Source organism: Pleurodeles waltl, chromosome 1_2, assembly GCF_031143425.1.
Source record: "Pleurodeles waltl isolate 20211129_DDA chromosome 1_2, aPleWal1.hap1.20221129, whole genome shotgun sequence".
In the NCBI taxonomy this organism is placed as follows: domain Eukaryota; kingdom Metazoa; phylum Chordata; class Amphibia; order Caudata; family Salamandridae; genus Pleurodeles; species Pleurodeles waltl.
In genome coordinates this window covers 1,117,065,751-1,117,209,929 of record NC_090437.1, presented here as the reverse complement: position 1 = coordinate 1,117,209,929, position 144,179 = coordinate 1,117,065,751, and positions in this window count along the sequence as shown.

Sequence of the window (144,179 nt, the reverse complement as noted above, 5' to 3'; positions counted from 1 at the left end):
GGACTTTGGCCCCCCTCGTGAGGGCTGGTTGAGGCCCTGGGGGCCCCCAGTGATCACGGGCCACTGGAGGGGCCCGTCCACAGCACAGAGGAGGTGCGTGCCACCCTCCTCTAGCCAAAAGGATATCAGAGGCCCCCGTTTTGCGCAGAGGAGCGCCAGGAACCCCATTTTTCATCTTCTAGGCACTGGAGGTGCCTTCATCATTAACACAGGTATTCGTAGAGGAACAATGTTTACAATCCAAGTTCTTGTTAAAGACGGTGCTGATTCATATATTGCCTACCTGCTTTTGATGTGTTGATATATGTATGAACCTGTTCCTATTAAGGGCATAACATACTAATATGTTTTATGACTTGTCATATGGTGTATAATGTTCCTTCTATGGGCGTTTATGATATTCTTATGACAAGTGCTTTGGTATAATAACATGTTTCCTGACTACTGCTTATGTTGCAGATTATTGAGTTACCTGTGTGATATATGTGACTACTGCTAGTTTGCAGAGTAACTAATGTGTAACGTTCTGACAACTGCTAAGGTAGCAGGATACTACTGATATGTGATGCTTGGTCTAATAATTGCGTTCTGTACAACACAGTATATTTTCATATAATCTGGTGTTGTGTTTCCTTTGTGGTGGGGATATTGCGTCACGTGTGTTGTGTGTGTTGTGCAAATGCTTTACACATTGCCTCTGGGATAGGTCTGACTGCTCGTGCCAAGCTACCAGGGGGGTGACCTGGGGTTATCTTGGATGTGTAACTCCCCGGCCCTGACTAGAGTGGATGGGTTCTGCCTGGCTGAGGTGCATATCCTAGCCACCCAGAAACCCCATTTCTAACAAATACGAATACAATATGCGGTTAGGGAGAGAGACATTAACAGGGCATGTCTGGAGAAACATAAATAAACAAATTCTGTTTGAGTAGAGCAAACATATATGACTTTGTCTACTTTATCTAAAGAAAAACAGGACCCTCCCTAGTGGCATACCTTCCTAGAAGAACCCTCAACACAGAAAACATAACAAACATGCAGGATGTTAAAGGCCATTAAAGGCTGAGTCCCCACTAGCGAAAGAGGAAGCTTACAACACAACATGCTAGGCAATGTGACTTCCGTCAGACTCTGTTAACATTGACCTGGAAGGCCTCTTCTGACTTTTGCGAGTGCCTAATTCCAACCTGACATTGTGCCTCAGCAGCCACTGGCAAAGTCTACACAATCTACATTGGGATCTATAGCAAAGTAATCTACTCTATCTATTGGCTAGTTGCAGACACCACTGAGCTGAGTACATACATTTCGGGAGATCATTGACAAAAAATAGAATTCTGTAGCACAGCATAGAACAAATCCAAAGCTGTTGTCACACACAGGGACGGAGAGATGGTATGCTCTGACAGAAGCCCGGAATTGGTCACAGCTGGGAGAAAGTCAAGGATTGCAGCTGAGAAGGTGCCTCTTGGGGGAAAAGCACAGTAGCATGTTTTTCTTCCCCATTTTGGAACTGTTGTCAATAACAATATACTTCTTTTACAAAGCATGTGAAAATGTGGAAACTTGTTTGGTGGGGAGTCTTAAGGGGATTCTGAGCTCCTGTTGTGTCAATTGAACTCTTTTATCTCTGCTCTTAGAGGCCATCGTAGTATGTGACTGTTGGGTTGTAGTTAGAATGTGGTGGGTAGCTATTGCCTAGTAACGCTATGAGGGAGGTGGAATGCTGGGAACAGAGAGGACGGCAGTTGGAAGTTGGTTGCTTAACTCTGATCTTAATAAAACGACCCTGTTTTCATGGATGGAAGGCGTCGGAGTATCTTTTCAGTGACCAATACAGAGCACCCACCAAAGCCCTTTCCCAAGGTATTTTCCACAGAGTAAACCCTCTTCCTATTGCATTTGTCAGGAGGTTCACAATATAAAACACCTTCCTGTTGCATTTGCTAGAGAGCACCAAATGTAAAACATATTTCTAGTGTATTGGTTAAGGGGTAACACTGCACACATGCCATTCTACACCATAGACATGCCCTAATACTGTATTTGGCATAGAGTCAGCGTTAATACTAGCTATATCAGTTATGATTAGTGCAACTACTTCAAAGGCAGTGATTTTACTTTAAAATATCACACATTACACACAAATGAATATGAAACTTGTACACAAAGAAAGCTTGCGCTTCTATCCCCTGTTGAAAAATGTATAGCTCCTTAGTATGGGGATGTCATAGACTTCCCAATGCAGAACCTATTCCTATAGAATTTAGTAAAGGGGTGCAACATGCAAAGCTGTTGCATTTGTCAGAAAGGTCACAATGTAAAACCCCACTTCTGTCCTATTGCATTTTTCAGAACAATCACAATGTAAACCAGTCGATCACTGCATTTACAGTCTGTGTAAGACACAGGGGGCATAGGATTGCCTGAGCAAACTCATCTTTTTTTCTCCATCAGAAAAAAGATTGTTCCTGGTGAAGAAAACTTCCCTCTGTACCCCCACCAAATCTGTCCTTTCCTGCCTTGAAAAAACTATTTACTGCAGTCTTGTGCTGGAGGAAATTTACAACCATTGCCGGAGAGAAAAGTGAGGAAGAGGATAGAGTAAGAGAATCCCACAAATGTGTGTTGTGGACATCCCCAAACCTCCAAGGCAAAACATGCCTTGGAAGGCCCACTTCTCACATATTGAGTCTCCTGCCTGGAATCGCAGGTACATTTCTGAGTGGCGTAAAAAAAGGTAAGAATGGTTGCAGACGACCCAATTTATCTTTGTAAATAAGGCTTTGAGTGTGCATAACCATAGCCTCTATCAGTTATGAGTGAAGGACCCACTTCATGGGCTACCATCACAACTGCTGCCTAATCAAATGCCTAGTGTACTATTGACTTTTCCACTACATTCTTTTATGTTAAATACCTTTGTGTCCTCCTGTAGTCCCACAGTATGCATTCATGTAATCCATGGCTGTTAATGCTCCGTCAGGGGGCAGCCGCATGCCTGATTTTCCAACATCCACCGACTGTGTAAATAATGTCAGTGTAGTTTAACTGCATGTAGCTATAACTCGCATATATCTTCAAAATTTCATTTGATTCTAAATTTCATGAATCAATGTTGGAAGCATTGTACACATTTTATTCACTTTAATTCAGCATAGCTGTGGCGGAAACAGAAACACCCACAAGTCTTACAGACCCACATGAATAAGAACAAACCTACAAAACCAGAAAAAGTAGGCAAATAAAGTGCAGATTGTGAAGGCTGCCTGCTACGTCAGCCGAAAGAATCCCATACGTCTGGTGATGAAATTTATAAGCAATACTCAGGTGAGGTATTATATATTAAAATAAACTAGGGCTTCATTAGGATCGTATGGTGAATTATTTTGACCAATAGACGTTTTTTTTTTTAATACCATTCAATGATTTGCAAATAGTTCCAGTAGGCCATAATGTGAAATAGTGAGGAGGGTTAATTTCCCAAGTCTTTTCGTGGAATTCATGAACAGTGAGCAATTATATTGTAGGTTGTAGAAGAAATACTTTAAGCACCTAATTGTGTTTTAGAAAATATTGCTGCGGTCAATAAACGACCGACGTTAATAATTTATAAGGACCTATCATTTCGTATGCAAGCCGTAAACATTTTCAACAGAACTATAAAAAATATTTGAGCGTCAAATCCCGGTATAAACCTTCAGCTTAACATTGCACTCACCTCCAAGAAAGAAATGTAGGGGAACTCACTGAAACACAGAAAAAACACGTTTTAGAAAGTTGATTACAGACCCATAAAATGTCCATTCATCTGGACGCTTTTATTCAAAGTAGAAAAGCATGTTTATGCTATGAATATAATGTGTGTACACCCCCATCAAACATATTTTCCCTGAAGGAAAGGTGTCAGTTGTAATTAACTTTTTAACAAAACTTAACTCCGATACCTAAGAAGGTGGTTGGAAATTGGCAGTATGCTTTTGTGAGCAGGCACGGTTCCACCATGTGGGGAAAGAAGCGTCGCCCACCTGCCAGCAACAACCCCTGAAAATCCTTTTACATGGAAAGGATAATAAACTCTGTTTATTATCCTTTCCATGTAAAAGTGACGGGGCATTGGGGGTGACGAGCTGACGGGAGTGCACTGTGCACGCCCCTCAGAGCGCATGTGTGTTTGGCCAGTCATTTCAGGCCTCCATCCGATTTGCGCCATTTTTAACGACGCCCAGACGCCATTTACATGACTCCTGTCTTAGTAAAGACAGGAGTCATGCCCCCTTGCCCAATGGCCATGCCCAGGGGACTTATGTCATGGTCATTGGGCATTGTGGCATGTAGGGGGGCACAAATCAGGCCCCCCTATGCCAAAAAAAAGTATAAAAAAGTATAAAAAACAAAAAAATTATACTTACCTGAACTTACCTGAATGTCCCTGGGATGGGTCCTTCCATCCTTGGGTGTCCTCCTGGGGTGGGCAAGGGTGGCAGGGGGGGTCCCTGGGGGCATGGGAGGGCAGCTGTGGGCTCATTTTGAGCCCACAGGTCCCTTAACGCCTGCCCTGACCCAGGTGTTAAAAAGAGGCGCAAATGCGGGGTTTTTTGCCCCGCCCACTCCCGGGCGTGATTTTTGCCCGGGAGTATAAATACGACGCATTTGCGTCGCAGTAATTTTTTTAGACGGGAACGCCTACCTTGCATCTCATTAACGCAAGGAAGGCGTTCACGCAAAAAAATGACGCTCATTCCTCATAATTTGGCGCTAGACGCGTCTAACGCCAAAGTATAAGTTAGTTTTGCACCAAATTTGCGTCGAAAAAAACGACGCTAATTCGGCGCAAACGGAGTATAAATATGCCCCAGAGTGCTACAAACAGCGAACTAGGTGGTGAGGAGCTCTCTAGCCTCAGCAGTCTCACAGCCTCTGTGATGGATCCTAGGTGCCGCAGTACCAGACACAGTACTGTCTTTGAACCCGCAAGAAGAGGTGCAACCAAGACCACTGAGCACTCAAGTGGAGTGCAAGGTCGAAGGAAGTAATGTTGAGAGGTACGGGGGACTTGCATATCATGTAGGAATGCAGTGATACTATGATGCTAATAGAGTGACACTGTAACTAGCACCTATACGTGTATAGTGCTTACCTATGTCCTAATCACACAATATTACCTAAAGTCAAGGCAATAAAGATGTAACCTACAGCAATACATAAATGTCAACGTTGTGTTGTCATTACTTACATCAAAAATAGTTGCGCATGATCTCAGCACGTCTTTGTCTGCCCTCTTCTGCACTGCTTCTGTCTGCTGGCTGAAGGGGTGGCAAGGGATCGTCCTCCTCATCTGAGTCAGTCTCTGTGGGTTCTACTGGTATGCCCCTCGTTGTTGCGATATTGTGCAACATAGAACATGTAGCCCCGATTTTGCATATGTTTTCAGGGCTGTATTGCAGTGCACCACCACTCTTGTGCAGGCATCTAAACTGCCCTTCAGCAGGCCGAAGGTTATCTCTACAACGCTGGGTGTTGTCTTGTGTGCTGCATTATACCTCCTTTTGCTTGGCATGGCAGGGTTCAGATAGGGTGTAAGAATGAACGAGCGCACTGCATAGGCACTGTCTCCTAGAATGACAGGAGAGTAAAATTAGTATTTGTTATCCGTGACATCACATATACATCAAGGCGACATTGTCAACTATTACATTACAAAGTAGTTATCCGATGCCAAACTCCCCAGCAAGCAGTCTTGTGTGTATACCATTGTGCCTGAAGATGTAGGGGTCATGTGTGCTACCTGGGTCTCTGGCCACAAGATCCGTAATAACGTTGGAGGCATTGCATATGACTTGTATGTTCATGGAATGAGTTCTCTTTCTGTTCCGATAAACATACTCTGTGGCCAATGGGGGACAGATAGCTACATGTGTCCCATCAATGTAGCCAATGACGTGGGAATTGGGCAATCTGGTATAAGTTGTATTTCGTTTGTAGCAATTCCTGTGGGGTGTTGGGGAATCTTATGTGCTGGTGGATTTAGCTAAGCATGGCACTGAGGAATGCATTGAAGAAGTGTGAAAACGCACTCTGTGAGACACCTCCAGCTGGTGCTATGACCCCTTGATAGCTCCCAGAGGCTAATAGGTGCAGGGAGCATAATACCTGCAAATAGGTGGGTATGCTATTGGTCCTGTGTGTGTTTTGCCGCAGTAGAGGTTGTAGATCAGCTATCAGGTCAAGTATTATGGCTGAGTTTAACCTGCACTTATCATATATCTCCTCCTCTGTCTGATCATAAAGGGTAATGAGCACTCTAAAAATGCGCTCCTCTCTCCTCCTCCCACTCCTCAAACCTGCCAGGATCCTCATCCTCCTCGCCATGACGTAGAGTGCAGCCATTGTGGAAAAGAGGCTGAGTCATTCTTGGCCTCTTTATATAGGTTGCACCTGTTTACCACCTGATTTCAATTTGTGGTAAATTGCATGTGCATAAAGCCATTCTGCGAATATTCGCAATTTGCGAATTGTTGATGCATTTCATTGCGATACGAAAAATCATGTAGCTACTTGCGAATCGCAGAATGCGACCCGCAAATTCATGTTGCAGTTGCAAAGAATCCCTATTTTTGCGATTCCTTAAATTTTACCTGCAACTGCCTTTCATACATCGTGAAAGCCGATTTTGCATTTGCAAACGGTGGAACTTAGCGATTTGCACCGTTTGCGAATGCAAAATCCTTTGATACATCTGGCCCCAAGTCTAAGTTTAGACCAAAAGTGTAAACATAGACCAAAAATCTAAATTTACTCATAGTAAAGTTAGACTTTTGTTCCAAGTTTATACTTTTGATTTAAGTTTAGAATAAAAGTGTAAACTTAGACTTAAAATTTAACTTTGCTAAGAGTAAAGTTAGACTTTTGATCTAACTTTACACTTTTGGTCTATACTTAGACTTTTGGTCATAGTTTACCTTTGTGACTGATTCACCCTCCACCCTAAGTGGTTTATTCAGACATGTCAAACATGCAAAAGGTAATGGGAGGAATGCTTGAAATTTATCTAACTACTTGCAACCGCTTGGATTAGCATTCCAACCAATCTTTCCTTTGCCCACTATGCCAATCCAATTCAGAACCAGCCATATGCAAATAAGTCTTGACCCTGCTTCAATAGGAACAGTTCATTCTGAACTGCCAGGCCAGGCCCTCCCTGAACTGGAACGCAAGCAACCCAAGACCAGTTTCATCCAGTTTCATCCAGATTTGGGCTCTTCAGTCTGGTGTGGCTTGTTTATAGCTGCACAATCAGCACAGAACTATGTGGTACTGTACATCAAGCACACAAAAAGTGATGGGAGAAATGCTCGCAAATTTGTCCTACCATGGCGATCCCTCGGGGTAGCTTTCCAAGCAATCATTCTTTTGCCCACCATGCACCTCTGTTTCAACCCAGCTAAATGCAAATGGGTGGGATTGCTACCACAAGTGATTGCCAGTGGTTAGAAATATTTAAAACATCCTCCCATCAAATTGTGTGTGCTTTATTAAAAAATGTAACAGAAATGCCAACTTAAACCCATATCCTATACATTATTGTATTGCAGGAAAAACAGCAGACATATAAAATGAAGAAAACACTTCTCCCATACTTAATCTATATTGGAAAATAAATGGATCGGGGTTACAACATGATGCATCAGCACATATGTCAATGCTTCTCTTAATGATGTCCATGAGAAGGAAACTGCCCTTTATAGAATGACCTTGATCCACAGAAGGAAGAGAGTATCCAGCTCTTTGGTAAGCCAAAGAAATCACAGGTTCAATCCACCAAATTAAACAGTTGGTTGCTGATCCATGTTGCCCAATCCAAAAGTAGCAAATAGAAACTCTACCTTTCTAAATGATGCTGTTCTTCCAAATAGATAGTGAGAACCATGACTAAATCTAAAGACTGGCAGAGATGTTTGTTTTCCAAGGAAGGGTACGGACTAAAGGAAGGTCGAACAAGATCCAGAGAAACATGAAAGGAAGAAGAGTCTTTGGGAAGGAAGGATTGTCTGCATGTAGGACAACCTTATCCTGAAATGTCTTCAGAAATACTTCATGATATAGAAGAGCCCTGATTTCCCCTAATCTACACCGTAAAAGTATGGCCACTTGGAATTTTTTTTTCAAGGAATGGTAATTCGCCCCGAACTATGCCATACCATCAACCACTCCATCGAGACTGCCACCTTCCCGGATGACTGGAAACACACAAAGATAAACCCCTACTGAAGAAGCCATCCGCAGACCCGACGGAGGTGAAAAACTACAGACCAATCTCAATGCTCCTTTTCCCAACCAAGGTAATCGAAAAAATGATCAACACACAGCTCACCGAGTTCATCGAGAAAAAACACATCCTAGATACCCCCAATCCGGATTCAGGAGAAACTACAGCACCAAAACCTCACTCCTATCAGCCATGGATGACATACGCACTATATTGGACCATCATCATCCTCGACCACTCCGCTGCATTTGACACCGTCTCCCACACCACTGTATACACCAGACTACACGATGCCGGCATTTGCGACAAAACCTTGAAGTGGATCCGTTCCTCCCTTACCTGCCAAACCCAGAAAGTCAGGCTCCCACGTCTCACCTTGAAACCAATGGAAACCAGCTGTGGAGTCCCCCAGGGCTTCTTTCTGAGCCCCACCCTCTTCAATGTCTACATGACCCTGTTCGTCAAGATCGTCTGACACCATGGACTCAACATTGTCTCATGCGCGAATGACCCACAGCTAATTCTTTTCCTAACCAATGAACCATCAACAGCCAAAAGCAACTTTTACACTGGAATCAAGGCAGTCACCAACTGGATGAAAGACAGCTGCTGCAAGCTCAACTCGGAGAAGACAGAGTTTCTCATCCTTAGCCCTACCCCTACCCCCTGGGACAACTCCTGATGGCCCACTGCTCCTGTAAATGCTCCATCTCCCACTGACCACACCCAACCTCTGCATCATTCTCTACTCCTTGCTGTCTATGGCCCGCCAAGTCAACACCGTCTCATCCTCATGGTTCCACACACTCTGCCTGCTCCAGATGTCACCCATGTGCTTGTCAGCAGCAAACTCTACTACGGCAACACACTCTATGCCGGCATTAACAAGAAACTCCAAACAAGACTACAGAAAATACAGAACACTGCAGCCAGACTCATCCTGGACAACCCCCACCACAACTACAACTTTCCCCACCCAAGAGACCTACCTTGGATCCCTGTCAACAAACGTATTACTTTCAAACTCCTGATAAGGCCCTACACAACATCGGACTTGTCTACCTCAACCACTGCCTTTGCTTCAACTAACTCCCCAAGCAATCTTCGCTCTGCTCAACTGACCCTCCCCACCAACCCTAGGATCTTGAAGAACACAGCTGGAGGAAGATCCTTCTTCTACCTTGCCACACCTGGAACCGGCTGCCAGTTGTCCTCAGGCAATCCCCTTCGCTTGCTTGGTTCAGGATGGACCTCAAGACCTGGCTCTTCTATTGATCCCCGTCCACACCACCAGTGCCTTGAGACCCCCCATGTGATAAGCTGTGCTTGATTGATTGATTGATTGTAATTCAGCAAAACTGAAGCAAGAGGCTCAAAAAGGGAAATTGAAGGTAATTTAAAACAATCAAGTTACAAGGAGGAACATGGGAGTAGACAACCAGTCTTTTTAAGTGAATATTTTATAACAACAGAGAAGCCAAAAAATCAAATTGCAAATTGAAGGGCCTATGATAGGGGCCTATGATAGGAAACTAATAGTCCCTCAATAAAAACATCTCTCAGAAACTCCAGAATACTTCCACCTTCACAAGAAGCCAGAAGAAAATGTCTAGATAACCATCATTTGGAAAAGTTCCCCTATTGCCATTCATAAATCATGAGGGTTCTCTCTTCCTAGAATTTTGAAAAAACAACAACATAAAGATTCCAATTCCCACCTCTTTAACTCCAGACCCCCAGAGAAATCTGATGAAGAGAGTTACCTGGTAGAATGGGATACTGGAGACAACATGGAATCCGAGGAAATATCCAAGAGATCTGGGCAGCTAGATTGAGAAGCAAAGGGAACCAGAGTTGCCTCCTACAGAAAGGAACCACTAGAATAATCTCTATATTTTCTTTCTTTCTGTAAGTAAATTTTATTAGCATAGTTAATTAAAACCAACGCCAAATTAGAAACTTGTCACAAAATCGCACCAGATGAGCACTCACACGTGCTCTCAAATTGTCCTTTAAATACACACAATTACAATAAAAACAGTCCTTAGTTATTTATATCAGTTGATTTTACCGTTTGATTAAGCACTATATGAAAAGGCGGCCCCCACCTGATTGTCATAGTACTAAAAACTTTCCTTAAAATGTTAAACTAAAAGCAGCATCTTAAAACCAAGCACTCGCTTGTGACCGTGTATAGATAGTGACAGTGCAACCTAGTATGCTAAACATAAAGTGCAGTCGGTGTCAGGGTGGCAGGGTGAATATTAAATCAAATTTCTCAATCCAATTGAGATGAATACTCCTCAACAGTTAGCCTTAACCCTTCAAACTCATAAAAAGGCTTTGGTTTTTCTCCACCCACCTTTTTTTACTATGGTTTACCAATTGAATACCCACTAACATGAACCCATGGACATTTAAAACAACTACACACCGATCAGTTTTACTTTACTCAATTATTGCAACATTTCTTTAAAAGACTGCGCCATGAATTTAGTCCCCCGAGAAGCAAAAAGAGTTGAGGTGCCACTTAACCAACTTATAACGACTGGCCTACATGAGCGCAAGCCGAGAGTCCTAAACATGTGTTTCAAATACATATTCCTTTGTGCTGCCAGCACCAGACGCACACAGAAAACATGAACAAGTGACTCTTGTTTATACCCACAGAGGCGACAAGATTGAGTCTGGAACTGCTGTTTCCAAGAAGGGACCATGGGCCACATGTACGAAGCTAAGAAATTGCGAGTCGGAAATAGCGACTCAATGCGATTCGCTAGATCCGACTCGTAAAACGGGATGTAATAAAAAATCGCAATTATTTTGCGATTCGGTGCCGAGTCGCATCGCAATTTGCAAATTGCGATTTCCTAAATTGCACATGGGTGTGTCACAAAATCGCAAATTGCGACTGTGTCGCAATTAGTGAACGGGTGCAAAAGAAAAGAGAAAACACACTTCCTGGTGCTGGATGATGACCTCAGAACCAGGAAGTAACCTCCATGGAAGTGGGAAGAGTCTAGCCAGCACATACAGCAGAGGCACACTCAGCTGAGAGGAGCAACTGCAGCCATGGCAAGTCAAACTAAGGAGGTAACCACTGCAGGGAGGAAGAGAAATCTGAAATTCTCTGATAAAGAGTTGGAGGTCCTGACTGAGGAGTGCTGCCTAAACCATGAGGTCCTGTTTGGCAAGGCAGCGATGAGTGTCCCTGACACACACAAAAAAGAAGATTTAGCTGGACATACAGAGCAAGACTAATGCCATAGGAGTCAGCCATCGCACTATTGAGGAGGTGCGCAAAAGATGGTATGACCACAGGTCCAGAACCAAGGAAAGTGTGGCAGAGCGGTTGAAGGAGGCGCACAGAACAGGTGGAGGACCATCCACAGTACCACCACCCACAGCGATAGAGAGCATGGTGGAGACCACTCTGTAGGCACAGGCTGTTGTAAGAATTGGGGACCTGGACAGTTCAGCACCTGGAACCTCCAAAAGTAAGTAGCAAATCTCACTTATTTACACTATTAAAGGCATCATGCACACAACCACCGTCAACAAAAGCATGCATCATCCAAATTTGTTCCATGCCTATATGCCAACCTCATTATGGGTAATGTAGTACAGTAGTCCAACTGTTTAGGAATATTTATTTTGATACACCACACATCTGAGAGGCACTGACAGTGTATCCCCTGTGTACCACAGGTCTCCCTCAAGTATCCACGGATGACCCTAGTGTGGAGGGAGATGACGATGCCACCATGACAGCAGACGAGGCAGTCAGCATTTCTGCAGGGGAGTGCAGTACCCCACCGATTGTCCACCATGCATGTGAGACCACAGAAGAGACAGATGTGGACAATTAGGCAGGAAACCTGACACCGGGGCCACAGATGGGTGGGAGTCGGCCACTGCAAACAGCTGGGTCTGGGCCTAGAAGGCGTCATCGAACACATGATGCAGGTGAGGAGGATGTCAAAACAGAACAATTCCTTGGACTGGAGGCATCCCTACTGAGCATTCACCACATGCAGAACAAACAAATGCGGATGATGAACTGGAACCTGCACAGACTGCAACAGACCCTCACACAGGGATTTGGAAATGTTGAGAACTAATTATCCACCATGAACACCAACATGGTAAACCTCACCACCGCCATCGATGACCTGTGTAGGGAAATGGTTGCGGATTGGGCCCATGCAAGGCGCAGAGAGCGCAACACAGCTGCATGTTTGGACCGGCTCAGTCTGTCCATTGGCCGTCTAGCCACCACAACTACCTGCCTGTCAAGACGCAATGTCACGCTCCAGGTGGAACTAGGCCATTTTGCCGTGGATGTGGCAAGGGGACTAGGGCGCATTACTGCTGAGGTTTACCTCATAAATACCTCCCAGGCAGCAAGAGGTATTGGTGACACCCCTCAGGACAGTGAGGACATATCAAGTGTAAGCAGTGTTTCTGCCTCAGCTGCCCACATCCTGCGTAGTAGCAGTGTCCGCCAGACATCAGGGGACCAACCAGGTACAGGCCATGATGGACGTAGCCGTTGGAGGGTGTGATGTTGTCTCCCTGGGTTTAGCCTGAGGCAGATGATATTAATGTGTCAGACTTTGTTACATTTTACTTCTTTATTGCTAGGTAAACGCCGACATTTCCATAATACACTCCTGACATTAAAGGAAAGTTTTGTTTTGCAGAACCTGGCTATGTGTGTCTTACATTTGTGAGTGCTGTAACGGTTGCCACGTGCCTGCCAAAGTAGTGAGTTGCTATATGTTCCCATCTCCGTCTGTCCTCCATTGCGATGCTACCATCCCAGGCTGTCGTTGTGTGGCTCCTGCTCCTCATCCTCCGAATCTGTGTCATCTAGGGTGAGATGTAGTCCACGTCTGGTTGCTATGTTGTGTAGGATGGCTCATGTCGCCACAATCTTGCATGCAGTCTCTGGGGCATACTGGAGTGCAGCTCCACTTTTGTGCAGGCATCTAAAATGTGACTTGAACATGCCAAAGGTGCTCTCAATGACGGTTCTGGTTCGCCGATGTCCAATGTTGTAGCGCCTCTCATTCTGATTGGAAGGTGTTAGATATGGGGTGAGTATCCATGGTCTCAGAGCATATGCACTGTCACCTGTGGAACAAAACAGCAGATATGAGCATGGCTGCACATGGCTATGCATTGAAATGTATTTCTGACATTGGTGTGTACTACACAGTACCTAATAAATATCCTTCACCAAACTCCCCACGTTCTAGGCGTTGGTGTATCCCACTGTGCCTGAATATGTACACATCATGTGTGCTCCCTGGAAATTTTGCCACTAGATCAGTTATGACATTATGGGCATCACATAGCACCTGGATGTTTAGTGAGTGAGTACATTTCCTATTACGGAACACATATTCCAGATTTGCAGGTGGACATATGGGTATATGTGCCCCGTCCACACACCCTATTACATGGGGAAAGTTTGCAATTCTGTAGAAGTCCAATTTGGTGTTGTGTATTTCCTCCTCATTCCTGGGTAGGTATATGTATCTGGACATGTCTCTGTGAGTATGGCATCTAAGAACCCTCTAAAAAATTGTGACAGGGCACTTTGGGACACCCCACCATCAACTGCAATCACCCCCTGGAAGCTACCCGAGGCCAAGAGGTGCAGTGAGCACAACAGTTGCACATGTGTGGTGATGGAGCAGCTGCCCAAGGTTTGGCATTCTAGCTGAGATTTCAGCAGTTCAATAATCTCTAAGATAACTGCGCTGCACAGTCTGTATTTTGTCATATATTTCCTCCTCAGTTTGTTGAAATATGGTCTGCCTGGTTCTGTATATCCTCTCCTGTCTCCCCCTCCTCCTCCTCTGCTAGGCAGCCTGGACACGCCTCCTCCATGCAATCACGAAGAGTGCCGCCATTTTGAAAAACCTTGATGCCTTCTGGGTCTGCTTTTATACTTTGGTTCTGGTTACCAACTGTTTGGAATCAGTGCTAATCTGGGTGTGCAAAACAGACTTTTTGTGACTATTCGCAATATGCGACTGCCTTGTACATTCGGTTTGCGAATTGCAAATTGCGATTTCTTTATTGCGAGTTGCAAACTTGAGTCGCAAATTTTTGCGATTTGGTAATTGGTTGCATCGCTATTTGGGACTCCGAAATGGCATTGGAACATACCATTTCATGTTTTGCCTGGGAGCAAATAGCTCTACGACCGATTTGCGAGTTGCAAAACGTACAAACATGTAGCCCCATGTCTTTGGTTTCCATTATACCAAAACATTTTAGCATAAATTGATGTTTCAGAGATTGGGGAAAGGACACTGATAGATATTCCTGAACCCACAATGTTTTGTACGATGATAATACGGTCCAGGCATGTCGTCTTGTAGTATGCGTGTTTTTATCTGTAATTAGGGACAGTAACCGAGTGGCAACGTTTGTCATCCGGTAAAACTCCGCTTTACCCAAGCTCATGCTCCATACGTCTTGCAAACCTAGTTCCTTCATAGTATTATTTAGATATTGACTCCATGAGCCTTTGGTATTACAGCGTTGTTGTTCCTCAGTTTCTCAATTTCAATCCAGCATCAATTTCAATCCAGCATGGTACCAATCTCTGCTGTTCGCAGTCTCAAACAGAATTCTATATAAGCACTTTTGCTCTGATATTTATACTTTTTCAGTTCAAATTCTAAGCGTACCTGAGGTGGTGAAACTGAGTTTGGAATCTGGAATTCTGTTTTGTAGGCCTTTGTTTGAATTCAGTTAAAAGAAACTGATTCATTGCCCAGTATTATCTCAGCCCCATGTGTGACTGTTGGCATTAGCTGTGCTGACATTACAAAGAGCAGATGATTATATGAAGGGCAACTTAGTTTTTGTTTTAGTATCTTGAATCCATAGATCAAGGATTGTGCCTTTGCTTGAGCAGCAGCAAGCTGTGGTTTAAAGGTCAGGTGTTGATCCACTATGAAACCCAAGTATTTGTATGAAGGAACAACCTCCACCTGAGCTCAGTTAATAATCCACATGAATGTTTTAAATTTCGGGTCCACCAATCAGACTACTTTAGTTTTGCCCAAATTCAATTCCAGACCTTGCTTAACTATATATTCGGTGAGTTAATTGATGCTGTGCTGCAATCGAATCGGTGTTTGACAGAGTAATACTATTTCATCTACATACTGTAACCATGCTATTGCTTCCAAGGACAGAACGGGCGGATGACTATTTACAGGGTTAAGAGCGTTGGCCAAGCCTGCAAGGTAAACAGTGTAGTGGTACTACACATCCTTGCTTTAAACCATTCACAGTTTTTATTCTATTGCTGACTTGGCCAGCTTCTCCAATTTTAACTTGCACCGAGTGCCTGCGTATAGTTCCATCATTTTGCTCAATAAACTGCTGGGGAGACCGCAACCTTTCAATTTTTCCCATAGGCAAGTTCTTGGAACACGGGCACAGGCTGACTTAAGATCAATAAAACACACATATAATCAACTTTTCTTCAGACTGGCTTTTATAGCTAGCAGAGCTAGTGCTGCCATATTGGTTGAAGTCCCCATGCCTGCTCTAAAGGCTGTCTGACTTTGTGGTATCAGCTGTTTCCCATGTATCCATACCGATAGTTTTACTCCTTGTTTAGTGAAGCCTTTACTCAAGTCAGTGTTGAGGTCACCAGACACAATGAAGATGGCCTCCTTGTACTGCCTCTGCAACATTTTTAGGATACTTAACAGTATTTTCATATTTTCCCTGTTGTGATCCTTGTTCGGGTGGATTTATACATTAATTAGCAGCAATAACGTATTAGCATCAGGTGGTACTTGAGGTTCCAACTTAATTGGCAGCAGCCAGTCGATTCCAAGGTCGATTTGTTTAAAGACCCAATTAACTTTGGTTGAACAAAATGTTGTAAGGCCACCTTTAGAATGTCCAAATTGTTGAAACTTTATTGTAGAGACATGTGTCCTGACATAGCCTAAGATTTGAATTGGCTCCATACACCAGGTTTCCTGGAACATAATAATATCAAACTGCTGAAGTCTGTTGTTATGTGTTTCAGACCTTGGGAGTTCCAAGAGCATATATAAATGATGTTGTCTGCTGCAGTTTGGCGTCCAGTTTTTTCATCAGGTCCACTTGCTACTATGATCATTTGAAGTTTGACGCTCTGCCTGTTTATGGATTGGAGGCCTACCGATATATACTTGTTGGCTCATGGCCTGACAGAGCCTATTTTGGCACTTTACTATAGTTAGATTTTCTCAACTGCTTAGGGTGATTTCAACTCCAACCTCTCCTTTGAACACTGAGCTGCCCTTCTCTTTTCCCGGGAGCAAGGGGCTGGGGTATGGAAGAAGTTCTAGTCTTTATAATACAATGCCCCAGGAATCAAGGCTTATTGCTGCTCCAGGAATTGAGCAACAATGGCAGGAGAGCCCCAGGAAGGTAGTGTTGCCTCTTTGTCCCTGTTATTCAGATGGGAGAAAAACTCCACTCTGTCATGGTGATATGGGCCAGGGACTGAATTTCCTGTATAAGTTTGATGATTGTTCCTTTATTTAAAATGTTGAAAGGCCCCTTTGAATTATAGCAAAGGATTAGGAGAAGTTTGTTATCGCCCGATCCACTTTATGATGAAATATCTGGCATCCTGGCAATCTTATTAATACCAGCAATTTTAACTAATTGTCTAACCATAGGTGTTGATTCTTACCAATGGTCAGCCTGTTGTTTCCCTCAAGGTGATTTTGTGAATTTGGGCATTTTTGAATTTCTGCAAATTTTGGGTTGTTTTGCCAATATTTACCAGCTTCCTACACCGCATTGTCCCATTGATTCCCTTGGTCTGCACACTGGCAGTTGTTGGGTTTCTCCTCCAGGGGTTTACTTACCGCCCCTGCCGCTGATCAGGATTTCCTCCCCAACAGCCATTAGTAATTGGACTTTTTTCCTTGAGTGACTGGTTTTGCTGTTTTAGTTGATTTCTACACGCAGAATCTGCTATCTTGAATTTATCCTAGCTATCCTGCTGCATTTCTACCTGCTGTGTGACATTTGTGCTGATTTCTCCCTTATCTCCCTTGTCTATCCCCTCTATGTCTTTGCCCTTCATGCCAAAGGATTTAGCAAATGACTTCCATGTGCTATTTTGCTGGCCCACCTTAACCTTCTTACGTACTTTCCTTTGTTGCTTCTTTTCCCTTTTAGTAAGTGAGGTAAGTGAGGGCTGGCTCACTGTAGGCTCATTAGAAACTTCTCCTACAGTCCTACCCCTGGCGGGACTTGTTTCTTGGGTACTGAGGTTTTTCCTGCACTCGATTAATCTCTGACTATTCTCCTCAGGGAAATAAATAGACTGTGAGTTGTTACTTTCTTGAGTTTGGAGCACTTCACAGTTGGCCTATTTCTTGTCTGCCAAGATTTCATGCACCATGTGTTCCCAGCTGCAGAGCCTGTCCTGGGTTCTGAGGGCCTGGACCCTTACTTCTGTCAAGATGTTGTTTAAAATTTCTGTAACCTTGTGTGAGTTATTGCCTATAGCAGCACATTGACATGACACTTGCTGAGTATAACAATGGTTTTGGGCCCTTCTTATCAAGTAGTTCAACGCTTGGATCTTCTTATCAATACACACTGTGTGCACTGCCAAGATATTGAGTAGATCTACCTGAGTTTCTTGTTTAGTGGCTTGATAATGAATAGTCGCAGACATGACATTCATGGTCGATAAAAGGGCCCACCACAAGGCCCCTGGCCCTCTGGATGCTGGCAATTCCTCCTTACATTTAACTTCCAATGGTGGGACCGTTGAGACGTTAGTTACCTCTGGACGGACCAATGCAGTGTCCGTTGCGTTTTCCTGCTTATCTTAGTTCCTTGGACTCCTTGAGTTGAAGGCGGAGTGTATCTTCACCAGTGAGCTACTTCTAGAGGTGGTTGCTGGGTCAAGTTGTCTTTTAGGGATTCTGAACAACCCTCCTCTCCTTGCATGGCTTGGGTCTTCAATAGCTGACCCCATTTTTATTAGTCCCTCGCTAGAGTCCTGCTTACTTAAAAATGCATCTGAACAAGTATCTGAGAGGTCGTTTATAGGTGGATCCTGCATCATTATACAATTGCGGTCACTTCCCCCCTGCAGTGATTGTGAGGTTTGTACAGGGGAGTTCTGACTCCAATTGTTCAAATGACTGAGATTTAAAGTGGAGAAAGAGTCAAATTGATTCCAACTGAGCACTTCCACCATAATTATCACGCTTGGGTTACTGAGGTGAAGATTCATTGATCTACTCACTTCCGGGTCAACTCGTGGGCTTTCCTTGTCCTGGGGGGACATCTCAGCAGCTACAGGAGTTTTCTCAATGTCAGTCTCCATCCGTGAGGAGGAAGATAATGTATCGCTCAGAGCTGCGAAGGGATTGTCTGACATCTTAGTTATCAGAAAGTCTGTGATTTTGTATCCCTCTTTCTTATCGTGGCCAGCTGAGTTATTAGTGGTTTTAGTGGTTTTCTTAGAGGCTGCTGGTATTAAAGGGGATTTCCTCCCAGTAGATTCACTCTGTCGCTCGACCAGAACTTTCCCCATTGAGCACTGCCTTTGCCTCCCTACTGCTTTTTTCCTCCCCCGAGTTAGAGTCATCCTTACTTCTCTTACCGGTGATATCAGGATTGATGAACCAGTGCTGCGATGCTTGTACCAGTAATTGTGTCAGTACTGAGGTTCTATGGCAGCTTCCCTATAGGCCCAAGCCGCACCTGTCTATTACCGGCCGCTTACGTGCACAAAAGGTGGGCTGCGGCCTAATGCCCTGGAAGAACTTGCACCCTCGAGCCTCAAGCCTCATGCACCAGGCACACAATTGCTATCTCATAGTTTGTAGTGTACGGTATCCTGCGGTTACTTCCTACTGACTTGGACCTCCATGCAAGTCTCAGTTAAGGCCAGTGATACTGGTCAGAATAGGGGTTAATGTTTACTTGCTTTCTTGCTGTTTTTTCCCTTTGAAACTCCTGGATCCTTTGACTCCGAACTTCAAAATCTGAACTTGGCACCACCACCACCAGTAGCACCAGCACCAGTGCCTCCTCGCTACGTCCATGACGTTTAAGAATCCTTGCTTCCTGCACCTAATGTCAGTGCCCTGCTCGCCCCCTGCCTTTGATATACAGGGCCGCAAAACCACAGGGCCACAGGATTTTGGACACAGGGCCACATTTCGATCTCCTCTGGGCCATGGTCAACTGCCTCACAGTACCTCACAGTCCTGGTACCTTGCAGCTTCCCCTGCGACTCCTCACGGCAGAGGCTGCTTTCCCCTTTTTTGTCACTGACCTCATGGTCACGGGATGCTGGTCTCTAGCCACCTCCGGTCTCTTACAAACTCCTGCCGATCTCCGACCTCCTCTAGGACGGGCATGAACCGAGATCAACTGCTGAAGTTAGCTGCCTAAGAGGGAGGTGTCAAAGCCCCTCATTTCGGAGGCCGCTCCTCGTAGCACCCCGCATCACCCCACGTACCTCAGTGTACCTCGACGGTGGTGGTGGCTCTCTCCTGGCACCCTCGCTCCTCTCTGCTGGCAACCACCCGGCAACAGTATCAACAGCAGAATGGACATGTAAAATATTTTCTCTCTGAATCTAGGCAAGAACATTGGCAATGAAAGGGAATCGAAAAAGGCATAAAGAGGGCCTGGAGGCCAAAGAAAGCTCTTTGCATTTACTCCCAAGCTCTCTGACATGGAAGAAGAGTACAAACGTTGAGCAGAAAGACAAGCCAAGCCATGGACCCCTGAACCAATCCAAAATTGCTTGAAATATTCAAGGGGACAGGGACAGTGAGCCAGAGGAGGGGAATGTTTGGCTAAATGGATTTGCATAGTCATTCTCCCTCCCTGAAAGATAGATTGCTGCCAGAAACAGCATGTTTGCTTATGAATTTGCTATGCTCTGCTCTGCAAGAGGTGCTAAAAGTGGAGATCAGGTACTCCCTAGTTAGTTAACATAAGCTGTTATAACCTGATTGTCCTTTTTGATCTGCACAGGATTATTTGCGATCTCAGAAACAAAATATAGAAGTTCTCTGTGAACTGTTCTTTTTAATTCAGTAACATCCATTGGCCTTGAGCTGAAAAGTTCTTGAACACGGGCCTCCCAGCCCAGACTGCTCTTATGTGTTGTCATTGTCTCTGGGAGTGGAGGAGACAGGAAAATACACTTATTTATGTAATATTGCTGGTGAGACTTGGACCAGAGCATAGTTGTCCTACGAACAGTAATCCCAAAGAGAGAGGTTATAGGTCACTAAATAAAACAAGTGTAAATGAGCCCATGAAACTAAAAACAGCAATGCTGACATATTGCCTTGCACTCTGAGCCATTCCCTTATTGGAGCCTATTGGCAATACAATACATTTCTGAATCTAGAAAACAGCCTATGTTGATGGGCTGCAGGAAGAAAGACTTTCCTGAGGCTCATGTTGAACAATGCTCCAATAAAATGAATTTCATGCACAGGAAAGAGATGAGTCTTCTTTGTGCTCAATAGAAACCCATGTTTCTTGAGGCACTCTCAGATGATTTGGGTGGCTTGCAGACCCTTTGAAAAAAAACTCCAGGTTGGAAAACACCAACAAACCCATGGAATGAAGGTCCTTCCCCCCCAAGGGAGCTAGAGTCTTGGTAAATATCCTAGGTGAAGAAGAACACACAATAGAAAATGGTGTCCAAACGCACAAGATTTCTGTGAAGATGGGTGCATTGGGACATGTAAATAAGCTTCCAGAAGATCTTTTGCCGCAAGAAACATGGGAGAAGAGATGAGAGGCAGATATTTTGTAGACTCACCATTTTGAGTAATTGATGAGGAATTTAAAGGTTCACTTCCTTGCGGTTAAGGACTAGGTGATAGTATCCTGAACTTTTCCAAAAGAAGAACATCAGAGAGTACTATTCTTTCCACCATCCTGATTTTGGAACTGGAACAAGAGCTCCTTTTGACAGGAGATGCTAAATCCATTGTTAAGAGGACTGTCGCTTATCTGGACTGTGAGGAGTTAGTCTGTGTAAGGATGCTGTCTGGAGAGGAGAAAACTCGAACTTGTAACCCTCTCTCACCAGTTGCAGTATCCATATGTCTGAAACATCTGCTTCCCAGGCTGAGATAAAGGAGCTGATTCTTCCTCTGACTTCCTCCCACTGCCTTCCGATAGTCATGCTCTTAGGTTGGCTTGAGGGGTGGGTGGTGCCAGAGGTTATTGCCGGGACTTGTCCTGTGGGGGAGCGGTACAGCCACATCCCCTGCCCTGAAAGAGCTGGCTGAACCCTTTTGCTGCTGATATATTGCCAAAAGCTTTCTGGGAACTGTACCTTCTACCCTTTGAAAGAAGATTCACAGGAATGAGAAGCTTGCGATTCTCATTAAACTGATTCACCATATCCTCAATTTGAAAACCGAAAAGCTTGACTCCATTGGATGAAACATGGACAAAAGGGCAGTTTGAGAATTGCCAGCTTTCTAAGTTCGTATCCAGATATGGCACCTGATGGATATTGCTGAACACAAAGCTGCCACATACAGGGAATCAAATGTGAGATCCAACAGGAATCTAACATCTTGCTCCAGGATTGCCAACTTCGAAGTACCATAACTACTATCTTGCAACTCCCCTGCCATATACTGGAAGTTCTGCAACAAAGACTAAACAACATAATTTCTGTAGGCTCCTACTCTAATCACAAAGTTCATTGCAGAATATGCCCTCATGGCTGTGCCAGGCACATTCCTATTCACCTGGTTGGGTGGGAGGCATCCCCTCAGAAATTATGGTTCCACTATAAGCTAATCCCGCCATCAGGGAGTTGATGTTCACAGAGGAATGAAAATCATCAGAAAAACAGGGGGGTATATTTATACTCTGTTTGCACCAGATTTGCATCACTTTTTTTTTAATTTAAATTCGGCGCAAACCTAGCTCCATATTTATATTTTGACATTAGACACGTCTAGCGTCACAATATAGGAGTTTACACCATTTTTTGGATGCGTGCACCTACCTTGCCTCAATGAGATGCAAGATAGGCGTGCCCATCTAAACAATTGTGCTATCCCCAGTGGTAAAGTGACGCACGGGTGGGAGTAGGGGCTAAGTAATGGTACAAAGCTTGCTTTAATGCCTGGGTCAGATCAGGCATTAGGGGACCTGTGGACCCATTTCCATGGTTAAAAACCACACAGTGGGCCCACAGGTGCCCTCCCCAAGCCCCAGGAACACCCCCACTCACACAAGAGGGACACCAGAGGATGGGGACCCCATCCCATATAAATAGGATAAGTATTATTAATTTTTTTTTTTTTTAAATGTAAGTGCCAACGGGCGCCCTAACTTGGGCTCAGGGTGCAATGGCCATGCCAGGGGACACTTGTCCCCTGTGCTAGCCATTGGGGTGGTGGCCATGACTCCTGTCTTCCCTAAGACAGGAGTCATGTTTTAGGTGGTTGTGCACCAGGAAATGGCACTAGTCTGATTAGAGGCACCTTTTTTCCTCAACCCAGGCTAGTGTCATTTTCTGACCCACAACCCCCTCCTTTCCTACCACCACTCCCACCTGGCTAGCATCTTTTTTGAAGGCCCTAGCCAAAGTTTAGCGCCAGCTTGCGCCAGTCAATAAATACGCCACCCGGATGGCGCTGTTGAATTATGCAAAACTTTTTGCCACAAAACCACGTTAGCGCATTTTTTTGGCAAAAAGCATACATATGCACCAGGGTATCTCCTAGATAAAAATCTCTGAAAGCCTGCCTTCTCCAAGTTCAACCATTCTCTGGTAAGATGACCCCAAATAGCCTTAAGGATAGGAAGAGATTCAGGCTCTTTCTTTCTACATTGAGAAAATAAATTGCCCTCCTCGTCTGGGGTCCTATGTCACAAAAAGAAAAATTCTATCTAACATATGCAAGAGCTTCCTTCAAATTGATCAGGCTACTTATCTGCCTTTGATTTCTTTGTCCCCAGAATGCCCCAAATCAGGGTTTATAAAGGTAGAATGTTTATGGACTTTAGGCAGAGGTGCCCCTCTCGGGCTGCAAATGCTACCTCCACTGCTTTATTTATTATATGTGGAACACTTCTAAATCATAGGAGCGACCCTGCAAAAAAAGCTCCTGCCAGACCAGGACCATCTGTCCTCTGCTAACTTCAGAATAAGGTCTCTTAGAAACGCGCTTCCCCTCCACATTGTCACTACTGCCTGTGACTGAAGAAGCATGCCTCTAAAATGGAGACATGTTGGTGGTGCTTCCTGTGTCACAACAAGGAGACAAAGAAATGAAACAAATAGGTGCAGCGGTCCTACCAAATACTTAAAAGCTCCAGGATACAAAAATTCAGAACTGTTGTTGTTTTTCTAAATTGCACAAGCAGCTTGAGTACATGCACTCGCTGGCCTCCAGTCATGCAACATGGAGGGGGAGTTGAAGCATGCTGAGTGAGACCAACAAAAGCACTCAGCACATGGAAACTTAACAGCTGGTATAGCAGACTTAATTAAAGGCAGCAAAAACAATAAATAACAATGACATATTCAATTTTGTTTTGATTTAAAATGATAATTAACTGTTAGAATTTATTTTCCCTAATTAAATGAAAATTATTAATGTTACATAACTGTTAGAATTTATTTTCCCTAATTAAATGAATTAAATGAAAATTATGTTTTATAACTTTTAAAATTATTTTAAAAATGTTTATTTGTGTGTATGTACTATAATTTTTTCAAAATATTACACAGCTAATTTATATATTTTTCTAAATGTAAGGGAAATTTAGGGCCTCAATACAAGTCTGGCGGTCCAAGGACCTCCAGACTCACAGTGACCTCACTCCAGATGGTCCCACCAACACATTACGACCCTGGTGGCCGGACCGCTAGGGGACCACCGTCAGTGCCAGGAATAAGGTTCCTGATGGGCTGATGGCAGCTGGACTTGTGGTCAGCCACAGTGGCACTGAACTCAGCAACTCCGTGCTGATCACAACTCCTGCTTCCGCCAGCCTTTCCATGGTGGGGAGTCCACCATGGAAAGTCTGGCAGAAACACAGTGCAGGGGCCCCCTTGTGGGGCCATTGATACATTAATGAAATAAATGGAATTAAGAATGGAGAACCTTGAAAAAGAAATAAAAGCATGCAAAGAACATAAACTTCTACAAACCTGCCAGGCCTATCAGACTGGGAGAATCCTTACCTACAGTTGTTGGCTTGATTAAATGTAAAAGGTACCATGACAGAATCTTCTATGCCAGTGAGACAAGAAATATCTAGTTCTGAAACAGGGGTGAAATGAACTCTTCAGTTGTAACATCTGAGAGAAATATATCTGAAATAGAAACAATACAGAAACCATTGACTTTTGCAGACAACTTTAGGTTACTAAGAAAAGGTCTAAAGATGATAAGCCAAATGACAAGAGGAAGAGGAAAGGGAACAAGAGGAAGAGGACAAACAAGCAGAGGAGGAAAGGGTTATTGCAGAGGTAAAAGGAAAGGGTTCAGGTAATGCAAGCCCCAGTGGGAAGAGGCAAGATGGCCAATCTGTGAAACAATAAAGATCAGTGAGAGAAAAAATAATATTATTAATAATCTCTCCTCTAGGAGCTTAACTGATCATGAAGTCTCAGTTTTCAATTATGGCCTATCCTTCTGTTCTCTTACTGGGTTTGACTATGTGGAAACTCAGATTGACCTGCTTAAACTGATCAGGAAAATGAAAAAGAAATGGCATTGCTTGATATATTCCCCTAATAACCAAAAGATGAAATAATATACTTTACAGGATAATAGCAATGTACATATAAGGGACATTAACATAATTATTTCACTTCATGATTTGGATATTTATGAAGATGATATGATTGATCAGACTAACTTGAAAGTTTTCTTGATCATTGGGTATTTCTTATAATGTATCATCTCCGAGTAATTTTAACCCAAAATCCACATTTTTACCTCAAATGTCTTATGATGTAATTAATGCTTTTCATAATCAAACCATAAAACTTTGAAGAAATAAAGAAGAAACAAGAAACAGATGTGTGATGATCTTATGTGCCATCAAAAGTGGGCAATCAATATTTTAGCTAAAGATGACAGTATAATTACTCGCCCTGCCTATAAGGGTGGTAGTACTGCCATATCCAGATATGTACATTAAAGAGGCAGAAAGACAACGTAATAACAAAGATTGTTTTGAATTCACTGATAGAGAGACCAATACCAAAAGTATCACAGAATATTGGGGAAAATTGGTTATCTGGGAGGACAAAGGTTTATTGGAACCTGAAGAATACTGTTATTTATGTAAAGTGTTTCCCCACATACCTGTATCAGTTTTGCTACCAAAAACTCACTAGTACAATACCAACCCTCCTGGAAGGCCTATTGCACCTTCATGTGGAAGCGCTTTAGAAAACACTTCTAGACATATTGATTTTTATTCATGGGACTATATAATCAGCTTACCTCCATATATTTGTAATACAAAGTACTGCTTGATGAGAATTGATGGTTTAACTTGGGAAGATGATTTTCTCTTGATGACAATTGATATCTATTCTCTTTATACTAGTATTGGTCATGATGAAGGTATTCTAGCACAACCCTTGTATTATCTGTTTCATACAGAGATGATTCTTGACATGTTAAAGTACTGTCTCATGAACAGCTTCTTTCTCTTTAATGGCATTGTATACAGACAGAAGATGGGCACTATGATGGAAACCTGCTTTGCCCCCAGCTGTGCAAATATTTTCATGAACTGGTGGGAGGAGCAGGCTACTATTGCTAACGATACTGCCCGAGAAATGGAGCAAGCTATATTGTGGCTGAGATACATTGATGATCTCTTTATAATATGGAAAGATGCAGCAAAACCAGCAAAAGATTTTGTAAAAAAATGAAGAAAAATGACTTGAATCTGGAATTTACCTACAATAGCAACAAAGAAAGTATTGATTTTTTGGGATGTCACTTTTAAGATGGTTGACAACAAATTGGTCACTAGCTTTCATAGAAATCTAACAGCAACTAATGTCATGCACCATGCACTCAGTGGTCACCCTCAGACACTCAAATTGAGTATTCGCTATGGGGAACTCCTTAGAGCCAAACGCAGTTACAGTAAAGAGGAACTATACTTACAAGAACAAGTAAACATGAAGAGAAGGTTTAAGGAGCAATGTTACCCAAATTGAGTTTTGAACAAATCTGTTGTATGTGTAAAATCCATTAATACGGATCAAATTATTTTGGATAAGATGCAATAAGACAATTGACAACAACTAAATTACTATTATGTTAACTACTTACAACACTAATGACCTCATTACGAGGCGAGCAGTCTTAAGACCGCCAACCTTGCGGTGGTGATCGAACCACTGCACTCCAGGCTGTCCGACCACCACGTTATGACGCTGGCGGTCAGGCGGCCAGGGGCCGCCATCCCCACCAGGAACATGGTTCCAGACAGACTGACAGATCTTGTTCCCTGCCAGCGGTTTCATGGCAGTAGCGCTGCCATAAAAAGGGTGACGGAGAACAGGTGCAGGGGGCCATGCACTTAGCGTGGGCAGTGCAGCGGGCCCCCTGGCCAGCACCGTCGCAATTGTGAGCATTGCCAGAGTGCTGGTGCACCCTGCAGGTGACAGCATTGCCACCGGCTCAATTATAAGCCAGAGAAATTCTATAGCCTGTTTCCCACTAGGTCAGCAGGCGGAAACTTCGGTTTCCGCCAGCTGACCTTGCAAGAAACCCATAATAGCTCAGGCAGGAGGTCGCCATGTAGACAGCGGCCACTCTGTTGTGAGTTTTGTGGACGGGGTTTTCTGTCTGCCAAACTTGTAATTAACCCCTAAATGTCTAGTGCTGACTGAACCAATGATTTATGAGTGTATTGGACAAAGATGATTAGGTCTGCTTATACAGAATGAGTATGTATATAGAAGTATAGAAGTATTAGATATCTGGTAATATCTCAGTGATGGGTGTATGCCTTTCTTTTGTTCTACTTTGTTTGAGTTTATGGGTTTCAATTTCATTTTAATTGTTCCTTTCACAGAAAGAGAAGGAAGGAAATCTTAAGTGAGATACGGTGATGCCCCTGTGGGGCTGAATCCCCCTACCCTTTTGTTCAGTCTGCACATCTTGGTTTTTGACACTATTTCAGATAAGAATTTTGTTTGCATTATGGATGACAATAAAAGTAACAATACTAATATCTGTTTATTGATATATATAGTAAGAAAAGCTACATATTCAGGAAACAATAGCCCTATTGGGCCTTATTATGTATCACACATTATGCATATCTACTGTCGGGCAACAACCACGTTGGTGTAAATTTGCTGTTCATGAGAATGATTGGATTTCTGTTATCAATTTATTTTCTTAATGTTGTATCAAATGATTTTTGTTGCCTGTTATTGTCCACCCTAATGATCATAATAGTTATTATTCCACTATAGATTAATATTCATGATATTAACTGTCAGATAGTCTATATTGAAAATGTTAAAATGTGATTGCTAGGATAGCTTGTAAATAGCTGTACAAGGCATCTGCTTTTGCCCCATTTGAAACTATGCAATATGTTACATGCACCTGTTTAACCCTTTTCTGTGTCCAGGGTTTTTTAAGGGTTGATGTCACAGTAGTGGAAATGTGATCAAGGCCCCTGGAAGACAAAACATGTTGTGTGTTTATTTGAATGAACATTGTTTTGAATTTCTAGTTACAGAGTGAGCTGAATATATTTTGTTTTCTCTTTGCTGATACAAACTGGCTCCATCAGCGTACACTCCAACCCCTTTTGGCAGAGTTAGCAGGAGCAGCTACATATTTTCAAAAGATTTGTTATTTGAAATATAAAAAAATATAAAATGGATAAATGTATTGTTAAAATGACAATCAAACATAACATATATGTTTTGGTATTATTTTAGAAATGTAGATTACTATAAAGAAATAAACAAATTAATACATTTCAAATTTTATTCTTATTTTACATTTATAAATATGTTGTATATTTTTACTATTTATTTTGAAAATGTAATAAATATGTACAAAAGTAAATGTATGTATAAACACTGATATTATTATTGGTGTGTTCTATGTATTATACTGCATTTTGTATTATAAATAAAATATAATATGTTTTAATTTTTTACAAATTCTGTAATTTTGAATATAACTTACATATTTATGTGTGTGGTTTTAAGTGACCAGGGGCCAGATGTATCAAAGAAATGTTTTGCATTTCTTAAATAGAGAATTTTAAGAAATCGCTATTTAAGAAAAGCAAAATGGGATGTATGAAATTTGTGATTTGGTAATAGCGATTTCTTAATGCCCATAGGTGCGAACAGTTTTGCATTTCCCAATTCGCGAATTCCAGTTAGGAATTCGCAAATAAGGAAATGCAAACCCCAGCATGCTGGGGTCCTAAGGCCCCCTCTGATGCACCCCAAAAAAATATTTGCAGACATTTGAAGCACACACATGCCCTAGAGGCATGTCCGCGCTACATGTCATTTTAAAAAAAATATTTTTTTTATTGCATTTTTAAAAATTGCACATGCTTACCACCAAATTGGATTTGGTGGTAATTGCATTTCCTAAATGCCCAATTCGCATTTAGGAAATGCTTGATACCTGTGATTTGGAAATCGCAAATAGGAATTCCCTATTTGCGATTTCCTATTTAGAGAATCGCAATTTGCGACTCTCTGAATGGGGTCGCAAGTTTACGGAACCGCTATTTTGCGATTCCTTAAAATTGCACAGCAGATGCCTTTCATACATCTTATATTTATTTACAATTCTTCATGTTTTATTTCATATATAATTTAAAATAAAGTTTTGATTATATTCATTTGCTTATTTATAGTTTTATTTTTGTGTTTTTCATTTTGTTATAATATTAAATGTTATGTATAATTAATTTCATGTAATTAAATTAACCTGATTATTTAATATGTTGTGGTAACAGTGCGTTGTAATTAATGTTTTTATTTTTGTTGGAAACATTTTTAATATGTTTGACTGTAGAGTGTGTATAGTGTATGTAACCATTTTGGTGTCACCAACTACTCCACAATGGTTTAGACTGGAGTGGAAAAAGTAAATATAACCCCCCTTAGTGCGCCACATCTTCCCCAAAATGGTTATATAGGAGTGGGAATAGTGAGTGTAACCGCTTTAGTGTCCATCAGCTTCCCAGAGATGGTTTCAGTGGGAGAAAGATTAATAACTGTAACCCGTGTAGTGTCCAGTACTGTCCTCAAAATGGTTTAGATGGGAGTGGGACTAGTAAATGTAACCCCTTTAGTGTTCAACACATTCCCCAAAATGGTTTATATTGGAGTGAAATAATTAATGTAATTTCCAAACATTAATTTCCATTCGAGCTGGCTTTGTAATTTGTACTTACAAAATTAATATTTACATTTTTTATAAAAATAAAGGTACATAACACAGTTTGTAAATTGTACTTTTTTATATTTGTTTAATGTATACATGTAAATTTTTTACATATTATTTGTGCATCATTAAATAAAACAATTAGAATATATCTAAACAGTCGTGTACGTTTTACTTTTGTTCTATAATGTTCGCCATTGTGTTATTTTTATTTTTACACTTAAATATAGTTGTTTCAAATATTTTGTAAACATAATTTTTATAATGTTTTGAGAATATTTATGTTAATACTATGTTTATAGTACTATTTATTTTATACTTTATAATATTTTCATATTTGTACAGCACTTTTTTGTTATGTTGTAGATTATTATGTTTTACATTATTTAAAAATGTTTGCATTTTGTTTAAAATGTTCTTAACATTTGAAAATCCCCATTCTTTTCTCTTTTTTAATTTCATTTGGCAGCTATTTTTTAGCACACATTTTTAAAATTTTTAGCACATTTTTGTGGAATTAAGTTGTTTGAAAGTGCTATTGTTTGTCAGAGCTGGTAAGACCTTTTCTAAGGTTTTGCATTGGGTTTTAAGGGTAAGGGGTCCAGGGAGTACTTGTAAATTTGTTTTTGTCAGGGTTATTCATAGCTTTTGCAATTTTGTTCAATAGTGTCTTTAGGCTAGGTTTAGATAGAGCTTGCTAGTATTGTATCATTATATTATGTTATACTATGTTAAATATGTACTTTATGTTGATTTATTATGATGTATATGCTGCAAAGTTTGAACATACTTTTTTGTCGGTGGGCATTTTATAATATTTCACAGGTTGACGAACTCGAAGATTTGGAGTTTGTGATTTTTTTTTAAGGGAATCAGTGTTGGGGCCTCATTAGGAGTTTGGTGGTGATGCAACCATCATCTGTCTGGCAGATGTGGCCGCTGTATTATGAGTTTGGCGGTTGTACCAATAGAAGATCACCAGGGGTCCGCCGGCACCGCCAGGCAGCATAGACCGCCACAGTCACGAGGAAGCACAAAAAGGCCGGCAGAGCCTATGTTTCCACCACACTTATTACAAGGTTGCACACTGCCAATGTGACCGTGGCGGTTCAACTACCACATATCAGAAGACTGAAACGGACAGTATAAAGGGAGACACTTACCTGCAGGCAGCCTTACATGTCCGCTGCCTCCATAGAGCCATTCTCAAACGTCATGCTGCTGCTGACCATCATCGATAGGCAATGAAGTCAATATCGCTGTGGACACCAATAACTATAAGTACACACATCTATTGACTTTGCCAACCTTAAAAATAGCTTGTAGCGCCGTCAAACACATCATGGGGGCACGCCACGGGCAGCAGGTACATGTTGCAAACAACACACACTAACAAACATACATCAAGACACATGTACACAGTCACAATATACTCCCTTTGGGCAGCAGACTCAAACATCACTGCAATATTACACAAATACACACCACCACACAACTTAGGCACATGGAGACTGAAGGCTACAAAACGTCAGATACATCAACAACACACATACAGCACATACACAAATACAACTCACACACTCTCATTCCACACTGGCCAGGGACTGTCCTCACATACAACACACATATGTATTGATGTACCATAGAACACAAACAACACCACCAGTGAACACCCCTGCAAAGGACACACATCACATCACAATGGAAGCACAATGGCATGCACTAAACACAGAGACACAAGTAGACCAAGAACAACATGACAGCTATACCTACGTAATTGGGATGGGGCCATCTGGGTCGCCCAGTGAAGGAGACTGCACTGGGACATATAACACTTTTAACAGGCCCCCAAACAACCTGTTCACTGGAAATGGCCCTTACATGGGTCTCAGAGGCAAATAATACTAAAACTAATAGTCATGCACATCTGCACAATGTGGAAGGGCAAGTCAACCAATCATATTCAACTCCTACTGTATTGGACATACCTCTATAGGAACTAGCTGCAAGTGACACACACCTGACTGGACACATGCACAGGCAAATGCAAACACAGCTAGCATGATATAACACATTCCAGACTGCACCAACAAAACTGAAGATGACACACACCACATGTATACATAAGCCATTTCAGGGGTACTAACACCAAACATGGCCACATTGGACAATACAAAAAGAAATACTTACCATACAAAACAGTACACAATGGCATTTACACACACATACCTATTCACACAACATATACCCTTCTCTTGGGGACATCAACACTGCACACAAACTCACATACTGCAAACAACAGCACATGGAGTAGCAAGGCCCAAACACACACAACTGGAGGCAAACAACCAAAGTCACCAGGAACAACATAAAGCTAGAAAACAACATTTTGGGTTTATTAGCTATGAAAACTAGGAATACCTAAAGGCTATTGGGCAGTCTATACAGCAGCCCAATAATGACACAGTGTTGTGCCTAAGCTTGACCCCCAACTGCATCGTAACCTCCACAGAAAAGGGCATCAAGGGGGCAGGCAGGCACCTCAGGGATTATCTGGGGGTGGGGGTTAAACGGATTTTGGATTGGGTGGTTTGGGCTTTGGCTTGGGAGGGGTGCTCTTCTTGGTAGGGGTGGGCTTCTTTTGTGGGGGTAGACAAATGGCTACTTGTAGGAGGGGCAGGGGAGGCCTTGGAGGTGGAAGGGATGACCTAGGAGCTGGGAGGGGTCCTTCTGGGTCTGGGATAGGGGGCAAGGCAAAGGTTATGGTCAAACAAAAAAGGTTTTGGGACACACAGGGACAGTCATCAGAAGGGGGTCAGTTTTGGAGGTTGAGGGAGTGGTTGTCTGATGTGTAGGTATGGATATTGTGGGTGCAAGCTAATGGGAGGTATGCTTGTGTGTGGTGGGGGTATGTTTGGTGGGTAAGTGAGGGCATTTATGTGTCTTACACTGGAGGTTGAGGCGCTGGGGGATGCAATATTTGCTGGAGTGGAGACTGCAGGTTTTGTGGATGTGGTAGATGTATCGGTGTAGTGGTGTCTGCAAGTGTGGTGCTTGTGGTGGATGTCTGGGTGTCTGCTGGGGTGGTGTCTGCGGGTAGGATGGTTTCGGTGGCTGTGTCAGTGACTATTGTGGTGGTGTCTGTAGATATGCTTGATGTCATGTGTGTGATTCTGGGAGTGGTGGGGGTGTCAGAGGAATTTGTAAGTGTTGGTGTAGTCTGTGGGTGGATATTTTTCATGACCGTGCTGGTTTGTCTTGTGGTGCTTGTGTGCGCTCCGTTTGTCTGTTGAGGTGGATGTCTGCGGGTCTGTTTGTGTGCTTTGGGTAGGTAGGGGAAGAGGGATTTGGACTGGAAAAAGAGAGTTGGAGGGGGACAGAAGGTGGGGTGTGACTGGTTGTCCTCAGTGTGGAGGCCAGAGCCTGAATATATCTCTTTAGGCCAGCCATTGCACCATGAATGCCTTCCAGGAATGCATTAGTCTGTTAGAGCTGACTTGCCAATCCCTGCGTGGTATTCACAATGGCTGTCTTTCTCACAGAGATACTTCTCAGGAGGTCAATAGCCTCCTCATTGAGGGCATCAAGGATTACAGGGGTTTGGGCAGAGGGGCCTGTGGCAAAGGAGACACCCACCCTCTTGGGTGAGCAGGCACGGCCAACTGGGTGGGGAGCAACAGGGAGGGTGGTTATGGAATGGGGGTGGCAGACAAGGGTGGTACTGCGGGATTCCCCAATGAGTCCACCACCACTAGTGAGTGGCCACTGGAGGAAGAATCTGAGGATGATTATAATGTCCTTGCCTCCCCATGGCACTCCCCTCACTCTCCAGGCTACTGGGTCCCTCTGTGTCAGTGGTGTCTTGACCCAAGGTCCTGTGGCTAGATACTTCCCCACTTCGCTCAGCCCTATCTCCTTCACTTGGGTGTGCTGATGCTGCAAACTGAAAAAGAAATGAAAAAGAAATAGGGCCATAACGTGTCCATTATTATACTTCAATTACAACTCAGATTGACATACAATACCAACATTTCAGGTATGCTCCAGCAAAAACTTACACCTAATTACCACAAACATGTCAAAACATATACATGCATGCCATCTGGATTTACTAAAGTTGCCCACAGGAAAATCAGGATCTCCGACAACTATAATAGCATGGCTGGAGTCTTGCAACCGCAGTAAACAACTAAGAGACCTCGCCATACTTAAAACTGTGCCACATGCAGCAGACCTAAGTTAACTTTTAGCAAATAATGGTATCCCATTGTAACAAGGTCTTTGTTAAAAATCAGGTCTCTGGTTGGCAGTCAGTTTGCACTCTGTCCAAGCAATGACCCTCACTCTAGTTAGGACAATGATATTACACATGTAAGATAACCCCTGTTTACCCCCTTGGTAGCTTGGCACAAGCAGTCAGACTTATCTCAAAGGCAATGTGTAAAGTATTTGTACCAACACACAGAGTAATACAGTGAAAACACTACAAAATGGACACCACACCAGTTTAGAGAAATAGGCAATATTTATCAAAATCAAACAAGACCAAAATGACAAACATCCAACATACACAAGTCAAGATATGAATTTTCAAAAGAATAAGAGTCTTATTCCATAGAAAACAATGGACACGTTCATTTTACACAAAGTACCTGGTTTGCATCAAAAATAAAAGTTCCATGGGTGAACGAGCATCGGAAAAGTCAGCAAATCGTCGATTCCTTACTCGCAAAGGAGGCCGTGTGTCATTTCTTCTACGGTCGGGTAGGCGATGCATCATTTTTCTCTCTCACAAGAGACTGATGCATTGATTTCTGGACAGGGCAGCTTCATGATGACTTTGTCGCCCAGTGATGATGCATGTGAAATCCGGTTGCCCGGTTTTGGAAAACCACGCTGCATGGGGGTTGCATCGTTATCAGCAGCCGCAGGTGGGTGTTGCGTCATTTCTCCAGCCGTGATATGTGATTCTCCTAGCCACGATGCAGGGGAAGCATCAATTTCAGCATTATTTCACTGTCAGGACATGTAAAACAGATCAGTACATGTCTCACCTTTAACATACACTGCACCCTGCCCATGGGGCTACTTTGGGCATTCCTTAGGGGTGCCTCTGGTCAGCAGTGATAAAGTGCCCCTAGTATTAAAAACTAGGCTCGTAAGGGAGTCCTTCTTCGATGTCTTTGCATCAGAGACGCGCGCAAGCCAGAAGAAACGGCTTCTTCCAGTTTTGTGGCGTCTTTAAATATCTCTGACAGCACCCGTCTTAGTTTGCTATGGGACGGTGTTCCAGAGGGTAGGTCCATAACAAAGGACCATTAACCAGTATGTGAGTACTTTTGCATTTTGCCTACATGTTTTTTTTTTGCCGATATTACCGAGGGGTCTATATGCCTGAAGCTTACCTTCAGCAGGACTATTTTCACATTTCGTTCCCCGCTGAACAAAGTCGTTTGATAAGCCTCGACATATGAGTTTTGTATACACATTGATGTAGTTTTATCAGTGAGACTCTCTGTATTACATATTGCTTTTTTCCTACTACAGTGTGTGGTTTTTCCTGGGTTTTTGAAATTAAAAGCCTAATACGTGACAGATTAAACTTTTGATACAGATAATCTTGGTTGAAACACAAGTATGTTGATCATTTCTCGTTTATTGTGCACAGTGTTAATTTGAGTCCTTGGAACGTGCCTCCCAAGGAGCCTGTTCCTGACATGGGGATGGTAAACCGGACTCATTACACTCTTTCTATGAACCATCACATATGCATTTCACTTTAACACCTCTTTAACCACATTTTGGGTACTGTTGGTGTGTGTTTCTTTTAACCTTTTTGTTTTCTAGGGCGACCTGACTCTGACTTAGCCAGTTGACTTGAATGTAAGTGACCGGTTTTTCTAAACCCTAAATTAAGGTTTTCTTTCTTTATTTTGGAGAAGAGTTGATTAAATCTTTTGTTTTTGGTCCTGATGAAGCGTCATTGGATACGGCTGGACCGTTAGACGTGAAACATGTCGACCCTGGTTTAGAGGTACTATAATAATTATAGTCCTCTGTGGTTTGCTGCTCTTTGAGAGTAATTGAGCATTATAACTCAATTAGTTACTTTCCTTCTGTTTTTAATCTTGGTCTTCATCCTTTTGTACTGATTAAAATTATGATGTCTATTACGAGATCAATAACCAATTTTAAGTATATATTTCTCTGTGCTCTCCTACATGTACTAGTGCCTGAATACAGGCATCTTCTGTCAGTATAGTTTGACCCACCAGTCATTATCAGAACAGTACGGCTTAGAGCCCCCCTTTTCAGGGAGCCCGTCAGGCGTTGCAGTGCCGGCCTGGCGAGGAGCATTTCCCGATGATGATGCTAGTCATCCACTGTGATGCTTGAGGGCTCTTGCTCCTGAGATTTTAGGTCTCCTAGGTCATTAGAGCATACTTGGAACAGTGTACCTTTGTTTATACTACTATAGCTGGGAGATTGTACACTGGACCACTTAATCTCCCAGTCCCTCCACCCCCCCCTTACCAGTTAACCTCCCGGTCCCTCCACCCCCCCTTTGTGTATTTAGAGCCTGGCCAGGTTGCCAGAGAATGGCAAATCAGAGCACAGCAGCAAAAACACTGCAGGTCTGAAGTTGGCAACTTTTCAGGTAAAATTTAAAACTCCTCACTTGAGCAAGTTATCTCAAATCCCACAACTGGAAGTTGTGGGATTTATTATAACAATGAATTTGATACCAAACTTGTGGTATCTGTTACCTAAGGGGACTCCTAAAATGAAAATAAAGTCTCCGCTATTCTAGCCTATGAAGGCCATTCACTACAATGAGGGAAAAACGAATTAGGCTGTTTTACCTTACCAGGGCTTATAAAACTATTTTTATAAGGTCCCTGCTTATAGTTACATGGCACCCAGCCCTAGGGGCACATAGGGCACACCTTACGGGCGACTTATATGTAAAAATAAGGTAGTTTAAGACTTTGGAACTACGTTTAATTCCAAAGTCTAATTTGCCTGTAACTTTAATTTAGAAGCAGCCAGCAAGGCAGGCCTGCCTTTCAACTGACACTGGGCACCTCAGCTGTGCACCTATGGGGGCAGCACCTATGCTGGGGTCCCTAAACCTACATGCCCTACCATACACTAGGAAGTTATAGGTAAGTTGACTTAACAAATTATAATTAGGTCTAATTTGCATACTGATTTTACACAGAGCACAGGCCCTGGGACTGGTTAGCAGTACCCAGAAAACCATGAGGGTCAGGAAAACACCAGCAAAAAGTGAAAAATGGGGGCAAAAAGTCAGGGGACCTCTGCAATCAGCCCTTTTTTCTCACAATCATATTTCATGGCTTCCTAGGAATCAACACACTCTCTGCACTGTGGGACTTTCACAAATGAAATAAGCCTGCACAGGGCTAATGCGACCTGTGTGAATGTGTCAACAGGGCTGTGTGAGCAAGGGACCTCTCAGAGAAAAGATACACACATTGACAATGATGCCAAGTGCAGATCGGTCACAAATCATTAACTCTCCCCTAAAACAATTTTCATACTCATCAGAGAAAAAGCCTCAATAAGCTGCAAATTAGCACAGATCCTAGATTTGGCAATGTAACAGGATAAATTGGGATACAGGAAGTGGTCACAGTGCCACAGTTGCATAGCAAAAGTGGCTCAACACCAGCTTAGACTTGGACCCATTCTAGGAGATTCATTTGACAGTCCATGGTCTCTGCAGTCTGGCATACAGAACCTACATGAAACTCCATTCGCATAACTTCCTTGCATGACAGTACACCATGTATCCAACAGCAATTCGGCATGTGGTGTGTATGTGTATGTGGCAACCTGCAGGGCAGAGTGAAAACAACAGTTTAGCAATGCCAGGTGTGGTTTTAAATCTCTGTGGCAACATGCACATAGCTCCCTTTAAACATACCTCACACATACAGCATGCATACACAGCTCATGCTGTCATGCAAATACATGTTGTCTCACGTTGACAACATCCATGTGGGAAAAGATGTATGGGGTTGGCTGTGATATCGCCTTACCTAGTTTTGTGCAACCAACTTAAGGTAGACCAGGGTGCCCTCACACCACACACACAACAATGTGTTAGGACTCAGCATCTGGCACTGAACACAGATACATGCACATTGCTTCTCCCATTGATGCCACACGACTGCACTTCCATGGCCTTGACTTTACATTCTGGCACACATCGGCACAATCTAGCCTGTGAGGAGGGAATATATGGTGAAGTACATAAAACTAATTGTGGACATGAGGCACTTACCTGCTCATCTGGTGTACCATAAAGCAGTACATACAGGGGTAGTACCTCTGTGACTAGCCTCTCCAGCTCCTCTGGGGAGATGGCAGGGGCCCTATCACCTGCTGGACGTGGCATGATTGTTCCCAGAGGCGGTACACAGCAGGTCAGGTAGTAGAAGCCTTTCTGGCAGCAGTGTTAAGAGTGAGGGATTTCCCAGAACATGGCGGTAACATCAGCTGCGTACGCTGCCATCACCACTGGCAGACACAGCCATTGGCTTGCGACCACCACTAGCAACAGCGCTAGCCTATGGCTTTGTCCGCCGTGGTTGAAACCTCCATGACGACTTCCGTCAGTGGTCGCAGGCTGTTCCTAATGTCCAGTGGAGTAGGTCAGGCAGATGCCATTTTAGAGGCCTGAACTGCATTATATGCCTCAGAAAAATGTGCCATAACTCTGAAAATGTTGTTTTTTTACAGTGATGAGTGCTTTTCTTGCACTGTTATGTAGGTCCCACTACTCGGATCCAATTTTTGTACATTGTTAGGCACATATGGCAATTTGTTTTGGGGCACAGTTCCTCCTGACAAAGGTCATTTTAAAGCTTGGGACATGAAGATAGAGTCTGAGTGTCAAGTTTCATGCACAAAATGTTCCAGACCAGATAGATGATGTGTACACGTGTGTGCAAAGCAAGGCGGGCAACATTTTTCTTCTGTGTGATTAACAGTTGTGATATGCACTGTGTATCACATCCTCAACTTACGACATACCTAGTTGCAGTTTGTCATTGACATGCATAATGTATATTCTAAGGGACACATTGAATGATGGCAACAATAATTTCTTATCATACATAGGCACCTGGGGAGGGGGAGGATCAGACAACCTCCTGTCTATTGTCCACTGCTAGACATTTAGACCATTGAGGAACACAACATTATCCGATCTACCATCTGAATCGGCATACAATCATCGATCTATGTCATCAGTTTGAGCCATATGTGATGCCTCTCATTCATCATCCAAATAGCATACCTCCAATTGCACAAGTCATGGCAGTGTTGCACTTCCTGGTACCGGGGTCCTTCCAAAATACAGTGGCCCTATCAGCTGGGATGTCCCAGCTTATGTTCAGTCTTGTTTTGAAGGATGTTCTCTCAGCAATGTTGAATTACCTTGACAGCAACATCCAATTTCCTCAAAGTGAGGATTTTGCCCATGTGAAGGCTGGGTTTTCTAGTTTGGCACACATCCCACATGTGGTGGGAGCCATTGATGGTACACATGTTGCCTTGATCCCATCGCATGGCAATGAACAAGTGTATCACAACAAAAAGAACTTCCATTCCATCAAAGTCCAAGTTGTTTGTTTGGCGGACCTCTACATTTCACAGGTCAGTGCCCATTATCCGGGTTCAATCCATGATGCCTTCATCATGCTGGTCAGCACGATCTCCCAGTTGATGTCACAACTGTACCTAGAGAGGGCCTGGATTGTTGGTAAGTCACTGTATGTCCTGTTTGTTTGTGTGCAATGTCTGCTGCAAGCATTGCAATGAGAGGGACTCATAGTTGCACATATGTCCCATTTCATAACAGGGGACTCAAACCATCTATGGTTGTTGATGCCGGTGAGTAACCAAACTACGCCAGGGAAAGTCTGCTTCAACAAGTCGCATGGAAGAACACAGTATTTCATGGATCAGGCTTTTGGGCTCCTGAAGGCCAAATTTAGGTGTCTGGACAAGACAGTGGAGCCCTCCTCTACTCACCCGAATACTCTTAGTTTGTAAGATCATTGTGGCCTGCTGCATGCTCTACAACATTGCCCTGCAGAGGAGTATCCCATACATTCCAGATGAGGGGGCGCTAGCAGTGCCACCAGGTGAACATCTTGAAATGCCAAGTAAGAATGACAGTGATGAAGAGGAAGGTGAAGACTTGCGGGCAGATGTCATCAATCACCACTTTACTTGAGTGTACGTATACAATGCTATGTCATTACTGTGACTATATGAGGAACTGTAGTTGTCAGGATTTGTTGAGTAGGGTTTCTTTCCAAAAGACAGGGGATCTTGTGCTTTCCAGTATACAGCCAAGGTTTGATTGCTGAGCCAGACCTGGACATTTCACTACCTTGATTATCTGTTTCATTTGTATCAGTCTCATTGCAATGTAAGTGGATATACTGATGTTTGATATGAGGTTTTGGTCATAGGTATTACATTTCCAGTCTAAACTTCTTGTATTGTTTTTGAACAGGTAACTTCACCATGCTATCCTCATGTGGGCATGTCAGAGTTGTGACATTGTCAGGTATCTGTTGCTGTTCTGACATAAGAAGTGGTCATGGATTGATCCTGGCAATGTTAGTAATAGATTTAGGGTGTATGAGTCCTGTGCCAAAGCAGCCTGGACAGTGGGTGGGTGGAATTTTGAAGTGCATATTACACTGGTTTGATGTGGTGTGTTGTTCCAATTGATTCATGTGTGTAATCATATGGTCTTGAAATATGTAATCATCAAGTGCAATCCATGCATTCGCCCTTTACGTTCTGTTGAAAATGATCCTGTATGACCTTTTTGTAGCTGTAGATGTGTTTCATCATTGTAGGCCGCAGTGCCTGTGCCACAACACTGACAAGGTTTGTATCATACCACCAGATGCTTGGTCATTGTAATGGGATGCACCTATGAACAGTGACTTTTGTACTGCCCTCTGTCTGTGCCATGGCATATGTTATGTTGGCAGACCTGGTTTTGGCATGTTGTTAGAAATGGGGTCTTTGGTTGGCAGTCAGGTTACCCCCTGTCCAAGCAAGGACACTCACTCTACTCATGGTAAGTCACTCACAGTCCAAATTATCCTGTGCCCAACCTCTGGTAGCTTAGCACTAAGCAGTCAGGCTTAACTTAGAAGGCAATGTGTAAAGTATTTGTGCAATAAATCATGCAGTAACATAGTAGAACACCACAAAAATACACCACACAGTTAGAAAAAGATGTCATATTTATCTGATAAGATACAGGTCAAAACGATTAAAATGCAATAAGTATATTTTGGAATATCACTGTAAAAATGATATAAAGTGTCTTTAGTCTCTTAAAAGCAACAAATGTCTCTTGCAAGCACAAAGTATCTGGTTTCCGTTCAAAATCTCCAGAAGGAACCGCAGAGGAGGTGATGTATGGAATACTGGAAGGTGTGCGTCAATTTCTAGGGCCACACACGGCGATGCAGGGAAGGCTTTGTGTCGATTTCTGTCACTCGGTCTTGGATCCTCTTCGGGTTGCAGGGTTTTAGGACACCTCGAGGATGAAGTCACAGGAGCTGCGTCGATCCAGTGGGGCGTTGCGTGGAAATTTCTACCACACGGCAGGAGCTGAGTCGATTCCTCTCAGGCAGTTGGGCTGCGTCGGTCAGGCTTAGCTGTATGTCGATTAAATATGCGTGCGACGAATTTCCGGTGCAGTACCAGACACCGCTGCTTCAATCTTCTCCTTGCGAAGTTGGGCTGTGTCGTTCTTGTTCAGCGTGCGATGAATTTTTCACTGCGATGCAGGCTGTGTGCCATTTTCTGCCAACAGTGTGTCGAGTTCCGCCACACAGAGAGTTCTTCTTGCAGAAATGAAGTCTTATTGGTCCTGAATCTTCAGGAAACAGGAGGCAAGCTCCATTCAAGCCCTTGAAGAGCACTTCTCAGCACAGCTAGAGAGCAGCAAGGCAGCAGGGAAAGAGCAAGGCAGCAGTTCTTCACAGAAAGCAGTCAGGTGAGTCCTTTGGGCAGCCAGGCAGTTCTTCTTGGAAGATTGCAGGTTATGGTTCAGGGTTTCTTCTCCAGCATGTGTCTGAGTTGGTAGGGGCAGAGGCCCTGTTTAACTACCCAAATGTGCCTTTGAAGTGGGGGAGACTTCAAAGAGTGGCTTAGAAGTGCACATGGTCCCCTTTCAGTACAGGTCTGTCTGCCGGGATCCCAGGAGGGGTTTGGCAGTCCATTATGTGAGGGCAAGCCACTAGCTTTGTTTGTGAAGGGGTGTGTTTTATGGAGTGCTGCATGTGTGGCAATGTGTGTCAGCTGTGTTGTTTTCAAATCCATCCAATGTGGTGGTGTGTATTACTTTATTGAACTCGGAATGCCGTGGTTCGGACAGCCATTGGTGGACCACCATGGGTGTCCACCACTGTAACTTTTGGTGTATAATACGTTCGGTGGTTGGTTGACGGGATGTTGGTGCTGGTGGTAGGACCGCCTATTTCCTGCTCTTAAAGGTACTGGCCGTGTAGTTTGGTGGCTTGCTTTTAGCAGTCCTGCCTGTGTAACTCGTAATACGGTGGTCTGTATGACAGCCAAAGTGGTGGTCTTTTGATGTACGCCAATATGGTAGTATGGCAGTCTGACCGCCAAACTCATTATCAATCCCTTGGTTTCTAGTAAAGTAATATTTTTAATTTTGATTGCCTTTCAATTTCAGGTTTCCAGCAGTGATTCTTTTTTTAAACACTTTTTAAAAATTATTCATTAATAATTTAGATTGCTTCTGTCGATCTCTATTAAACTTGTTTGAATTTTTCATTTTTTTAGGCTTTTTGGAATTTATTATTTTCCTTTCCTTTATTTTCCTTTTTGTTATATTATATTTTTGAGTACATTGATATGGTGAAGGATCTACAGCTTTAGAACAGTAAGTTATATTTAAATTATTTGTTGTGGCAGAAAATGTTAGATTATATGATTTGTGCCAATTCTATGTGCTTGTTTCTTGTTAACTTATATATTATATCTTGCGATAATTTTTTTCTATGCAATTTTATATGTGTTTTAAGGTATGTGTTTGGGTTAATTTTCCTTTACACATAATCATTGGGTGAGTTTACACACTCACCTATCACGGTTGTAAATTGTCAAAGTCCATACGCACACACAGCATACCAATTTGGAACGGGTGGCGAGGGCGACACACGTAACCTGACACTAACATGCACACTCACAGACATCCGCATACACACTACACAGTACACACTTTCTTAGCCATCACACACACACACACTTAGTACAAGCACCACTTACACACAAATACTCACACACAATGTCAGCCATTTTCTAAAATGCCCCAAGAAAAGAAATCCAAGACAAATATGTAACTCTGAAACCAACAACTGGTTGGTCCAAATATGTAGTATAAATAGTATAAATATTGAAAAGTTTAAGGCCACAGGCCAGTCCATGAATGGAAAGTCCATATGCACACAGTGCACAGATATGTGCCCATAACTTGACTCCTGGCTGCCATGTAACCTCCACAGGTAGGGGCATAAGGGGGCAGGCAGGCACCTCAGGGATTAAAAGGGTAGAGGGAGGTGTTTGGGTTTAGGCTTGGGATGGGCTTAGAAGGGGGGGTTTAGGTCTAGGCTTAGGGGAGGGTTGGGTTCTCTTGGGTGGTTGACTTCTTGGTCGGGGAGTGGCATGGGTACTTGAAGGAGGTTCGGGAGCCTCTGGTGGTGGAAGGAAAACAGAGCGTTTAAGGGTCTCACAGGGGAAAGAGGAGTATGAAAGAGGTCTAAACATGAGAGGAACACTTTCTTAGACACACAGGACGGTCATCAGAAGTGGGTTTTGGAGTGGAGGGTGAGGGAGTGGTTGTCTGACATGTTGCTGTGCTCATCATGGATGTGTGTGTGGGAGGTATGCTTGTGGGTGGTGGCTGTCTGTTGGGTGGGTGAGTTAGGGCGTTTATGTGTATGAGACTGAGGGAGTGGAGGTGCTGGGAGATGCTGTGTTTGGTGGGTGACTGTTGAGGTGGTGACTGCGGGTATGGTGAATGTGTTGCATTTAGGAGTATTGTGATGTCTCTGGGTCTGGTGATTGGGTTGGGTGTCTGCAGGTCTGCTGTGCTACTGATGTCTGTAAGATAGGTGTAGTGGCTGTATCTGTGAATGTTGGTGTGAATTTGCAGGTGTGTAAGGATTTGAGTATGTGAAGCTGGGTGTTGTAGGGGTGTCAGGGCAGGTAGTGACTGTTGATGTGTTTGCAGGTGTATATTGCTTGTATGCATGCTAGTGGTGTGCCTTTATGGTACTTGTGTTTGTCTGAGCTACCCATGGATGTTGACATTGATGCATGCTTGTCTGTTTGTGCCCTTTGGCTGGGTCAGTGGCTGCCGTCACTGTGGAGGGCAGAGCCTGAAAGGATCTGTGTAGTCCATATTACTATGGTGGACTTGAGATGTCAGTACTGGATGACATTCACAATGGTTGACTGACATACCGAGATGGACTTCAGGAGGTCAATAGCCTCCTCAGTGAAGGCAGCAGGGCTGACAGGGGCAGAGGTGCCTGTGGCAAAGGAGACGCCCACCCTCTTGGGTGAGCGGGCATGGCCAACTGGGTGGGGAGCTACAGGGAGGGCAGTGGAAGTAAGGGGGTGGTGCATAGAGGTGGTGCTGGGGTGGTCCCAGATGGGTCTACCACCATCAGGGAGTGTCCACTGGCGTAGGATTCTGATGATGAACTGGATCCTGTCTCCCCAGTGGCACTCCTCTTGCCCTCCAGGCCACTGTGTTGGTGGTCTCTGCACTCTGGGTCCTGTGGACGGCAGATTCCCCACTTGGCTGTCCCCGTCTACTTTGCCTGCCAATGCTGATGCACAGAAAGAGAGAGAAAGAGAGAGAGGGTCACCACATTCTTCACACATGCATACATACCAATGTGCACAACTGTTACAAAACATCTCTTGCTAATAAAGCTCCAGTCAGAAACTGTATCATGTCACAACAAGATACTTCCAACGTTCCCATATGACAACACTCACCCACAACATAAGCCAACCATCTGACCACTACTTCACTATCCGATCAAATCAGTTGTAACTCGAAAGCATCATGCACAAGATGGATTGGCTACATCAAAAACCTAACCCCATATAGATCATCACTGTCCATCATCAAATAAGTCGAAGGAATGCAGTTGACTGATAACATAATATCATACCTATTCGTACCCAACATCTGCCCAGTCCATCACCAAAACTCATATTCTATGAAAGTAAACTCATCTACCTTCACACACGACACAGCATGTTGCTTTTCAATCACATACCTATCTGTTCATTCTGTACACAACTTACACAATGGCAAAAACCTCAGATGAGTCTAGTACATGTGGCATTTCCATACAGTGTGCATCACAAAATGACATAGTATATAATTGAAACATCTATCTAAACACTAGCAAAAGATTATTTAGGAGTTTCTGCAGTCACTAATCAGATACATTGTCACAAAGACAACTGTCCTATGCACTGCAATTGGGGCCTACCTAGCACACAGAATACATCCACAGACAACCACAAAACAATGTCCATGAATGGCTCATGCCATTCCGCCATCCATGCTGAATAGAAACCTCTACATGACAACATTTAAACACCTACATCACTAACAACTGTACAGACATGTGATTTACTTTACCTAATTCCAGTACACAGCTGATTACTGTTGTACCCATTAATGACAGATACACTAAGAGACTACCTAATTGAATGACAACAGATACCACAGTGCCAACAGGTTTATGTGAAATAGAACACCTGCTACACCATTGAGCCAGGCAGAAAGTAGCATAGCCATAACCAAAACTGTCCAGACAGGCACAGGTTTGCAAAAGTATATCCAGGAAAAAGAGAGTCTACATTACCAAATCTGGCACAAAGTATCAATTAAGACAGGATGTAGGCAGCAAATACCATATGTTGCACTTATATATGATTGGGATTGGCCTATATGGCATGGACAATACACTTGGGCTAAGGGTTCAGCAGCCTATCACTTTCCTTCTCTACACCAGATTAATTAGGATAAAAGGTGCTTGTGCACATGTCAATGTCATACCATGAATTGCCTATATCTTATTGCCACCATAAGCTCCCCATTGTAGGATGTCCACCCTTATCAAACTTCACATTTCCCAATATTTGAATCTAACATGACAATGGGGACACATCCTCAGACCTCATGGGGAGTGTTGTAAATTGGCCATACCAAAAGCCTGATTTGGATGACAGCCACACATGAAGTGTCCAACTATTTAAGGACACAGGATTACTTGACCCTGATACCCATCCGTCAGACTCAATGTTGCACATAGAGTCAAGCCAGTGGAATAGGAGGTGTCAGAAACCAAAGAGATGTACAACTCACCATTTGGGTAAACTAACATGGGAACAGTAGGTGAGAAAGATGACAGGGCAGGTTACAGATGTGTATGGCTGAGTAGAGTCACACATATGACTCAGTAACATGTGCATCTCCACATGCAGTCATGCTATTTGGTAGACAAAGCTGATTAACATGTCCCCTTGCACAATACAATGGCCACATCAGTGTTTGTATGTTGGTAAGTGTAGTACCATGTCTCTTCCTAGTAGTCACCATACCTGTAGCATGTACCAGATCATTACATCTGAAATACTCAGAAGTCATACACTAAAGTTTCAGAGGCAAGTACATGGGTTCTGTCAGTATTTACCCCCTTGTGGCTGCTGTGATGCCCTCAAACTCCTATCCACCTCAATGTATGCCACCTCCAAAATGTGGGCCATTATGAGGGTCAAGGTCCAATGGCCACCACTCCCTCATTGGGGGACAACCCCAGGTGGGCCTCTGGGGTCTTCCAGGTCCAGCGTCTCAGGTCCTCCCACCGCTTCCTACAGTGGGTGCTCCACCAGCTGTTGACCCCCAGAGTCCGCACTTGCTTGGCAATGGCATGCCAAATTCCCTTCTTCTGATGGGTCTTGACCTGCATGGATGACACAAATATAAGGAAAAAGTCATGTCAACATGCACCATACCAATTCTAGTAGACAGTACACATCAGTGACATCAAGTAGGCAAACATTCACATCCTCTCAACTCACATTCATTTACAGATTATCATCGGCATGCATTAACACCTTCACTACGTAAAAATTCAGTAACACCATCATTCACCACACCAATCACACATAGGTATTGCATTGGGCGCACCTGCTCCTCTTGTGCACCATGTAGCTGTTCACATAGGGGTAGGACCTCCTTCACAAGCTTCTCCAGCTCCTCAGGGATGACGGCTGGGGCCCTATCACCTGCAGGAATGTGGCATCATAGCTCCCAGAGACAGTACACAGCAGCTCAGGTAGTGGAGGTCTTGCTGGCAGCAGTGTTAGGAGTCAAGTGAGCAATACTGCATAAGATGGTGGTCACGTCTGCCACATACAGGACCGTCACCATCGGCAGACATCGCCATTGGCGCAAGTCCACCACAGGCAGCAATGTCATCCAATGGCAGCTTCCATCGCTGTTGTTACCGCCTACTGCTATGACGACTTCCGTTGGCGGACTTAGGTCACTTCCATGTGTCCAGTACAGTAGGTTAGGCGGCTGCCATTTTAAGCACATTACATGTATGGAAGAGTATTTTCATCTGCATCATTCACTATACCCCACAACTATTAGTACTGTCTTTATGTTTAGTTGTCAATATGTGCATCTGTGCAGTAAATGCTGTGTACAGGAGATCATGTGGTGTTAGCAATGTACACCAAGTCGGATGTTCACATGGTTTCTATAAAACATAGATGATGTGCAATAATCAGTGTAAGACATGTCATATCAGTTGGAGTGACAACCATGCACAGTAACATGTGCAGTTCAATAGTCAAGTGGGGGAATGTGCCTCAATGAGGGTGTAACCAGGTTCATATCTATGTGCTGTAGATATCAGAGTTGGTAACCAAACTCACCATCAGATATGTTAGTTGTTTTAATGACTTCACAAGGTGTCTGCATGCTGCAAGTCACAAACTATATTTTCATTTCTTCACATAGTTTTCCTGCCATGAGGAGAGGACGACAACAACCACTGTACCGTCCACTAGTAGAGTTGCACACCATGGAGGAGAGCCATTGTATCCAGACCTATTGGCTGAATCGTCATACTATCATACATCTTTGTGATCAGTTGGAGCCAGATCTGATGCTTACCATTCGCAATCCCTATAGAATGCCTCCCATCTTTCAAGTCTCCTCAGAGCTACACTTTCTGACCACTGGGTCCTTTCAGAATAAAGTGACTCTAACTGCAGAATGTCTCAGCCCATGTTCAGTGTGGTGTTGAGGGTTGTACTGTGTGCATTGTTGCAACACCTGAACAGCTAGATCAGGGTTCTCCAACCTACGGAGCTGGCCTATGTGAAGGCAGAATTTTATGCTATGGGACACATTCCACATGTGGTTGGAGCCAACGATGGCACCCATTTAGCCTTGGTTCCCCCAGTGCAAATGAACAGGTGTGCAGGAACAGGTAAAACAACCACTGAATCAACATTCAGGCAGTGTGTCTGGCAGACCAGTACATTTCACAAGTCAGTGCCAGGTATCCTGGATCTGTCCATGATTCGTTCGTCATGCGGAACAGCAATGTCCCACCGTTGATGACATGACTCCACACAGAGAGGGCTTGGCTGGTTGGTAAGTTACAACTAAAATGAGTGTTTCCAGTGTATGTCTCCTGCCAACACAATGTAGCATGTCTCACATGTATGTGTGTGTTGTTCTACCAAATTGTTCACAGATGACTCTGGCTACCCAAACCGTCCTTGGTTTTTAACACCAGTGAGGTATCCAACCACACCAGGGGAAGTCCGCTACAATAAGGCCCACAGGAAGACTAAGCATATAGGTGGTCAGTACAACCCTGGCGGTCGGTGTTAAAGCGGCAGTAAAACCGCCAACAGGCTGGCGGTAAAAAAAATTGAATCACGACCATGGCGGAAACTGCCAACACAGACAGCCACTTTAACACTCCGACCGCCACAGCGGTACAAACAAACACCACAGCGGTAACCGCCAACAGACAGGCGGAACACAATGTACCGCCCACAGTATTACAACAGTCCAATCCGCCACCTTTTCCAGGGTGGATTCACCGCAAACAAAAACACGGCGGAAACAGGACTTGGAAGGGAAAACGCTCATCTCTACACACCCCACGAGGAACCAGGACGCCAAGGAACTGGAACTCCAGATACTCCCTGCCTTTGTCTTCCTGCTCCTCTACCAGGAGCACGAACGCCGGCGGCGAAGACAACGGTGAGTACTGCACCTACGACACAGGGGAGGGAAAAGAGAGTGACACACACACACGCAACACCCCCACCCCCACCTCCACCCTCGCCCGCTACAACACACACACTAATACATCATGATACATTACAGTTACACCCCCACAACCCCCCCCCAGAAGAATGCAAAGACAAAAGGAAATGATTTGAACGTTTGTAATCAATTAAAATCGAGTACTCAAAAAATATATATACACTATAAACAAATATATACACCAAGAATACAAGTCCAAGGTATTGCACCATAAAAGTCCATCGACCACTGGGCCCAAAATGCATGGGCGAGGCCCACACAAGATACCCGATCAAAACAGAGAGAACACTGCAGGGGCATCAGATAGAAATACAACAGGCACCTCAGGGGTAAGGGATGTGGGGGCACCTCAGTCGGATGAGCGCACGGCGCCAGATCCACGAGGGGGCTCTAAGCCCACTGCTGTATCCTGGGGAGTGCAAAGCCACAGTCTCACAAGTCTCTCCAGTGGGTAGTTTGCCCACTGCTTTATCCTGGGGAGTGCAAAGCCACAGTCTCAAAAGTCACTCCAGTGGGTGGTTTGCCCACTGCTTTATCCTGGGGAGTGCAAAGCCACAGTCTCACAAGTCTCTCCAGTGGGTGGTTTGCCCACTGCTTTATCCTGGGGAGTGCAAAGCCACAGTCTCTCTAGTAGATAACATTTTCCACTGGTTCTGGAGGGGGCTTTGTGCCCAGAGTGCTTCATCCTGCCAAGGATTGAGCTAGTGGATGCCTTTCTCCACTGGTTCTGGAGGGGCTTTGTGCCCAGAGTGCTTCATCCTGCCAAGGACTGAGGTAGTGGATGTGAATCTCCACTGTTTCTGGAGGGGGCTTTGTGCCCAGAGTGCTTCATCCTGCCAAGGACTGAGGTAGTGGATGCCTTTCTCCGCTGGTTCTGGAGGGGGCTTTGTGCCCAGAGTGCTTCATCCTGCCAAGGCCTGAGGTAGTGAATGCCTTTCTCCACTGGTTCTGGAGGGGGCTTTGTGCCCAGAGTGCTTCATCCTACCAAGGACTGAGGTAGTGGATGTGAATCTCCACTGGTTCTGGAGGGGGCTTTGTGCCCAGAGTTCTTCATCCTGCCAAGGACTGAGGAAGTGGCTGCCTTTCTCCACTGGTTCTGGAGGGGGCTTTGTGCCCAGAGTGCTTCTCTGGAGGGGGCTTTGTGTCCAGAGTGCTTCATCCTGCCAAGGACTGAGGTAGTGGATGCCTTTCTCCACTGGTTCTGGAGGGGGCTTTGTGCCCAGAGTGCTTCATCCTGCCAAGGACTGAGGTAGTGGATGTGAATCTCCACTGGTTCTGGAGGGGGCTTTGTGCCCAGAGTGCTTCATCCTGCCAAGGACTGAGGTAGTGGATGCCTTTCTCCACTGGTTCTGGAGGGGGCTTTGTGCCCAGAGTGCTTCTTCCTGCTCGTGGCGGCCTCAGTAGCGTCTGACCTGTCGGCGCTCATTGGCCTGCGGTGCTGGTGGCGGCGGTGTCCTTGGGAGCGGTGCTGGTGGCGGCTGTGTCCTGTGAAGCGGTGCTTGTGGCGGTGGTGTCCTTGGCAGCGGTGCTGGTGGCGGTCTTGTCTGCCGTGCAGGTTTTCGGCGACTTGCCTGTCTTTCTGTGCCCCTTCCCCACCTTGGATGGTGGTGCAGCTGTCTTCCCACTCCCAACTTTACTCCTGGGAGAGCCTTTGGTTTTGCCTTTCTCCCGTCGGGCAGTGGGCAACGTTTTATGCTTCTGAGGTGGGGGACTGTCCATGGTCTGGCTCCTTGGCACACTGGCTGCCCTGCTGCTTGGCGCACTCCAGAAGCCGGTTACTGCTGGCACCACTGTTCCCGCTGATGTTGTGGCTGAGGTGCTGGGTTAGGACCTGGAAAGGCGAGCCCTAGGGTACTGGAGGGGTGGGGGAGGTGAGGGGAAGAGGTCAAGGTTGGACAGGAAAAGTTTTTGGGACACACTGGGATGGGTAGATGGAGGGGGTTTGGGAGTGGAGGAAGAGGTAGTGGTTGTAGGATGTGTACGTTAGCTGACTTTGGGTGAAGGAGCATGGGTTGGAGGCTGTCGTGAGGTGGATGGCTGTTGGGTGGGTGTGTGGCTGCATTTATGTACCTTGGGTGGTGGGCTCACAGACACACTGGGAGAGGACACAGGGGATGTGTGAATGGTAGTGGGGGTGGTGAGTGCAAGTGAGCGGGGTGTGGTGATTGGTGTGCCGGTGATGGACGTAGTGGCTGAAGATGTAGTGCATGCAGATGTGAGTGGAGACGAGACAGGGAGGGAGGAGGCAGACAAGGAGGAGGGGGACACAGTGGAGGCAGTGGATGTTGGTATGTGTGCATGGGTATGATGATTGTGTGAGTGGTGCTTATGTTTGCCAGAGCTTCCCTTGTGTGTTGAGGTGGGTGCATGCTGGTCTGATGGTGTGCTTGGGATAGGCTGAGGTACAGGTGTTTGGGTCTGGGTGGAGGAAGTTGGAGGGGGGAGGCTGGACACAGGGACAATGGCTGCCATCAGTGCTGAGGCCAGAGTCTGAAAAGCTCGCTGTTGGGCTGCCTGACCAGAATGAATGCCCTCCAGGTATGCATTGGTCTGTTGCAACTGCCTCTCTACACCCTGGATGGCATTCAAAATGGTAGACTGCCCAACAGTGAGGGACCTGAGGAGGTCAATGGCCACTGAGGGCAGCAGGGCTGACAGGGGCAGGGGCTGAAGTGCCTGGGGCGAAGGAGATGCCCACCCTCCTGTGTGAGCGAACATAGGGCACACACTGAAGGGCTGCTGGGAGGGTGGTGCTGGTAGGGGGGGTGGCGGCTGTACCTGTAGATGCAGTGGGCACAGAGGGGCCCACCACCGCAAGGGAGCTCCCATCAGAGGAGGAGTCCGTGTTCCTGGTCTCAGCTCCTGTACCCGCCGTGGAGCTCCCCTCGCCCTCCGTCCCACTGGTGGCTTCAGACTCCGTTGTGTCGCCCTCCAGGGCCATGTGGGATGCAGCTCCCTCCTGCTCCGGTGCCACTGCTCCTCCGCCTGATGATGCTAATGCACACAAGAACAGGGAGACCAAAAAAGGGGGGGGGGAGACAGAAGAAAGACATGTTGAGTGCATGCAATACTGCTACAGTTGGCAGACACTACAGACACAGAAGCCCCCGGCACTACGCCGTGCACTTTGAGTTCCCTAATTAATCACAGGGACATGGGGTACAAGGCCTATGCCCGATTGCTGCACACATGGAAGTCACAGGAGCCTGACTAGGTGTAGTTGGCTCTGAACACAGGTGGGGTGGGGTGCCACATGGCCTGCCTTACGAAGGGACCTTGCCTACTAAACTAGCCCTGGCCTAGGGGAACCCACAGCCCACCTCCCCCACCCAGACACCTCCAATGCGCGCTGAATCAGCTGAATGAGAGTGTGCTCACCCCCTTGTGGCTGCTGTGATGCCCTCAAGCGCCCATCCAACTCCGGATAGGCCACCGCCAGGATCCGGAACATCAGGGGGGTCAAGGTGCGACGGGCACCCCTCCCACGTTGGGAGGCCATCCCCAGCTGGGCCTCCGCCGTCTTCTTGCTCCAGCGGCGAATGTCCTCCCATCTTTTCCGGCACTGGGTGCTCCGTCTGTGGTGGACCCCCAGGGTCCGGACTTCCTTGGCGATGGCACACCAAATATCCTTCTTCTGGTGGGCGCTGACCTACAGGAATAGTACAGGGGAAATGGAGAAGATATAACGGTCCGCACCGTCACAGTCATTGGCTCGCATCCCTACCCTTGCCATGATGCGCATCCACTCACCGTCATTTCATGCACACCTCATTATCACCCCCCATCTTCCATCCACACCACTCCACACAGGCATTGCCCATTCGGCATGCTCACAGTGTACTTACCTGTTTGTCTGGAGGACCGTAGAGTAGCGTGTCCTCGGGGAGGACTCGATCCACTAGTTTCTCCAACTCCTCCGTGGTGAAGGCAGGGGCCCTTTCCCCAGACACATGAGCCATTGTCTCTTCCAGACTGAGGTCACAGCAGCACTTGCAGTGTAGGTCCTCTCCTGTCGAAGATCAGGTATCAAGTGAGTGAACAGAGAGAAAATGGCCGTTACGTCCGTAGCGGTGCGTACCATCACCACCGGCGTACATCGTCATTGGCTCCTGGGACCCATAGGGTGCAATGTTAACCAATGCAGGATTGCGCCGCGGTCTTCAACCACCCTCCGCGACGGTGTACAACGCCAGCGCAGTTACCTCATATTCCCTTGTCCCACATTACAGGTCAGGCAGCCGCCATTTCAGGGGGCCACGTGGCATTAATTTGAAATGTGTCACACATATCTAGGCCTTGCATACACACTAATACAGGCACATAGCGGATTAAAAAAATTGAGGAATAAAGTTGTGTTTTCGTACCTCAGTGTTGGCTGACTCTCTGCTCGCTGTTCTCCTCCATAGAGCACGTCCGCTGGGACAGGTGAGGAGATGGCGGCATCCTCCGATGTACAGACCGCTGGTGGACCTATCGACAATGGAGGAGCGACATGTAATTGTCACCTACAGACTGGACCGTGCCACAATCCATGAACTGTGTGCCCAGTTGGAGCCAGACCTGATGTCAGCTATCCGCCATCCCACAGGAATCCCCCTCTAGTGCAGGTGCTGTCAATACTCCATTTCCTGGCCAGTGGGTTTTTTCAAACAACAGTGGCCATTGCATCAAGGATGTCCCAGCCTATGTTCTCAAACGTGTTGTCCAGAGTGTTGTCTGCCCTGCTGAAACACATGCGCAGCTACATCGTTTTCCCTCAGGTGAAGGATTTGCCTACAGTGAAAGGTGACTCCTATGCCCTGGGACATATCCCCAACATCATAGGTGCCATTGATGGGACACATGTGGCCTTGGTCCCCCCCGCAGGAGTGAACAGGTGTACAGAAACCGGAAGAGTTACCATTCTACGAATGTGCAGATGGTGTGTTTGGCCGACCAGTACATCTCCCATGTGAATGCCAAGTTTCCTGGCTCAGAGCATGACTCTTACACTCTGAGGAATAGCAGCATCCCTTATGTGATGGGGCAACTCCAGAGGCACCGTGTGTGGCTATTAGGTGAGGACATGGACCCTATACAGTGTGACTAGATGTCTGGGTCTGGGGATGTCCCTAAGAGTTAGTGTGTGTCTAACAGTTGTCCCTCAACATTTGCAGGTGACTCTGGTTACCCCAACCTGTCATGGCTACTGACCCCAGTGAGGAATCCCAGGACAAGGGCAGAGGAACGCTACAATGAGGCCCACGGGCGAGCTAGGCGGGTTATAGAGAGGACCTTCGGCCTCCTGAAGGCCAGGTTCCGGTGCCTCCATATGACAGGTGGTTCCCTATTCTACTCACCAAAGAAGGTGTTCCAGATCATCGTGGCCTGCTGTATGCCTCACAACTTGGCTTTGCGATGACAGGTGCCTTTTCTGCAGGAGGATGGTCCAGATGGAGGTGTTGTGGCTGCTGTGGAGCCTGTGGACAGTGAAGACGAGGAAGCAGAAGAAGAGGATATCGACAACAGAAACATGGTGATTAATCAATACTTCCAGTGAGACACAGGTAAGAAGACATCACTGCCTGCTACATCTGATACCCTTGTTCTACCTCTCATCTGTCTGTCACTTTCACCCAGTGTATGGACTCTGAGTTGCCACATTCCCTTTCAATTTCACAGATGAGGGTCCCACTGTGTGACATCTGCTTTGTTTCCGCATGGACTAGAGCTGTGTGACATAGGTATGTTGACAATACAATGGATATAGCAGTTTTCCACAGTTATTGCAAATACACATTTTCGAAAGCACAGACTGACTCCAGATTGTTTTGTGCTTTAAGGGTGTTTATTTAAGTGCTAAATATTGGAGGGTGGTGTAAAATGGTCAGGGGTGATGGTGGAGGAATGTCCATGGCAGAGTCCAGTCTATTAGTCTCACAGGTGCATTGTCCAAAGGGGCATAGGAAGTGGAGCTGGGGCAGTTGATGGATGGGCAGGGTGACAAAGTGGGACAGAAGGATGACAATCAGGGTGGTCTAATTTTTTGGCGAGGGTCTTGGCATTGTTCTCTGTCTTTGTCCTGGATCTCAGGGACTGTTTGCGGGGTGGTTCTCCATCTGCAGGTGGTGGGGTGCTGGTGTGGTATTGTGGTGGTGCCTCCTGTCCACTAGCTCCGGCGGAGGTGGTGGGCAGTTCATCGTCCAGGCTAGTGTCAGGGGCCCCTTGTTGTGCCACAGTGTCCCTCCTGGTGTTGACGAGTTCCTTCAGCACCCCTACAATGGTGCCCAGGGTGGTATTGATGGATTTGAGTTCCTCCCTGAACCCCAAATACTGTTCCTCCTGCAGCCGCTGGGTCTCCTGAAACTTGGCCACTACTGTTGCCATCGTCTCCTGGGAATGGTGGTAGGCTCCCATGATGTTGGAGAGGGCCTCGTGGAAAGTGGGTTCCCTGGACCTGTCCTCCCCCTGTCGCACAGCAGCCCTCCCAGTTCCCCTGTGTTCCTGGGCCTCTGTCCCCTGAACGGTGTGCCCACTGCCACTGCCCCCCAGAGCCCTGGTGTTGTTGGGGTGGTGGGTTAGCCTGGGTTCCCTGTAGTGGTGGACACACTGCTGCTTGACGTGTCCTGGGGACAGAGGTATGGGCCCGCTGGGTGGGTGCTGTGCTGGTGTTTCCAAAGGGGGGAGGCTCTGTTGTGGCTTGTGCCAGTGTGAGGGGAACCAACTGTCCCGAGGTCCCAGATGGGCTGGGCTGGTCATCCAGATCCAGTTGGACAGAGCTGCTGTCATCACTGTGGGCCTCTTCTGTGGGGGGAGTGGACATGTCTGGAACCTCCTGTACGGTGACGTTGGGTAGTGTCCTGCAGGGGTGTAAAGGCATGATTATTGCATCTGTGTGCGACAAGGTGTGCAATGGGTGGGTGACCTGTACCCCAGTGCTTGCATTCTTGGGTAGGACCTTGTATGCTAAATGTTTAGGGGTGTCTGTGGGTATGTGCAGTGGCTGTGCATTGGTGATGGGTGTCAATGCTTTGGTGTTGCATGCAGGGCTTGGTATTGGGATGGGTGGGTTGGGATAGAGGGACATATGTGAGGAGTTGGAGTGATGGGGGTGAGGGTGGAGGTATGTGATAACATGCAGGTAGGGTGGGGGATGAAGTAGTGAAATATTTGCCTTACCAGAGTCCATTCCTCCAGCTACTCCTGCGAGGCCCTCAGGATGTAGTATAGCCAATACCTGCTCCTCCCATGTTGTTAGTTGTGGGGGGTCCGCCGCCAGTCCTTTGAACCGCGATGTGGTGTCTTGAGACCACGGAACGTACCTTCCCCCGTAGGTTGTTCCACCTCTTCCTGATGTCATCCCGTGTTCTTGGGTGCTGTCCCACTGCGTTGACCCTGTCCACGATTCTGCACCATAGCTCCATCTTCCTAGCTATGGAGGTGTGCTGCACCTGTGATCCGAATAGCTGTGGCTCTACCCGGATGATTTCCTCCACCATGACCCTGAGCTCCTCCTCAGAGAACCTGGGGTGTCTTTGCGGTGCCATGGGGTGGTGTGGGCGATGTGTGGGGTGGTGTGTGTTGTGATGTGTGGGGTGATGTTTAGGGGTGTGTGGTGTTTTGTGTGTGGATGTTGTGTGAGTGATGGTGTTGAGTGCCTGTGGATGCTAGTTTGTAGATGGTGGTGTCTCTCTCTGGCTTTCAGTCGCAATTGTGGTTGTAAGGGTTTGTGGGTGATGTGGGTGTGTGTTTGATATTATATTGGGTGTGTGGGAGTGGTGTGTGTATGTGTATCAGGTGTGTGTATTTGGAATTGTCCAATGTGGTAGTGTTTTGAGCGCGGCGGTGTGTACTGCCAATGGAATACTGCGGTTGAAAGACCGCCGCGTGGATTCGTGGGTCGTGATAGTGTGGACGTATTCCTGTTGGCGTGACAGTGGAGTTTTTGTTATTGCCAGTTTATCACTGACCTGTGTGGGTGTCTCAATTTTGGCGGATTCCGAGCTGTGGGTCTTAATAGCTGTAGCAGAATTCTGCTTCCACAGTGGTATGTTGGCGGTCTTCTGCACGGCGGTAAGCAGCATTTACCGCCAATGTTGTCATGACCCCCATAGACTTTTGGGCTCCTTAAGTCAAGATTTTGGTGTTTTGACAGATCAGGAGGAGCCCTTCTCTACTCACCCAACAAGGTATGTCAAATTATAGTTGCCTGCTTCTTGCTCCACAATCTTGCCCTGAGACGAGAGATACCATTTATATCAGATGAGGGTGAGCCAGTAGTACCTGTGGGTGTTAATGCAGAATTGCCAAGTGATGAAGAGTCAGAGGAAGATGAAGCAGGAGACTCTAGGGCAGATCACATCAATCAGTTATTCAACTGACTAAAAGGAACTTGAAGTATCATTGCATCATCTGTGGGGTTGTAGATAGCTCCGATGCCTATAGGTGAGTTGTGCTTTCAAACTGCAAATTGTATTGTGTACACAACGGAGTGGTCTTCATTGTAATGTATTGTCATATCAGATGCAAAGTTACACTTCTGGACATGAACTGAGGAGTGTATACTGCTATGTCTCATCCTTCTTCTCTCTGAAACATGGACTGACCTAGATCCTGTTTTGTTGATCAACCTTGGCAACCAACAGACAGTGTCAGAAGCAGATGGGAATTGCAGACAGACATGAGTAGTGGACATGGCTGATACTTGGTACTATGAGTTGTAGGAAAGTACCATCTTGCCTGGCATGTTACCCCCATATTTCACTGTATATATGTTGTTTTAGTCTATGTGTCACTGGGACCCTGCCAGGCAGGGCCCCAGTGCTCATAAGTATGTGCCCTGTATGTGTTCCCTGTGTGATGACTAACTGTCTCACTGAGGCTCTGCTAACCAGAACCTCAGTGGTTATGCTCTCTCTGCTTTCCAAATTGTCACTAACAGGCTAGTGACCAATTTCACCAATTCACATTGGCATACTGGAACACCAATATAATTCCCTAGTATACGGTACTGAGGTACCCAGGGTATTGGGGTTCCAGGAGATCCCTATGGGCTGCAGCATTTCTTTTGCCACCCATAGGGAGATCTGACAATTCTTACACAGGCCTGCCAGTGCAGCCTCAGTGAAATAACGTCCACGTTATTTTACAGCCATTTACCACTGCACTTAAGTAACTTATAAGTCACCTATATGTCTAACCTTCACCTGGTGAAGGTTGGGTGCAAAGTTACTTAGTGTGTGGGCACCCTAGCACTAGCCAAGGTGCCCCCACATTGTTCAGGGCAAATTCCCCGGACTTTGTGAGTGCGGGGACACCATTACACGCGTGCACTATACATAGGTCACTACCTATGTATAGCGTCACAATGGTAACTCCGAACATGGCCATTTAACATGTCTAAGATCATGGAATTGTCCCCCCAATGCCATTCTGGCATTCAGGAGACAATTCCATGATCCCCCGGGTCTCTAGCACAGAACCCGGGTACTGCCAAACTGCCTTTCCGGGGTCTCCACTGCAGCTGCTGCCAACCCCTCAGACAGGTTTCTGCCCTCCTGGGGTCCAGGCAGCCCTGGCCCAGGAAGGCAGAACAAAGGACTTCCTCTGAGAGAGGGTGTAACACCCTCTCCCTTTGGAAATAGGTGTGAAGGCTGGGGATGAGTAGCCTCTCCCGGCCTCTGGAAATGCTTTGATGGGCACATATGCTGCCAATCTCTGCATAAGCCAGTCTACACCGGTTTAGGGATCCCCCAGCCCTGCTCTGGCGTGAAACTGGACAAAGGAAAGGGGAGTGACCACTCCCCTGACCTGCACCTCCCAGGGGAGGTGCCCGGAGCTCCTCCAGTGTGCCCCAGACCTCTGCCATCTTGGAAACAGAGGTGTTGCTGGCACACTGGACTGCTCTGAGTGGCCAGTGCCAGCAGGTGACGTCAGAGACTCCTTCTGATAGGCTCTTACCTCTCTTAGTAGTCAATTCTCCTTCCTAGGTAGCCAAACCTCCTTTTCTGGCTATTTAGGGTCTCTGCTTTGGGGAATTCTTCAGATACTGAATGCAAGAGCTCACCAGAGTTCCTCTGCATCTCCCTCTTCACCTTCGGCCAAAGGATCCACCGCTGACTGCTCAGGACGCCTGCAAAACCGCAACAAAGTAGCAAAGATGACTACTGCAACCTTGTATCGCTTCATCCTGCCGGCTTTCTCGACTGTTTCCTGGTGGTGGATGCTCTGGGGGTAGCCTGCCTCCTTTCTGCACCAGGAGCTCTGAAGAAATCTCCCGTGGGTCGACGGAATCTTCCCCATGCAACCACAGGCAACAAAAGACTGCATCACCGGTCCTCTGGGTCCCCTCTCAGCATGACGAGCGTGGTCCCTGGAACTCAGCAACTCTGTCCAAGTGACTCCCACAGTCCAGTGACTCTTCAATCCAAATTTGGTGGAGGTAAGTCCTTGCCTCCCCACGCTAGACTGCATTGCTGGGTACCGTGTGATTTGCAGCTGCTCTGGCTCCTGTGCACTCTTCCAGGATTTCCTTCATGCACAGCCAAGCCTGGGTCCCAGACACTCTAACCTGCAGTGCACAACCTTCTGAGTTGTCCTCCATCGTCGTGGGACTCCCTTTTCTGACTTCGGGTGGACTCCGGGTCACCTTCTTCCAAGTGCCTGATCTGGTACTTCTGCAGATTCTGCCTGCTTCTGTGAGGGCTCCCTGACTTGCTGGGCGCCCCCTCTGCCTCCTCATCCAAGTGGCGACATCCTGGTCCCTCCTGGGCCACAGCAGCATCCAAAAACCCTAACCACGACCCTTGCAGCTAGCAAGGCTAATTTGCGGTCTTTCTGCGTGGGAACACCTCTGCGAGCTTCTTCATGACGTGGGACATCCATCCTCCAAAGGGGAAGTTCCTAGTCCTCTTCGTTCTTGCAAAACACCAAGCTTTTTCCATCATGAGGCAGCTTCCTTGCACCCTCAGCTGGCATTTCCTGGGCTCCTGCCCACTCTCGACACTGTCGCGACTCTTGGACTTGGTCCCCTTGTCTTACAGGTACTCAGGTCCAGAAATCCACTGTTGTTGCATTGCTGGTGTTGGTTTTCCTTGCAGAATCCCCCTATCACGACTACTGTGCTCTCTGGGGGTTGTAGGTGCACTTTACACCTACCTTACAGGGTCTTGGGGTGGGCTATTTTTCTAACCCTCACTGTTTTCTTACAGTCCCAGCGACCCTCTACAAGCTCACATAGGTTCGGGGTCCATTTGTGGTTCGCATTCCACTTTTGGAGTATATGGTTTGTGTTGCCCCTATACCTATGTGCTCCTATTGCAATCTATTGTAACTTTACACTGCTTGCATTACTTCCTTTTGCTATTACTGCATAATGTTGGTATTGTGTACATATATCTTGTGTATATTTGTCATCCTAATACTGAGGGTACTCACTGAGATACTTTTGGCATATTGTCATAAAAATAAAGTACCTTTATTTTTAGTATATCTGTGTATTGTGTTTTCTTATGATATTGTGCATATGACACCAGCAGTATAGTAGGAGCTTTACATGTCTCCTAGTTCAGCCTAAGCTGCTTTGCCATAGCTACCTTCTATCAGCCTTAGCTGCTAGAAACACCTCTACTAATAAGGGATAACTGGACCTGGCACAAGGCGTAAGTACCTCTGGTACCCACTACAAGCCAGGCCAGCCTCTTACATGAGTTTTGTTTATGTGGAGTCTGACTGACATTGTTAGACTGTCAGGACAGTGGGATGGTAAAGTGTTTTCCCATTGAGGTCACTGGTTGGGTACATAAGGTTGTCAAATGATGTCATTTGTGTCTGAATATGTGTCTGGCTCATGTGTAAAAGTAGGACCATAGCCTCTCCCTGTGCAATTGTGACAGTTTTATGTATTCTACATTGAATCTAGCTGTCAGTGTGTTCATACTTTGTGGACCAATGTGCATGTCACTGTGGGCTGACATAGGTGAGTGACAAGCCTACAGGTATGTGTCCAATGTAAGTGAAGGTTTCCAGGTATGTGTAGATCAGTACTGATCTCTGTGTGTACCATGGGATATGTATATTTGGAAGCAATGGTATGGGTGTGTGCCAAGGCTCTGCCAGGTGATACAAAGTGCCAATCTGTGTGGCTCCTGCCTTGTTGGTAGGATGACATGTCCCTATCTTATGTATCATGTACATGTAAATTAGGCAACCTCAAATCCCTCTTTATGCAACCACAAGAAAACTCCACAAACTTTTCTACAAGCTGCCTATGTGGCCCCATAATTGACAAACTAGCCACACTACCTTTGATGCTAACCAACCTCTGTGCATCTCTAAAGATGGGAGCCTCCAGCCTGCATCCACACTTGCATCCCTCCCCTGGCCCTTCCAGGGAAAGACTTACTCGAATTCACTCGAGACCACAACCATCGGCCTGGGATCAAAAAGTGATGACAGAGGAAAAGGTCCCTTCCAGGAGACTCCAATGATCGCAAACTCTTGCAATCCGACTCCAACAGTAACCGCAAAATCATCTTCAAGGGACATACTCTTATCTGTCAGCCCTGGGGACAGCAACGCTATGGTGAAACTCAACGCCAAGCAGAGACGCACTCAATGGAGGAAAGGCCACAAGAAGCATATCGCAGGGATTGGAGAAATCCCAGATGCAACAAAGAAGTTACGTCCCCCGGGTCACCTGCCCTAACAATAATCTTGGCGGTTCCATCCTTGAACTTGGCCACAAAGCAGAAGAACGCTGCCAAAAGCAACCACCCCTGGTCTGTAGAAGGGACGGGCAACACCGGGGAACTCCACACTGCACCTTCTGGAAGTCACGGCCAATCCACACAAGTAACTTCCCCCACACAAGTAACTTCCCCCATCCCCTCCCTGGCCCAGCCAACGCTCCTCCTCCTCAGGCCCTAAGAGCATCTATTACGACTCCTAGCCCCACATATCACGCACAAGCGGAAAGCTTTACAATCAGCAGGACTAACAGTTGTTGGAACCAGGGAGAAGACCCCGCCCCAGGGTCCCTTCGGCATCCTGTGCAGAAATTCAAGACATCACCAGATTCGGCCACAACCAGCTCATTACTTTTTCACCCTCATTATAAATCCAAAGGATCTGGTGACATTCTGAATAGGGGGAACATTCTTCGGCTACTTTCACATATCCCCCCACAAGCGGCCTCAATTCAACTGGTCTTCTTTCAGTTGAATTTCTCCATCCAACTAACACTACCGCTCCCCAACCCACTAAAGCCACATGGAAGACAAGTCTGATTGCCCAAACAATCCTAAGAGAAAGTACAGCCTTCAAACACTGGGGTATCAGTATTACCACATACTGTGAGGTTGGCTACCTAACTCCCCTGCTATCACCGGATCCCACTTTAGAACCAGGCCCCCAGTGCCCGGAAACACGCTCCGTACTCAGGAGCGCTCGGAGCTGCTCTCCGGTAAACTCAAGTTCCTCCAGGACTGCTAGAGGGGAATCTCGGCCCCAAAAATCCATCGCCTCAGTCAACCTCTTCTCAAACAATGAAGACTTAAGGTGGTTTTCAAAAACAATCAAAAACTGCAATAGGCAGGGGTGACAAACATTAGATAAAAAGATGGGCTTTACATCTTTAAAGGAGACCCTCCATATGTGCACATGGAAGTTCAACGACCTCCTCTCCAAAGTACAGGACTTTATCCAATACATCAGCACCTTTGACATCATATTAATGCAGGAAACCTAGCTGGAGGAACCATTTCACTTGCAGGGCTATATGTGTTTCATTACCCCAGCAATCAGGATAGCGAAGTATGGGCATCCGCAAGGTGGCCTTGCCACCTATGTCTCCTTTGCACTATCGGCTAGAGTCACCCCTTTGCATTCCACCTGCTACTCCATTAATGCGGTGTCAATTGCCGCTACAACAAGTGCGTCTGCAGCAGAGATATTTCTTGTAAACACCCTAAAACTAAACTCAGTGAAGCCAATAATTTAGTGGCTCTCCTCGAGAGCTTCATAAGAGTGGCGTCATAGCTGACGCAGCCAACATCATCTTCTCAGGTGACTTTAATCTGCACCTACCAGGATCCTCAACAGATGAAGTTACAACTGTTCTTTCAAGCGCCTGGGACCTCCACGCACAAGGGGCTAACAAACATGGCCGTCCAACAAAGATCAGCAGGATGCTGCTCAATGGCTTAGAACTGTTACAGCTAAGAGCCCTGAATGGCAGATTTACTGAAGACTTGCCTCCAGCAGCATCATATTTTTCAACAATAGCATCCACCACAATTGACTACACATTTGTTTCTCTTCCACTATTCAAGCAAGTAGCCTCTTTTCAGCTAGGCAACAGGTGCGAGAGTGATCACTGCCCACAGGAAGTATCCATCAAACTGGGGATAACCAAAATGGAGAAAATGAAAATTGCACAAATCACCACTTTTACCACAAATTGCAAGCATGTCAAATGTGGGCAGTCAAACATTGACCAACTCATTAAAACAGCAACGGATCTCGCACTCGAACTAGAAAAAAATAACAATAGTGAAGTGCAGAAATGGGAACAACTCACAACCAGGCTTAGCGGAATGTTTGCGGTACCAATTACCAACAGATGACCACCACCTCCTGCAGCAGCAACTCACCTGGCTCAAGCCCACAGGACAACACTGCGAGCTGCAAAGAGAAAAATCAATTCCAGCATAAGGCGACTCCTTGGCAGCACAGGTAATCCAGAACTTCTGACAAACCTAAGGCACCACAAACAGGAACTGAAAAAGCTAAAATGGGCAATCAATAGGAGCTGCAATGAAGACTTGTGGGCCAGGCTACATTCGGATGCAAGGAATAACAACAGCGTATGCGTCTGCCGCACAATATGCAACCTCACACGCCAAAACCATGGTGCCATTACCTCGCATATACCAGAAGCTGTCTGGGCCAAGTATCTCAGACTGCATTTCAACAGATCAATATCAGTTAGCATGGTCACACAAAGCATGATCACACCAGGAAGTCTTCCTCTACACAGGCCTGCACCAAAGACTACGCATTCATTACTCACCGATTCTGTCACTATACATAACCAGCTAGCCAAGGGCCGGAAAGATGGGGCCCTGGGACCAAATTACCTCCCACCCGCAGTCTTCAAGCACAATAGACCCTTCTGGGAAAAGATTCTTGAACCCCACTACCTGGAAATAGGTCTGACAGGAACGACCCCGCAGTGCTGGAAGGGGTCCATAATCTCCCCCATCTAAAAAACAGGGGACAGGTCGCTTCCCAATATCGTCTGATTGCCTTAATTGGCAACGATGCAAAGTACTTTGCAGGCCTGATACTGGATCATCTTCTGACATGGGCTACCGGAAAGGAAATAATCCCTACGATTCAAACAGGATTCTCCAAACATACCGGCACCATCACGAACATCATGGCAATTGCCCTCTTAAGTGACAAAGCAAAAACACTGAAACGTCATCTCCTCCTATGCTTTGTTGACTTCAAGGCAGCATTCGACCATGTGGACAGGAACCGGTTGTGGAAGAAGCTTGCAACCTGGGGGCTTCCCCATCCACTTCTAAGCCTAATAATAGCTCTCCACACAGACACATGGGTCCAGATAAAATTAGCACAGGCACTTATCTCTCAAGGCCGATCCCTACTACCAAAGGCCTAGAACAGGGCTGCGTTCTGGCACCCACACTGTTCAAACTATATCTAACAGACTTAGCGGGTGCACTCACCCTTACAAACTCGCACCCTCCAAAAATTGGGGACCTTGAGCTACCATGTATGCCGACGATCTCGTACTACTCAGCCACACAGAGGTAGGACTTCAGAGACTACTCAACGCCACTCAGCTCTACACAGCTACGAATGCCTTGACAGCAAACTTTGGCAAAACACGCACACTGTCAATTATGTCAAAGCCATCCGCAAGAGCCTGGCTTTGGGGTGAGACACGACTGGTCCACACAGATAAGTACAAATATCTTGGAGTCACTGTTGACAAATCGGGGAACTTTGGCCCATATTTATACTTTTTGACGCAAAACTGCGCTAACGCAGTTTTGCGTCAAGAAAATTAGCGCCGGCTAACGCCATTCTGAAGCGCCATGCGGGTGCCGTATTTATTGAATGACGTTAGCCGGCGTTAGCCGCCGGCGCCGTCTGGTGTGCGTTAAAAAAAACGACGTACACCAGGCAGCGCCGGCGTAGGGGAAAATGGAGCTTGGGCGTCAAGAAATGGGGCAAGTCAGGTTGAGGCAATTTTTTCGCCTCAACCCGATTTGCGCCATTTTTTTTCACTCCCAACCCCCATAGAAATGACTCCTGTCTTAGCAAAGACAGGAGTCATGCCCCCTTGCCCAATGGCCATGCCCAGGGGACTTCTGTCCCCTTGCATGGTCATTGGGCATAGTGGCATGTAGGGGGACACAAATCAGCCCCCCCTATGCCACAAAAAAAAACAAAAAAAACACTTACCTGAACATACCTTAATGTCCCTGGGATGGGTCCCTCCAGCCTTGGGTGTCCTCCTGGGGTGGGCAAGGGTGACAGGGGGTGTCCCTGGGGGCATGGGAGGGCACCTCTGGGCTCCTTCAGAGCCCACAGGTCCCTTAATGCCTGCCTTTTGCAGGAGCTAAAAAACGGCGCAAAAGCGGCCGTACGTCATTTTTTTTGACCCGCCCACTCCCGGGCGCGAATTTTGCCCGGGAGTATAAATCTGACGCACATGCCTCGGAGTCGATTTTTTAGACGTGAACGCCTACCTTGCATCTCATTAACGCAAAGTAGATGTCCACGCTAAAAAATGACGCAAACTCCATGGACTTTGGCGCTAGACGCGTCTAACGCCAAAGTATAAATATGGAGTTAGTTTTCCGTCGAAATTGCGTCAAAAAAAACGACGCAATTCCGGCGCAAACGGAGTATAAATATGCCCCTTTGTGCATCAAAGGAAAAGCCTAATAGGAAAAAGTATAGCCAGAGCACTCTCATTAAAAAGACTAAAAACCCTTCTGAATGGACCCTCATACACCCCCCTCTTAAAAGTGCTAAAGGTCAAGCTCCTCCCCACTATAACATACGGGAGTGAAGCACAAAGAGGCAGGGACTCTGATATCTTAAATCGTGCAGTGAGCAAAGCTTATCGGACGATCTTTAACATCCCCAGATTCACCTCCCCTGCCCAACTGAGATTTGAGCTTGGTCTGCTGAACCAACCCCTGACTCAACCTGTCGCCTACATAATCTTTTGGAGCAAAGCCTGCGGTGCCTCCCTGGGCACTCTCAACTATCATTTATGGCAAGAGCTTGAACGTAAGAACATCTCCCCATTTAGAATTCACTTAGATGACTCTCTTAAGAAGACCGGACTAATGGACTTGTGGAGGACCTCAATCCCACACAATGCCTTTAAGAAAGCAGCTAGGAAATACCTAAGGCTCCAGTCACTATTGGAGGACAAAGCAGCCTTCTCAAGGAGGTCTCACGCCTGGATGCCCCTGCACACCTACACATCTTCGACACCACAGCCATACCTAGGCCAGGGCGTCTCAAAGCGAACAAAGGACGACTTCTTAAAGTACCGACTTGGTCTCCTACCACTTGCCTTACATGCAGCCCCCTGGTTGAGGGACGTAACCAACTGTATCTGCCGCCTGTGCGGTGAGGACACGGAAGATCTCCTCCACATCCTTTGTTCATGCAATCATCTCGTACTAGAACAAAAAGCCCTACTGAAGAGCAAATTTAATGAAAAAGGCATATGGACACGGAGACAAGCAGTAATGGCGTGCTTTGCATCTGGTGACATATAGTTGAATTGTGCCTTGGTAAAGTTTCTACTGCAGGTGTCACAAAAGCAGCAGTTAAACGAGCAGCACTGCCCCCCTGTCGATCTAAAGGAGGCAGACAGGCTTAATGCCTGACAATGGATTACAATGGCATTAAGCGCTGCTCTACTCACACTGGAGCAATGCAAAATGTTTAAATAGCAACACTTAACCATCATTTAAAGCGAGCTCCTATGGAGCCGAACTGAAATGACTGACCAATGATTTTTCTTTTTTACCTTTTTATATAGTGCTTATCTATTTTTATTTTTTGTGTTATGGTTTTAAGTAACTAAACAATAAAATCTCTCTTGTGTTTTGACAGCTGATGCACTATGTAACTTCGATACAACATACAACTCTGTAACTTCAGTTCCATACACCATGTTTTATGCTGGTAAACCATGTTGGTAGTAATTGTCCAGCTGATGGCATCTGGTATTGTCAGATCTGTTACCTAGTGAACTGTCTGGCATGATAGCTGGCACACATGAGAGCTGTGGAGTGCACATTGGTGTCCTTGTAGGAACACAGTAAATTAGTTTACAATGGACATTGACCTGTATCTGGATGTAATGCATGTGCATCCTCTCAGCCATCTGTCGTTACAAACCAGGTTAGTATGTTTCACGCTTGGGATCTTTGATCTGTAGCCATTATAAATGGGCTCTCAGCAATAGCTGTGTTTTGGTTGAAATGTTAGTGTGAGTGAACCATTGCATTGCTGTCATTGCCATGTACTGTTGCACACTAGTACAATCAAGATGGGTTACATGGGATATTGCTTCGACATGCATAACAAGTTGGTGTAGTGTACTGGTGTTGGCAATGTTGGGATTTAGCATTCTAGGAGTTATAGTGCTATGATTAGCCAATGCTTAACATGCCATTTGCAAGGGCTGTGGGGCCAGATGTGTTTAGAGGGCATGTGGCATGTGTTTATGTGAGAGTTGTTGTGGGTGGAATGTCATTTGGACTGGGTGTAGGTGGTGAGGGAGCATGCAGGGTAAAACAATTGTGTGACATTAATGTTGTTGGTACTTACCAGACTCCACCTCCCCAGGTATTCCTGTCAGGCCCTCAGGATGCAGAATATCTAAGACCTTCTCCTCCCAAGATGTGAAAGGGGGAGAAGGTGGGGGCCCACCATCAGTCGTCTGTACCATGAGCTGGTACCTGGATGCCATGGAACCTATCTTACCCCTGAGGTCATTCCACCTCCTCCCTTGTGCATGGATAACTGCCCACAGAATTTACCCTGTCAACTATCCTTTGCCACAACTCAATTTTCCTGGCAATGGATGTTTTTTGTACCTGTGCTCGGAAAAGGTATGGCTCTACCCTTACAATTTCATCCACCATGACCCTCAACTCCTCATCAGTGAAAAGTGGGTGTTTCTGTGGGGCCATGACAGTGTGGTTGTGTTCAAAGTGTAAGGGTGCAGAGTGAGGTAAATGGTGAGGTGTAGGTGCTGTGATGTGATGTGAGTTAGTGACGAGTGTTGTGGATTGTGCGTGGTACTAATATGTGTGTTTAGTATGTTGTGCAGGTGTGTCGTGTGTGTCGTGCAGTGTAAATGGGTGCCTATGTGTGCTAATTTCGACACTCTGGGATGTTGGTTTTCTTTAGCTGTGTGTGGCGTTTTGATTGCAGAGAATTGTGGGTTATGTAGGGTGTGTTATATAGGGGAAACAACCTGAACAACTATGTTTGAATTACTACTTGCTTAAACAACGAATCTTGAAGTACTACTGGGTCTTAACAACGAAGTTTTGAACAACTACTGGTTTAACAACGATTTTACCTTAACAACTAATGCTAGAACAACAAATTTTAAGGTAAGTGATTTATTTTTTGATGAATTTTAAGGTGAGTGTTGTGTTTTGTTTTTTATTTGTTTAGGGTTTAATTATTATATGTTTAATTTTTTTAAGTATATTGTGTAGATTAAGTCATGGATTATATGGGTTGTGGATGTTATGGGTGGGGTTTTGTATTAATACTCAGGTGTTTGTTTATATGTTGTAATTTATGTTGTGGGTTTAGGGGCGGGATATATGGGATGTAGGGGTTATGGGTGGGGAAGTGTATTAATACTCAGGTATTAATTTAAGTAATTGTGTATTTTTTATATGTTGTAATTTATGTTGTAGGTTTAGGGGTGGGATCTATGGGATGTGGGGGTTTTGGCTGGGGAAGTGTATTAATATGTAGGTATTAATTTAAGTATTTGTCTTTTTTTATGTGTTGTAATTTATGTTGTGGGTTTAGGGGCGGGATATATGGGATGTAGGGGTTATGGGTGGGGAAGTGTATTAATACTCAGGTATTAATTTAAGTTATTGTTTTTTCTTATATGTTGTAATTTATGTTGGGGGTTTAGGGGTGGGATATATGGGATTTAGGGGTTATGGGTGTGGAAGTGTATTAATACTCAGGTATTAATTTAAGTATTTGTCTTTTTTATATGTTGTAATTTATGTTGTGGTTTTAGGGATGGGATATAGGGGATGTAGGGGTTATGGGTGGGGGAAGTGTATTAATACTCAGGTATTAATTTAAGTACTTGTGTTTGTTTATATGTTGTAATTTATGTTGTGGGTTTAGGGGCGGGATATAGGGGATGTAGGGGTTATGGGTGGGGAAGTGTATTAATACTCAGGTATTAATTTAAGTATTTGTCTTTTTTTATATGTTGTAATTTATGTTGTGGTTTTAGGGGTGGGATATAGGGGATGTAGCGGTTATGGGTTGGGAAGTGTATTAATACTCAGGTATTAATTTAAGTACTTGTGTTTGTTTATATGTTGTAATTTATGTTGTGGGTTTAGGGGCGGGATATAGGGGATGTAGGGGTTATGGATGGGGAAGTGTATTAATACTCAGGTATTAATTTAAGTACTTGTGTTTTTTTATATGTTGTAATTTATGTTGTAGGTTTAGGGGTGGGATGTATGGGATGTAGGGGTTTTGGTTGGGGAAGTGTATTAATAATCAGGTATTAATTTAAGTAATTTAGTTTTTTTATATGTTGTAATTTATGTTGTGAGTTTAGGGGCGGGATATATGGGATGTAGGGGTTATGGGTGGGGAAGTGTATTAATACTCAGGTATTAATTTAAGTTATTGTGTTTTCTTATATTTTGCAATTTATGTTGGGGGTTTAGGTGTGGGATATACGGGATGTAGGGGTTGTGTGTGGGGTAAGTGTATTAATACTCAGGTATTAATTTAAGTACTTGTGTTTGTTTATATGTTGTAATTTATGTAGTTGGTTTAGGGGTGGGATATATGGGATGTAGGGGTTATGGGTGGGGAAGTGTATTAATACTCAGGTATTAATTTAAGATATTGTATTTTTTTATATGTTGTAATTTATGTTGTGGGTTTAGGGGTGGTATATGTGGGATGTAGGGGTTATGGGTGGGGAAGTGTATTAATAGTTAGGTATTAATTTAAGTATTTGTGTTTTTTTATTTGTTGTAATTTATGTTGTGGGTTTAGGGGTGGTATATGTGGGATGTAGGAGTTATGGGTGGGGAAGTGTATTAATAGTTAGGTATTAATTTAAGTCCTTGTGTTTTTTTATATGTTGTAATTGTTTTTGTGGGTTTTGGTGTGGGATATATGGGATGATGGAGTTATGGGTGGGGGAGTGTATAAATATTTGGGTATTAATTTAAGTAGTTGTATTTTATTAGTTTGGTATTATTTATTGTATTTAATTATTATTATTTTTTTTTAATTGAAAGTATATTTAGAATTAGGAGTGGGATATGGTGGATGTAGGGTTTATGGTTGGGGTATTGTTTTTATGAATATGTATTTATTTATATGTTTGAGTTTTTTTACTTTATGTTATTTTTTTTTTTGGGATGCAATTTGCTTTATTGGTGGATTATGATTTGGAGATGTATTGATAGTTTATATTTTTTTATTATGGGTGAATTATATTTTTGTGTTATATTTTTAGGTTTTGTATTTTTTTTTGGTTATTGAATGTGTAAAAATAAATTAGTTTTAAAATAGTTATGTTTAAAAAATTATATTTGAATTTTTAATAGTATAGTAGTTGGTATAGTAGGTTTTGGAATATAATAATTATATATGTTTTTATTTTTAATGTTTATTAGATTAAAAAAAAAATTGTGAATTTTTAATTTTTTAAAAATATTTTTAATTTTTATTTTTATTATATTTTTTGATGTTATGTAATTAATAATCTTCATATTTTTTAATTATTTTTTAGGATGTATAATTTTTTATATATATTCATTTGTTAGCATATTATTTCTAAAAATTAATTAGTTAAAAAATTATTTTTAGGTTATATATAGAATAGTTGTATTTTTTTTAGGTGTTAAAAATTTTTGCAATTGCAGTAATGCTTTTTTCCATGCACATTAAATGAAACAAAAAAAAATGCCATTCATTTTTTTCAAAATATTTTTTATTTTGGTCAAAAGCAAGTTTAAAAAAAGCACAAAAAAAAATTTAAGTATTATTTGATTTTTACATATTTTGTGAAATTTTTTCATTATTTATTTATATTTCTTTATCTATTTTTAGTGTTATTTTCTTAATTTCCCTATTATAGTCTATGGGTGAAATAGTCTGTTTTCTATTGTTAGTGGTCTTCCATGTTTACGTTGTTTGACGTCTTCTGTATTCAGTCGGAGGAGCGTCGCGGTCAAGATAGGACGGAAGAGGAGACCTCGTTCAGGTAAGTGGGATTATAACTTTTTTTATAGTATGTAGTCGGGTATTTTTATTACAGAAATGGTTGTCGGAGGTAGTTACAAGGTAGGTAGTAGATTTTCGGTGTTAGTTATGTTTGTTATGTTTAATTATTTATTTTCGTATAGTTTTGTATACGATAGTGGTTTCGTAAAAGTAAACAAATTTGTTTAGCAGTGTTATATCTTATAAATGCTTATACTGCTTTTGTTGTAGTTGGAAAGAATTGAATATATTTCTGAAAAAATTATTTTGGGGATTTTTGAGGGAGTCAGTTGTTCATTTTATTAAAAAAAATGTAGTTTTTGTAATAGGTTATGTGGTTAATTTATTTTTGTGTTAGTAGTATCCTTTATAACGTTTTCATGTCTTTTTCTTGATAGTTAATTTTTTATAAATGATGTGGTTTTGGTTAGTATGTGATAATTTTTTAAACTTTTTTTTTGTAAAAAAAAAGTATATTTGGTATTTTACATTATTTAGATATATTTCCAATTTCCTGTTTAGTGAAGTATTATATTTTATTTTGTGATTGTTATTATAGTATATAGAGTTGGTTTTTGTATCAAGATTTTAATCTAAATATTTTTGATTAGTTTTTGGATGATTAATGTTTTTTTTTCTTTTCTCAGTATGAGATGCTTCTTTCTATATTAATCAAGAAGATTTATTAACCATCATGTGTTTGGATAAAGACATGAAAACTTCAAAGGTAGGAACAATATTTGTTGTGCAAATTTAGTGTAAAAATAATTTGAAAAATGCTAATTTAATTCATGGTGTTTTTTTTTTTTTAGAACTGGCAATTCATTTTTTAAGTAGGTTAGTTGTTGTTAGTAATGTAGAATGTATGCTAGACTGTTGAGGTAGTCTGATGGTGTTATTGTATCAAATTGTTGTATTATTGCCAAAATTATTTCGGTCATTATTTTGCTTCTTTTATTTGTGTGTGGATTCAGGCTACCTGACAGTGATTGAGCAAGTCTCATTTCTTGGAAACTTTGTTCCTTTTTCAAAATTTCCATGAAATGATACAGGTTTGGGTGGGGTTTACCTATTACTTTATTGAAGGCGTTGTGCCATCCTTCTATGGCATTATTAGTTTTTGCACCACCTTCTAAACAGGTTTGGTAGCAATTCCACCATTCTATTGGAAATCTTGGTTTTCGTCTGCTACCAGATCTGTTTAGGTGTCCAATTCAGGTTTCTTCGAAGTAATTTAGTAAGGCTTCTAATTTTTCTTCATTTTGTGTATAATAGTTAGACTCTGTTATTGTGGTGTAATACTCATCTACTTTTGTAGGTGGTACAAAGCATAATGCTGTGAGTTTTTTTAGTTCAAATTGTAGTATGCAATCTGAGAAATATTCTCTACTTAGAGATGATTTTTGTATTCTTCGCCAATATGCTTGTGAAAAGTGGAAGAAGCATCCTTGAATTTGGGTTTGTGGATATATTTTTAGTATTGCATTTATCATTGATAATTCGAAATCTAGTATTATTTTTCTAGGTGTTTTATTTACTGTTTTGTTTTTGATTGTTGATAAAAATTCACTGTAAGTAGAGGAATGTTTATCAGGTAGTAATGCATACACTAGGGGGATTGTAGTGTTATTTTTTGTGGCATGTATGGTGTACATTTGAGTGAATGGATGGGGTGTAGATTTAAAGGTTCCATCCATCATCCAAATTTCACTATTTTGTAGGTTTAGTAAGTTGGATGTTGTGCTGAATATTAGTATTCTTTTTTGAGGGTTTTCGTTGTCGTGGATGAGGAAGTTTTCTTTGGAGAAGGTAATTGTTAGTTCTGAGGGGATGTTAATGTCTTCATAGGTTTGTGGTGTTATATGTTGTGGATTACTTGCCAGTCTTTCTCGTTGAAATATTCTCCTAAGGTTTGGTACAGAAGGCATGCTACCAGAAATCTGTATTGGAATATTTTGTACTACCTCCCTTATAACCTGTCCGCAGGAGTCATTGGAGGTATGTGCAATATTTTTTATTTTTTGTATGTTTTCTCTTATTTCAATTTCTATTGCAGAGGCAGAGTGGTTGTGATCTGTTGTTTTAACAACGGTGTTTTCTAGAGTTACAGCTCTGCCTCTACAATGTGAAGAGTAGAATTGTACACACCTCCAATGGCTCCTGAGGTTGACAACCTTGTCTCTGCAATAAAGATAACCTTCATACTTTAGTAGCTGGTTTCCGGTTCTTGAGGTTATGTAACTTGCTTCTCCTTGCGATGCCGTTTGTGAAATATCTATAAATAATATAAAAGAAACAGGTTAAAAGAAGTTTGCGGTTTTTATTATTACATTTGTGGTGGATTTAGTTTACCACTTAGTAAGTTAATTAAAATATATAATGTATTCTATTTGTAATTATTTGGGGTTGGTGGTTGGGGGGGTGGGGTGTTTTTAGTTTTGGGGAGTGGGTGTGGGGTTAGGGGATTTTAGGTTTTGGGGTGGGGTTGGGGTGTGGGGTGTTTTTGGTTTTGGGGAGTGGGTGTGGGGTCAGGGGATTTTAGGTTTTGGGGTGGGGTTGGGGGTGTGGGGTGTTTTTAGTTTTGGGGAGTGGGTGTGGGGTAAGGGGATTTTAGGTTTTGGGGTGGGGTTGGGGGTGTGGGGCGTTTTTGGTTTTGGGGAGTGGTTGTGGGGTTAGGGGATTTTAGGTTTCTGGGTGGGGTTGGGGGGTGGGGCGTTTTTGGTTTTGGGGAGTGGGTGTGGGGTAAGGGGATTTTAGGTTTTAGGGTGGGGTTATGGGTGTGGGGCATTTTTGGTTTTGGGGAGTGGGTGTGGGGTCAGGGGATTTTAGGTTTTTGGGTGGGGTTGGGGTGTGGGGTGTTTTTGGTTTTGGGGAGTGGGTGTGGGGTAAGGGGATTTTAGGTTTTGGTGTGAGGTTGGGGGTGTGGGGCGTTTTTGGTTTTAGGGAGTGGGTGTGGGGTCAGGGGATTTTAGGTTTTAGGGTGGGGTTGTGAGTGTGGGGCGTTTTTAGTTTTGGGGAGGGGGTGGGGGCTAGGGGTTTGTTTTGTTTTATTTAACTAGAGAATTTGGTTGTATGTGATAATGAAAATATTATACTTACTTTGAGTTTTTTTTCATATTTTAGAAGTTATTTTTTTTAATTGATTTCTTTCAATTTTTTAGCTTTTCTGGTGTTTTTTGGGGTTCTTCGAATCTGTAAGAAAGAAGAAAAAGTGTATTATTTAGTTTATTCTTTTGTTTTATTAATTATTTAGTTATTTTGATTGAGGAGTAATTTTTTTTAGTAGGTTTCAAATTTGGTGAATAATATTTTGTTTTAGGTTAAATTTAATGGGTGATTTTCTATTTTTTTAAAAATAATTTTTACTTTTAATATTTTATATATATATTTTAATTCTATTTTGGTATTCGTTATTTAACAATTTTTAAAATGCATTTGTTTATGGTTTAGTGAAATTGTTTTTGAATAATGGTAATGGTTTACCTTTGATGTTGAAGGTGTTGTGTTTATCTTTTTTGGTTAGATTCTTGATATTTATGCCTGTAACAAAATAGTACGAAAGGTATGTTAATTATGTATTATTTTAGCTATGTTATAGGTTAGTAAATTTATTTACATTTATTAATTATGAATATTTTACCTTGTTATCTCAGTAGATGGCGGTATTGGATAAATTATATTTTGATTATTTTCCGTAGTGATATGCTCGTCTTCTCTGTAAGTTGTTCGGTGTATTAATGGGTAGAAAATGGAGGTGGTTCGTATTTATATGTGTTTTTGTAACTATTGTTTTATTTGTAAATTGAATGTGTTTTGGATGTGTTTTTTTATTGCAAATTCGTTTGTGATGTTAGATTTATATAATTGTGGAGTGTATTTGTTTTGTAGTTTGCATTTTTTTTTAAGTTCGTTTTCGTTTGTTTAGTAGAGAAAGTACTTCCTGGGTCATGTCGAAAGTGTTGTAGGACAATCGTTTTATGTGTTTTTTTTTTTTAGTGTTGTGTTTGTTTTATAATTATTTAAGTATTGTTTAATTTATTTTAAAACAGTGTTTATATGTTTTGGATTTTTGTGATGTTTTGTGTTTTTGTATGTAGAAAATATATAGTTATTTTCGTTTTCGTTTAATTTTTACGTAGTAATGTAGTGGTTTTAATATTTTATTTATTAATCGTTATTGTTTAGTTGTGGTATTAATTATTAATATTGGAGTTCGTTTTAAATATATTCGGTGTTTAGGCGTTTTCGGTGTTGGATAGTATTTGGGTATTCGTTGTTTAGCTAGTCATTTGTTTGGGCAGTAGTTCTTTTAGGATACGTTGTTTCAGTATTCGTTGTTTGGGTAGTAGTTTGTTTGGTTACTAGTTATTTGGGGAGTCGTTATTTAGGTAATTTATTATTTGGGTAGTCGTTGTTTAGGTAGTAGTTATTTGTGGAGTCGTTGTTTAGGTAGTCGTCGTTTACATAGTAGTCGTTTCATGGAAGATTCGTGATTTAGTGGTTTTCGTAGTCGTTAAATAAGTGTTCGTTGTTAAGGAATAATTTAGTTAATGTTTTTTTTCGTTGTTTAGGCTTCGTTGTAAAATAATTCGTTTTATAAGTTTTTTCGGTGTTGGGAAGTCGTTGTTTAAGTAGTAGTTGTTTAGGTAGTAGTGGTTTAGTGTCATATTCGTTATATAGTACAGTAAGTAGGTGTGTCGGGTGTATGGATATGTATCAGGTGTGGGGTATTCAAAATATCGAATGTGTTGTGGTGTTCTGACAGAAGTGAATTGAGATTGCTAAAGTTTGCACCGCCAATGTTTTTCTGCCATGGGCAGACCACTGTCATGATTTGTGGGTTGTTACATGATGGGAGGTTTTTTGTTGGACTGGCGGTGCTGGTAGTAGGACCGCTACATTTCTGTCCTCTACCGTCCTGGCGGTTTTGCGAATTTGGCTGTTTTTTGGCAGACTTCACAGTGTGACTCTTAAGACGACAGTCGGATGACTGCCAACATGGCGGTCTTTTGGCAGCCATCATTGCGGCAGTCTTCCCAAAAGACAGCCAAACTCGCAATGAAGCCCTAAGTGTGGTGGTTAGATGTTCAGGTATTTGAATACCTTAGTATCTTCTAGAGGCAGGGGCAGTATCACTGGTGGCTTTTTTAGTTTGTGCAATTAAGCGTTTTAAGGTAGATCGACCTGGTAGCTGACCTAAGGTGTGTTTGGAGACTTTCGGGAGTAGGTACCATATGTATTTTACATATTCTACATATATATATGGACTGTAACACATCTATATGTGTGAATATATATATATTAACACATATATATTTTTATCTCTCTCTCTCTCTCTCTCTATATATATATATATATATATATATATATATATATATATATATATATATATATATATATATTTATATATATATATACATATACAAATACACATACATATACATATACATATATGCACAAAAACAAAATAACCATATCTAAAAAACCCTTTTGTAACCCCGTTGTGGGCCATTTGTGAATAGATTTTCAAAATTGTGATTTGGTAACTTGTTACTAAATCGCAATCAGGATTTGCAAATCGATATTTGGATGGGGGGTATTTAGGGCATCCCTTCAAAATGCTGATTCACAGAGGTATGTCTGAATTTTTTTGTTACCAAATGTTAGACAGTTGTAAAACATTCATTTTTTACCGACACCTCGGAGGAGGTGGCAACCATTTGCAAATGGGAAGGGATGCTATGGGACCTCTTCCCCTTTGTGAATGTTGATACAAATAATTTTTAAGAGCAGGCTGTGGTCCCTCTGACTGCCTACTCTTAAAAATGAAACGTAAACGTTTAAGTTTCATTTTTTAAGAGTAGGCAGTGGTCGGAGGGACCACTTCCTTTTCCTTAATGTAGAATGGGATGCATTGAAAAAAAATTGCTTTATTAAAAAGCTTTCACAGTCATGGTGGCCTGCTGACCTCAGCAGGCCACTATCCCTGTGAAGGCTGCATCTCCTAAATGGTCACAAACGGCAACCTACTTCATTAATATTCATGAGGGAGGTTGATTTTTGACCGACAAGGAAGCGCTAAATAAAACTCAATGTGTTTTATACATAGCAATATTGTGAGCACGTCTGTTCTTAAATGGTCTTCTATAATTTAATTGATAAGGAGATGCATTGGAGGTTTGATGGACCTTTTGACTACGCTTATAGTGATTCCCCCATAAACCATGACTTCCCCAATAATACAACAACCTAATCAACAAACACCATCAAATACTTTTGAAGTCAATAATCTTTACGCACCATGACCCATTTGGTCATGAATAACCACACCATTTAGTAAAGTTAAAATGTTTATTTCATTAGATTAACAATGCTCATATCACGTAGATTAGTCTCAGAACCAAATGATAAAGGTATACAAACAACACAGGTTGACCAAAAGGTCTGAAGATTCTCAACTTAGCTAAAGCATTTAAAACTAAAGCCTCGAGGTTTACAGTACAAATCAATGACAGTAATAACTGAAAGACAGAAATAGTATACATCTAAGCTCAACAGAAGAACAGAATCAATTCTTTGTTAATAATAATTGTCAACCTTTGGGCATACTAACCTTCTAATTTGAAAAGCATGTTTGGGCTTCATGCAAAACAGTTTTTGTCAACGTAATTTGGAAAACATCTAACTATGGGCCACATGTAACAAAGTCCGATATTGCGACTCGGAAATTGCGAGTCTGTCCGACTCGTAATTTCCGAGTCGCAATATCGGATGCAGAACGGTGTCTCAGACACCGTCTGCGACTCCCTATGGGGTTGCAAAGACCCACCTCATCAATATTATTGAGGTTGGTCGCATTTTGCGACCCCATAGCGAGTCCCTGCACTCACAGGGATGGTGGCCTGCCGAAGTCAGCAGACCTCCATGTCTGTGACTGCTTTTTCAATAAAGCAGTTTTTTTTCATTTTGCAGCCCGTTTTCCATAAAGGAAAACGAGTTGCAAAATGAAAAAACTTCCGAAACCATTTGGTTTCGTTTTTTCAGAGTAGGCAGTGGTCCATAGGACCACTGCGTGCTCTGAAAAAATATTTTTTTCGACATTCACAAAGGGGAAGGGGTCCCATGTGGACCCCTTCCCTTTTGCGAATGAGTTACCACCAGTGTGACACTGGTGGTAACTGCAAGTTGCTTTGCGACCGCATTCGCGGTCACAAAGCAATTCTGAATTGCGTTGCGAGTCGCAAATAGGAAGGGAACACTCCTTCCTATTTGCGAGTCGCATTCACAAATTGCGAGTCGGTACCGACTCGCAATTTGTGAATGAGCATCATGTTAGGCTGTTTGCATGGCGCAAACTGCGATTTTCGCAGTTTGCACCATGCAAACGGCTTCCTACATCTGGCCCCAAGTCTCTATCAAAATAGTGGTTGGTACCTAAAGGAAAACACAAATACAGCATGGAAAGAATAGCAGTTCATTATACTTCTCCTCAATGAGTCAGGAAGAGGTGGTTTTCTTCATCAGGTGAACATCTGTCTGGTCAGCATCAGCAATGGGACTGTGAAAGGGAATGGCTCAGCCACAGTTAGGTTCTAAGTTAACTGAACCTCTTAGGGAAGTTAAGCAAAAGAATCAATATTAACACAAATTAACAAATATATGGAACTAAACTGCTCCACACAAATAGGACTCTAATAAGAACATGAAGAATCGCTCTAAAGGAGTTAGGAAAAGACTGCAAGACATTGGAATAGGGACTGCCTTCTCCCAAGTGCAAACAGGCTAAGTTAAACTTGCATAAAGTATATTCTCATGCCGCCATAGGTCAGAAAATCAGATGTTCACAGTAGGACCAATAGACTTTATAAATCTAAAATATAATCACTTGTCGTCCGTCTCATGGTGGCCACAACTGTAAGCACATTTTCCATGACACACAATTTTACTCTACGTTGTCCTAATTCACATAAATTCCTAACAGTTAATAAATGCAAATTTATTAGTAATTAATTCAGCTTTCACAATATCCTAACTGCAATTTGTGGAAAACCACAATAGGGTAATTGCTAGTCCTACAATTTGAACATACACCCCTTTATCTTTTAGTGTTTTAGTTTTGAGCTCTAGGGAACTAGTGATTGTTCCCCTTATACATTATAATAAATGCCTTTCTTCCATTTCAGTGACATTTGGAGGAGTTTATGTTCCCATACATTGCTTAGAAAGGTATCTTTTGTAGCGGCCACTTCAAAGCAAATGTCAGAGTAATACTTAGTACATTTCCAACAAATAGTTCGATGCTCGTACTTTCTTGGCTGTAAGTAAAACCCACATGAGACAATGATTGTTTCACTCTGCGTGATATGATGTATCTTGCTCTTTCTGTCACCATGCCTGAGAGTAGCATAATAATATAGAGAATTATGTATTCGAAATGCATAATACATACCTACTAAATTATCCTACGTGTTTTCTATTTTATACTTACAGCTGTGTTCTTATTTGATGTTGCAGACTTGATTTTCAGGTTTTCTGTTAGGGGTGTTGCAACGTGGATGAGTTGGTTTCTTTTCAGTTGGAGAAATAAAATGCTTTGGTTTAATTTGAATTGCTTGTTGGTAGCTAGTCGGGGCTGATGGAGTTAGTGTGTATTCTTAACCATTTTACTGTCAGTTACTCTTTATTAGTATTTTAAATATACTTTATTTTTGTGTGTCTGTTTCCAGGTATGTATTTCAGTAGGTTCAGCAATTTTTCACTGTTGAAATAATGTCTTTATGGTATCTAAAAGTAAAGAGATAAAAGCGGTAGAGTGTTGGTTATTTCATATTTTACATTTGTAAGTTTAATACATTTTATAATTTAGTTTACATTTATGCTTTACTTTTTTGAGGGGTAGTTGTATATATTTTTCCATTTCTTTTTTCAGGTTCTGGTTTGAAAATCCAGCAAAGTCTCCACTTTATGCAGCTTTTGTAGTGTTTGGAGTAGTAAGTTGTTATAATTTGTGTGCCGTTTACATTGTTAAAATTGTTAAGTTAGTTGTTTGCACAATTTTATTGGTTACGTTTGTTTTTTATTTACTTTTATTGGTTAGTTTTCTTTTGTTCAGTTGTAGCCTTTTGTGATGATCACTAATTACTGTATTATTAAATATGTATCTTGATAATTTTGATTTAATGTAATTTGATGTAATTGCAATATATATATATATATATATATATATATATATATATATATATATATATATATATAGGGCTTCCACTGATAGTTGCTCCCAGGTGCAGGGAACCATCGACAAAAACATCTGCAGAATAAATGCCAGCAAACCTTTGTTAACAGTGATAACAAGTCTGTTTCAGAGATTGTGTCTCCTTGGTCACGGGTCAGGAACTGTGTACACCCAAGACATATTCAGTGCCGCAATTATAGGTGAGATGGTACATTATAGTAAACTCATTATAACGCTCAACAATAATCATACAATATTTGACTCCTGAAATACTGAGATCATGTAATACAATCACTTTTTTTGTCTCCGTGGAAAACATGTCTTCTAGAGGAAACCGGCAAGTTGTTGAGGTCTCCAACTATAATTTTGATTGTTTTACAATTTTTTAACATATCATGACTTGGGATCATTTCAACAAGGCGGACGCATTAGCTGACTAGAGTTTATTCGGTTATTCTTACATTCCGTTTTTATGTTTCTTGTACTGTGAGGGTTAAAAGCGCTTTGGATGTACATAGTTTCTGACCTGTGACTAAAGAGACCCCGTTTCCGAAACGCGTCTCACTTTTTATCGCCATGAATAAAGGTTTGTTGGCATTTATATTAAGGAGTACAGTTGGTTCCGGACCCATGACCGAGGAAACACATTCTCCGAAATGTAATAGGCTTGTTATCGCCTTGAATTTAGGTTAGCTGCCATTTCTCTTCAGTACTAAGGCAGTTTTTTTTCAATCGTTCCCGGCACCAGGGGAAACCTGTGATTGGATTGATAGGAGTTAGCAACACCGCTGTGTGTGTGTGTGTGTGTGTGTGTGTGTCTGTATATGTGTAAAAAAAAAAAAAAAAATATATATATATATATATATATATATATATAGACACACACATGCACAAAAATATAACACTGTCAGTAACTATGAAGCTGCGTAGCTTTATTCTGAATCAAACACGCAAAGAGTCTCAGCATCAATGGCCTTGATTGTTTTTTTGAGTGAATTTTCAGTTTTTTTGTTTTTAAGTACATTCATAATTTAAGTGTTTGTATGTAGGAGAGAACGATTTGGTAATATATGTTGTGCCTAGATATGTTTTTTGTAAAAATAATATTTTTTTCTTGTAATATAACGGGGTATCAAACATAAATATTCAATATTTCAGTAGTGAATGTGTATTTGCTCAGTCTTTGTAACTCTTATATGGATACTTAAGACCAGCAATCTATTTTTAAGGTGTCATTACTCACAAGAGCCTCTAAACTGACAGCTAAAACAGATCTTTGCAGAGATACCCTCGAGTTTTATCATGTATGTTATTTTGTACTGTTTCCATGTTTGTCTTATATTGACTTGCCCTTATCCCTTATTAGTGCAATGTAGTAGTGTTCTAGCAGCTTAGGCTGATAGAGGTAGCTGTAGCATAGCAGCATAGGCTGAACTAGGAGACATGCAAAGCTCCTGCAATACCATGATAGTTATACAGTACTTATTCCACCGCTGCACCACCAATTTAGTAGGCTGGCCTAGTTTGTAGTAGGTACCTTGGCTACTTACACCTTATACCAGGTCTAGTTATCCCTTATTAGTGAAATGCAGTAGTGTTCTAGCAGCTTAGGCTGACAGAGGTAGCTGTTGCAGAGCAGCTTAGGCTGAACTAGGAGACATGCAAAGCTCCTGCAAAACCACTATTGTTACACAGTACTTATACACAATAAAAGACAATACTCAATGTTACCAAAAATAAAGGTAGATTATTTTAGTGACACAAGGCCAAAAATATCAAAGAGACAATACTCCTTCTGGAGGTAAGTATTATACACAATATATACATTGGACACCAAAATAAGGTAAGTAATTAGTCACAGGATAGTACAAACAATAGACAATACCGTAGAATGCATTAGGAGAAAATAGGTCTAGGGCAACACAAACCATATACTAAGAAAGTAGAATGCAAATCACAAATTCCCCCTTAGACAAGTGTAGTGTGTAGAGAATCGCTGGGAGAGTAAGAAAACCACAAAGGTGAGTAAAATACCCCACCCTAGAACCCAGGAAAGCAGGAGTAAAGTACTGCAAGTTTCCTTAGGACACAGTACAAGTCGCGATTAGAGTTATTGCAAGAACCAAGCAAGACTGCAAGCAACAAATGGTGGATTCCTGGACCTGAAGACCTGTAAAGAGAGGCGGCCAAGTCCAGAAGTCGCAGAAGATTCCAGGAAGGACAGGAGCCCCTGCCAACCTAAAAGATGATGCAAAAGAGGATTCTCTGGTGAGAGGAAGTCTGCAGAAGAGCACCAAAGAAGATGGCTGCGGGTTCCTGCATGATGCAAAGGATGTCCTACGTGGAGATGTTGGATGCAGGTGAGTTGCAGCGCTGGATTCGTCCAACAGGCTTTGGTTCAAGCAATGTAGCGGATTGCATCAAATGGTGCTGCCTGGACCTATGAGGGACCTGGGGGCCTCAACTCGGACTGAGGAGGCAGAGGGGTCTCCCAACACTAAAGAGAACTCACAGATGACTAGGCAGCACCCATGGAGGTCCCGGGACACGGGGACAAAGAATGTCCAAATTGCAGTTTTTGCAGCACTACAAAAGAAGGTCCCACGCTGCCGGAGCACAACTCAGCGAGTTGAGCGTCACAGGATAGAGTGCTGGGGACCTGGGCCAGGCTGTGCATGAAGGATTCTTGCAAACAGTGCACAAAGGCCTCAGGAGGTGAAGATGACGTGGTGCACATGGGTACTGTTGCAAACAGGGAAGGCAAGCTCTTACCTCCTCCAAAGTTTGACAGCAGGACCTTAGGACATTCTGTGTCGAAGGGGTCCACCACCTGTGTTCCAAGGAGCATGCACATCGCCAGGAGAGGAGTCCAAGAGTACCGGTCGTCGTCTTAGAAGGTGCCTGCTGGAGCAGGGAAGTGACTCTGTCACTCCACAGGAGATTTCTTCGGTCCTTCTTGTGCAGGGTGAAGACAGGGAGTCCCCAGAGCGTGCACACTGTGGAAACTGTTGCAGTTGGTGGCTGGAGCTAACGTTGCAGAGTCGAAGTGGCCCTTCTGGATACTTTGTTGCAGTTACAGCGGTTTCTGGAGCAGTCTGTGGTTGATCCAAGGTCAGAGGATGAAGTAGTAGTTGCAGAGGATTCCTGATGGAAATTTGCAAGCAGAATCTGAAGAGAAACCCACAGGAGAGACCCTAAAAAGCCCTGAGAGGGGGATTGGCTACCTAACCAGGTATGCACCTATCAGGAGGGGTCTCTGATGTCACCTGCTGGCACTGGCCACTCAGAGGCCTCCAGAGTGTCCCCACACCTTGGAAAACAAGATGGCTGAAGTCTGGGACACATTGGAGGAGCTCTGGGAACCATCCCTGGGGTGGTGATGGACAGGGGAGTGGTCACTCCCCTTTCCTTTGTCCAGTTTTGCACCAGAGCAGGGACTGGGAGTCCCTGAACCGGTGTAGACTGGCTTATGCAAGGAGGGCACCATCTGTGCCCTTCAACGCATTTCCAGAGGCTCTGGGAGGCTATCTCTCCCAAGCCTGTAACACCTATTTCCAAAGGGAGAGGGTGTAACACCCTCCTCCCAAAGGAAATGCTTTGTTCTGCCTTCCTGGGACTGAGCTGCTCAGACCCCAGGAGGGCAGAACCCTGTCTGTGAGGTGGCAGCAGCTGTAGCTGCAGTGCAAGTCTCAGAGAGCTGGTTTGGCAGTACTGGGGGTCAATGGTGGAGCCCCCAGGAGGCATGGAATTGGCTCCCCAATACCAGATTCGAAATGGGGAGACATTTCCATGATGTTAGACACCTTACATGGCCATATTCAGGGTTACCATTGTGAAGCTACATATAGGTATTGACCTATATGTAGTGCACGAGTGTAATCGTGTCCCTTCACTTACGAGTTTTGGGGATTTGGCCCTGGACAGCGTGGGGGCACCTTTACTAGTGCAAGGGTGCCCTCACACTTAGTAACTTTGCACCCAGCCTTCATTAAATGAAGGCTAGACATATAGGTGACTTATAAGTTACTTAAGTGCAGTGAAAATGACTGTGAAAATGTGTGTGCACTATTTCACGCAGGCTGCAGTGGCAGTCCTCTAAAAGGGTTTGTCTGAGATCCTTATAGGTGGCAAAAGAAATGCTGCAGCTCTTAAGGATCTCCTGGAACCCCAATGCCTTGGGTACCTAGGCACCATCTACTAGGGACTTATAAGGAGGGTCCAGTGTGCCAATTGGAATTGGTAAATGAAGTCACTAGTCTAAATTGACAAATTTAGAAGCAGAGAGAGCATAAGCACTGAGGTTCTGGTTAGCAGAGCCTCAGTGACACAGTTAAGCACTACTGACAACACACAAATTAGGCCACAAACTATGAGCACTGGGGCCCTGACCAGCAGGATCCCAGTGCGAAAGGCAAAAACATACTGACATACAGGTAAAAATGGGGGTAACATGCCAAGAAAGATGGTACTTTCCTACAATGTCCAAAGGGGGCATTGATTCCTGGTTTGCTCTTGTCTCTCGCGAGGTCATACTTTTTATAATGGAATTTGCATTTACACTGAATATATCTTGATATAGTATTTTTTATTGATATAGACCAGAATACTAATAGTGAGCTTAGTTTAATGAAATGCAATCCATTATATAATTGTGGGGAAAAATAAACCACTTAGATTTATGGAAAAAAACGACATGGTTTATAGAGAGATTGGCCTCAGATGACTGGTTAGTATAGTAAGGTGTATGCATGGACTGGCCTCTCCTTTCACATCTCTCACTCAGTTTCTCAGATAATAGAGAGAGACTGGCCTCTCTGCTGAGACCTCTCTCTTGAATGACAGATGTACGTACTGTGCTCTATCCAAGGATTGTCTTCCTTGCTAACATCCCTTTCTCTGATAATTGGTCTGCAAAGTAGGGTATAGGAAGAAACTGTATTCTACTCATTACTCTTACCAAGCCAATGGATGTAAATAGTAGAGCCTACTATTTACATCCATTGGCTTGGTAAGAGTTATGAGTAGAATACAGTTTCTTCCTATACCCTACTATGCAGACCCATTGTCAGAGATAAACACCAGCAACACTTCTTCCCACAGTAGCAACTGCGCATGCTACAGTGTATTCTCCACTAACACGCCTTCAAACAGTAGCAAGTGTGCGTACTACAGTGTATTCAAAGATCACCTACTCCTCTCCACTTTTCACCTATCTGTAAGAGTCTTGTGAGGTGGTAACTTTCTTTGAAAATAAGAATTAACTATTTATTATTTACAGTACTTATCTATTACATACTTCCTCTCAAAACAAGGATACAATATTTGAATGGAGTGGATTGAGAACTCATCTACCCTTTTTTATTATTCGCTAGTCCTCGAGAGAACTGTAAGAGTGCAATATTTAGTTAAAAACAATACACAAATATTTTCTACACAGTAGTTAACCCTTAGGTAAATCCTCTCTAAACTTAGGGGGACAGCATGCCTTTCTGTTGACCCCTTACATAGCTTTTTTTATTTCATTTCCACAACACCTCAAATTTTTCACAGTAATGGCGACCATTTGTTTTCTAACATTCCAACAGCCTGAAAATCAGAGTGCGCACTCTGGCCAGACTCGCAAGAGCCTCTTGCTCCCACCAGTGCATGAAAGCTCATAGGAAAAACGAGCCTCGACCAAATCACAGGCTTCCATTTTTAAATCTGTGCTCTTGTGGGAATCTTGTGAGCCCAACTGTCCAAATATACAATAATTGTTTACCTTAAATTTCTCAAATACTACTGAACACATTTACACCCAATCACAATCTGCTGACCAAGATCTAAAGATCTATCTTCCAGCCAAATTAGGTGTAATTCCATTCAGGGGATTTTTCTGTAGCCCTGTCTAAAGAAGTCTATGGAAAGTGCATGGGGAATTTATGTTTTGGGACGCATTTTTTTCTCAGCCCCCACCTTGACGGATCACCCCAAACTTACTAGGAATGAGCTGAGATGCATAAACTTTTTTTTTTAAGTTTCATTAAGATTCATTCGGAAAAGGGAGGTGGAGGGAAGAACGGATTGTGGTAAGTAACTGTCTGCTGTCAAGTGTGGAGTCCAGAGCCTGAAAAGAATTCTGTAGGCCAGACATTGCACTAGGAATGCCTTCCAGGAATGCATTTGTCGGCTGCAGTTGGGTGGACAAACCTGGATGGCAATCACAATGGCTATCTGGCCCACAGAGATACTCCTCATGAGGTCAATAGCCTCCTCACTGAGGACAGCAGGGATAACAGGCCCTGTGGCAATGCAGAGACCCACCTTCTTGGGTGAGCAGGCACGGACAAGTGGGTGGGCAGCAACAGGGACGGTAGCAATAGAACTAGGGGTGGCAGACCAAGATGGCACGGGGGTACATCCTGATGGGTCCGCCACAACTAGGGAGTGGCCACTGGAGGTAGAATCCGATGATGATGAGGATAAAGATCTAGCCTCCTCCGTGGCACTCCCCTCACCCTCTGGGCCACTGGGTCCCTCTGTGTCGGTGGTGTCTTGACCCGAGGTCCCGTGGCCAGATGCTTCGTCACTCAGCTGTGCCCTGTCTCCTTCACGTCCCTGGGCTGATGCTGCAAATACAAAGAGAAATAAGGCAATCACATGTCCATAATCACACTTTAACAACAGTTGTGATAAGCAAACATTACCATTATGTCAAGTAGGCCCCAGCAACAAACTCCACCTAAGTGGCACATACATTTACCATACCATATGCATGCATGCCATCTGAACTGTCAACCGTTGCCTACAGGAAAACCTGGATCTCAGACAGCTACAATTGCACAGCTGAAGTTGTGCAATCACAGTAACCATTGAACAAGTAAGAAACCTCTTCACCTTCAATTGTTTGCCTCATGGAGCATTCCTCAGTTACCTGTTGTCATACAATAGTAGGCCAATGCCAACTCCATTCCCACAGATCCCACACAAGGTCATGCAGACATCTACTTACACAATAACACAAAAATACGAACTGATGCTCCCAGAACATGCCATGTTGCTGACAACAGTACAGTTGCATGGAGAAGGTGACATGGAATTAGTCATGTCACACTAGAAACAGATCCACAATTCACACTTCACAAATTGATATTTGTCCCAATGGAGTCAAGGAGGTAGAACTAATGCTGCTCATATATGCCACACATTTGGTATAGAAATGTACACTGTAGACAAAATCTGTAATATGTCAGGTAGATATGTCTCTAAACTCCACAGCACAAATAATCATCCAGCGCCAGGGAAATCACCACTAATGTCTGGCACACCTTACAATGACATACTCTGAGTGCATCAGTATACGCCATTATTCCCTTGGATGCTGTAGAGGCCCAGAGATATGCAAGTACTTGTAGAAGGCCCTCAACATGTTCCCCAATTGGAAGCTACATAATTGTCTCCCTTTTGGTCATGGTGTCTGTGAATAAATGGTTGTACCCAAACACATGTGATAACAACATAACTGCAAGTCACTCAGTGATGCATGCCAACAGCCAGGTAACAAATCTTCCCCATTTCACATATGTCAAGTGCTTTGCTACATGATTCTATATCAATGGCATAGAAATGCACATTGTGGGTATCAACTCTAGGTCTTCCTGTCATGTCCCTTATTGCTACTTTAATTGTGCATGCCAATTGACATGCAATGATGGGTGAGGGTGTGTCTCAGCCAATAATCAATGGTGACACTGCTGGCTGTGGCACAACATAAAACCCACATTGTAAATGTCATACTCCACACACAGGTTGGCATGCACAATATGTGAGCGAATGCAGAAATACTCCCCTCACCACAGGTAGATCATGTATGAAACAACAGCTTGCAAATGTTTTTGTCTAAAGATGAAGGGACACATGCTGACATGTAGGCACAATGAATGTTGGCAACAGTCATGGCACATAAATCATCTCAATGGACGTTCCCCACTTACCAAGGGAAAGTATTAATCTATGGCTTCACTCCCCAAAAAATGTATGCACTGTCACATATATGATAGCCATCTTCACATTACAGACAGTAGTGAGGCACCAGCACCTGTCATACGCTGAAGGCAAGTAGCCTCTGAGTGGCAGGGTCTATCTACTCCTTTCAACAGACACATGGCTGAGGGCAGTAATCCATCACTACTTTTGTTTTGGCCTGTAACACTGAAAAGTAGTGGTCTGTTGCATGGAAATTACACCCACTACAACAACAGCAAACAGTACTTGATTGATCACTTGTCACAGCCATATGTTGTCCCTGGAGAGCAAATTGTTTGTGGAGTGTACACAGTTGTGTCCTAGGTCCCTGGGCCAATAGACAAGGCACACTAGTATGCAACACATGACATGTCTACACGAACAGTGACTCATCTACTGTGTTATACATGGTTCATCCCTAATTTTCAGGGGGAGATGTTAGAATGTAAGATATTCACTTGGCAAAGTGACAGGCAGGAATATGCTGTGTACTCACCCCCTTGTGGCTGCATCGCTGTCCTCAAATGCCTATCAAGGTCTGGGAAGGCCACCACCAGAATGTGGGCCATTAGGGGGATCTTGGTTCGAGGAGCACCCCGCCCATGTTGGGAGGACATCCCCAGCTGGACCTCAGTGATCTTTCGGACCCAGCATCTTAGGTCCTCCAACCACTTGCGACAGTGGCTGCTCCATCAGCTGTGAACCCCCATGACTTTCCGGGGGATGGCTCTTCATAGTTCCTTCTTATGATTGGCATTGATATGCAAGGATGCAAAGGGCAAATCATGAGATTACAATCACAAGTTTTGTCACAAATGGTTGAGTCCTATACATGTCAGAAACACCAAGCTAGAACTTTTCAATTTGTCAACACTCTACATGTGTGAAACACACAAGCCAGTAGGTACAGGGACATGACTATAGACATATGTACTTGCATCTGCAGACTAACCCACCACCCTGCTCATGTCCTACAATGACTAAGCAAGCTTACTGGAATCAGGTAGCTCCAGCAACATGTACTGTGTTGGGAGTCACAAAGAAGCACTACACACCTATGTGACTTCTGAAGGTTAAACTCCTGAGGCTTGAACGGACCAACACACACACACTCTGTGAGATGACTCACTGCATACAGTCCCTACAGGCAACTGCCATAGTAAAAACCTCACCAGTACACTTTAGTAACAATCATGGGGCTGGCATGGCTGGTACAGAAAGTGTATTCCTTGTCCATGTGTGGACATTTGGAATATCAAATGCAGACTCATTCCCACTTCAGGGGGCGGTTTCTGTGGTATGTACCTCTACAACAAAACAGTCCTTTGGAAATATGTGTCTATCCTACAGAGATGGCATCCAGCATACAAAGACATGCATTGTACAGTTTCTGCTATGTGACCAAGCTACTGAGTCACATATCATGGCCTCCCAGGAATGAACACACTGTCTGCATTGTGGGACTGTCATTTATGCAAGAAGCCTGTACAGGACAACTATGCCTAATATGACCTGTGTGAAGGTGATAGCAGAGCTGTGGGAGTAAGGGACCTGTCATGAGTCAAAGGCACTCATAGACAATGATGCAAAATGCACATATGGACAAGTTTGATGATATACCTCTGTACCCATTCCTAATCTAGTCAAAGGAATGATGCATTCAGGGCAGGTTTTGCCACTAGAGCATCTTACTAGCCACCTGCTGGGATCTGCTGGGGTACAGGGAGTGGGCACAGTGCCACAGTTGCATAGCCATAGTGACTCTCCCACAGCCTAGACTAAGCTCCATACTGGGAGATACATTTTACAGGCCCTGGTTTCTGCAGGCTGAGCAAACAGAACCTACATAACACTCCATTCCCATCATTGTCATTCATGACAGTACATCATGTGGCCATTAGCAAACTGGCATGTGGTGTGTGTGTGGCAACCTCAAGGGCACAGTGAGCCATGATATGTCTTCCACACAACAGTTTAGCAAGGCCAGATGTGGTTTGAAAGCTATGTGACACTATACACATTGCTCATATGATTCTCAAATCACTCATACAGGAAGCATACACAGCTCATGCTGTCATGCACATCTATATTGTCTAACATTTACAAAAACCATGAGGAAAGAGATGTTATTGGATGGCAGTAATGTCTCCTTACCTAGTTATGTGCATCCAACACAGGAAGAATCTAGGACTTCAAAAACCTCAACACAATGTAACTGAACTTAAAATATGGTAGTGGCCGCCAATACCTACACAATGTACATCCAATTAATAAAACACAGACTGCAACAACAGGCACACAAGGGGTCTATCTGGCTCAGAATGGCACATTGTAGGCTTTGAGGAGGAAAATTATGAAGTGCAGAGAATATTGTGTACATTAGGTATTTACCTGCTCCTCTAGTGAGCTACAGATCTGTCCATACAAGCGTAGGGCCTCATTTACAAGACTCTTCAGCTCCTCTGGACAGAAGGCAGGGGCCCTATCACATGCTGGATGTGGCATGGTTGCTCCCAGAGGCAGCACACAGCAGTTCAGGTCATGACGGTCTTGTTGGCAGCAGTGTCAGGAGTCAAGTGAGTGAATCTGCATAACATGGCGGTCATGTCCACCATGCACGTGGTTGTCACCATGCACCATGGACACAGCCATTGGGCTGCGAACCACCACTGGCAACAAAGTTAGCCTATGGCTTTGTTCGCCACGGTTGCAACTGCCTAACGCCCTGATGACTTCCACCGGCGGTTCCAGTCAGTTCCTACTGTCCAGTTGAGTTGGTCAGGCATCTGCTATTTTGGTAGAATGAAAAGCTGTATTGGGCTTTATAAACTACGTCACACATACAAAACATGTATTTATAGCTCACAAACAGCCTTATCCTGTTTTGTCATGTAGGTCCTACTACTCAACCACCATTGTAGTATGTTGCAGGGCACAGATGGCATTTACCAGCAGGGCACAGTCCACCACTGCCGAAGGTTATTTTGGCAGTCGTAATGAACAGTAACATTCTGAGGGGCAATTGTGTTGTACATCTTTGACTTTGGTCCAAATCCATGTTGTAGCCACATGTTTTGAAAACCATGGGGGTCACATGTGAGCCTTGTGTAGTTGCCAGCATTGATGTGTACTGGATACCATATCTATACAGTCAGAAATGCATTGTCACAAAGTATCATTGACATGCATCATGTATGTTGCTGTGGACACACTGAATAATGTTAGAAATCATGTCATGTCACACATAGGTACCCTGGGATAGGGAGGATGCAACAACCTGCTCTCTACCAACCACTGCCAGACCTTCAGACCATGGAGCAACGCCACATAATAATGTTGGACCACCCGGGTAGGCACACAATGGTGGACTTATGTTGTCATTTGGAGCCAGATCTGATGCCAGCTCTTAACTATCTAACCAGTATACCACCCATTGTACAAGTCATGTTGGTATTGCACTTCCCAGCCTCAGGGTCTTTCCAGCATACAATGGCCATATCTGCTGGGATGTCTCGACCTATATTCAGTCTGCTGTTGAAGGATGTCCTCTCAGTAATGTTGAAACACCTTGACAGCTATATCGGTTTCCCTGGCATGAGGACTTAGCCATTGTGGAGGCTAACTTTTATGGATTTGCCTCCCACATGTGGAGAGGGCCATTGATGGCACACATGTTGGCTTGGTGCCACCGCAAGCCAATGAAGAACATTACCTTAACAGAAAGAACTGCCATTCCATCAGCGTGCAAGTTGTCTGTTTGGTGGATCTCTACATTTCACATGTCTGTGCCTGTTATCGGGTTTCATTCCATGATTCCTTCATAATGCAGAGCAGCACCATATCACAGTTGATGTCCCAATTGTACCCAGAGAGGGCCTGGCTGGTTGGTAAGTCACATCTGTCCTGATTGTGTGTGTGCAATGTCATGTGCTACAATCATGAAGTGAGTGACTCATTGTTGCACACATGTACCCTCCTTAACAGGAGATTCTGCATATCCAAATTGTCCTTGATTCTGACACCACTAAGGAATCCACTATGCAAGGGGACGTCCACTTCAACGAGGGTCATAGAAGAACATGGCAGGTAGTGGAGAGCTTTTCGTCTCCTGAAGACCATATTTAGGTGTCTGGACAGGACTGGTGGGCCCTCATCTACACACCCGGAAAAGCGTGTCAGATCACTCTGGCATGCTACATGCTCCACAACATCGCCCTGTGGAGAAATATCCCGTACATTCCAGAGGAGGGGGAGCCTGCAGTGCCACCAGGTGAGACTCCTGAAATGCCAAGTGAGGATGACAGTGGTGAAGAGGAAGGAGCTGACTCGCGGGAAAATCTCATTAACACCTATTTTTTCATGAGTGTATGTGTGTCATATGATGTAATGACGGTGACTGTACAATGAACTGTAGTTGCAAGAATGTGTAGACTTGACTGTATTTGAAAAAGCTAGGGAGCTGATACTCTGCAATATTCAGCCAAAGACTGCTTGATGAGTTAGCGTTTGACATATCCCCACCTTCATGAAGTTGCTCTGTTTGTGTCAGTTTTCTTGTAATGTAATTTCATTTCCAGATTGGTGCTATGTGATTTGTGTAATAGGTATATTTTCAAGCTTACACTCCTTTTTTGTGTTTGTACAGGTACCTTCACAGTTGTGACATTCAAAGTGGACATGGATTGTTCCAGGTAATGTTGGTCACAGATTTTGGGTGTATGAGACCTGTGCCTACACAGCCTGCACAGTGTTTGGGTAAAAGGTCAGAAGTGCACATTGGACAGTTTTTTTGCTGCTGTGGAGGACCGCTTGCATTATCTGTGTCATCATGTGGGCATGAAATATGTAGTCGTAGATTGCAACCGATACATTTTTCCCAAGCATTGGTTAAACACTTTTTGTATGACCAGATGTAGCTGCAGATGTATTTCACCATTGCAGGCCACAGTGCCTGTTCCACAACACTGAAATATGCTTGTGTCATACCACCAGATGCATGGTAACTGGATTATGATACGGCTTTGATCAGGGACTGTTGTACTGCCATCTGTCTATATCTTGGATTATGTGATGTTGGATTACTTTGGTGTTTTATGTAATAAGGCTCAAGCTGGTGACATTGTCCACTTTAATGTTTGCCTATTGTTAGACCTGGCCCTTTTTGCAGGGTTATCCCCAAACGTTCTATTTCTTCTGTCCAGTTTTTGTTGGCTTTTGGACTCTGGGCCCTTTACCACTGCTAACCAGTGCTAAAGTGCACATGCTCTCTGTGTAAATTGTATTGGCGATTGGCTTTTCCATAATTGGCATATTTGATTTACCAGTAAGTCCCTAGTAAAGTGCACTAGAGGTGGGCAGGGCCCGTAAATCAAACGTTACTAGTGGGCCTACAGCCCTGATAGTGCCACCTACATGAGTAGCCATGTAAACAGGGCTCAGACCTGCCACTGCAGTGTCTGTGTGTGCAGTTTTAAACTGCCAATTCGACCTGGCAAGTGCACCTGCTTGCCAGGCCCAAACCTTCTTTTTCATACATGTAAGGCACTCCTAAGGTAGGCCTTAGGTAGCCAGCCCCATGGGCAGGGTGCGGTGTATGTTAAAGTTGGGACATGTATAGATGTGTTTTTCACATGTCCTGACAGTGAAATATTGCCAAATTTGTTTTTCATTGGTGCAAGGCCTATCTCTCTCATAGGTTAACATGGGGACTGCCTTTAAATGCCTTTCAAGTGCAGTTTCCCTTTGGGAGCAGATGGAGATTTGGAGTTCGGGTTCTCTGAACTCACAATTTAAAAATACACGCTTTTAGTGAAGGTGTTTTCTAGATTGTTAGTTTGCAAATGCCACCTTTGGAAAGTGGCCATTTTTTGCTTTAACTATTCTGTGACTCTGCCTGTTTGTGGATTCCTTGTCTGGGCCTGACTGTAGTTGGACTGTTTGTGCATCTCCACTAGACAGTGACACAAAGGGAGTGTAGCCTGCATATCCTACTGGGTCATCTGGGCTAGAGTGGAGGGAGGAGTGGTCACTTACACCTGAAAGGGCTGTGCCTGCCCTCACACAATGCAGACTCCAAACCCCTGGTGTGTGTCTGGAGCCTGGTCTGGGCAAGGCAGGATTCTGTAAACAACAGAGACTTTTCTTTAAAGTTGGGCACCTTCAAAGGCAGAAAGGGGTATACGTAGTGGATCACAACAAAGATTCATGAGGAGCCTCTGCCAGGAGAAGAGCTGAAGAGCTGAAGGAGAAGTGCTCCCCCTGCCAGTGACTGTGCTTTGTTGGGCTATCCTGCAGTTGCTGCTTCTGCCTGAGACAAAGACTGGAGATTGTGGTATATTCCTGCTTGAGAGGTATCTCCAAGGGCTTGGACTGAGCTTGCCCTCTGTTCTGAAGTCTCAGGGCCATCAAAGACTTCCTCTACCAGCGACTGGACTCTTTGCTGAGACTCCTACCCTGCCAAGTGGTACCTAATCCAGGCCCTGGGCCCTTGAAATGAGAAGCTGTTGAAAAACAAAGAAAAACCGAGTGCACCGACTTCAGATGACTCTGGTCTGACGACGCTGCCGGATCCTATGATGCTGCCTGCAACTGAAGCCATGGTCCTAGCTGGAGTGCGGCGACCTCGCAGGCCTGACACCACTGCAGCCTCACTAAAGTTCACGTCTCTGTGAGTCCGGAAGTGTTGTGTCACTGACTTTGCCGCACCACGCCGTGACCGCGAATGTCGACCCCGTCTGAAGTGCGTGGATCCAACACTTCGCACAGACACCGCCTCGCCTCCACAGCTCTGCACAAGGACCCGCCTTGCATCGATGCCTCCGCTCCTTCTGACGCCACACTGGGTCCAGTGACGCCTCAAATCCCAACTCTGTGCACTGGCTTGTTTCCTCATTTACACAAGGTACTGTACCTGGGGGTTCATGTGACTCCGTGACCGGTGCCATTAGTGTTGGATTGTTGGGAACAACTCTGTCACAATGCCGTGATATCACAAGTTTGAAGCACTTGTGTTTCTAAGCGCTATATTGAAGTTTAATCTTTAAACATTCACAACTTTGCTGGTGTATGTTGTTTTTTTTTGTCATTTTGTTCTTGTTTGATTTAGATAAATATTGGCTATTTTTCTAAACTGGTATGGTGTCCATTTTGTAGTGTTTTCACTGTATTACTGTGTGTGTTGGTACAAATACTTTACTCATTGCCTCTGGGTTAAGCCTTTCTGCTCGTGCCAAGATACCAGTGGGGTGAGTGGGGGTTAAACTGGGTGTGTTTCTCCTTTACCATGATTAGAGTGAGGTTCCTCGCTTGGACAGTGGGCAACCTGACTGCCAACCAAGGACCCCATTTCTAACACCTATTCCACAGGACAATGTCTGAAAATTCCTTGCTTCTGTGGTCTGGGGGCCTGTACCTTGGAATATGTACTTTGACTTAGTATGAGTCACATAATCTTGCTTTAAAAAGTCCTGACAAATAGACAACCTATGTGCTGTACACTGGAATAAAATATTTGGTATGACCAGACACTTGTACTAATGTGTTTGTGTGTAATGGTTGTAATCCTGAGAACTGTGTACCTGTAACATATCCCTCCTTGCACAAGTAACTTGTGTCTTCATCATATTGTTCACAAGGTCTTACATTTCTATATAGCAAAAAATAGAAATTTAGAATGCAGACAATGAGCTTGTGATGGGTAAATTGATTTCAATGCTGATTATTAAAATAACATTTGGACAGAAAGGAATAAATAATTAAAGTAAATGTATCAGCCATGGTAAATTAAATCATTGGAGTAGCTGCCACACCATTGAGAGTTCAAAATCCAGAGTACACCTCCCTTTGGAAGTGATAGTTGGTTGAGGATCAGTCCACAGAGTGAATATGTGTCTTGCAATCTACACCTCCTGGATTCTTTGCTGAAGGTTCCTGCTTGCATTAGGGGGTGTGCGGAGTGGGACCAATGTTGATGTGGCAGGTGTTGACAAACTAAAGGAAGGGGAAGAATGGGTTTGAAAGGGTCGTGTGTATGTCCCTCATCACCCCTGTTAGGGAGGCCATGTTGTTATTGTGTGCCTCTATCTGTTCTCACATATTCCTATGCATGCCTCTTTAGCTGCTTGATTTCTTGGAGTTTGGCCAAGACCTGGCCCTTCACACCTGGGGACTCCTGATAGACCCCCCAAGACATGGTTAATGGTTTACTGTCAAGGAGGAGAAGTCCCAGTGACCTCACCTCGCTGGCCCTGTTGATATGAAAGATACAATGTTTCGGATCATACTGTGACATCTATCTCCAACAGTTTATTGTTACATTAGACAAAGACCTTGCACATTTAAGTTGCAGTTAATCCTATTGTGGCAAGTACCCATGGTGTTGATTGTATTGACAAGACATTTGTGGAGCATGACAGATCTTTTTCACTGAGGCAGCTGCTAAAATGTGCAGATCATTAGCTCTTGGGTGGATGGCCTACGAATGCCTTCTTGCCACCAGTACAGGCAAAACAGTGTCTATGTTAAATATGACTTTGGCCATTTTGAGGCCTAATTGATTGGGAGACCTAAGAGTTTGATGTATATGTGACTGGAGTCATCATGTGGTCAGTGCCGTGTGACTGTGTCTGCTGCCAGTACCATTCTGGCTATGCATCCTGAGGTCTTTGGGATCAGTTTAATGCACGCTAGGTAAGCTGTCCTTCCTGTCCTCAAAAGTTTCATCTTGGGTTAGCAGGTAAAGATGGAGCTAAGTAGCCAGATGTATCTCAGATTTGAGAATGATCTGTATCTTGGTCACTGCCAGGTGAGCAAACTTCAATTGAGTGTTAGCAAGCAAGGGCATTTGGACAAATGGCACTGGACTGGTAGTTGGAGTGATAAATGAGCATCACAGGAGTTGCAGTCATGTCACTCTCTGTACTACACACACCATACAAATATTGTCTCCCTAGGTGAGTACACTTCATGTGTGATTTACCAAACAGAGGTCTTTGGAGAAGAGGACAATGGGCTGGTGAGTGGACTAACAGTGACAGAGCCTCCTAGCCTTAGCAGTCATGTCACTCCCTCTACTACACACACTATACACACTGTATCTTCCCAGTGATGTAAACTTACATTGAGAGTTGTCAAACAGGGGTCTGCAGACAAATGAAAACTGTTCTGGTGTTTGTAGTCAGAGAAACAGTGGCTCCTGTGAGTTGCAGTCAGGTTATTCTATCTACTTCACACACTTGACCAATGTTATTCCCTCAGGTGAGTACACTTCAATTGAGAGATCATTATGAGATGTATTGTAGCATGTGACCATTGTGCTAATGTTTGTGGTTTTAGAATAGTGCCTGCTGGGAGTTGGAGTCATGCCAGTCCCTATACTATACACACCTGACAAATGTTATCTCCCCAGGTGTGTTCCGTTAAATTGATAGATAGCATACAAGGGACCACTGGTCTGGTGTTTGGGGGTTATAGAAACAGTGCCTGCTGGGAGTTGGAGTCATGTCAGTCCCTGTACTACACACCATACAAATGCCATCTTCCCAGGTGAGTACACTTCATTTGTGAGTTGCCCAATGGATGTCTTTGGACAGGTGAACACACCGGGCTGATGAGCGGAGTAACAATAAATAAGGTAAAAGGTGAGATGTGAGCCTTCATGACATTGATTTTTGATGACATTTTTAGAGTTGTGACTTATCAGACTCCACTCATTCAGGTATCCCTGTCAAGCCCTCAGGATGCAGGATGGCCAAGACCCTCTACTCCTAGGGAAAGAGATGTAATGGGCTACAGGGAGGGCCACCACCAGTATTCTTGGCCTGCAGCTGCTGCATGGAGACCAGGAACGGATCTTGCCCCTGAGGTTGTTCCACCTCTTCCTGATGTCCTTCTTGTGCGCAGTGTGGTGTCTATATCATTCACTCTGTCAATGATCCTGTCACACATTTCCATTTCTCTACTGAGAGGAGTATGCTGGACTTATGCTCCAAACAATTGTGTCTCTACTCGTATGATTTCATTCACAATTACTCTTAACTCATCTTCTGGAAAACAGGGATTTTTGGATCGTGACATGGTGGAACTTACTATACAGGGGAAGTGTAATTGGGTGTGAATGGACAAAAGTGTGTGCAGGGTGTACTATGAGATGGTGAAAGAAATGGTGGCCTAATCTCTGGAGTGTTTGTGAAAAAGGTTGCTCTGGTTTCTGTGTGTTGTGTTGGAATATCAAATTATTGTGGTGTGTGAAGGGATGTGTTTTATAGTGTCCTTTGCAGGTGTTTCCAGTGTGGCAATGTGTGGTGGCTTTGTTTTCTTCAAATGCATCCAGTGTGCAGTTGTGTATTACTTTGCTGAACGCGGACTGCTGTGGTTCAGACCGCCATTGGCTGACCACCATAGGTGTCTACCATGACGACTGTGTGCTTGTAATACGGTCAGTGTGCGGCAGAGTTCAAATGATGAAGATTCACACTGAGTAAGTATATGCGTTTTATGTTTATTTAAAGTAACGTAAATAATGTCATCCCATCCATCTGTCTCCACTCAATACCGGTCCAGGCCACCGTTTGAAACAATACATCCCTATCAGGAATTATTGCACACAAACATTCTGCAGCGGGAGCCAATATTCCACTTCGCTTAGACCACAATACATACACAATATATAAAGTGAATATATAACACATCTCCCTCTCATATAACAAAGTTACAACAATACCTAATTCTAAATACAAAATTTGCTGACTTACATCTAAAACAAATTTCCTGAAAAATAAAAGAAAGGAAAGACACATACTATTACAGGGTAAAAGCTTACTTTTTTCACTTTAAAGCATAGTCCTTTAAATAAAACTGCATTTTGATTTTTCTTTCAGATCTCTTTTGGATTTTTTGATCAACGTCCTTCCCGACAGTATCTTGATAACCAAATTTCTTAACAGGATCTCTTCTGCATTTGACTACCCTATCTAAATTCCACACCCGGTGATCATCCGTCCTAACAGCATTTGTAAACACTTTTATAATTCTCAGAGGTTTGGATAGCTTCTCACCTCCATCCCTCCAGGTGGTTCTCTTTATTTAGACCCAGTCTCCAACTTCTACAATGATTTTCTTAACTGAGTTTTTCCTATCGAAATTTTGTTTGCTCAGACAAACACCTTTTTCTTCTTTGCGTCCCCAATTCTCTGCAACCACCCCCTTTCTTCTAACAATCAAGAATTTATTCACCCAGGCTGGTTCAATTATAGAATTTGGTTGTCTACCACGAAACAAAGCAAATGGAGATTTGTCTGTCATGGTGTGCAGAGGAAACCTATAAACACCAACCTTCTTTATCACCTCCTGCTTCCAATTCAAGTGATTACTCTTTGCTACTGAAACTGTTTCTTTCAGAACACAATTAAATCTTTGTACCATTACATTACATTATGGGTGGTACAAAGCACTTTTTTTTGTGTTTTATTCCATAACCCTTCAAAAACTTTCATTTCCTTGGACACTAGTTGCACACTATTGTCAGTAGAAGGGTTAATGAGATCCCTTCTCTGGCTATAAGCTCTTTTAGAAATACAATAACATTTTTAGTTTCAATATTACTGGTAAAACTAACATCTGGCCATGTGGAGAACATATCTTGCACTACTATAACACAAATCTCAGAGTTGTCACCATGAATAGGTCCTACTATATCCAGGGCTATGTCCTGCCATCATGGGTTGTACCTTAGGTTTCATTGATTTCTCACTAACTGCACTTTGGACACAATCCCTCACTAACCTTTCTGCATGTGCATCCATACCAGGCCACCAGTAGGAAGAACGTAACCTCTCTTTAGTCTCAAAAATGCCCATATGGATCTCATGTGCATGATCTAACAACAACTTTCTCAGGCTGCCGGGAAGGACTAATCTGGTGCCTCTAACCAGCAAACTACCATCAATAGACGGTTGGTCTTTAACACCCTACATTTCCCTAAAGTCAACACCACCTTGGTCCTTGTACTTCCACCCCTCCTGCACCAACTTGATAACCTTGGACAAAACGTCATCCAACTCAGTCTCATCACACCACTTCTCTTTAGATATAATTGCATAATCCATTTCACAAACACTTTCAGGCTGATCTGACTTTCCACACAACTCTTCTTACATCTAATCACCCGCCTACGGTACAAGCGTTGCTAACACATCCACTGAAACGTTATCTATCTCTGGAACATACTTTACCACAAAGTCATATTCCTGTAGGCCCACATTCCACTTAGTAATCCTGCTCGAAACCACATCAATGCCATTAGAATTAAATATCTCACATAAGGGTTTGTGATCAGTCCTCACCACAAAGGAAGTTACCTATAGAAACTTCTTTAATTTTTGAATAGCCCAAAACACCACTAAAGCTTCTCTCTCAATAACTGAGTACCTGGTTTCCGCTCCTTTCAGACTTCTGGAAATAAACAATATTGTGTTATCTGGTCCCAACTCTCCTTGTTGAAGGACAACACCTAAACCTTTATTACTTACATCAGTAGTCAATGTTTATTTTATTATTGGATCAAAAGTCCTCAAAAGTGGTGCCTTAGCTAATTTTCCCTTTAGATCAATAAATTCCTTTTCACATTCAGTGCTCCATACAAATTCCATTCCCTTCTTCAAGAAGTGTCTCATGTTACCACAAGAACTAGCAAAATCTTTCACAAATGTATCATAATACTCAGCCATTCTGAAAAAATGCATCAGTTCCTCCTTATATGCTGGTGAGACCCTATCTTGAATCGTATTGATCAAATCTATCTTTGGATAGATGCCATCAGAAGTGATGACCCAAGTAGTCAATAGTGTCAGTACCAAACTTCTGCTCTGACAATCTTCTCTAAACCTTCCTGACTCTTTCATTGTGTTCACAGGTATCCTTACCACAAACCAAAATGTCATCCTGATACACGCACACACTGTTAACACCATTTAGAACCCTTCCCATCACCCGCTGAAAGACTGAGGCCGCTGATACCAGACCAAAAGGTAGCCTAACAAACCTGTAACTGCCAAAAGGTGTGATGAAGGCGGCTAAACTTCTACATGATTCATCCAACTCTATCTGGTGATAGGCATACGTCAAATCAATTGTTGAGAAGACTTTAGCTTCTCCCAACATTGTTAGTAGCTCAGAGATATTGGGAAGGGGATATTTATCTTCCACAACAGCCTTGTTAAGTTTGCGCAAATCCACACATAATCTCATGCTACCGTTGGGTTTCCTAGCAATCACCACTGGTGTCAACCATTCTGTGCCCTCAACCTCTTCAATTAAACCTTGGACTTGTAACCTATTTAACTCCCTAAGCAACTCATCTCTTAATGCAAAGGCGTACATTGTAGACTTTACTGCAAGAATGTATGGCATCAGGAATCAGTTGAATTTTATGAGCATACCCTTTCAAGCATCCTAAACTATCTCTAAAGACGTTAGGGAATTCCTTTGTCAAATTATCCTGTAAATCAGAAGCAGTCTCACTGTTTATTACCTTATTGACACAGTGTGTTCTCTTGACAATAATGAGTGGAGAACTGTTGGGGTCCAACATAACTCCCAAATCTTTTTGATGCCACCGACTTAATAAGCTATCTCCTTTTTTGGACACATAGGCCCTCATTACAACCTCGGCGGTCTTTTCAAAAGACCACCGAGGCTGCGGAAGCCAGAATATCGCTGCTGGTGGTATTTCTGGCTACCTATTATGACTTTTCCGCTGGGCCAGCGGACGGTAACAGTGTTACCATCTGCTGGGCCAGCGGAAAAGTCAGATCAAAATTGCTGCTGGAGGTAATGCTGATGTGCAGTGGGTGCAGTAGCACCTGTCGTACATTTTCGGGCAGTAAAATGCGCGACAGGGCTATGCCTGGGGGCCCCTGCACTGCCCATGCCAAGTGCATGGCCAGTGCAGGGGCCCCAGGGGCACCCCAAGTCCCCCTTACCGCCAGTCTTTCCATGGCGGTGTTTACCGCTGTGGCCAGGCTGGCGGTCGAGGACTCTTAATCCCCAGCCAGCGGTGCTTGCCTGTGCAGGGGCCGGCAGTATGGCCGTGGCTTTTGCGCGATGGTCATAATAGCTGGCGGAACACCGTCAGCCTGTTGGCAGTGTTACCGCCAGCTTACCGCCGGCGGCCAGGGTCATAATGAGGCCCATAAATTTTCACTGCGGTATACTGTTGATCATGTTCAATCAGACCTACAAAATAGCCATGCAGCTCCATAGGTTCTTCCCCATATGCACAAGGAGAGGAATCAGGTTTCATCAACTTGACTTTGTCTTTGAGTTCACTGTATTAAACATGTTAAAAATTATGGTGATCTTGGCTCCAGAATCAAACAATACCTTGGTCTTTTTCCACTCACCTAAAATATAAGCTAGAGGACCAGTAAGATGGCTGTCTCCCACTTGAAGGACATTTTGTCCACACTCAAAATCCAAATTTTCAACGTTAGTATCATCACTTTCAACAACTTGATTTATGCCTCATTTGATTTTTTAAAATCTACAAATAGGAGCAAAATGACCCTTCATTCTGCAATATAGACAAGTACCATTGAATGCTGGGCAAATTTTGTTGTTGGCAAAGTGTCCCTCTTTGCCACACCTATAAGATTTCTTTTTTTAAATATCTCGTCCACTATACCCATGTGACATTTGTTTGTTTAAACTTTTAACCTCTTTAATCCTTACTCATGTCCCTTTTCATTATCTCTACACACTTCACAGAGTGCTCTATCTTTTTAGCCACAGCTATAACTTCATCCAACTTAGGATAACGCACCCTCTCAATATTACATCCCAACATGAACTGGCCTTGAATCCTTTTATTAAGTGAAGTTCCAAACTTACAAGAAGACGCCACATGTCTTAGATCTGTTATGCACTTCTCAATAGTTTCTCCTTCATTTTGTGCTCTATTGCCAACATAAAATCTCTCTAAAATCTCTCTAAAATAGTGCTGACTTTTGTTAAATAATGCAAATCAAGTTTCCTAATGCAAGTTTCATAAATTCATTTAAGTCAAGTGCTTTACCGTCTGGTATATCAGGAAGATGACTGAATACTTCCTGACCTTCCGACCCAAGATAGTGAAGAAGTAAAGCAGTCCTTCTCTCAGCACTCAGTGATGTTCCACATACTCTGGAGTATCTTTCAAAACCTGTTTTCCACTTTCCCCACTTAATAGGGGGATCGCAAGGCGTTGTCAAGAAAAATGGAGGAGGTGTAACATTCTGCATATTGGTTACAGTATTTGCAATAGTAATGTTAACGACAATACAAGCATATGGCGATACTAGAATACACAATATCAGAAAATTCAAACAATATGACACAGTTAATTAAGTATGAAATCTTGCTGAGACACAAGCTGATGTTGTATAATTTCTTCTTTCTTCCTTTAAAAAATGGTGTGTCACCGAAAATACACAAAATGCAGCTTATAGATTGTCCACTGAGCTCAAACCACAATGGGATACACTTGAAATGGTGTGTGTATCACCAAAAACACACCTGTTCACTTGGTATTTTATTGAAGAAAGAAAAAATAGAATTAAAATGCTTGTGGATTTCACAGTAATATGTCCTTTCCCAGAAACTTCTCGTTTCTGCCTCCGGTTTCTGGTAACCTTCTAGTGTCAGATGTCGCTCAACGTAGCGTACGCTGTAGCACATTTCCCAGCGTGTTCAATACGCTAGTTATAGTGTGAGGCAAAACATATGCTGTAGCATGTTCACATATTTCAGCACTATACCTATACATTATTCACCCAAAGAGTAAAAAACAATGACTAGAAGGAGCTTAGATCAAAGCTCCTTTTGAAAATGAATAATTAATAAATGATTATAAGGGTCATACGATCCCTTGTATCCAATGTACTTACGTGATTTAAACTTTTGGAAGAATACATAGTATTGTTATCTATTAGGCTATGGAGTTTTTATCTTTTATATAATTGGTGTTTATGGAAGCATGGTTGAGTTTGAGTATGTGTGGGTGTGAATGATTTTTTTATTGACATGTTTAATCTATTTTATTTCTGTGGGTGATGGAGATGTTCGCTTATACTTATCATTTGAATATGTGCTCATTTTGTATTTAGACCTGTTGAAATGTAGAAAATACTGCAATCCTGTGTATCTGAAAAAAAATAAAGAGGACTTTTGTTCATATTTGTTAAAAAAAAAAAAAGCAAAGTTATTATTGGACTCGCGAGGCATTCATTGAAGTATCAAGAAAATAATTATCTATCCATGTGTGCTTAAATTCACTCACAGTAACCTATTATTTACATTTAAGTGCCTTCTTCCCTGGAGAGGCTATTGCATGGAGTCAGGGACCCTCTGGTGTTCATTATATACACCACAATTTACTCAGGAACAACATAAAGGTAGAAAAGGAATTGAGGACAAATGTGTACCCAAAAAACAACAACTTGGGCTTATTAAAGGCAGAATAATGAGACTAAAAGGCCATTGGCAAGTCCAATTGAAAGTGCCTGCACACTTGACTCCTATCACTGCCAGGTAACCTCCACAAGAAGGGGCATCAAGTAGGTAGGCAGGCACCTCGATGATCATCCTGAGGGTGGGGGCGGCAGATTTGGGATGGCTGGGTTTGGGTTTATAAGGGGTAAACTGTTTCTTAGGAGGGGGGCTTCTTCTTGGGGGAGAGCTATGGGTGCTTGCGGGGGCAGATGTGACAAGAGAGGACTTGGATGTGGAAGGGATGGGTTGGGATGCGGGTGGGGGCCTTGGGTTCGGGTGGGGGTTTGGAGGTAACAAGGGAAAGGGAAAGGTCAAAAAGGAAACTCTCCTATAGAACGCTGCGATGGTCATCAGCAGGGGTTGGTGGTTTGGAGGTTGAAGGAGTGGTTGTCTTTTGTGTCAGATAGATGTCTTGGCTATATGCATGAGTTAGGCATGCTTCTGTGTGGGTGTGTCTGTTGCATGTGTGAGTATGGCTGTTTTTGTGTCCTGGGTGGCTGGGAGGTGGATGTGCTGGGTGATGGAGTGGTGGATGTGTGTGTGTATGCTGAGGTGGTGTCTGCAGGTATGCTGGTAGTGGTGGATGTCTGTGTACCTTTTGGGGTGGTGTCTGCAGATATGATGGATGTGGTGGATGTCTGAGTGTCTGTTGGGGTGGTGTCTGCATGTATGATGGGTGTGGTGGATGTGTCACTGACTGTTGTGGTGGTACCTGTGGGTATGCTTGATGTGGTGTATGGGTCGGGGTGGTGTCTGGCTAAAGTGGTGGATAATGTTGTGTTTGTGGGTATATAGTGAGCACCTGTGTGCCAGTGTGTCTTGTGGTGTTTGTGTTTATGTGTGCTGGTTGAGTGTATTGAGGGGAGTGTGTGCGCATGTGTCTTTGTGCTTAGGATAGGTGGGGGGAGGAGAATTGGATTGGGAAGACAGAGGTGGAGTGGGGACGAAATGTGGGTGGCCACTGACTGCCATCAGTGAAGAGCCTCTCTGTAGGCCAGACATGGCACTATGAATGCCTTCCAGGAAAGCATTAGCCTGCTGAAGTTGGCTGGGCAACTCCTGGGTGGCATTCACAATGGCAGCCTAACCCACAGAGCTGTTTCTGAGGAGGTCAATAGCCTCCTCATTCAGGGCAGCAGAGGTAACAGGGGCTGGGGCAGAGGTGCATGCAGCAAAGGATACACTCAACCTCTTGGGTGAGCGGGCACGGCCTACTAAGTGGGCAGTAACAGTGAGGGTTGCGATAGAACTGGGGGACAAAGATAGTTCAGGAGTATGCCCCGATGGGTCCACCACTATTAAAGAGTGGCCACTGGAGGTTGGATCTGATGATGAGGAAGTAGATCCAGTTTCCCTCGTTGCACTCCCCTCACACTCCAGGCCACTGGGTCCCTCTGTGTAAGGACCGGAGGTACCATTGCCAGATGCTTCCCCACTTGGTTGTGCCATATTTCCTTTACTTGCCTGGTTGAAACTACAAAGAGAACAAGCATTTGCAATGCAATAAGTCTCGCATTTGTGAGAGTTAGAGCTATTGGCGTTATAAATGACAATGTGTTTAATTTATGTATTTTGGTTTGGAGTATAGGTGATGTATGTGGTGTGGAGATTAGTGGCTTGTATTTTAATTGTTAATTATGGAATTGTGCAGTGTGGAATTGTGTGGTACTGAGTGTGTTTGTATAGTGGAATTATGTGGCATGGTGAACATAAATGGGTGAGAGCTGCATAGAATAGACAGAAAGGAAGATAAATAGGCATAGGCAGTTTATTTAGGAACTAGTGCAAGCTTCCCTCATACAGAAGGTACAGTGCAAGCTTCCGTCACGGAAAAGGTACAATGCAAGCTTCTCCTACAGAGAAGGTACAATGCAAGCTTCCCTCTCAGAGAAGGTACAATGCAAGCTTCCCTCACAGAGAAGGTGCAAAGCAAGCTTCCCTCATCCGGAAAGTACAATTCAAGCTTCCCTCACACAGAAGGTACAGTGCAAGCTTCCCTCACAATGAAGGTACAATGCAAACTTCCCTCACACAGAAGGTACACTGCAAGTTTCCCTCTCACAGAAGGAACAATGCAAGCTTCCCTCATACAGAAGGTATACTCCAAGCTTCCCTCACACCAGATACAGCACAGATGCAGTGCAAGCTTCCCCCACACACCAGATACAGAAGCAGCAATGCAAGCTTCCCTCACACACAGAGCAGATACAGCACAGGATGCAGCAGTGCAAGCTTCCCTCACACATGGTGCATTTACAGCACAGCATCAGTGGAAGCTTCTCTCCCAGAGAATGTACAATACAAGCTTCCCTTATACAAGCAACATATACAATGCAGGCAGAAGCGCAAGCTTCCCTCACACACACAGCAGATACAAATGAAACAAAAAGTTGCTTTGATTTTAAAATTAGAAGGACATAAATCATTAACAGATTTGCCAACTCACACTTTGCTTTTCACACGGACAGTGAAAAAAGGTTGAGCTGGAAACCTATCCACAGAGTGGGGGTTCTCTAGCTCCTTTGTGAAGGTGCTGCACAGACACGATCCATTATAGCTTATGATGCAGCCACCCATGTGCTTGAGTTATGCAAGGCTGCCTCGAAAGCATTTGTGTTTTATGGCAGTGGGTAGGTATAGGTGGTAAGGCAGTACCTGCAAAAATTCCATCCCACTTTTTCTGCCGCCAACTGTATAAAGCTGCTTAGGCAGTGACTGACTGCAGCCTTTCACTAGGACATGCTCCCTCATGGCAGCTCACCCCCTCTCACACAGTGGCATCTTTTTAAAGGTTAGCATGTCTGCATCCGATTGAAATAATGGTACAGAAGCTATCCCACAGGGAAGAGTCAAAATCAAGAAAAGGAAGGAAGATCATCAATTCAATCGCACCGAGTAAAGCCACTCAATTATGAGCAAGTAGTTGACAAATCCCTAGTTGTATTGCAGTGTAGCCAATAGATCTTGGACAGCAGACAACTAAAACGGCAATATAAAACAATACAGCAGAGGGGCTGACTCAGTGCTTAATTGGAGCTAGTGGTTTACAGTGCAGGGGGGGCAGTTATTTTTTAGCGCTGGCACTTATTTATCTGTATCTAGCATTTACTGCGAGCAAAAGACACACATGGAAAAGATTGAAGAAGAAACGAGTTACAGCTATTAGCACTGTAAACTCCCAACTGGAATTTTCTTGCCCTGGCACTTATTTTTCTGTCTCAAGCATTTACATCAAGGAAAAGACACATATGGAAAAGACGGAAGTAGAGACGAGTTACAGCTATTAGCATTGTCAACGCCTAACCGGAATTTTCTTGCCACATAAATTGAAAATGAAAAGTAAAACAGTTCCACATAACTAACTAGACTTTTCTTGCCAAAAACACAATATTGCTTTTATTCAAAATATATTTTAAAATGATTTCACAAAGTTTTAAATAATTTCAAAATATATAAACATCAATTTTGAATAGCTCTAACCCACTTCATTTCCTTGTTTATAACTACAATGTGCTTCTGATAAGCACTTGCAGCAGATAGGGAGTAAGTAAAAAAAAAGTTCTGGTAATACAAACATGCCTTGCTTGTACATGATTACAATGCCATTTATGCCAAATAGCGTGCTGAAATCGTAGGTGCTTTGCCTGACATAATGTTTTTAATTAGAGCAATTTGCGATACACCGTGGTTGAGCAGTATGCCGCTTAATAGCTTGTCCACAGTAGCCATGGCACAAAAAAAAAAAAAAAAGTAAACAATAGATTGTACTAAAGTGCATGAAATTTCAGGCGCGAAAAGCTTAAGAAAGGCCTTTTGGTTTAGCAGATCGGGATTCTGCAGTTTGCATGGTAAGTGTTGGTATGAAACCTTTCCTAAAGGGATTAGAGTATAATGAATACAGGGACAGGTACAGTAAAACAATGGCCCTAGGAGTTAGTGACAAGAATGATATGCATAGCTTATTTTACTTCATACTTTAAGCTATGGTTTCTAATGCACAATAGTTTAAGTTGGTAGGCGGCACACCAATATTCCCTAAGTGTCCAAATCTGCTTCTTCATCAAATGAAAGTCTGTAGAATGGCTTCCTTACAGGTGCTGTATGAAGCAACAGCTTCCGGGAGAAACCGTGTCCAAAGCAGACTTACGGCACTTTAAGATCAGGTTCTAGCCCTTAGTATGTAACATTATACCTGCGGTGCCGGAGAGCTGAATTCGACCTCCATGTGTGAGAATCAGTGAGGGATCCTTTAGGTCTCTGGAGTGGCAAAACATTACAATAAAACACATCTACAACTTAAGGTGCAATCTCTACTCCTAAAAGGGTGTTCTCTGCTGTGCTAAAGCCCTTTGGTAACAAATGTGTGGAGTTGTACCCTGCGCTTACAAGCTCAATCACTAAGAACATGCAACTTGAACTCCTCGCAGAGCCCTATAATTCTTGCGGAATGAAAGCAGGTCTTTTTTACAACGTATGTGATCCAACGATCTCGACTAAGAGTTTAAGAAAATGAAGCCGGCAAGGAAATGATTTCGGACTAAAAGGTTGACTAGGCCTTCTTTTTCTTAACCACACAGACACACAATAACATTTCCTCCATAGAAATTCCACCCCTCAATAAGTATTTTACCCGCCTGAGATGATCCCTCACTCACCGCTTGCAGTTGCCTCAGACCTCCCCAACGTAAAGTGCAACAAAATGGCGCTACCACAAGGCGCACGCCTGTACCCCTCAAACGCTCCTTTCTGTAGAGCAAGCAAATGGCGATAGGTCAGCTCCTTTCGAAACTTGTTTTGAAACCTCTCTAGCCAGCCGCGATGCAGGCTGGGAGCACCACGGCAACGCTTCGTTTCTTTTTTTTTTTTCAAGCTTTATCAATAAAATCAATTACTGTCTGAAAAAGCAGCAACACGGCGCATGGAAGAGCTTGTGGATCTGAGAGACAGGAAGGACAACAGAAGAGCGAGTGCGATTTCAAGGGACCCCTTAAAGAGGCAATGCCAGTTATAGCCTTTTGGGGCCCAGTGCTGCCCTTGCAGTGTTTTCTGTACGTTTTTGTGCCTGTTTCTCATTTTTTACAGTGTATTTAGTTTGTGTAAATACAGCCATGTGTGATCATGTTTATGCAAACATCACACTTTCAGTCACTAATCAGCAGGGCACACCCTTGAAGCAGCTCCCATCGGAGCACAGCAGCAGGTCTTTTATGGCTATGCCAGAGGCAAGGAGGAAATTAAAGCTCTCCATTCCAAGACAAACATGGTAGATAAGATAAAGGAAGGGGACTGGAAACACCCCTCTCTGCTATGTGTTTTGTTTGCAGAGGGAGCTGGTGGGGAGGAGGGACTGAACACACACCCACAGTGTGAGATCAACAGGCAAATTCCAAAGAAAAAAGTCCCCTACAGAAGAGATAAAGAGGACATAGCGTAATAAGACAGTGGTTGGTGCTGTTCCCACAGAGAAAAAGGCAGGACAAAGAAGCAAAACTGACAACTAGCAAGCAAGGATTTTTGAAGGACACTGGAACCAACAAATGAAATCGCTTGAATTCACTTATACCCATTTTATAAGTATACTTAAAAGTATACAACACGTCGAACGCTACGCTTGACCTAAAATGGGTCACCATATGTTCCTGATCACAGTTGGACAACAGCTCTGATTAGCAAACATTACCATGATGTCAAGTAGGCCTCTGCAACAAAAACACCAAAGTGGCGCCTACATGTACCGTACCATATGCATGCATGTCATCTGAACTCTCAACAGTTGCCCACAGGAAAATCTGTATCTCAGAAAACCACAATTGCATGGCTGAAGTTGTGCAATCACAGTAACCACTGAGCAAGTAGGAGACCACATCACCTTCAATGTTTTGCCTCATGGAGCATGTCTCAGTTACCTGTTGTCATGCAGTAGTAGCTCAATGCCAACTTATTTTTCACAGATCCCACATAAGGACATGCAGGTATGTATTTGTCACATACACAAAAACACAACAATGTGAAATGACGCCCTCAAAACATGCCATGTTTCTGACAACAATACAGTAGACTGGAGTTGGTGACATGGAAATACTCATGCTATACCGGAAACATATTAATAATACACACTTCACCACGTGAAATTTGTCCCAATGGAGTCATGGAAGTAGTACTAATGTTGCTCAGATATGCCACACATTTGGCATGGAAATGTACATTGTAGACATAATGTGCAAATTGACAGGGAACTATGTCCCTAAAATCCACAGCACAATGAATCAGCAATGACAAAGTCTGATTGCATCAGTAGACACCATTAGTCCTTTGTATATTGGAAAGGCCCAGAGATATGCAAGTACTTGTAGAAGGACATTTAGAAGGACCTCAACCTGTTGCCCATTGGGAAGATACATCACTTTCTCCATTTTGGTCCTGCAAACCCAGCCTGTATATAAATGGTTGTACCCAGCCACATGTGATCCCAATATGACTGCAAGTCAGTCCATGGTACATGCCAACAGTAATGTTACAAACCTTCCCCTAACACATGTGCAGTGCATTTTGCTACATGATGCCACATCAATGGCCTGGAAATGCAAATTGTGGTTGAAAATTCCAGTCATATATATCTTGTCCCTCATTGTTACTGCAGATGTACATGCCAAATGCATCCAATAACGGGTGAGGGTATGTGGCAGCCAACAGCCAATAGTGGCACACTCCTGTCTGTGGCACCACATGAGATGTAGCCCCATTGCAAGTGTCCTATTACACACACAGGTTGGCATGCACATACATGTTATGGAATGCAGAAATCTCCCCATTGACACAGGTAGACCATGCATGACATATCAGTGTACACATTTTGTCAAAAGAGAAAGGGACACAATATTTGCTGTGTCAGATATATGATGGGCAAGTTCACATTACAGACAGTAGTGAGGCACCTGCACCCTTCACACGCTGAAGACAAGTACCCTGTGGGAGACAATGCCAGTATACTCATTTGACCAGACACATGGCTGATCACAGTGATCCATGCCTTCCTTACTGTTGTTCTTTAACACTGAGTAGTGTCCTATTGCATATAATTTACACCCACTACAGCTGAAAACATTACTTGATTGATCAATGCACACAGCCATGTTCTGTCCCTGGAGAGCAAATGTGTGTGGATTTGTGGATTGTACACAGTTGTATCCTAGATCCCTGGACCAATAGACAAGGCACATCAGTATGCACCACATGACATATCAAACACAAACAGTCACGCATCTACTGTGTCACTCAAGGCTCATCCCTAATCGTCAGGGGAAGATGTCTGAACATTGCACATTAACTTGGCAATGTGACAGACAGGATTTGCCCTATCCTTACCCCCTTGTGGCTGCTGTGCTCCCCTCAACTGCCCATCAAGGTCTGGGTATGCCACTGCCACAATGTGTGCCATTAGAGGTGTCATTGTCCGATGTGTGACCCACTCACGTCGGGAGGACAGCCCCAACTGGACCTCTGTGATCTTCTGGGCCCAGTGTCTCTGGTTCTCCTACCACTGACAGTGGGCGCTCCGCCGGCTGTGGACCCCCAGGTGATGGCTCTCCATACCTCCTTCTTCTGATGGGCATTGGCCTGCATGGGTGCAAGAGACAAATCAAGAGATTACAATTGCAGGTTTTCACACAAATGGTTGAGTCACACACATGTCAGAAACACCAAGCTAGAAATTGTCAATTTGTTAACACACTACAAATGTTAAGCTCACATGTTAATAATTACAGGGACATCTGCAGACTAACCCACTCCACTTCTCAGGGCCTACAATAACTAAGCAAGCCTACTGACATCAGGTAGCCCATGTTCCAGAAACACATACTGTGATGTGAGCCACGATGAAAACATATGTGGCTTCTGAAGGGTAAACTCTTAAGGCCTGAATAGACCAACACATTCACGCTATGTGAGATTGAAGCACTGCATACAGCCCCTACAGGCCACTTCCATAGTACAGGCTTCACCATTATACTTGAGTGACAATGAAGGTGCTGGAATGGTGGGTACAGAAAATGAATTCCTTGTGCATGTGTTGACATGTGGCCTACCAAATTCAGACTCATGCCACTTCAGGGGGTGTGTTCTGTGGTATGTCCCTGTACCACAGAACACTGCTTTGGACATATGTGTCTCCAACATACAAAAATATAAATTATATAATTTCTCCTATGTGACCAAGGAACCGACTCACATATCATGGCCTCCCAGGAATCAATACACTGTCTGCACTGTGGGACTGTCATGAGTGAAATAAACCTGTTTAGGAAAAATATGACTTCTGTGAAGGTGACAACAGAGCTATGGAAGTAAGGGATCTATCATGAGTCAAAGACACACATTGAAAATTATGCAAAATGCACATATGGACTACTTCTGGGATGTACCTCAGTACCCATTCATAATCTAGTCAATGGACCGAGGCATTAAGGATAGGTTTTGCCACTAGGGCATAATTTTGCTTATACAACAGGATCTGCTGATGTACAGGGAGTGGGCACAGTGCCAAAGTTGCATGGCCAAGGTGACTCTCTCACAGCCTGGACTAGGTCCTATATTGGGAGATACAACTGACAGGCCCTGGTCTCTGTAGGTTGAACATACAGAGCCTACATGACACTCACATTTCCATCATTTCCATGCATGACAGTACATCATGTGGCCATCAGCAATTTGGCATGTGATTTGTTTGACAACCTGAAGAGCAGATTCAGTCAGGATGTGATTCCAAACAACAGTTTGTCAAAGTCAGATGTGGGTTGGAAGATCTGTGGTACTGTAAGCATTGCTTAAAAGATCCTCCAATGACTTATACAAGGTGGCTCATGCTGTCATGCACATACATGTTGTCCAACATTTACAACACTCATGAAGAAGTTGATGTCATTGGATGCCAGTAAAGTCTCCTTACCTAGTTATATGCATAAAACACAAGGAGGATCTAGGACCTCAAAAACTTCACACAACACAATGTGACTGAACTTAACATATAGTACAGGCCACCAAAACATGCACAATGTACCTCCCATTGATGCCACACAGATTACAACAACAGGGACACAAGAAGACTTACTGGCACACACTGGCACATTTCAGCCTGTGAGGAGAGAAAGGATGGTGTTGAACAGAATCAATTGTGCTTTTGATAATCTCACCTGGTCCTCTGGTGAGCCATAGAACTGTTCATGCAGGGGTAGGGCCTCATCAACAAGCCTCTCCAGTTCCTCTGGAGAGAAGGCAGGTGCCCTATCACCTGCTGGATGTGGCATGATTGCTCCCAGAGGCGGCAGACAGCAGCTCAGGTAGTGGTGGTATTGCTGGCAGCAGTGTCAGGAGTCAAGTGAGTGAATGTGCACAACATGGCGGTCACATCCACCACATACGCTGTCATCACCACCAGTAGACACAGTCATTAGGCCACAGTCAACAATGTTAGAATATGGCTATGTCTTCTGGGGTTGCAACTGCCTACCACCATGACAACTTCCACTAGCAGTCACAGGCGGTTCCTAATGTCCAGTGTGGTAGGTTGGGCATCTGCCATTTTAGAGGCCTGAAACGTGGTATTTGGCTTCACTAGCTGTATCACACCTTCAAATATGTTGTTTTGAGCTCACAAACATGCTTATCCTGTCTTGCCATGTGGGTCTTACTACTTCAACACCATTGTAGTATGTTGCAGGGCACATATGGCATTTTAGAGTGGGGCACGGTCCCCCTCTAACAAAGGTCATTAATGTGATCGGGATATCCGGTCATATTTCAAAGGGCATTTGTGATGCACATATTTGAGTTTGGTCCAGATACATGTTGCGGAAACATGTTTGGCAAATCATGGGACTCACATGTGACCCTTGTGTTATTAGCAGCTGTGATGTGTACTTGTTGCCATGTCTATCCCTTCTAAAAGGACTTGTAACATGTTATCATTGACATGCATCATCTATTTATCTGGGGACACAATGAATTATGTTAGAACTCATTTCTTGTCATATATAGGTACCCAGGGAGCGGGAGGATGCATCAATCACCAGTCTACCGTCCTCTGCCAGACCTTCAGACCATGAAAGAATGACACATTATACTCCTACATCATCTGAATCAGCAAACAATAGTGGATTTATGTCAACAGTTGGAGCAAGATCTGATGCCATTTATTAGTTATCCAACCAGCATATCACCCATTCTACAAGTCATGTCAGTATTGCACTTCCTAGCCACAGGGTCCTTCCAAAATACAGTGGCTGAGTCAGCTGGCATGTCCCAACCTATCTGGTCTGGTTTTGAAGGATGTCCTCTGAGCAATGTTGAAACACCTGGACAGCTACATCCAGGTTCCCCGACTTGAGGATTTAGCCCATGCGAAAGGTGACTTTTCTGGTTTTGCATGCCTCTCACATGTGATGGGGGTTATTAATGCCACACATGTTGGCTTCGTCCCACCACATGCCAATTAACAAGTATGCTGCAACAGAAGGAACTTCCATTCCATAACAATTCAAGTTGCATGTTTAGTTTCTGTGCCCATTTTCCGGGTTCAGTCCATGATTCCTTCATAATGCAGAACAGCAGAATCCCCCAGCTGATGTCACAACTGTACTCAGAAAGGGCCTGGCTTGTTGGTAAGTCACATCTGTCCTGTTTGTGTGTTTGCAATGTCTGGTGCCTCAATTCTAATAAGAGGGTCTCATTGTTGCACATATGTCCCATTCCTTTACAGTAGACTCTGCATATCCAAACCGTCCTTGGTTGTTGATGCCAATAAGGAATCCAACTATGCCAGGGAAAGCCTTCTTCAGTGAGGCCCATTTAAGAACACGACGGGCAGTGGAGCGGGCTTTTCAGTTCCTGAAGGCCCGATTTAGGTATCTGGACTAGACAGGTAGAGCCCTCCTCTACTTACCCAGAAAAGTGTGTCAGATCACTGTGGCATGCTGCATGCTCCACAACATTGCCCTGCGTAGCAATATCCCGTACATCCCAGAGGAGGGGCAGCCTGCCGTGCCACCGGGAGAGACTCCTGAAATGCAAAGTGAGAATGACAATGGTGAAGAGAAAGGAGCTGACTTGTGGGAATATCTCATCAATAGCTACTTTTCTTGAGTGTAAGTATGTCATGTGACGAAATGTCTGTGACTGTACAAATAACTGTAGTTGTTAGAATGTGTGGAGAGTATTTTGGCAAAAAACTGGGGAGTTAATACTCTGCAATAATCAGCCAAACGGTGCTTGAAGTGTTAGCCTTTGACATATCCCTACCTTAATGTAGCTACATTGTTTGTGGCTGTCTCCTTGCAAAGTAAATTCCTTTCCAGATGCTTGTCATATGAATTTTGTAATAGGAATGTTTTCAAGCCTATATTCCTTGTTTTTTCTTTGTACAGGTACCTTCACCACGACATCCTCATGTGGACATTTCAGAGTTGTGACATTGACAGGTATCTGATGCTGTTGTGACATAGGAAGTGGAAATGGATTGTTCCAGGTAATGCAGGTCACAGATTTTGGGTACATGAGACCTGTGCCAAGGCAGCTTGAACAGTGTTTGGGTGGAAGTTCAAAAGTGCACAGTGTACTTAGTGTACTTGTTTATTGTGCTGTGTTGGGCTGATTGCATCATGTGTATGATCACGTGGGCATGAACTATGTTGTTATCAAGCGCAAACATGGTTTTCACCCTTCACATAAGCTAAATGCTATTCTTGTATTACCTGTTTGTAGCTGTAGATGTGTTTATTCATTGCAGGCCACAGTGCCTGTGCTACAACAATGATATATGTTTGTGTCCTACCACCACATGCAAGGTCATTAGATCAGGATGGACCTGTGACCAAGGACTGTTGTAATGCCCTCTGTCTATATGTTAGTTTATGTGATGTTAGATTGCTTTGGTTTGGTATGTGATAAGGCTAAAGCTGTTGGCATCATTAACTTTTCTGTTATCCAATTCTACAGGACAATGTCTGACAAGGCCCTTCATTCCGTGGTCTGGGGGGCTGTACCTTGGTATATGTACCTTGACACAATATGAGTCAGCCATTCTTGAATATAACATGTTTGGTGTGACCAGACACTTGTAGCAATGTGTTTGTGTATGGTGTAAATAATTGTTACCAGTACACTGTACCTGTAACATATCCCTCCTTGCATTAGTATCTTGTGTCTCCCTCATTTGCTTCAAACGGTCTTGCATCTCTACATAGCAAAATGTGGAACAGAAGCAAGCATACCATGACTTTGTAATAGGTGGATTTATTGACAAATTGTGCTTTAAAAATGTAATTGGGGCATGGTTGAAAACAACAGTGAAGTGTACAGTCATGGTGGATGAAATCAATGGGGTAGATGCCACACAATTGTAAATCCAAAGTCCAGTGTACTCCTCCCATAGGAGATTGAAGGTGCTTGAAGAACAGCCAACAGAGTGAATGTGTGGCCCATAAAGGAGGTTCTTTATGGAAGAGGATATTGCTGGCAGTGGGGGGTGCCATCTGCACCTACAAGAGCCTTTGCTGGATGTCCTCGCTTGCGTGGTGGGGGGATCTGCTGCTACAGAGGCAGGGGGTTCTGGGGTGGGTTCTTCCCCTGACAGGGCCTCCCTTCTAGTGACTGGCACCAATGAAGGGCCTGGTGTTGCTCCGCCAAAGGAAGGGGTAGATTGTTGTTGATGATCCCTGATCAGGGGACTATTAATGTCCCTCAACAGCCCTGTAAGGGAGGCCATGTTGGTATTTTGGGCCTCCCACTTTTCACGCATATCCCTATGGATGTCCCTCTGCAGCTGCTTGGTCTCCCAGAATTCGTCAAGTACCAGACCCATCACACCTTGGGACTCCTGATAGACCCCCAAGACATGGCTGATGGGGTCCTGGCAAGGAGCATCCCCAGTGACCTCACCCTGCTGGCCCACAGCATCCCTTCCAAGCACCCTACCCTCACAGGCCTGTACTCTTGCCTCAGGGTGCCCCCTCCCACTTGTTCCAGGGCCCTTTATGTTCAAGGTGTGGTGCTGCTACTCAGGATCCTGCATTGGGGATCCTGAAGCATGACAATTCGATTAAAGTCAAGCATCTGATGAATTGTGCAGGTCATTAGCACTTGGGAGGATGGGCTGATAATTACATCTTGCCACCAGTGCAGGCAGAACAGTGGCTGGGCAGGAGGTAGCTTTGCCCATTGTGGGACCTTGTTGATTGGCATGCAGGCAGACCCAGGAGTTTGATGTATATGAGACTGGAGTCATGTGGTCAGTGTAATGTGAATGTGTCTGCTGCTAATACCATTCTGGTGATGATTCTTGAGGCCTTTGGGATCATTTGTTGGCAAACTGGGTAAGCTGCCCATCCTGTCCTCAATAGTTTCACCTTGGGTTAGCTCTTCAAGAAGGAGCTAGGAGGCCAGACACATATCTGAGTTGAGCATGATCTGTATCTTGGTCCCTCCCAGGTGAGTAAACTTCAATTGAGAGTTATCAGGCAAGGGTTTTTGGACAAGGGACCACTTTTTTGCTGTTGGAGTCTCTTGAAAAGTGCCTCTGGGAGTTGCAATTATGTCACTCCCTCTACTTCCCAACATTTGACAATTTGTAATCTTCCAGGTGAGTAAACCTAATTTGAGTGTTCACTGACAGATGCATTGTGACAAGTGGACACTGGGCTGGTGATTGCAGTTAGCAAAACAGGGCCCACTGGGCTTTGCAGTCATGTCACTCCCTCTACTACCCAAAACTTGACAATGAATAACCTCTCAAGTAAGTGATCTTCGTTTGAGAGTTTACTGACAGATGGATTGTGGTATATTGACACTGGACTGGTGATTGGAGTTACAGAAACAGGCCCTCCTGGGAGTTGCAGTCATATTACTCCCTGTTCTACACAATAATACAAATGTTATCCTCCCAGGTGAGTATACTTCAATTGAGACTTAATGAACAAGCGTATTTGAACGAGTAGGCTTGTGTTTAGGTACGAAAGATAGAGCCTCTTGGCCTGAGAGATGTCATCCCCCAGATAATATACTTCATGTGTTTTGGAGAAGAGATCACTGGACTGGTGGTTGGAGAGACAGTAAGAGAGCCTCCCATGATATGAAGTCATGTAACTCCCAGTACTACACACACTATACAAATGTTAACCGCCCCGGTGAGGACACATCAATAGAGGGTTAAGACACAGGGGTCTTTGAACAGGAGAACACAGTGCTGGTGGTTGGAGTTTCAAAAACTGGGCCTGCTGGGAGTTGCAGTCAAGTCACTCTCTCTAGTGCACACACCATACAAATGTTATCCTCTCAGGTGAGTACCGTACAATTGGAAGGTAACAAACAAAGGTATTTGGTGAAGAGGACACAGGATTGGCTGAGTGGGGTTACAGTAAAAGTGTCTCCTGGCCTGGCTGTGGCAGTAATGCCAGTCCCTGTACTACTGACACTATTCATATGTTATCCTCCCAGGTGAGTACACTACAAATGGGAGTTCATAAACAAGATGGCCAAGACCTTCTCCTCCTAGGGAAAGAGTCATGATGGGGCACTGGGAGGGCCACTGCTAGTCTTCTTGGCCTGGAGCTGGTGCCTGGGGACCAGGTGTTAGACTCGGCATCCTTGGCGTGATCTCCCCTTACTTTTTGCCTCTGTTTCCCAGGTTGTTGATGTGTGCTGGACTCTGTTTTTGCTGTTTTTGTTACTCTGGGCACTCTACCACTGCTATCCAGTGCTAAAGTGCAAGTGTTTCTATGTAATATGTATGTGTAGTTGGATTTCAGCAATTGGCATATTTGATTTACTGGTAAGTCTCCAGTACAGGGCACCAGAGGTGCCCCAGGCCTGTAAATCAAATGCTACTAGTGGGCTAGCAGCACTGGTTGTGCCACCTACATTAGTAGCTGTAGGAGGCTGGCCTGGCTTATAGTGGGTACCTGAGGGTACTTACACCTTGTGCCAGGTCCAGTTATCCCTTATTAGTAGATTAGTAGTGTTCTATCAACTTAGGCTGATAGAGGTAGCTATAGCAGAGCAGCTTAGGCTGAACTAGGAGACATGCAAAGCTCCTACTATACCACTTATATCATATAGCACTATATCATAGGAATCACAATACTCAGAGTTACGAAAAATAAAGGTACTTTATTTTAGTGACAGTGTGACAAAAATATCTCAGAGGATATACTCCCTTAGGAAGTAAGTAAAATACACAAAATATACACACAAACCAAATCAGGTAAGTAAACAGTTAGAAAAGTAGTGCAAACAATGTAGAATACAGTACGATGTAATAGGCCTAGGGGCAACACAAACCATATACTAAGAAAGTCGAATGCGAACCACTTAGGGACCCCAGGCCTAGTGCAGTGTGTAGAGGGTCGCTGGGAGTGTAAGAAAACACTAAGGGCCATATTTATACTTTTTGACGCACAACTGCGCCAACGCAGTTGTGCGTAAAAAATGTTAACGCCGGCTAACGCCATTCCAAAGCGCCATGCGGGCGCCTTATTTATTGAATGACGTTAGCCGGCGGAGCTGACTGGTGTGCGTCAAAAAAAATGACTCACACCAGGCAGCGCCGGCGTAGGGGAAAATGGAGCTTGGGCGTCAAAAAATGGGGCAAGTCACGCCTGAGGCAAAATTTTCGCCTCAACCCGATTTGCGGCATTTTTTTTTACTCCCAACCCCCATTGAAATGACTCCTGTCTTAGCACAGACAGGAGTCATGCCCCCTTGCCCAATGGCCATGCCCAGGGGACTTATGTCCCCTGGGCATGGTCATTGGGCATAGTGACATGTAGGGGGGCACAAATCAGGCCCACCTATGCCACAAAAAAAAAACCAAAAAATACTTATCTGAACTTACCTTAAGTTCCCTGGGATGGGTCCCTCCATCCTTGGGCGTCCTCCTGGGGTGGGCAAGGGTGGCAGGGGGTGTCCCTGGGGGCATGGGAGGGCACCTCTGGGCTCCTTCCGAGCCCACAGGTCCCTTAACGCCTGCCCCGACCAGGCGTTAAAAAATGACGCAAAAGCGGCTGGACGTCATTTTTTTTGACCCGCCCACTCCCGTGCGTCATTTTTGCACGGGAGTTTAAATAAGGCGCACATGCCTTAGAGTAATTTTTTAGAAGGGAACGCCTACCTTGCATATCATTAACGCAAGGTAGGTGTCCACGGTAAAAAATGACGCAAACTCCAAGATCTTTGGCGCTAGACGGGTCTAACGACAAAGTATAAATATGGAGTTAGCTTTGCGTCGGATTTGCGTTAAAAAAAAAGACGCAAATCCGGCGCAAACAGAGTATAAATATGCCCCTAAGGGTGTCCAAGATACCCCATCCCAAGACCCTGAAAAGTAGGAGTAAAGTTACCCTACTTCCCCAGAAACACACTAAAGTCGTGATAGGAGATTCTGCAAGGACAACAACTGACTGCAAATCACTGAAGATGGATTCCTGGACCTGAGGACCTGTAAAGGAAGGGGACCAAGTCCAAGAGTCACGAAATTGTCCGGGGGGGGCAGGAGCCCACTAAACCCCGAATGAAGGTGCAAAATGGCTGCCTTTGGGTGTAAGAAGCTGAAGATTCTGCAACAACGGAAGATGCCAGGAACTTCTCCTTTGCATAGAAGATGTCCCACAGCAAGCTGGAGGATGCAGAGTTGTTTCCATGGAGAAAGACCACAAACAAGCCTTGCTAGCTCCTAAGGTCACGGTTAAAGAAAATGGGTGCTGCCTGGGCCCACGAAGGACCAGGAGGTTGCCACTTGGAGGAGGAGACAGAGGAGGCACACAGCAACACAGAGAGACTATGCAAAAGCAGGCAGCACCTACAGAAGCACTTTAACAGGGGATCAAGAAATCTGAGCACGGCGGTCATCTCAACAATACAAAGGAGGGTCCCATGAAGCTGGTGGTCAACTCAGCGAGCTGAGCAATGCAAGACAGAGTGCTGGGGACCTGGGCTATACTGTGCATGAAGGATTCCTTGCAAAAGTGCACAGAAGCCCTAGGAGCTGCACTTCACGCAGTACACAGGATTACTGTCTGGCGTGGGGAGGCAAGGACTTACCTCCGCCAAATTTGGACTGATGGACCACTGGACTGTCGGGGTCACTGGGATCCAGCTCCTGTGTTCCAGGGACCATGCTCGTCACGATGAGAGGAGACTCAGAGGACCAGTGAAGCAGAGGTTTGGTGCCTGCGTTAGCAGGGGAAAGATTTAGCCGACCCATGGGAGATTTCTTCTTGGCTTCCAGTGCAGGGTGAAGGCAGCCAGCCCTCAGAGCATGCACCACCAGGAAACAGTTGCGAAAGCCGGCAGGATTAGGCGCTACAATGTTGTTGGCAGTCTTCTTGCTACTTTGTTGCAGTTTTGCAGGCGTCCTGGAGCAGTCAGCGGTCGATCCTTGGCAGAAGTCAAAGAGGGAGGTGCAGAGGAACTCTGGTGAGCTCTTGCATTTGTTATCTAAAGAAAAACCCACAGGAGAGACCCTAAATAGCTCTCAGAGGAGGATTGGTAGCCTAACCAGGTAAGCACCTATCGGGAGGGGTCTCTGACGTCACCTGATGGCACTGGCCACTCAGAGGCCTCAATTGTGCCCTCACACCTCTGCATTCAAGATGGCAGAGGTCTGGGACACACTGGAGGAGCTCTGGGCACCACCCCTGGGGTGGTGATGGACAGGGGAGCGGGCACTCCCCTTTCCTTTGTCCAGTTTCGCACCAGAGCAGGGGCTGGGGGATCCCTGAACCAGTTTAGACTGGATTATGCAAGGAGGGCACCATCTGTGCCCTTCAAAGCATTCCCAAAGGCCAGAAGAGGCTACTCCTCTCAGGCCCTTAACACCTATTTCCAAAGGGAGAGGGTGTAACACCCTCTCTCAGAGGACATTCTTTGTTCTGCCTTCCTAGGACTGGGTGGCCCAGACCCCAGGAGGGCAGAAGCCTGTCTGTGGGTTGGCAGCAGCGGTAGCTGCAGTGAAAACCCCAGAGAGCTAATTTGGCAGTACCCGGGGTCCATGCTGGAGCCCCGGGGATGCATGGGATTGGCACCCCAATACCAGATTTGGCATGGGGGGACATTTCCATGATCTTGGACAACTTACATGGCCATATTCGGAGTTACCATTGTGAAGCTGCATATAGGTATTGACCTATATGTAGTGCACACGTGTAATGGGGTCCCTGCACTCACAAATTCCGGGGAAATTGCCCTGAACAATGTGGGGTCACCTTGTCTAGTGCCAGGGTGACCTCACACTTAGTAACTTTGCACCTAACCTTCACTAAGTGAGGGTTAGACATATAGGTGTCTTATAAGTTACTTAAGTGCAGTGTAAAATGGCTGTGAAATAACATGGACATTATTTCACTCAGGCTGCAGTGGCAGTCCTGTGTAAGAATGGTCTGAGCTCCCTATGGGTGGAAAAAGAAATGCTGCAGCCCATAGGGATCTCCTGGAACCCCAATACCCTGGGTACCTAGGTACCATATACTAGGGGATTATAAGGGTGTTCCAGTGTGCCAATAAGAATTGGTAAAAAATAGTCACTAGCCTGCAGTGACAATTTTAAAGACAGAGAGAGCACAAGCACTGAGGTTCTGGTTAGCAGAGCCTCAGTGACACAGTTAGGCACCACACAGGGAACACATTCAGGCCACAAACTATGAGCACTGGGGTCCTGGCTTGCTGAGTCCCAGTGAGACATATAAAACACACTCACAAAGAGGGTTTCCACTATGAGCACTGGGGACCTGGCTAGCGGGATCCCAGTGAGACAGTAAAAACACCCTGACATATAGTCACAAACAGGCCAAAGGTGGGGGTAACAAGGCTAGAAAGAGGCTACCTTCCTACAGTAGCCCTGTAAACATGGCTCAGACCTGCTACTGAAACATCTGTGTATGCAGTTTTAAACTGCCAATTCGACTTGGCAAGTGTACCCACTTGCCAGGCCTAAACCTTCCTTTTTCTTACATATAAGACGCCCCTAAGGTAGGCCCTAGGTAGCCCCATGGGCAGGGTGCAGTGTATGTTTAAGGTAGGACATATACTAATGTGTTTTGTATGTCCTAACAGTGAAATAATGCCAAATGTGTTTTTCACTGTTGCAAGGCCTTTCTTTCTCATAGGTTAACATGGAGGGTACCTTTAAATATGATTAAAGTGTAGATTCCATTTGGGAGCAGATGGACATGTGGATTTGGGGTCTCTGAACTCACAATTTAAAAATACATCTTTTAGTAAAGTTGATTTTGAGATTGTGTGTTTGAAAATGCCACTTTTAGAAAGTAGACATTTTCTTGCTTAAACCATTCTGTGACTCTGCCTGTATGTGGATTCCCTGTCTGGGTTAGTTTGACAATTGGGCTGTTTGCACCTCTCTCTAGACAGTGACACAAAGGGAGCTGGGGTGTAGCCTGCAAATCCCGATGAGCCATCTGTGCTAGGAAGGAGGAGAGGAGTGGTTCCTTACACCTGAAAGGGCTGTGCCTGTCTTCACTCAATGCAGTCTTCCAACCCCCAGGGCAAGGCAGGATCTCACAAACAAGAAAGACTTTCCTTTGAAGTAGGCCTGAAAAATTAGATCACTTCTGGAAATGAAGAGGAACCTCTGCATGGAGAAGAGCTGAAGATCTGAGAAGAAGTGCTGCCCTGCCTGTGTCTGGGCTTTGTGGAGATATCCTGCAGCTGCTGCTTCTGCCTGGTGAAAGGTGACAAAGACTGGACTTTGTTGTGCATTCCTGCTTGTGAAGAAATCTCCAAGGGCTTGTTCTGAGCTTGCCTCCTGTTTTTGAAGTCTTAGGGCCATCAAAGACTTCTCCTGCCAGCACATGGAATCTCTGCTGTGACTCCTGCTCTGCCAAGTGGTGCCCTAGTCAGTTCCTGGGACCTTGGAAGGCGAAGCTGGCAGACCAAGACTGACAATCCACGCACCGACCTCGGTGTGGGGAAAATATCGATGCACCTTCCGAGACATTGACGGGAAGATTGACGCATGCAGCTGAAGAAACAACACGCAACACCATCTGACGGAGGCTGATAACGTCGCAACCCACATAGCACGGTTTTGTTGATACCGTGCGGCAGGATTTTCAACGCAAACATCGCTGGGCACGGAAAAACAACACAAAGCCTGCCTGGACTCGAGTACTTGCCCAGGTCGACCGATCGCTCTTCTGCAAAGTGGAAAAACGACACACGCCGACCGGAGGAGGAGAAAGACACATGGTCTCGCTTGTGGGTGAGAAATCGACGCATCGCTAGCCTTTTGCTACGCGCACTCGCCCATGCGTGTTATTTTGACACTACCCAGGTCCTTTTCAACGTTAACAGTGTTTTTACTGTTTTCTCAAGGATTTAAGACTCTTTTGCTTTTAAAATTAATACCTTGACTTGTCTATGTTAGATGTTTATCGTTTTGGTCTTGTTTTGTTTAGATAAATAGTTCCTATTTTTCTAAATCTGTATTGTGTCATTTTGTAGTGTTTTCACTGAGTTACTGTGTGTGTTGGTACAAATACTTTACACCTAGACTCTGAAGTTAAGTCTGCCTGCTCGTGCCAAGCTACCAAGGGGGTGATCAGGGGTGAGCTCAGGGTGATTTTCCTTTACTCTGACCAGAGTGAGGGTCCTTGCTTGGACAGAGGGTAACCTGACTGCCAAACAAAGACCCCATTTCTAACAATTTGCTATTTCGAGTCCAATCTAAACGATGCAGGGAAAGGTTCCGAACACTGAAGGAGTAACATTTACTATTCCTACTTCAATCCAAGCCATTTGGGGGGAGACATTTGGCAATAAAGAATGAAATGGACTATTTTGCCACCATATAATAATATTAACTAACACTAAAAAAAAAAGTACTAAAAATCATAAACAATTTCTATAAACAGAACTGTTCATAAAAAAAATGTTAAAACATACAACAATAATAAATGATAGAAATGTGATTTTTTAAAATTTAATAATACATATATAATCATTTAGCATAACATGTATTAAAAGTACAATAATAAGAACACAACAAAGAACAAACTATCTCAACAAAATGCAACCAATTTACAGAAATAAATAAATTATTAAAATGTATGAATAATTAAAATTGCATTTCAGTATACTAATTTTAAAATATATAACATGACAATAAACCTATGCATTGTACAAAATTATTCAATAATATTTTAGTTTTTTTATAAGACACTTGAAAACTATGTTACTCAAAGAAACATTTAATTTATATTTCTAATCAAATATAAAGAAATTACATGTAAGAGCAAAGAAAACGCTAGCATTTAATTTTCAATTTAAATAATATAATATGAAAACCTATAAATAATCAGCATATATATATATATACACATATATATATAAATATACATATATTATATATATTTATATTAATGAATAGTTTGTTTATTGTTTAAAAGTTTTCACAAAATATAAAAATATACAAAAATGTAAACATTTAAAAAAATATGTTACCACAAAATATAATACATAATTTAAATTTAAATTTGAAACATAAATATGAACATTCTATCAAAATCTAGCAAAAAAAAAAATATATAATTACTTAAAATGTAAAAAAATCACATTTTTACAATTACTTTTGAAATGATGTATTTAATTTAAAAATAATCTAGTTTCAATTGAAAGATCAAATTTTACATACAAAATAAAACAAAAATATTTTTAAATCTCCCTTCCTATTTCACCATAAGCCCAACATTGCATAGTGTAACAATGTGAAACTCCTCTAATTAATACTTAAAAGAACAATTATAATATTTACAAATTACAATAAATGAATTACAGATAAAAAGACATGCAAAGCTAGTTAAACAATATAAAAACATGATACAATAAACATAAAAGCAACATTATATACAACAATAATTAAGAAAACAATATTTTTACAACAATATTAAAACATCACTTAAAACAATTTTCCTTTGATATTCCTGTCCACAATATTCTTGACATCATAATATTCTTGTCACAATATTTTGGTCTCACAATATTTTTATCAATATTTTGTCCAAACACCCTAAAGCCTACCACTGCAGTTTGTAGTGCAGATTTAAACTGCCATATTTTCCTGGTAATAAAATCTTTTTGCCAGGCCTAAACCTTACTTTCCACTTATGCCCCCCCTAAAGCAGGTCTTAAGGGCTCATAGGGCAGTATGCATGGTATTTAAAAAGTAGGAAGAGTACTTAAGTTTCACATGTCCTGGCATGGGAAAATACCTAAAGTTGTATTCCACTGCTGAAAGACTGAGGCCCTCATTCTGACCTTGGCGGTCGGCGGAGAGGCGGCGGTCGGACCGCGAACAGACCGGCGGTATTAAAAATGGCATTCTGACCGCGGCGGTCACCGCCGCGACCGACCGCCACTTCCCCACTCCGACAGCCACGGCGGTCATGACCGACGGGCTGGAGTCTGCGCACTCCGGTCCGGCGGTCGACCCAAGACCGCCAACGGTATCATGACCCTGCTTACCGCCGCGGTTTCTGGCGTTCGGGAACCGCCATGCGAACCATGGCGGTAGGCACTATCGGGGCCAGGGAATTCCTTCCCTGGCACTGATAGGGGTCTCCCCCACCCCCCACTGCCCCCCCGAGTCCTCCCCCCACACCCTCCACCCCCCTGCCACCCCCCAGAGGTGGTACGAACCCCCTCCCCACCCCCACCCCGACATGCACATACACGCACCCCGACATGCACACACCCCCAACATGCACATATACACACCCCCTACACACACACATACACAACGGGGACACATACCCGCACACATACATGCCGACATGCGCACCCGCCGAACTACACACATTGCCCATAGGCACAGCAGCACTCCCCGCCCGCATGCACGCACTCACACACCCCCTCTACACACTCACACGCACACCCCCATGCACGCACACATCACACAACACCCCCCCACCCCCTCCCCTCACGGACGATCAACTTACCTTGTGCGTTGGTCCTCCGGGAGGCGACGGGAGCCATAGGGACGTGACCGCCAACAGAAGACCGCCAACAGAAGACCGCCACACAGAAATGTGGGTCGTAATTCTGGGGGGCGGTGTTCTGCTGGCGTGGCGGTGGAGGTTGACCAGTCTCCACTTTCCCGCCGACCGCCAGTGTGGCTGCTGGCGGTATTCCGGCGGAACGCTCCCAGCGGTCGGAATACGCGCAGCGGCATACCGCCGCGGTCGGCGGTCTTTACCGCGGCGGTAACTCGGCGGTCTTGCGAAAAGACCGCCAAGGTCAGAATGAGGGCCTATCTCTATTGTAGACTAACACGGGGTTACCTTTCTACACTTGAGAAGTGATAACTTCTGTTTGGGACTAGATGTAGAAATGCTGCATCCACACAAATGATTTGTATTTAAAATCACCCTCTCTCATGGTATAGTCAGAGTTAAAGTTACTATTCTAAAATTGCCATTTTTAGAAAGTTATGATTCTGCCTAAACAAAATGTGCCTTTTGTTAGTGCCAGGGGTCATATGGCTGAAGTGCTCTCTTGTGGTGTTTTTGTGTATTCCTTCTAGACATGGGGACAAAAGGGCCTTGAGTGTGGGGAAGGGTGTTGCTTTCCTGAGCAGGATGTCCTAGTGTTATACTAAGCCCTTTCTGATCTTCAAAGGATAGCTGTAGCAAGGTGGCAGTAGTATGTCGTAGGACTGTGGAGTCATACCATGTAATACTAGCACATTACCCAGTAGTGGACCTCTGGTTCACACTAGTAAACCTTGGCTCACTCTTGGTAGTGTAGCAAAGAGCAGATAGGCTACTTAGAGGAACATGTTTGAAGCATTTCTCAAAACCACCATGAATGATAAGTAAGTGACACAAATCAAAGTCCAAATGCAGTTTAGAAAATAAAGCGTATTTTTATATAAATTTAGACATCAAAATGAAGTTTTTAGGTTATTCCCAACTGGAGTTATGAATTTTAGAAGCTTTGGAAAATAGGGTATTTTTACTATTTAAATGGCTCCTATTGAAGTCAAAGGAGAAAATCAAAGTGTGCACTCAGGCACTTGCAGGTTGCGTTACGGGGAGCTCATCTGGACTTAAGGTTTTGAGGGGCCCTAGACCAAGAGTCAACAGTCAGTTTCTTATTACCTTGCCCAGGGAGTCCGGTTGCAGAGGTGCTGATGGGTTTCTGGCTTGGCAAACAGACACTTGGGGTGGACACACGCTGTACCCTTTGGATGTAGAGGTCTTTAGGGGGACCAGGTCCGGGAATCAACAGTTGGAACTTTGCCACCATGTCCGGTTGCAGTGGGTGCAGAGGTGGTTTCTAGCTGTCAATCATGGGAGCTGGTCGCGCCAAAGACGCTTTGCTGCTCCTCTCGAGGTCACTCTCTTCAGGATGCAGAACCACAGGAGAAGGTTTGCTGCCGATGCTGGAGGTCTGCTCTGGAGTCAGTGATGTCTGAGTGTCCATCGATTTCCGGATTGGTGGCAGACAAACAGTGGTAGCTGCAAAGGTGCTCCACTGGTAAATTGACAGTTGGAGGTCATCCAACAGGGAGTAGAGGCTTAACAGTTGGCAGAGACCTCATTCCTATACTTTGGGCACTGGACACTGAGGTGGTCATTTTGACTTTGGGGGTCTTTACTGAAGACCGCAGTGTAAGCGGGCGCAAACACAACATCGCCAGAAAATACCAAAAATCCTACACCGTTGGCCTGATCAACGGCTTCAAAGAGGCATCTCCACCACCAGCACCATCACACCAACAGCATCCCGCCCTCCAAATCACGAATTACAAATCAGCACCGAAGTCTTAACACAGCAGCAATCCAATGGCAGTCCGAACTGTTGCTTAAAAAAAAGCACCTCCACCAGAACACTGCACCACATTGGACAATACCAATACTCCATACCTGATACACATACACACTCCAAACACACCTGACCAGAGCACTACAAATCATCCCCCTCACATACCCAGAATCTTTTTCACCCAGAAAGTCTGACGTAGCAAGGCAAGAGCGCACTTACAGAAGGCACTGCATCCAGATATCACAGGCACCATCACACTGAACATGCAGCACACAAAACACACAACAAGAGCAACACAGCACACACATCACCACTGCACAAAAAACACCTCAAACCACATGCATATCCTATCACTCATACTCACACCAACAAACAGCACACCCACCATCCCTGCACACCACACATCCCACCACCCACAACACAACCACCATTGCACCACAAAAAAAACACAATTCACAGATGAGGAGCTGAGGATCATGGTTGACGAAATCATCAGAGTGGAGCCGCAACTGTTTCGAGCACAGGTCCAGCAGACATCCATAGCCCGGAAAACTGACTTATGGCAGAGGATCGTTGTCAGAGTGAATGTGGTTGGAAACCGTCCACGGCCAAGGGACGACATTTGGAAGTGGTGGACCGACCTACAGGGGAAGGTACAGGCCATGGCATCACAACACCAAATTACCGTCATGAAGACTGGTGGTGGGCCCCCACAACCTCTCCCAGAGGTATCATCATGGGAGGAGAAGGTCTTGGCCATCCTACACCCAGAGGGTCTGACAGGCATACCCAGTGGACCAAGTGGACTGGACACTGGAACACTCCCCGGCCAACATGTACCCCTGCACAGCATGTACCCCCACCACCCTATCACCCCCCATACCACCTTCATACACACAAAATTACCATGGACCCAATACCCACCCTTGCATGCCACAGTTCCCTACTAACAACATTTCCTCATAGGCCCACCTAGTGCATGGATTCCCCACACTGCAGCAAGTACTACAACTACCACAATGTAACACTCCCTACCCTTGCATGACTGCAAAATCCACTTCACATCTGTGCACCTGCACGTAAAACCATGTACGCCCCCACTTCACCAACAAGAAATTGGAATGCACATCAGTACGTGGCAATGACAGTAGCAAGATCAATACCAACAATTGATCAAAATAGGACCATTGCAACATTCAAATGATGCAAACACAAGCAGTAGTCCAGTAACTTTCAATGCCATTACTGCCCTGCAAATCCAGACAATGAGGACATAAAACTATGAGTACCACTTGTACAATTCCATCATGTAACACAATACCTCTCATTCCACAGGTCTCCCAAGTGCTGCCACACAGCAGAGGATGCCAGTGACAGAAAGTCCAGCCCTGGAAGTAGGTGAAATAGAGGAGGAATCCCCTGGATGTCTGGTTAGGGATGACATTCCTGGCCCTTCAGGCATGAGTGGTCAGTCCACCACCACCAGCCTCACCCTGCCCACAACTGAATTCCCCTCTCCTGTGGCATCCATTGCACAGCAGAGGCAACCTTCCCCAAACCTGTGTCCCAAGGTCACATCAAACATCAGTGTATCCCACAGTACAGGGGCATGAGTCAACATTGCAATCCCAAGACAATGACAGTCCTGGTATCAGCGGGAGGGGTACACTGCACCAGGGGCGCAGGCACAGGGGGAAAGGGCCAGTGGGAGGGCAATTGTGGGCCAAAGGACAAGGCAGCAACAGGACTTGATTGGCCAGTAGGCCGTCTCCAGAGTCCTGGGAGCCTACCAGGAATCCTAGGACAAGATGGGCCAGATACTCACCACCTTACAGGAGACGCAAAGGCTGGAGGCCAAGCAGCAGTGGCAGGTACTCAATGCCACCATGGTCTCCATGTCAGGGAGTTCAAATAACTCAACACCATCCTGTATACATCCTCCACCCAACAGCAGGCCCCATCCAGTAGTCACACAACACCTCTGCCCCCTACATCAGCAACTGCTACTAGAATTGAAGCCCAGCAGGAGGACCCACAGGCCAGCAGCACCCCTGCCCCTGCAGCTGAGCGGCGACCCTGTAAAAGAGTTCGACCATCCAGACATCCTGCAGGACCTGAGGCAAAGACCAATCGCGCCACCAGGAAGTGATTCTTCTCCTGAACTGCCACCCTTGTGTGCCACTGCCACTGCTACACTCTGTTGGCTGTCCAACGCCAAGTTCCCATCATTCCAAAGCTACCATATACAGGACCTATGAAACATGCAGCTGGACCACCCACTCTGATCATCATGTAAACCATGTCCCCTCTCCTCTGGACTGTGGTGTGAAACACTCAATAAACACCAATAGGCAGAGGTTATGGTGCATGTGTCTTCATTGTTTAAAGTGGCATTTCTATTTACAAGCAACAATCAGATTCAAATATCTGGACTACAAGAATGTCAAAGTGACAGATGTAGTAGGAATCTCCAGCAGGTGTGTAAGTACATCCATATTGTAGTAACATCCAGTGGCAAAGGTGCCAAACAGGCACATCAGTAATCACTTTGCAAACAGACGTGACCTGAAGAGGGAAAATAACATGGAATAAGGCTCAATGTTGTAAGGGATGTAGTCCATATCCATACATCAACAGCAGTAGAACAAAAGCACAGGATGATTGGCCCAGCAGCTATGATACCACATGTGTAAGGGTCTGCATTGTCACTCACACACATGTAGTAATGTAAAGATTTCTCATAGGTGACATCCTCTACTGACCACCTGCGTAGTCAGTAACAGGTAGTTGCCACACAGCAGCTGACAATGCAGCATAATAGGCCTACACAATAGGACAAGACTGATGAGTATCCCTTACGTTTACCCAAACAGTCAGACTGAGGATCAAAAAAATGGGTAAACCATAAGAATGTTTTGTCATGGCACTAGCATTAAACACGCCATTGGCAGCTATGCATTTCCACTACCCCTCATGGTAAGTCAGCTGCCTTTCAGGGTCAGAAACCAAGATGGAATGCAGTGGTCTCCACGCACACCTTGATGCATGAAAACTCTGAGTACAGACTAGTTTTTACAATATATGGTCCAAGTAAACATACCATCCAAATCACACATACCTGTAAGTGATCGAAAGTATTGAAAAATCAGGTCGGCCCTGTTGTCATGTGCTTCATCCTCATCTGCCTCCTACTCAGTATCAGAGTCACCGGCCTCAACCACTGCCCCAGCATCAATGTCCCCCTCCTTCAACAGTGAGATGCGCCTTCTGAGAGCCAGATTATGGAGCATGCAGCATGCAACAAAGATATTGCAAACTTTCCCTGGTCGGTATTGTAGGCCACCACCGGACACATGGAGGCAACAAAATCTAGCTTTCAAGAGGCCAAAAGTCTTCACAATCACCGCCTCTTCCGGCCATGTGCCTCATTGTACCTGTTCTCCCCTCCTGTAGTTGGATGTCTAACAGGTGTCAGGCACCAGGGCAGGTTGGGGTACCCGGGGGACACCTGTGTGGAAAAGGAGATGTGACTATAGGTAACAGTGCTGGGCATAGTGCAGACTGCATAGGGAGGGATATCAAACGTCTGACATGGACAGCAGTATAAATACCTATTAGCCAGGCCCTTTGTCCCTGTAGCTGTAACATCAATGCATGGACACTGCTGTTCCTCAGGATGTAGAAATCATGTACCGAACCAGGGAATTTCGCTATTACATGTGATATGTACTCATATGCAAGACATACCACTTGTACATTGTGCAAATATGTACTCTTCCGGTTTCTGTAGACCTGTTCATTGGCCCTCGGAGGTACCAAGGTGATGTGAGGCCCATCAATGGCCCCTATCACATGTGGGACATTTGAAATACTGTAGAAGCCTGCCTTAACAAGGTTCAATTCAGCACATTGTGGGAACCTTATGTACCTGTTCAGGTTCTTGAGTAGGGCATCCAGCACATCCTGTAACATCATACTGAACTTGGGCTGTGACATCCCTGCAGCCCGTCCCACAGTCACCTGAACCGAACCACTGGCCAGAAAATGCAGAACTGCCAACACCTGGACTACTGAGGGATGGCATGGGGATTTCTCAAAGCCGGCAGGAGGTGTGGCTCCAACTGGGCAACCCTTTCCCTGATGGAAACACGGTTTAGTCGGTAGGTCATGATGATGTTGTGCTCTTCCATGGTTTCAAGATCTACTAGGGGCTGGTAAACTCGCACATTCCTCATCACTCCATTTTGGCGGCTTCTAGACAGGGAGACAAACAACAATCTGGACACATCTCACAATGTAGTGACCCATGTATGACATCTTACAATCAGGTCATGTAAGTTGGCAGTCATGTTGTTGAAACACACATTACTCCACACTCCATTCCTACCCAGACAATGCCTCATAATGTCATACCTGTGACAAGGGACATGTACAGGACATGTAGTGATGTACAAACGAAGACTTTTCATATGTTCCACTATACGGATTGTTAATACAAACATATGTAGTGACAGGTGTGGTGATGTCACCTGACACCCACTACATATGTGATTGTTGACAAAATGTAACCTACATTAAGCATTTTGTGACGATATGCAGGTTGTGATGCAGTGTGAACCCAGGACAGTCATGTAACATTCTGATATGGCAGCCACCTATCCTGCATGCGGAGGACAGATGAAAGTGACCTAATTCTGCCACCAGCAGTCCTCATGGTGGAAGGCGGTCAGAACCGCTGTGCAACTCCTCATTGGTTAACATTGATATCTATGGAAAACTGGGACCAATGACGATCGCTGCCTGCGCTGACGGTCATGATTGCTGCGGTCGTGACCGCCATTTTGTATGGCCAAGCTCACTTGACTCCTGGCATTTGGTCAAGGAAGACCTCCACTTCATGTGCTGCTGTGTCCTGAATCTTAGAGCCACGATGGCATGCACTGCAGGGGATGGGGCTGCAGCCTTCACAGCAGAGGAGCTCGGTAAACTGGTGGGTGGTTGTATGGGCTTCAGGGCAACAGGTCAGTACAGCGTCCTTTGTCTCCCATTTCGGTTGGTGTTTGACTGACATGTAGTTGGGTATGTTCATGGATTTAATTGTTAGATTAGTCAGTTAGTCAGTTGACAGGCATGTAGGATTTTCAATGAGGTGTCTAGGCTGCGGGGATGAGGTAATAGGTGACAAGTTTGGATATGGCTTGCAGGACTCTATTGTTCATGACTGCAATATGGGCTCTTGGTTTCCCGACAGGAGCAAATGGGTGTATTGTTTTTATGTGAAATGGATGTGTCGGTATTTATCCTTTTCTCCCCTTCTTTCGCTCTCACCCTCCTTCTCTGTTAACCTATGCCTAAGTGTTCATTAGCATCATCTGGTGAAGGAGGAAGAGCACTGGTCAGTGGGGATGCTCCAACCCACAGGACGCAGGACGCCAGCGAAGCTGAGGGGACCAGTAGGATGGTGGGTGAGGGGAGCACCATGGGGGAGACTGGAGATACCACGACATATGATTCAGATTCTTCCTCCAATGGCGGCTCCCTGGCAGTGGCGGACCCATCTGGGACCACCTAGGCACCATGCTTGTTCACCACCACCCTTACCAGCACCACCCTCCCTGTAGCTCTCCACCCAGTTGCCCATGCCCGCTCACCCAGGAGGGTGGTTGCCTCCTTCACCGCAGGCACCTTTACCCCTGTCAGCCCTGTTGCCCTACATGAGGAGGCTATTGACCTCATGGGGTCCATATCTGTGGGGCAGACAACAATCGTGAATGCCATCCAGGGACTGATATCCCAGATGCAGCTGCCAAATGCCTACCAGGAAGGCTTTCACAGTACCTTGTCTGGCCTACAGAGATCGTTTCAGGCTCCGGCCTCCTCATTGACGGCAGTCAGTGTCTCTTCATCTCCCGTCCACCCTCAAGCTACTTGTTCCAAATCCACAACCTCTCTCCCTTCACCCATCCAGGGTACCTCTACAGACCAGCATACACCCACTCTAACAGACAAGGTGCACAAAGACAAACACAAGCACCACAAACGAACCCACAGGCATGCACACACACAACATATATCTGCATACACAACAACTGACATTTCTCACACTGCCTCCCTTACAGTCACATCACCACTCACACCTGCCAGCACTGCATCATCATACACTGATCCTGCCAGCATTCCTGTCAGACCCTCATTCACCACAACAGCAGACTCACAGACACCCACCCCACACACCATATCCGCACTCACCACGACCACCTTCTCTACCACCTGCAGTACATCCACCTCCCTTGCACACACCACCCCAACATTCACTCACACATCTTCTATTCCCCCTCCTCCCAAGATAGACCCACGGACCCACCCACCTACCCAACATTAACCCACCTCACACATGCACACATTGCACACCCCAGCATCCACATACTGCAAACCAAAATGTCACATGGGCACTCCCTCTACCTCCACTCCCATCCCTCATTCATGTGACCGCCTCTGTGTACCTAAAAAAGTCTTCTTTGCCGCCCTTCACCTGTTCCCTACTCCTGTACCACCCCGTGTTGCACCTAAACATCATGCCCCCTGCCCCTCCCAGGCCCTTCCACCTCCCATTCCTCTAGTGCCCGCTCTGGTGTTTCTCCACCCAGCAAGAAGTCCACCGCTCCCAGAGCCAACGTTCCCTCTCCCAAGCCCAAACAGAGACAACCCCTTTCAAAACCAAGCCATTCCCATCACCACCCCCAAACCCCTGATGTGTTTGCCTGTCTCATTGATACCCTGTGACGTGGAGGCCTATTTGCTGTCAGGAGTCAAGTTGGGGCCATAACATGTGGACTATGTGCTCTGTGCAGTTCTACACATTGGACTTCCATTTGACAATCTTTGTATATAGTTAATTTTTAATGTTCTGTATGCTATTACATCTACACACATGGTTGAGGTTGGCAAGATGAGGTGTGTGTCCTGGTTTCCTTCTACATGGTGGTGTGACATCTATGTGCAATGGTGTGTGATATTTGTGTATGGGTTGTGTCTGTGTTGTTACATGCACTGGGTAGATGGGTTGTGCCATGTGCATGTTGTAATGTGTCGGACTGCTTGCTTGTGGGATTGTATGGGGTGTTGTGTGCATCCGTGTGTATAGTGCTGCAGCTGTAGATTACTTGGAATGGTGGTTGTACGTGATGTGTCACCTGTGTCATTGTTCACTGATATCAATTGTGTGTCATTGCTAAATACAGCTTCTTGTGTGTGTGGATGTGGGGTGTTGCACAATGTGCCAGTCTATGACTGCGTTGAAGTGTTTGTGTTCTAGTTGTTGTTGTGTGATTATGGGGTGTTGAGTATGAATGTGTGTGACTGTGTTGGTAGTGTTTGTGTGCGTTGTGCAGTGCGTTTGGCACGTATCTGCTTGACTTTGTGTGTGCATTGGGTACTTGGCTTTTCTGTATTTTGTGTGTGCATGTAGATGTGTGTGCTGGTAGGGTATGTTTGTATGCCTGTGTGTGTAGCCTTTGCTGTCGGTGTCAGGAGTGTGTGTTATGTGTGGGTGTGTATTACTGCCCTTTCCTCCACCATGTGCTAGGCGTGCTTACGGTTGTCTTCTTCATCATTGTCGCTCGCCCTGAAGGAGTATGGCGGGATACAACGCTGGGAGGACTTGCAGTTCATTTGCCATGGCAGCCGCGGACAAGTCTGTGTACCTGGAGGTGAGTGTCTCCTTTTGTACTTTCTGTTTCCACCAAGATTTTTGTCGCGTTCGGCCGCCCTGGAAATCCTGGTGGTCTGGTGACTCCTAATATGGTGGGCAGAACATTGGTTCACTCCAGCCTGAAGATGGCTACTGCCGCTGGCTGCTGCTCATCGACAGTGGCGGTACTGGCAGTAAGTAGGCTGTGTTGTGTTGGGTTCACCGCCTAAGTCGTTAAATGTCGGTCTGCAATTCTAGCCTGGCGGTGGTCTCACCGCCACGGCCAGCGTGGCGGTATGGTTACCGCCAATGTCAAAATGACCACCTGAGTTTGTTTAGGCCCACTAACACGGAGCCTGTTGGATCTTTGACTTCAGAACGGCACTTACTCCTGCAGTTTACAGGGGACTGGTGCCACCACTCAGAGGAGTCTTTTTTGGCTTCTTAGTGTTCATAGGGGTCCCTCTTGCTTGGACCAATGAGCTTTCACCTCAGGCACACATCGATCACTCAGTTCCAGTGGTGGTCTCCATAGGTCACGTTCTATCTTTGTGCGGTGGCTGGAGTCAAGGTTCTGTTGTCGGTGGTGACATCTTTATGCCTCTTTTTCTATACAAGTAAGAACTGAGGTTCTGGTGCCAGGGGAGCCCATTAATTCCTGGTTTAGGGGTGTTAAGGAAAAGGGGGGCGGTGGCCAAGAGGCTACTGGTCCATGTGACTTGCCCATCCCTGTAGTGACCACTTTCTGTGAGAATGGGTCACTTTCCTACCCAGAATCCACCAATCCTAAGGGCTGCCAAGATGGCAGAACCCTCTCTCAGCTGTAAAGACCACCTTGCCCACCTTAAAGGTGTGGCTAGCCTTTTGGAGGTGTATGTCTCCAGCAAACCTAATTTCCCACCTGTCGAGCCGCTGAAACAGCAGATAGCTTGGTAACTTGGTGGGCACCCTCTAAGGGTGTCAGCAGGGTAAATGCTAGTTAATCCTGAGCATGGGCATCATGCTCAGGGTTGAAAAGCAAGATGTTTGATACCAAACATGGAGAGAATCGGCCAAGCCATCACAGTGCTGGACATCTTGGAACTGCCCAGATGCCACTCCATGTTATCCTATGAACAACCAGTTACTCATGGTAGCATTACATTTTAAATGCTATCACGGGCTCCTATGTGCTCATGCATATGTGTCCTCACTCGTAGTACAGTGCTTCCTGCCTCCTGGGCTTTAGGAGGCCTGCCGTAGGGGAGACAGACCCGTACCATGTGCAGTAAAGGGACTCTGCCTGCACCTGGTGTGGGCAGAGTTGCATTTGAGCACCAGACTGCTTGTGCAGGCTGACATGTCAGCTCTGCAGTCTCAGTTTTACTTGTGTCACCCAGGGTGGCACAATCAGTGTTGCAGCCCTGGTAGCCCCTTTACCACCCTGGCCCTGGGTACCAATAGTACCAATTGCTAAGGACTTAATGGGGTGGTAAAATACTTACCAGTTGGCCAATGCAATTCAGCATACAATTTAAGGGAAAGAGCATAGGTACTGAGGTCTCATTACAACACTCACAGGTCAAAAACAATAGCATCAAGCAACTAAAAGTGGGGGGTAAACCATCCAAAAAGTGGCAGTTTGCAACAGCAGCCAAAGGCTTGCCCATCCCGTTCCTGACCTCTGAAGGCTGCCTGCCCTGCCCCTGACTAATGCACCCACACTTAGGTCTACCTGCAAACCCAGGAATGGGGAGATGAGGAAAGGTTAGACAAAGGAGGCATACCCACTCATAGGCTGGCACTCGGGATAAAAGTGCCACATTGAGAACCCCTCAGCAAAACACTTCTGGACCTGTAGAAAATGCCCTGCTCTTTGAAGAAGGAAGACTGCACCTGATAGCTTTGAACCTACACTGCATAGAAGTGACCCAAAGAATCAGTTGCCAGACATCCTGTTTGTGCTAAAAGGACACAACAAGCCTCCAAAAGCCTCCCTGCAACTGCCCAGCTGACCAGCACCAACTGCTTTAGTGTGGACTTGGTTGAGCCATACTGCTGGCCTCTGCTGGATTGAATTGGATCCTCAAGAGGCATCCCTCAGTTCCTGGACCCAGGTCCAGTAGGTACTGGTTCTGAACTCCAGGTGAAAATCTAAATGTTTAAGGCTGCTCACGGAGGCAAAGAAGAATCGTTGTGCTAAACAACACCCGTCTGCGTTGCCCACCAACGTTAATCTGCAGCTGCGTCTGGTCTTCCTATCAGCTTCAACAACCCATGCTGACTGCCGACGCAAACATCCAGCGATGACTGGTTCTTTATACTATAGAAGTGACCCATTCCCCCTGATGCTCGACCTGCTCCACATGCTGACAAATGCATTCTCACACCTTCCACCAATGCAAACCTCCACTTGCACCTTCTTGTGTGGACCTGGACTTGAGGAGGTGAACTCTTCAGCTCATATGAACCTCTCCTTTGTAGCCTAAATGACCTCCCTCATGGATGGCCTAATCTTGTGTCTTTACTCCCGTCCATTATGAACAGATAACTCCAATTGACACTTTGGTGGTCATTACAACCCTGGCGGACGGTGTTAAAGCGGCTGTAAAACCGCCAACAGGCCGGCGGTAAAAGAATTGCAATTACGACCGTGGCAGAAACCGCCAACAAAGACAGCCACTTTAACACTCTGACTGCCACGGCGATACAAACAAACAGTGCAGCGGTCACCACCAACAGACAGGTGGGAGACAATGTACCGCCGACACTATTATGACAGGCCAATCCGCCACCTTTTCCGGAGCGGATTCACCACAGATAAAAACACGGCGGAAACAGGAATTTCGAAGGGAAAACGCTCACCTCTACACACCCCACGAGGAACGAGGACACCATGGACCCGGAACTCCAAATTCTCCCAGCGATAGGCTTCCTGCTCCTGTACCAGGAGCTCGAACGCCGGCGGCGAAGACCACGGTGAGTACTGCACCTACGACACAGGGGAGGAGGGAGGCAAAAAACAGGGACACACACACGCAACACCCCCACCCTCACCCACTACAACACATACAAATGCATATCAATACATCACAGTAACACCCCCCAAATCCCCTGGAAGAATGCAAAGACAATAGAAAATTAGTGTAACCATTGTAATATATTTAAAAAAAGTAGGCAGAAATATATAAATACACCATGTACAAAATATATACCAAGCATAGTAGTCCAGGTAGTGCACTAAGATAGTCTGTGGAACACTGGGACCACACGGTATGGGCGAGGCCCACACAAGATCCCCGACCATGACGGAGAGAACACTGCAGGGGCATCAGAGAGCAAGAAAACGGGCACCTCAGGGGGAGGGAAAGGGGGGGCACCTCAGCCGCTTGAGTGCACAATGCCAAATCCACGAGGGGGGCACATGCCCACTGTTCCATCCTGAGGAGTGCAAAGCCACAGTCTCTCAAGTCTCTACAGTGAGTGGTCTGCCCACTGTTCAATCCTGGGGAGTGCAAAGCCACAGTCTCTCAAGTCTATACAGTGGGTGGTCTGCCCATTGTTCAATCCTGGGGAGTGCAAAGCCACAGTCTCTCAAGTCTCTACAGTGGGTGGTCTGCCCACTGTTCAATCCTGGGGAGTGCAAAGCCACAGTCTCTCAAGTCTCTACAGTGGGTGGTCTGCCCACTGTTGAATCCTGGGGAGTGCAAAGCCACAGTCTCACAAGTGGATGTCAGTCTCCACTGGTTCTGGAGGGGGCACGGTACCCAGAGTGCTTCATCCTGTTAAGGACAGAGGTAGTGGATATCAGTCTCCACTGGTTCTGGAGGGGGCATGGTGCCCAGAGTGCTTCATCCTGTTAAGGACAGAGGTAGTGGATGTCAGTCTCCACTGGTTCTGGAGGGGGCATGGTGCCCACAGTGCATCATTCACCCCGTGACGGACTCAGTTGCATCAGTCCCCCTGCCGCTCATGGGCTAGCGGTGCTTGAGATGGCGGTGCCCTGTTCAGAGGCGCTTCAGATGGCGGTGCCCTGTTCAGCGGTGCTTGAGATGGCGGTGCCTTGTTCAGCGGTGCTTGAGATGGCTGTGCCCTGTTCAGCGGTGCTTCATTTGGAGGTCTCCATTGCAGGGTCTCAGCTGCTGGCGGTCCTTCATGGCCCAGCGGGGCTGGCGGTCCTTCATGGCCCAACGAGCCTTTTGCTGGCAGTCCTTCATGGCCCAGCTGGGCTTGTGCTGGCGGTGGCCTCCTGGGCAGCTGGGCTTGTGCTGGCCAGCTGGGCTTGTGCTGGCGGTGGCCTCCTGGGCAGCTGGGCTGGTGCTGGCGGTGGCCTCCTGGGCAGCTGGGCTTGTGCTGGCGGTGGCCTCCTGGGCAGCTGGGCTGGTGCTGGCGGTGGCCTCCTGGGCAGCAGGGCTGGTGCTGGCGGTGGCCTCCTGGGCAGCTGGGCTGGTGCAGGCGGTGGCCTCCTGGGCAGCTGGGCTGGTGCTGGCGATGGCCTCCTGGGCAGCAGGGCTGGTGATGGCGGTGGCCTCCTGGGCATCTGAGATGATGGCGGTCTTCTCCACTGTGCAGCTCTTCCCAGACTTGCCGGGTTTCTTGTGGCCCTTCCCCACCTTGGAAGGTGTCACAGCTGACTCCACACTCCCAACGGGACCCCTGGGAGCGGCTTTGGTGGCTGGAGTCTTCACCCTCTCCCGCAGGGCACTGGCCAACTTCTGATGCTTGACAGGTGGGGGACTGTCTGTGCTGTGGCTCCGTGCCACACTGGCTGCCCTGGTGGCCGGTGTACTCCACATTCCGGTGACTACAGGCACCACTGGTCCTGGAGATGTTGTGGCTGAGGTGCTAGTTCGGGACCTATGAGACGTACAGGGTGGGGGAGGTGTGGGAAAGAGGACAAGGTTGGACAGGAAAAGTTTTTGGGACACACTGGGACTGGTAGCTGGAGGGGGTTTGGGAGTAGAGGAAGAGGTGGTGGTTGTAGGAGGTGTACGTTTGGTGACTTTGGGTGAAGGTGCATGCGCTGGAGGCTGTCATGAGGTGGATGGCTGTTGGGTGGGTGTGTGCCTGCGTTTGTGTATCTTGGGAGGGGGCGTCACAGACACACTGGGAAAGGACACAGGGGACGTGTGAATAGTAGTGGGGTGGTAACTGCACGTGAGCGGGTTGTGGTGGTGGGTGTGCTGGAGAGGGACGTAGTGGCTGTGTAGGTCGTGCATGCAGGTGTGATTGTAGACGAGACTGGGAGGGAGGAGGGAGATGAGGAGGAGGGGGACACAGTGGAGGCAGTGGATGTTGGTGTGTCTGCATGTGTGTGATACTTGCTTGAGTGCCTGTGGGATGTGTGGTGCTTATGTTTGCCTGAGCTTCCCTTGGGTGTTGAGGTGTGTGCATGTTGGTCTGTAGGTGTGCTTGGGATAGGCTGAGGTACAGGGGATTGGGTCAGGGTTGAGGAAGTTGGAGGGGGGAGGCTAGAGACGGGGACAATGGCTGCCGTCAGTGCTGAGGCCAGAGTCTGAAAAGCTTGGTGAAGGGCCGCCTGACCAGAATGAATGCCCTCCAGGAATGCATTGGTTTGTTGCAACTGCCTCTCTACACCCTGGATGGCATTCAAAATGGTAGACTGCCCAACAGTGAGGGACCTGAGGAGGTCAATGGCCTCCTCACTGAGGGCAGCAGGGGTGACTGGGGTAGGGCCTGAGGTGCCTGGGGTGAAGGTGATGCCCACCCTATTGAGTGAGCGGGCACGGGGCAAAGGCTGAGGGGCTGCTGGGAGGGCGGTGCTGGTAGGTGGGGTGGCGGCTGTACCTGTAGATGCGGGGGCACAGATGTTGCCGCCACCACAAGGGAGCTCCCACCAGAGGACGAGTCCGTGTCGCTGGTCTCAGATCCTGTCCCCGCCGTGGAGCTCCCCTCGCCCTCCGTCCCACTGGTGAACTCAGACTCCATAGAGTCGCCCTCCAGGGCCATGTGGGATGCAGCTCCCTTGTGCTCCGTTGCCACTGCTCCTCCACCTGATGATGCTAATGCACACAAGAACAGGGAGACCACAAAAAGGGGGGGGGGCGACAGAAGAAAGACATGTTGAGTGCATGCATTACCGCTACCGTTGGTGGACACGACAGACACAGAAGCCCCCTGCCCTA